This window comes from Gossypium raimondii, chromosome 1 (assembly GCF_025698545.1).
Source record: "Gossypium raimondii isolate GPD5lz chromosome 1, ASM2569854v1, whole genome shotgun sequence".
NCBI classification, from domain to species: Eukaryota; Viridiplantae; Streptophyta; class Magnoliopsida; order Malvales; family Malvaceae; genus Gossypium; species Gossypium raimondii.
The window spans coordinates 8815774-8951282 of record NC_068565.1 but is presented as its reverse complement, the minus strand read 5'-3'; the positions used below and the strand labels follow the sequence as shown (position 1 = coordinate 8951282).

The 135509-nt window shown below is 34.0% G+C and overlaps 10 protein-coding genes and 1 pseudogene across 14 annotated transcripts; 6 read left to right on the top strand and 5 right to left on the bottom strand.

The window, feature by feature from the left end:
* The first annotated feature begins 21814 nt into the window (after window positions 1-21814).
* On the top strand, window positions 21815-23302 carry LOC105780531 (F-box protein At4g22280). Its single transcript, XM_012604921.2, has 3 exons — window positions 21815-22708; window positions 22821-22976; window positions 23051-23302. Exons 1-3 carry the CDS (start codon window positions 21815-21817, stop codon window positions 23300-23302), a joined length of 1302 nt encoding a protein of 433 aa, XP_012460375.1.
* Window positions 23303-30955: 7653 nt separating this feature from the next.
* Window positions 30956-32297, top strand: LOC105787198 (F-box/LRR-repeat protein At4g14096). The gene is made up of 3 exons (XM_012613632.2): window positions 30956-31677; window positions 31801-31959; window positions 32043-32297. Exons 1-3 carry the CDS (start codon window positions 31087-31089, stop codon window positions 32295-32297), a joined length of 1005 nt encoding a protein of 334 aa, XP_012469086.1. The 5' UTR covers window positions 30956-31086.
* A 23186-nt stretch (window positions 32298-55483) lies between these two features.
* On the top strand, window positions 55484-55906 carry LOC105786752 (60S ribosomal protein L23-like; annotated as a pseudogene).
* Window positions 55907-63428: 7522 nt separating this feature from the next.
* On the bottom strand, window positions 63429-75364 carry LOC105780499 (germin-like protein 9-3). The gene is made up of 2 exons (XM_012604879.2): window positions 74871-75364; window positions 63429-63480 (listed from the first exon to the last, which is right to left on the bottom strand). The coding sequence occupies exons 1-2, from the start codon at window positions 75362-75364 to the stop codon at window positions 63429-63431; spliced, it is 546 nt and encodes a 181-aa protein (XP_012460333.1).
* Window positions 75365-77499: 2135 nt separating this feature from the next.
* On the top strand, window positions 77500-78863 carry LOC105780505 (protein LHCP TRANSLOCATION DEFECT). Its single transcript, XM_012604890.2, has 2 exons — window positions 77500-77861; window positions 78429-78863. The coding sequence occupies exons 1-2, from the start codon at window positions 77601-77603 to the stop codon at window positions 78684-78686; spliced, it is 519 nt and encodes a 172-aa protein (XP_012460344.1). The 5' UTR covers window positions 77500-77600; the 3' UTR covers window positions 78687-78863.
* LOC105780494 (hypothetical protein) lies at window positions 78828-81858 on the bottom strand. Of its 2 annotated transcripts, none has more exons than XM_052631294.1 (5): window positions 81580-81858; window positions 81032-81149; window positions 80498-80737; window positions 79416-79706; window positions 78828-79345 (listed from the first exon to the last, which is right to left on the bottom strand). In XM_052631294.1, exons 1-5 carry the CDS (start codon window positions 81663-81665, stop codon window positions 78932-78934), a joined length of 1149 nt encoding a protein of 382 aa, XP_052487254.1. In that variant the 5' UTR covers window positions 81666-81858; the 3' UTR covers window positions 78828-78931. The 2 variants fall into 2 exon arrangements, with proteins under 2 accessions (XP_052487254.1, XP_012460319.1); XM_012604865.2 differs by having other exon boundaries at window positions 78828-79210; window positions 81580-81851.
* A 648-nt stretch (window positions 81859-82506) lies between these two features.
* LOC105780461 (sm-like protein LSM8) lies at window positions 82507-84444 on the top strand. 4 transcript variants are annotated; one of them, XM_012604824.2, is made up of 6 exons: window positions 82507-82635; window positions 83304-83349; window positions 83567-83607; window positions 83751-83825; window positions 84039-84091; window positions 84191-84444. In XM_012604824.2, exons 2-6 carry the CDS (start codon window positions 83313-83315, stop codon window positions 84279-84281), a joined length of 297 nt encoding a protein of 98 aa, XP_012460278.1. In that variant the 5' UTR covers window positions 82507-82635; window positions 83304-83312; the 3' UTR covers window positions 84282-84444. The 4 variants fall into 4 exon arrangements, with proteins under 4 accessions (XP_012460278.1, XP_052487248.1, XP_052487244.1 ...); XM_052631288.1 differs by having other exon boundaries at window positions 84169-84444; XM_052631284.1 differs by having other exon boundaries at window positions 84039-84106.
* Window positions 84445-84529: 85 nt separating this feature from the next.
* Window positions 84530-87908, bottom strand: LOC105780452 (uncharacterized). The gene is made up of 8 exons (XM_012604811.2): window positions 87560-87908; window positions 87063-87175; window positions 86605-86683; window positions 86004-86032; window positions 85706-85799; window positions 85462-85551; window positions 85184-85373; window positions 84530-85091 (listed from the first exon to the last, which is right to left on the bottom strand). The coding sequence occupies exons 1-8, from the start codon at window positions 87704-87706 to the stop codon at window positions 84652-84654; spliced, it is 1182 nt and encodes a 393-aa protein (XP_012460265.1). The 5' UTR covers window positions 87707-87908; the 3' UTR covers window positions 84530-84651.
* A 9967-nt stretch (window positions 87909-97875) lies between these two features.
* On the bottom strand, window positions 97876-98733 carry LOC128039269 (protein MAINTENANCE OF MERISTEMS-like). The gene is made up of 2 exons (XM_052627688.1): window positions 98038-98733; window positions 97876-97960 (listed from the first exon to the last, which is right to left on the bottom strand). The coding sequence occupies exons 1-2, from the start codon at window positions 98727-98729 to the stop codon at window positions 97882-97884; spliced, it is 771 nt and encodes a 256-aa protein (XP_052483648.1). The 5' UTR covers window positions 98730-98733; the 3' UTR covers window positions 97876-97881.
* Window positions 98734-105951: 7218 nt separating this feature from the next.
* Window positions 105952-108483, top strand: LOC105780447 (septum-promoting GTP-binding protein 1). Its single transcript, XM_012604795.2, is given in 7 exon segments — window positions 105952-106041; window positions 106043-106363; window positions 106476-106593; window positions 106709-106805; window positions 106910-106949; window positions 107486-107569; window positions 107983-108483. Coding segments are annotated over 7 exon segments (855 nt in total). The 5' UTR covers window positions 105952-106011; the 3' UTR covers window positions 108148-108483.
* Window positions 108484-110019: 1536 nt separating this feature from the next.
* Window positions 110020-113638, bottom strand: LOC105780441 (glucose-6-phosphate/phosphate translocator 1, chloroplastic). The gene is made up of 5 exons (XM_012604779.2): window positions 112708-113638; window positions 112055-112280; window positions 111591-111813; window positions 110746-110959; window positions 110020-110374 (listed from the first exon to the last, which is right to left on the bottom strand). Exons 1-5 carry the CDS (start codon window positions 113203-113205, stop codon window positions 110363-110365), a joined length of 1173 nt encoding a protein of 390 aa, XP_012460233.1. The 5' UTR covers window positions 113206-113638; the 3' UTR covers window positions 110020-110362.
* Window positions 113639-135509: the final 21871 nt, after the last annotated feature.

Below are 135509 nucleotides of genomic sequence, written 5' to 3'. Positions count from 1 at the left end.
ATCAGATGTTATCTTCACTAGGATAATGGCCTGTGACTCTCCCAAGCAGGCATGAGAGAAGCTGAGGGAGGAGTTCATGGGGTCAGACAAAACAAGGCAGTAACAAGTAATTAATCTTAGGAGAGACTTTGAGGATTTGAAGATGAAAGAGTCAGAGACTATCAAGCAGTACTCAGACAGAATAATGGCCACTGTCAACAGCATTAGGCTCCTTGGAGAAGACTTCAGTAAGAGCAGAGTTGTTGAAAAGGTCATCACCACTCCCCCTGAGAAGTTTGAGTCAAAGATTTCATCACTTGAGGACTCGAGAGACTTGTCAACTATCTCATTGTCTGACCTGATAAACTCTCTGTATACACTTGAGCAAAGGAGGGCCAATAGGCAGGAAGAGCATCCTGAAGGAGCTTTCCAAGCAAAGGGCAATGAAGGTTCAGGTTCAAATCAAAAAGGGAAGAAGTCTTGGCTCAACAGAAGGGAGAAACCAAGGAGAGATGCGGCAAAAGAGTGTTTCCACCATGCATTCACTACAAAAAAACCACACATTCGGAGAGGTACTATTAGTATAGACCAGGCATCTAGTGCAGAAGCTGCAAATAGTTTGGCCATGTTGAGAAGGTGTGCAGAAGCAAAGGGAAAGAACCTGCTCAGCAGCAAGCTCGAGCTGTTGAAGATCTTCAAGCTTAAGAGGAGCATGTTTTCACAGCCTCTTGCTTTGCTAGCACAAGCAAAGTCAGATGTGGCTGGCTAGTGGATGGTGGTTGCTCACACCATATAGTAGTTGATAAGAAGCTGTGCAAGAACCTTGATAGAAGCTTTATTGCAAAAATAAGAATTGGTAATGGGAATCTGATTGAAGCTCAAGGCAGAGGAGATGTTGTGATCAAGACTTGTTCAGGTAGTAAAATCATCTCTGATGTGTTTTTTGTGCTTGACATAGATCGGAACCTGTTTAGTGTTGGTCAGTTAGTGGAAAAAGGGTACTCTTTTGTCTTTAAAGATAGCTCCTGTGTTATTAAAGATTCATTTGGCCAGGATTTAGTCACTGTAGCAATGACAGACAATTGTTTTATGCTCGATGTGAATCAACTCGAGAAGAAAGCCTACATCAGTCTTGTTGATAATGTTGGCCTATGGCATAAAAGACTTGGCCATGTTAATCATCGATCACTTGACTTGTTGCATTGGCTGAACTTGGTTGAGGACATGTCCAGGGTTGAGGTCAGTGACACTGTTTGTGAAGTTTGCCAGCTTGGTAAGTAGACTAGATTGCCTTTTCCAGCTAACAGTGCATGGAGAGCTAAAGAAAAACTTAAATTGGCTCATTCTGATGTTTGTGGACCAATGAAGACTCCTTCACTGAATGATAGCAAATATTTTGTTCTGTTTATAGATGACTTAACTAGGTTTTGCTGGGTTTATTTTTTGAGGCAGAAATCAGAAGTATTTGAAGCCTTTAGCAGATTTAAAGCCTTAGTTGAAAACCAGACTGGTTGCAAGATCAAATCCTTGAGAACTGATAATGGCACTGAGTATGTGTTTGATAGATTTCAGAAGTTGTGTGAGCAAGTTGGGATTTATCATCAGCTAACCACAGTTTATACTCCTCAAAAAAAAAAAATAGAGTATGTGAGAGGAAGAATAGAACTGTGCTTGATATGGCTAGATGTTTTCTATTTCAGAGCAAACTGCCAAGCAAATTTTGGGCTGAGGCAGTCAATACCTCAGTGTATTTGCTCAACAAGCTGCCAACTCATGTTGTCAAGGACAAGACCCCTTTTGAAACTTGGCATGGACTCAAGCAAATTGTATCACATCTGAAAGTGTTTGGCTGTGTGTGTTATGCTCACATTCCAGTGGAGAAAATGACCAAGCTTGAAAGCAGGGTTGTTCCAGGGATCTTTGTTGGCTATAGCAGTACAAAAAAGGGCTACAGAGTGTTTGATCCTTCAACAAAGAAGATTTTGGTGAGCAGGGATGTAAAATTTGATGAGGAGAAGGTTTGGAGTTAGAATGATGCAGATGCAAGCTTGATTGAAGAAGATCAGCCAGACCTTGTTCTTGAACCTGCTGAGGAAGAACCAAACAATAAAGCCATTGATAATGCTCCTGTGAGAGGCACTAGAACCAATGCTGACATCTATCAAAGATGTAATGTAGCAATAGTTGAACCCTCTGACTTGAGGAAGATGCCAAGGACAAGCACTGGAAGAAGGCCATGGAAGCTGAATTGGAAATGATCCACAAGAATGATACATGGGAACTGGTGAACAGACCTGATCATAAGAAGGTCATTGGTGTTAAGTGGGTGTTTAGAGCCAAGTACACTATTGATGGCTTATTAAACAAACACAAGGAAAGGCTTGTGGTAAAAGGTTATAGCCAGCAATATGGCATCGATTTCATGGAGACATTTGCTCCAGTGGCAAGGCTGGACACAATTAAACTTCTATTTGCCTTAGCTGCTCAGAAGTAATGGAAGGTTCATCAGTTAGATGTTAAGTCAGCATTTCTAAATGGTTTCCTCAAGGAGGAGATTTTCATTGAGCAACTTGATGGATTCAAAGTTGTAGGAGAAGAAGACAAAGTCTATAGACTGAGAAATGTTCTTTATGGCCTGAAATAGGCACCAAGGGCCTGGTATGACAGGGTTGACACATACCTATCTAGCCTCAGGTTTGAGAAAAGTGTTAGTAAGGCTACATTTTATGTGAAGAGGTCAAAAGGTGAAACATTACTGATTGCTTCTCTCTATGTGGATGATTTACTTGTGACTGGAAGCAAACATGAAGTGATTAGTGAATTTAAGGTTCAAATGCAAGAGATGTTTGAAATGACAGACTTGGGAGTTATGGCATACTTCCTTGGTATGAAAGTGCATTAATCTGATCAAGGCATTTTCATTAGTCAACATGCTTTTGCTTTTAAAATTCTTAATAAATTTTGTATGCAGAACTGCAAAACAGTCAGCACACCTGTGACTCAAGGGGAGAAGCTTACTAGCAATGAGAATCAAGTGAAAGTTGATGAGAAGGAATATCGAAGCCTGGTAGGTTGCTTGCTTTACTTAACAGCAACTAGGCCTAATATCATGTTTGGTGTTAGTCTTTTGTCAAGGTTTATGCACTGCTGTGATGTGATTTATTTCAAGGCAGCAAAAAGGGTCCTTAGATATGTTAAAGGAACCTTAAGTTATGGAGTTAAATTTGAAAAAGGGTAAAGAGCTTAAGCTAGCAGGATACACTGATAGTGATTGGGCTGGCTTTGTCGATGACATGAAGAGCACCTCTGGTTACTTATTTACATTTGGATCAGGAGTATTCTGTTGGAGTTCAAAGAAGCAACAAACTGTTGCTCAGTCCACAGTTGAAGCAGAGCACATTGCAGCAGCTGCAGCTGTTAATCAGGCCATTTGGCTTAGGAAGCTCCTAATGATCTCAATGAAGAACAAGTTGAACCAACTAAGATCAAGGTAGATAACCAATCTGCAGTTGCCATAGCCAAAAATCCAGTCTTTCATGGCAAGACTAAACACTTCAAAATTAAATTCCATTTTGTTCGAGAGGCTGAACAATCAAAGGAAGTCAGTCTTGTCCATTGTAGCTCAGAAACTCAATTAGCAAACATTCTGACTAAGCCTTTAGGAGCTACTAGATTTGAGTTTTTAAGAAAGGAAATTGGTGTTTATTGCATACAGTCTAAGGAGGAGTGTTGAGCATTGGCCTGCACTGCAACAAATGACCAGCAGCAAGCTCACAACAAGACCAGCAACAGCAAAGCAGTTTGAAGTGCAGCATTGAAGCTGAACCGAATGCAATAGTTTCATTTTGTTCCTATGTAACTTTGCTTAGTTTACTTGTAATTTGTTCAACAAAGTTAGTAGGATATGGTTTGATGTAATGGCTGATATGTCAGCCTATTTTGTGTGTAAGTTAAGCTATCAATTAGTCATGTATTAGTGGGGGCAGTTAAGTTTCAAATTAACATTGTAACTCTCATATATTTCAATTTTTGAATGAAAATTGTGTGGAATTCTTCAGTTACAATTCTTGCCATTGTTTTCTTTTTGTTTTGCTTAGATTTTCTTTGCTTGGTCTGCTGCTTTTGTTTTTGTTTTACTGCTTAAGTTCCAACAGAAGGAGAATGTAAGTGATAATTTCCACGCCATGTAGTGTTCAAATTTATAGTACCTAGAATATTCTTATTCTTTTGCTAGGCTGGCACATAGAGGTGCTCATGGGTAAAAATTGACTAAACTTTCAAGGATAAGGGTAAAAATTGACTACACGTTTTCACTTAAAAAATGATAAATTGACTCAACTTTGATGGATAAGAGTTAAAGTGACAAAAAAAGAAGTAAAAATACTATCATTTCTAGGTTTGAAAAATACTTTATACTCAAATAATTAATTCACCATTGAAATAAAAATAATATGTACTTTTTCACAAAGAAAATCTTATTATAATTTAATTATATTATATACCTCAAGATTAATCAGTATATTGATTATTTACCCGGTCATCATAAATTGTTAATCGTTCGATGAGCTTGTCTATTTTAAGTTTTGTGCAAATATTAGAATTGATAAGAAACTCATTCGTATGTTTTCACTTTTGTTAACTACTGTTTGCACCTCTCTCCTCCTTTTGATATTTCTTTTCTTTTAAGATTTTTTAACATTTGATCAAAGTGCATTCTCGATACTTTTAAGAGTTTTAATTTTTCTTTTTCTTTTTAATTAAGAATTTATCTTCTCTTCGATTATTTTTTAGGTTACACTCTCATTGTCCACTTCATTAATTTAGGAGTTATTATATCTATTTTCAGCAATGCCCCCATTAGTCGAATTGAGACCTTCAAAGGATTTCTTGTTAGTTGCCTCGACATGGATGCTCAATGTTTTCTCTTTATCGATGCATGTGTGTTCACGCTCAATTACATATTGCTCCATTTTCTTCATTGTTACGTAAGACATTTAAAATTCCTGAAGCTTATTCATTGAATAAGTATCATATTCTCTTTCGTTCTCTCCACCTCTGGCATGGATTTATTCCTCCACCTATTTTAACTTCTTTTTACGATCAACAAAGCCACTTGATTCATTATCTAAAGACACTAGCGATACGGATTAATTAGAATATTTTTATAGACAAAAATAGTAAACTAATATCAACACATCTTCGCATTCTAAAACTCCAATTAGGAGCTAATAACCTTTTCCCTTAATAATAATGAACGGTATATTTTCCTTCATATTACAACCTACAATTTAATTTAAGGGAATAACTTACATTATGCACCAATAAAATTTGCCACATCATTGCATTTTAAAGATATAAAATTACTCTAAGGGAATAAATTATATTAGAATCATCCTAAACCGCACAATTTTTAGGCACCAATAAAATAGTGTCATGTCATTAAATTTTAAAGATAACCAAGTATTATTATACACTAATCTATATCTAATATCTTCTTTAACTTAATTTAACTTTAATTAAATTACTTAAAATAATTAATTTTTAAAATTATAAACAAACATCTTTTCTTCTTTTATAAATTTTAATTATTTTATTTTTTCATAAATTAATATTTTTTTATTTTTGTGCAACCAATTTTAAAAAATAGTATTTTTTATGCAATTTTTCCATGTCATTGATATATAATTTTGGTAATTATTTTACTTTGAACCCCGAACCTTGCGGGTCAAGGTTTGGGTTCGAGATTTAGGGTTGAGGGTTTGGGTTTGGCGTTTCGGGTTTGGGTTTGGCTTCAAGGTTCAGGTTCAAGGTTTATGGGTTCAGAGTTACGAGTTTGGGTTTCATAGTTCAAGACTTTGGGGTTACGGGTTCAATGTTCGAGTTTGGGGTTCTATATTTTGGGTTTAGTGTTTGGGATTCTAGATTCAGTGTTCAAGGTAAAAAAATACCAAAATTTTGTGTACGTGGAAAAATTTATTGAAATGTTATTAAATAATTGGAAAGAGACCATGAATAATGTGGTGAGTAGGGTCCATAAAATAATTTCTTTTTGAATGAGTGTATAATAATAATTTTATGTCTTTAAATTGTGATGGTGTGACAAAATTTTATTGGTGCCTAAAACCTTAGTTTTATGATCATCTTAATGTAAGTTATTTCGTATATATAAATATTTAAATGTAAGAGTTTGAAAAAGTTTTTGAATCAGCAAGAATATTTTTTATTATATTACTAAATTTAAAAAATATAATTAATTTATAATTTATAATTATAATTATTTTAGGTTGTGTAAAGTTTTAAGCATTAAATATATAATGTGATAATTTACTTTAGGATAAATTATAAAATAATCATTCAACTATACCTTTAATATTTTTCGATTTAATCAATCAAACGTGTTATGGATAGTTGATGTGAGATTTTTATTGGCCTAATAATAAATTTAGTGATCCAATATTTATACATTCTATCAATTTGTTTTAATAAAAATTCAACAAATTTAGCCTTTTATATTTACAAAATTTATTATTTTAGTTTGAATTCTACAAAATCAATAAATTTAAGTTTCAACATTTACAAAATATGTTAATTTAGTCCTAATTCTAAAATTTAAAGAAAAGGGAAAAAAAAATTAAAATTTTTTTTCCCATTATTCCATTGCCTCCTTCGTTTCCCTACAACCCTAATCCTTCCTCTCATTCGTCTTTCCTTTTTGTTTAAATTTGTACCTTTCCCCATTTTCTTCTGCTTCATCTAATTCTGCCCAATTGTCTTTTCCTCTTTTTTTTTTTTTTCTCATTTCTTTTTTCAAAACTATTTTTTAATGATTAAGCAAGTGAAAATGGAGGATATGTAGACAGGGTTAGTGATTTACCTGATTCGATTTTATGTCACATTCTGTCATTCCTTTCTACAAAAGATGCAGTTGTAACCTCCATTTTATCTACCAGGTGGAGATATCTTTTTACTTTACTTTCTAATCTCGACTTTGATTTGGGTGAGTTTACATCCAGCGACAGAAGGCCTAAAAGTTCCAGCAGTAAGATCTTTTTGTCCTTCGTCGGCAAAATGTTGTTTTTCCATAAGACAAATGTGGATAAATTTCGTCTGAAATGCGGGATAAGGGTTGATTGTTGCCATGTTTACGGGTGGATATTGGCAGCAGTGTGGCGTGGGGTTAAACATCTTGATTTAAACATCTCCTACACAAATGTCAAAACTTTGCCAGACGCTTTGTTTGCTTGTAGGACATTGGTGGCTTTGAAACTGGATATTCATTTTGTTTTGGATGTTCCAAAGGGTGTCCATTTTCCCAGTCTCAAGACCCTTTGTCTCACTTCATTAAGTTTTTGAATGATGATTCAGTTAAAATTCTTTTCTCTAGTTGCACTAATCTTGAAGTTGTGATCATTGAGAAATGCAACATGGAGAACATAAATAACTTCAATATTTCACATCATTTGCTCCAGAGTTTGTCTATACTTCACTCTAATGATAGTTCCAATTGTTGGTTAATTATTGATTTCCCAAATCTAGCCTACTTCAAATACATTGATCATGTAGTCGGGGGGTATTCACTGGAGAATTTGCAATCTATTGTTAGTGTTGATATTCATTTTATAATTGAAGATGATGATCTTCAAGCTGATGCAACAGCATTGTTTAGAGAGATCTCTAATGTTCGTTCACTTCTTCTTTCATCTACTTCTCTCAAGGTTTGTTTTCTTCACAATTGCTTAGTCTAATAGTCTTATTTCTTCTATCAAAGTCTCGTTATTATTGATTAATGAAAGCATATTTACATACTTTTACAATCTACTGACACTGCAATCTTAGTGATTAACGTAGCTACTTTTAAGCTGTGAATCGCTTCCTATTTTTGCTTCCATGGTCGAACTGAAGCTATATTGTGAGCATTCATATGAGTATTGGGAAAAAGGACTTGAATCTTTACTGACAAGTTCCCCTGAACTGGAAAAACTTGACTTCGATCACGTATTAATCTAAGTTCAAGCTTCGATTTAAGTGCGAACTCATACTGACTACATTTTGTGTTGTGGTTTTAGGAAGTTCTCATCTCTCTACCCGAAAAAGTGCCTTCTTGTTTGTCGTTTAAACTGAAGGTGACCGAATTTTCAAACTTTAGAGATGACAAAGATTGTATTGAAAAAGTGAAGTATATCCTAAAGCATGGCGGAGCTTTACAAAAGTTGACAATACGTACAGCATCATACTATCATGACGAAGAAAAAATGAAGATAGCCGATGAGTTATTTGCTTCACCAAGGGAATCAAAGCAATGTTGCATCTTGATTGTTTGGTAAAAATATAAACTTGTTGCTATTCTTGTCATGCTTTTATGAATGTCACTTTTTGTTGGAGTCTAGAAAAGTTGAATGTCACTGCAATTAAATTCTCATCACCATTTTCTTTACACATGAAATACAATATATACGAGTGTAGCGGGTATAAATACCCACTAATACACCTTGAAAATACAAAGACGAAACTTATACACAAAATAATTAGGTAAAAAATCAGTACCTAAAAAAAATCAAATCAATACTAACTCTGCTTGCTTTAGTAAGTAATCTCAGCAAGCAGGCTAAATACAAAATACCAACTACAGAATATGTGAACCCTTCTTGTAATACATTTGGGAAATTCGCCAACAATACATAATAGCTCGCGTCTGATTTAGCAAGCGACTTGAGTTGAGCTCACATCTCTTGATGAGCTCGCAAATGTAGAGCTCGCAGTTTCATGGGAAGAGCTCGCCATTGTATGAATGGCCACTTCACAACACTTTTGCTTCTAATTTCGAGAAAGTTTTCTTATTTACCAGTCATTTTGTAGATGTAAAAGGGAAACACTGAAATTGGAACCTGTTAACTAAAGATGTAAAGCAGAAATGAAAATATTTTACTTCTTCAAGATCTTATGGCCTTGCTCCCCTTGTAGTTTGTTTGGAGATTGTTGAGTTTAAATCAAAATGCAAAGATCAAAACACCAAAAATTTGTGTTGAAAGATGAAAAATAGAAGCAAAAATCGAAAGTTGGATGAGAGAATAGTGTTGACTTATCTCATTTCTTCAATTAGGAAACAAACATGTACATACGTAGTTCAAATACATTAAAAGAAAACGAAGTTAACTTGCACTAGTATCCAAGCTATAAAATCAGCTTAATGATAACCTAAAAAGCTACTAAATAAGCTAAGTACTTGTCTAATTCTTAGCTAATCAAAAGATTACAATTAGACTAATAAAAGTCACATGTTACAAAAGTTTAACAATCGAAATACATAATGGACAATAGCTTGCTGCTGCATTCTAGTGGACATGTGCATGCTGCTCCATTCTTGTGAACATTTACACGCTGCTGCATTGTTGACAACTTTCAGCATTCTTCCTTGACTACAAAGCAGCAGAATCCAATTTCTTTCTTCAAATACTCAAACCTTGAAGCAGCTAATAGCTTGGTCAGAATGTCAGTGAGCTGAACTCCCGAGTAGTAATGAATCAAGTTGACTTCGTTTGACAATTCTGCGTCTCTCATAAAATGATACTTGATTTTGAAGTGCTTGATCTTGCCATGAAACACAGGATTCTTGGCAATAGAAACAGCTGATTGGTTATCCACTTTGATCTCTGTTGCTTCCCTTTGATCAGCATTTAAATCACTCAATAGCTTCCTAAGACAAATAGCTTGATTAACAGCAGTAGCAGCTGTAATGTACTCTACTTCTACAGTGGATTGAGCTACTGTTTGTTGATTCTTAGAACTCCAACAGAAAACTCCTGATCCTAGAGTGAAAAAATATCCCGATGTGCTCTTCATGTCATCAACTGAGCCTGGCTAGTCACTATCTGAATAGCCAACTAATTTTAGCTCCTCAGTTTTCACAAATTTCCCTCCATAGCTTAAGGTTCTTTTAACATACCTTAAGACTCTTTTAGCAGCTTTGAAATGAGCAACATTATAGTAGTGCATGAACCTTGACAGAAGGCTGACTGCATACATGATATTTGGTCTTGTTGCTGTCAAAAAGAGCAGGCAACCAACTAGACTTCTATAGCTCTTTTCATCAACTCGTTCATGGTCACTATTGCTGGAGAGTTTTTCTCCTTGTGCCATAGGGGTGCTGGCAGGTTTGCTGTAAGCTATGCAAAACTTGCTCAAATTTTTTGAAGCAAAAGCTTGTTAGCTTATGAAGATGCCATGATCATTCTGTTTCACTTTCATACTAAGGAAGTAGGTCATCAATCCTATATTAGCCATCTCGAAAACATCTTGCATCTGCTTCTAGAATTCTTCTATTAGCTCACCCTTCTTCACATAGAGTGTAGGCTCACTAATGCTTTTTTCAAACCCCAGCCTTGACAAGTAAGCATCAATTCTGTTATACTAGGCCCTTGGAGCCTGTTTTAGGCCATACAAAGCCTTCTTGAGCTTGTAAACCTTGTGCTTCTCACCGAGAGCTTTGAAACCCTCTGGCTATTCAACAAAGATTTCTTCCTTGAGAAATCCATTTAAGAAAGCTGACTTGACAAACAACTGGTGCACTTTCCATAGTTTTTGAGCAGCTAAGGCAAATAACAGCCTTATGATGTCCAACCTTGCAATTCGTGCAAAGGTTTCAAAGAAATCAATGCCATGCTATTGATTATAACCTTTTACAACCAGTCTTGCTTTGTGCTTGTTCAGTGACCCATCTGTATTGTTTTTGGTCCTAAACACCCATTTCACACCAATAAATTTTCTATTCACTAGTATATCAACCGGCTTATATGTGTCATTTTTGTGAATCATCCTCATTTCTGCCTCCGTTGCTTCTTTCCAACAGCCCTCCTTTCCAGCCTCATCAAATTTGGAAGGCTCAACAATGGTCATGTCACATCTTTCATAGATGTCCATAATGGTCCTAATGCCTCTGATTCGTACATCATCATATCCATCCTCAGCTTCAACTTCATTCTCGACATGCTGCAAGTCAAGGTCCTGCTAGTCTTTCTTAGACAGACTTGCATATGTTCCATCCCATTTCCAATAGTTGTCTTCATTGAATTTCATATCTCTGCTCACAAAAATCCTTTTAGTGGATGGATCAAAGACTCTATACCCTTTTTTATGTTGTTATAGCCAACAAAGACTCTAGGCATGGATCTCTTTTCTAGCTTGGTCCTCTTTTCAACTGGCACATGTGTGTAGCATATACAACCAAACACCTTCAATTGTGAGACAGTTGGCTTGTGTCCAAACCAAGCTTCAAATGGTGTTTTGCCTTTGATTGCATTTGTTGGCAGTTTGTTGAGCAAATACACAGAGGTATTTACTGCCTCGACCCAAAATATGTTAGGCATTTTGCCTTCAAACAACATACACCTGGCCATATTGAGACCTGTTCTGTTCTTTCTCTCACAAACACCATTCTATTGTGGTGTGTAGATGGTGGTTAATAGATGCTGAATTCCAACTTCATCACAAATCTTCTGAAACTTTTGAGACATATACTCAGTCCTATTATCTGACCTTAACATCTTCAGCCTGCAACTTGCTTGATTATCAGCCAAAGACTTAAACTTGCAGAAGAAATCAACCACATCTGACTTTTTTTAAAGAAATTCACCCAACAAAATCTGGTGCAATCATCAATAAACAAGACAAAATATTTGCTGCCATTCAAAGAGGAGGTCTTTATGGGTCCAAAAATGTCAATATGAACCAGTTGGAGCCTCTCTTGAGCTCTCCAAGCTTTGTTAACAGAAAAATGTAGTCTGGTCTGCTTGCTAAGCTGACAGACCTCACATGCATCATTCTTAAGCTCTATCTTAGACATGTCTTTAACCAGGCTCATCTAATGGAATAAACCAAGTGACTTATAATTCACATGCCCCAACCTCTTGTGCCACAAACATGATTCATCAGTCAAAGCAGTATGTGCCTTAACTTGCAACTGATTCACATCTAAAATGAATGATCTGTCATGCATCGCTACTGTTACTAGCTCCTGACCAAAAGAATCCTTGATTATGCAAGTTTTTCCTTCAAAAATAAGGGAGTAACCTTTCTCTAACAGCTGACTAGCACTAAGTAGATTCTGGTCAATATCAGGTACAAAAAGAACTTCTGAAATAGTTTTGTTGCCTGATTAAGTGTAGATCACAACCTTGCCTCTGCCTTTGGCCTCAATAAACTCACAATTCCCAATTTTGACTTTGGAAACAAAGCTCGTATCCAACCCCCTAAATATGCCTTCATCTGATGCCATGTGATGAGTGCAGCCACTGTCAATCAACCAATTCTTTCTAACTTGACTCGAACTTGCAAAGCAAGAATTAGTGAAAATGTGCTCCTCTTGAGCTTGAACTTCCTTAGCAGCTTGAGCTTGATTTTGTTATGGTTGTTGTGTTTTTGCCTTGTTTTTACAAACTTTCTCAATGTATCCAAGTTTCTTGCAGCTTCTACATTGAATGTCAGGCCTGTACCAGCAATATTTTTCTAATTGAGTGCATGGTGGAAACTTCCTTTTAGCAGCATCCTTCTTTCCTTTTTCTTTCTTTTCTGACCAAAGCTTCTTGCCCTTGTAGCTTGAGCTCGAGCTCGAGCTTGAGCTTTCTTTGCTTCTGGCCTGAAAGGCTCCTTCAGAATGCTCCTCCATTCTGTTTGCTCTTCTCTGCTCTTGTGCATAGAGAGCATTTATTAGCTCTATCAAGGATATAGCTAATAGGTCTCTAGAGTCTTCCAATGAAGAAATTTTTTACTCATACTTCTCTAGAAGAGTTGTAATGACCTTTTCAACTATTATTTTGTCACTGAACTCATCCCCTAGAAGCCTTATGTTGTTGCCTGTAGCCATGATCCTGTCAGAATACTGCTTGATGGTTTCAGACTCTTTCATCTTCAAATTCTCAAAGTCTCTCCTTAGATTGATCAACTGCTGCTGCTTGGTCTTGTTTGACCTTTGAAACTCTTCCTTAAGTCTATCTCAAGCCTACTCTGGTGTCTCCTAAGCCATTATCCTTATGAAAATCACATCTGAAACTCCATTTTAAAGGCATGACATAGTCTTGTATTTTTTGGCACAGTCTTCATTGTGCTGCCTGATTTGAGCTATGGTTGGATTAGCTCTCAAAGGTGGTGGCTCTGTGTCAACTTGAACAACACTACATAGATCATGAGCCTGCAGATATGTTTTCATTTTCACGGCTCAAATGTTATAATTTTCGCCAGAAAAGACAAGTTGTGGTGGTGGTGGTGAGAAACTCATCCTTTTGCAGCAATTAAACAAACCAACACAAACAATTTCTGTTTTTTTTCTTTCAAGCACAAATCACTCAAAGAACAACAAAGAACAACACATAGCAAAAGGCCCTCAAAGATGACATGCTCTTGATACCATTTGTTGAGTTTAAATCAAAATGCAAAGATCAAAACACAAAAAATTTGTTGAAAGATGAATAATAGAAGCAAAATTTGAATGTTAGATGAGAGAATAGTGTTGACTTGTCTCATTGCTTCAATTAGTAAATAAACATGTACATAAGTAGTTCAAATACATTGAAAGAAAACAAAGTTAACTTGCACTAGTATCCAAGCTATAAAATCAACTTAATGATAACCTAAAAAGCCACTAAATAACCTAAGTACTTGTCTAATTCTTAGCTAATCAAAAGGTTACAATCAGACTAATAAAAGTCACATGTTACAAAAGTTTAACAACCGAAGTACATAATGGACAATAGCTTGCTGTTGCATTTTTTTGGACATGTGCATGTTGCTCCATTCTTGTGAACATTTACATGCTGCTGCATTGTTGACAACTTTCAACAGAGATCTTCCCTATATTCAATAGTTTCCATAGGCTTTGCAGGTTTATTCTCAGGCTTTTTAATCTAGCAACCAATAGTCTCTTCCTTAGTGCCTTTTACTTTGTGATTCGACTCTTCTTCTAACTTTGTTGGAAGTTGTGGGACATATTCTGATACAACACAGTCAAGCCCACAACAAATCAACTTAAGAAGCTTGGATTCTCTATGCTTTCCTAGAGAATCTTCTAAACTTGTAATTGTTTACATCAGATTTCATATTCCTATAACTAAAACCTAAAATCCCAACTCATCTCTTGTCTGAGATTTTCACCATGGAACATATGATTGGTGTTAGCTTGTTGCTTCCCCTCTTTTTCTTCCTCTTAATTGCTACAACATGCCTAACAATGTATTCATGTGCTGGTGGTTAAAACACTATGTTAGGTTTGGCTGGAGTATTATTTTTTACAAATATTTTAATATGTGTTAGTAATAAACTAATTCAATTTGTAATATTTAGCTAATCCCATGACTTATTTTTAATAAATAAAATGATAATTTTCACTTATTTTGAAGATACCTTACTTTTTACAAAAGTTTTTACTCATCTTTTAATTTCAAGTTTAAATTTGTATTAATTATTCATCTTGGTAACTAAATGAGTTTCTAATTATTAGTTTTATTTTAATGTTGTTTGGTTCACATTACGATGAATCATCCATTTGGTCGATTTTACCAATACAAACTTATTCTCTTGGTAGTGTCTTTTTCAAAGTGAATATTAATAGGCATAAATGTAAGGGATAATGTCACATTTGGTATTTGTACTTTCATAAAAAGTTCAATATGATACATGTACTTTGAAAATGTTTAATGTGATATTTGAACTATTAATATGTGTTTTTATTATAGTACTTGTGTCACGGGCCGCAGTTCAAAGCCCGTGACCATCGCACCAAATGCATCCAATGGAGGTCTATTGCTTAGATGGGGATCATTTGGCCTACGAGAACTGGTCCGATTCAAAGAGCTACTAGAGAAGCCTGTCAGATTGAAACCTAGTTGGCTTGATAACGAAGACATGGCAACTTAGGCTAATATGGTAACTAATCTTAGAAGATAGAGGGAATCATATCTTGTAAAGATTAGATTAGATTTGATAAGGCTTATCTTGTAAATCCCTAAAATTAAGAGATATGGTTAAATCTCATCCGTCGATGTAAATGTATCTTGACCGTCGGTTTTAGGGGAGCTCAACTATAAATAGAGAGCCTCCCCCTTAGTTGTACACACTCAATTCCATTGTATTCTGAATTCTTAAGAGTAATAGAATTTTGAGAGCATTTACTCAAACACTTTGCGAACGTTCTTTCTGTTGTTCTTTGTTGTTCTTCTTCTGGCATAAATCGCTTCCGCTCTTCAATTGGTGCCTTGAAGGAGTTCTAAAAGAATCCTCACTTGAGTTAAGGCTGACTTGGGCGAGTTTGGACGAATGGATCACCTAAGGCCGCACGGATTGCGAGACGAAAGGTCTAGCCTCGTGATAAGTGGTATCCGAGCAAGGTTTGAACCAAGTAATATTCGAGTTGTTGGTTCAAAGGCACCGTTGGGATGTCGAGAGAAGAGTTCAAACAAAGGTGGGCGAGGAAGTCTTTGAAGGAGATGTTGTTAGCTGTTGAGGACCGCGTGGGTAAACTTGAGGAGTCCATGGAGGACGCAAAAGAGTCGGGCAATGCACTTGGGGAAAGCATTGATGACTCGAGGGAGTAGTCTAGGGGCTTTGTTACCACGTGTCTCACTTCCCAAAGGGATAACGTGCGAGAGTTGCTAGATTCCCAAAGGAAGAAGCTGACGGAGAGGAACGATGCTCTCGAGGCCATGATGATGGCTTTGAAGGAGGAAACAATGGCCACGACGAGGGCTTTGAGCACAAGAATAGAGGAGCTCGAGGGAGAGCTAGCTTTGTGTCGTGCAACCGTAGGGAAAGAAGTGTCAAGTGCAGCACTCAGTAACGAGGATGTCCCAAAGCTGAAAGAGTTTGTGGGGACAAAGTCTGCATGCAATTTGGATAATTTCTTGTGGAGGATCAAACACTACTTCCGTGCCAAAGGCATCGTGGATGACGCGGTTAAGGTAAATACTGCTTCAATGTTTCTTACTGACATTGCGCTTTTATGGTGGCGAGGCAGGACCACAGATAAAAGGCAAGATGAGATTAGAACGTGGCAAGAGTTCCAATGTGAGTTGAAGGGACAGTTTTACCCAGAGTTTGCTGAGGAAGAAGCTCGAGCAAAGTTGTAAGGGATAACGCAACGGGGCATAGTGGGGGAGTATGTTCGAGAGTTCAAGGAACTCATGCTCCAAGTTTCAGATGTGACCGATGAAGAAGCATTGCTTGCTTTTCAAAATGGTTTGAAGCCGTGGGTCAGACAGGAGGTGGAACAAAGAGGTGTCCAAAAGCTGTCGGAAGCCATGACAGTAGTTGAGTCCGTGGTTAAGCTTGGTCTAGGGAAAGACAAGCTTGAATCTTCCAAGTCTGAGGAAAGGGGCGTATGTGAAATGGATCACAAGGAAGATATCGTTGATGGCAATGGCAACGGCAACAATGGTGGTAATGGGAAACCACGAGTTGGGAAGAATAAACCCAAGAGGAAAAGGGACAAGCTGAAATGCTTTCTTTGCGACGGTCCACACATGTTGAAGAAGTGTCCAAAAAAATTCGCGCTTAAGGAGAAGCCGGTGGGTGAGGCCTTGGTACTTGGTTCGAGCGCAAGGGATGTCGAAGCCAAGGAAGCCGAAAGCGAGAAGAATCCAGTGGAGTGCTTCTTATGTCATGGTTCGCATAGGTTGTGGAAGTGTCCGAGGAAGTCTGTCATCGAAGGGAACGATAGAGCAGACAAGGAGCCCAAGAAGCTTGGTTCGAGCAAGGGAAAAGCCGAAGCCAAGAGGGTAAAGAGGAGTAAAAAGAAGCGAGTAAAGTGCTTCTTGTGCCGTGGTCCGCATGAGTTGCGGAACTGTCCAAAGCAAGCCGGAGTCAAAAGAAAGGCAACGTCTGAGCTTGGTAAGTCATCATAGGGGCTTCCACCCAAGAAAGAGGTGAGTTTGTCATCGGACTTAGAAGAAAGAGTTGCGATGAAAACAGTGAAGATGGGACCAATGAGACGCTTGCAAAGTGTTTGAGTAAATGCTCTTAGAATTCTATTACTCTTAAGAATTCAGAATACAATGGAATGGAGTGTGTACAACTGAGGAGGAGGCTCTCTATTTGTAGTTGAGCTCCCCTAAAACCGACGGTCAAGATACATTTACATCGACGGATGAGATTTAACCATATCCCTTAATTTTAGGGACTTACAAGATAAGCCTTATCAAATCTAATCTAATCTTTACAAGATATGATTCCCTCTATCTTCTAAGATTAGTTACCATATTAGCCTAAGTTGCTATGTCTTCGTTCTCGGGCCAACTGGGCTTCAATTTGACAGGCTTCTCCAGTAGCTCTTTGAATCGGGCCAGTTTTCGTAGGCCAGATGATCCCCATCTAAGCAATAGACCTCCATTGGATGCATTTGGTGCGATGGTCACGAGCTTTGAACTGCGGTCCGTGACATTCTCCCCCACCCATTCTCGCAACGTCCTCGTTGCGACTTCCGAATGGCACTGACTTGATTCGCCTCGGTCTCGTCTTGACGCCTTAGCCTTTCCCTTTCTTCGGGACTTTTGCTTCGGCTTACGTCGCTTCTTCACTCGAACCGTCCTACTCGTTTGTACATCTCGATGACAAGAAGTTATGTTACTCTCTTGTCCACATTCTAACTTTGCTCGAATAGAATCCTCTTGATTCACCACACTTGGCTTCGCTTTGCCCACAGTCTCTCGGCCTCTTTGCTCAAGAACTTCGAAAGGGCCCCTATGTTCTTGCCAAGTCAACAAGTTAGAATGCAAAACCCTATCACAGTGTTCGGAATGTACTTTCGCATTTACTCTGGTCAACTGTCCCACATGCATCACTTCCTTTTCCTTGAAGTCCGGTGCACCACCCACCTCTCCCATAGGTGGAAGCCTTGTCGATGACTCGGCCAACTCCGACGCTTCGCTCAAGTTTCTTTGTTGTTCTTCTTTTGGCATAAATCGCTTCCGCTCTTCAATTGGTGCCTTGGAGGAGTTCTAAAAGAATCCTCACTTGAGTTAAGGCTGACTTGGGCGAGTTTGGACGAACGGATCGCCTAAGGCCGCATGGATTGCGAGACGAAAGGTCTAGCCCCGTGACACTTGTACATTCACAAAAGGTCTCATGTGATACATGTACTTTGAAAATGTACAATGTGATACTTGAACTATCAACATCAATATGTGTTTTATTATAGTACCTGATGTCAGCACCGTTAGTGAAATGTTAGATCAGTCAATAAAAATTAAACACAAATTTTATTTTTCCCAAATTATTAAGTCTACAAAATAATATAACATTATGTGAAAACTAATCAAATAAAAATTAAATTTAAAAAAACATATGGCTAATAAAAAAAGAAGTAAATACAAACCTTATATGAAAGTACTTTACTTTCATGGATGATAAAAAATTATTTTTAAAAATCAATTAACCATATGTTTAGTTTAGTAATTGTACTTTGATATAAATTTAGTATTTACTTCATTTATATCAACCATATGTTTAGTTATATGTCTAATATAATTTAACTTTTGTTTTTTTTCACATAATGTTATATTATTTATGCAGACTTGATAATTTGGAAAAAATATGTGTTGAATTTTATTGATGATTTAACAATTCACTAACTGTGTTAACACCAAGTACCATAATAAAACACATATTGATTGTTTAGGTACACATTGTACTTTTTCAAAATACAAATACCTCATTAAACATCTTATGAAAATACAAGTTCCATAACAAAACACATATTAATAATTTAGGTACTATATTAAATATTTTAAATATAATATAAGTACCACATATGATATTATCCGTAAAAATAATATGAAAATGAAGAGTCGAATGTATGACTAAAGTCTCTTAGTAGAAATGAAGTAATAATCAAATAATGCCTCAAGACTATAGCTAGAAGAATGGAAGTAAGTGTTATTGCTTAACTAATAAGAGTAATAAATATCAATGCATAACTTAAGTCAGCCCCTTGTTTTCAGCAAGTGTATGTCTTTTTTTTTTTCTCTTATCGTCTTCGATTGATTCTCCAATATTTTACGACATAGTTTTGTCTCTCTTGTTGTATAAATACAACAAATTACAGGAATAATAAATCATTCGTATCAGTAAGTGTATGATGAGGTTAGACCATATGTCACGGGTCGCAGTTCAAAGCCCGTGACCATTGCGCCAAATGCACCCAATGAAGGTCTATTGTTTAGACGGGGATCATTTGGCCCGCAAGAACTGTCCTGATTCAAGAAGCTGTTGGAGAAGCCTGCTAAATTAAAGCCTAGTTGGCTCGATAATGAATATATGACAACTTAGACTAATCTGGTAACTAATCTTAGAAGATTGAGGGAATCATATCTTGTAAAGATTAGATTAGATTTGATATGACATATATTGTAAATCCTTAAAATTAAGTGATATGTTTAATCTCGTCCGTCGATGTAAATATATATTAATCGTCGGTTTTGGGGTGCTCAACTATAAATAGAGAGCCTCCCCCTCATTTGTACTCATTCCATTCATTGTTTCATTATTCTTTGTGAATAAGAGAATATTGAGAGCATTTACTCAAACACTTTGTGTGCCCTCTTTCTGTTGTCCTTTGCAGCTTCTTTTGGCATAAATCGCTTCCGCTCTTCAACTTGGTGCCTTGGAGGAGTTCTTAAGGAATCCTCACTTGAGTGAAGGTTGACTTAGGCGAGTTTGGACGAACAGATAGCCTAAGGCCACACGGATCGCGAGACGAAAGATCTAGCCCCGTGACACATACACGGACTAACTTGTTCTGGTTTGAAGGTCTGTTTGAAAAGTGAGGATTTTGATAAAAATGTATCTAAAAAAAAGATTTAGACAAAAAATAAGACTCATTTTTTTAAAAGGGTTGGGCCTCGGGTAGTATTTTTTTGCTCGAGCTCAGTCCAGCCATACCCGAATTTGCCTAATTTTTCATTGTTGTTTACTGCTATTTTGATGTTGTTTTGCTACCATTTTGCTATTATATTACTATTATTTTGTTGTTATTGAAAACTTTTTTTAATTTATTTTCAATTTGTTAGGAAACATTTATTTTAATGTTTTTAGTGTATTTACTATATTATATTTTTTAATTTTATTTTTATGTAAAAAATAATATAAAAAATTTTAATATGAGAGGATTGGGCCAGGCCGGGCTTGGATTTAACATTTTTTTATTAGACTTCGAGAAAATTTTAAGCTCATTTTTTGAGTCAGACTTGAGCCTAGAAAACGGCTTAAAATTTTGCATTCAATGGTCTAGATAAAATATACTGGTCTCCTAAAGAGTAAACTCATAATTGAACCTTGATCATAAGAAGAAATAGCTATCAACTTTGAATGAATGAATTTTCATCTAAGATATTTTAATCATAAAAAGAAATAATTTATTCTCCAACATTTCTATCCACCTTTTAAGGTATTGAGAGCTATAAGAAAACTCTAACGAGTTCAATAATAAGCCACCAACGCCAACCCCATCGTTATGCAAATTGCCCAATTCAACCTGATTTCACAATCGCCCCTCGAACTTTAAAGCAGCTCCTATTTCATAACTTGGAAAGCTTAGTTGTGGCTATTGTTAGTAGAGTCACCAACCATTTTAAAGTTGTGGATATTGTTATCATATCTGTTCTTTTTAACACAATGTATAAAATTATCTATATCTCCTCGTCAACTCATAAATAGGAGAATAATGTGCTTCAGCGTACTCGAATCCACGTCCTCTTACATTGACAACAATACCCATACCAATCGAGCTAAAATTCAATTCTTGATTTGATTAGAGTCAAAATTTTTCATAAAATATTAAAATCTTTTTTATAATTATTTTTAAGTGATGATAGTTTTTATAAATAGATTCAATGAATTTAAATTAAACAAAATCATAACACACCCCTAAATATTAGCATGGGATATGACCTCAAAATATATTCTTTAATTTCTTTTATAAAAAAAAACGCACTTTATTTTAAACTCACAGCACGAATCCAAAATCATCACTTGCTTTTAGGGACTAGCACGCATTCAAGTAATTATCTTTAAATCTAAATTTTTAAAGAATCATTATTCTTCCTATTCGCCATATTAAGATTATCAAAGCTTAATCATCATAAGGAAAGATTAATAGCCTAACACTTTCCGGAGATGTAACAAAATTATTAAAATATGAAACGATAAAAATAATTAGAGTAAATTATTCAGATAGACACTCAAGTTTTAAGGTATTTTTGTTTTGGTCACTCCTATTAGATTAAATTGTAATTTGTAATCACTCCATTGTTAAAATACATTTGGTCAATGGTCACCGGTATAATAATAGATTTAGCACTCAATATTTACACATTTTGTTAATTTAATCTTGATTTTAAAGAAAGTTCAACAAATCTAACCTTCAACATTTATGCATTCTATTAATTTAATCCTAATTATAAAAATTCACAAAAACATAAATATTTTAAAAGTATATAAAAATTCAAAACTTATTAAGACTTAAGCCACTATTTGAATATATAGTTTACCCAAATAATTAATATTTTACATTTTAATTTTAAAATACTAATTTTTATTTGTTTATTATTAGAGAAAAAAGAGTAAATGCAACATAAATAATATGAAAACATAGTTATCTTTTTATTTAATATATCAAGGGATTTATGTGGTTTTTTTCCCCCTTAAATCTATAAATAGGAAGTTTGGTTCCCCAATCGAAATAGTCAATATAAAAGAAAACCCTAATATTAGGCATCATCTTCTCTCTCTTGCTGCCGTCTTCATTCTTGTAGACGGGATTATTCCTTTTTCATCTTCAACTTCTTCGGGCTTTAGAATGGCTGAGCAAGTGAAAATGGAGAAGGTAGACAGGATTAGTGATTTACATGATTCAATTTTAACTCACGTTCTGTCCTTCCTTTCTACAAAAGAAGCCATTAAAACCTCCGTTTTATCTACCAGATGGAGATACCTTTTTGATTTACTTCCTAATATCGACTTCGATTTGGAGGAGGATTTGTGCCGCAAGAATATTAAAAGTTACAGTACTGATGTTATTGAGAACTATATGTGTTCCGTCGACAGAATGTTGTTATTTTGCAATACAACAAATGTCAGTAAATTTGGTTTCAAATGCTGGATAAAAATGATTGGTTCTAATCGTTTCAACAGGTGGATATCTGCTGCAGTTGATCGCGGAGTTAAACATCTTGATTTAAGCACCTCTGTTCTCCCGTCAAGTACTTTGCCTATATTTACTTGCAAGACATTGGTGAGTTTGAAACTGGGTAAATATTTTGTTTTGAATGTTCCAAAGGATGTTCATCTTCCGAATCTAAAGATTCTTCATCTCCACTCAGTTGGGTTTTTGAATGATGATTCAGTCAAAAGACTTCTCTCCGGCTGCCCCCATCTTGAAGATATGGTCACAAGGAAATGCGACCTGGGAAATATAAGGAACTTCCATATTTCACATCATTTGCTCAAGACATTGACTATACGTTACACGTATAATAGTTACCAGTGTTGGTTATGGATTAATGCCCCAAATCTAACCTCCTTGGAGTACTATGACCGTCTAGTAGCAGGGTATTCAATGGAGAATTTGCAATCTCTTACCAAAGCTGTTATCGATATATCTGCATGTAAAACTTTACGAGCTGACGCAACAAAATTTTTTAAAGGGATCTGTGATGTTCCTTCACTTGTTCTGTCAGATACTTCTCTCCAGGTTTGTTTATTCACATACTCTTTCACCTTTTTTTTTTCTGCTATATATATTAAAGTTGTTGCACGTTGCAATATGTACTGACGCAGTGCCATTTTTGTGACTGTCATCATAGCTTCTTTTAAGATGTGAACCGCTTCCTGTTTTTGAAAACTTGATCAAACTGGACTTACCTTGTCATCTTCGATTCCGATGTTCTAATGCATTGCAAAAAGGACTTGAAACTTTACTCTCAAGTTTGCCTGCACTTGAAAAACTTGAGTTTTATCAGGTATATATTGTTTTAAGTTTAAGCTTAATTCCATTTAAGTTGCAGGCTCGTACTGACTCCCTTTGTGGTTTTAGGAAGTTCTCTGCTCTCTTCCAGAGAAAGTGCCTTCTTGTTTGTTGCATAAACTCAAGACCATCAAAATTACAAACTTTACAGATGAAAAAGATTGTATTGGAAAGGCCAAGTATATCCTAAAGAATGGTGGAGTTCTAGAGAAGTTGATAATAGTTACAGCATCACACATTTCTATAGGAAAGAAATGGATATCCAAAACCTTGTGTGTTTCATCAAGGGAATCAAAGCCATGCTTCATTTTGATTATTTGATGTAAATTTATAATTTTTATACATGGGACTCTTTTGCTTCTGATTTCTAGGATTTTAGTTGTGCCGTGTATTTATCTGTCATCTTGTAGACTTACATGGCCAACCTTTCCATTGAATTTTCTGCTACTACAATCTCAAGTTGATTTGTTTCCTCTTGTTATCACCAAACATACCTGATACTCAAGGGCCCTTGATAGGAATTTCTTCGCTTTTAAAGGAATTTGTGGGATATTATCCAAGGTTAAACAAGCTAACATGAATGATAAAATGATGATTAAGAACATTTGATTAAATCGTGTATACAATAAAAATTTTAAATTATTTAAAATTTATAAAATTAATAAATAATTAAATATTATTATGATTATATTTATGTCTAATAGTACTTTTATTAATAAATAAGTTCAAAATAATTTAAACTTGAGAAAATATTATTTTATAATATTTTATATAATGTTTCAAAATTAATCATATATTAAATATACTTGTTCAATTTATTATTATTTTATTTATATAATTATATATTTTATCATATGTTTATGTAACATCCCATTTTTAGTGAAATCGAACAATGGTTTGGGACCACAAATCCGATGTCGAAGAAAATTTATTTTAATATTATTTTATGGTTTATAGTATGATAGAAATATCGTATAAAAATTTTGTTAAGAAATTTTTTGATTACATGTCTAATTTGATGAAAAGGACTAAATTGCATAAAGTGTAAAAGTTGAATTCTAGTAGCTAAAGGTATCAAATAGCTATGGAATTCAAAATTGGAGGTTCTTATATGGCAAATAGACCATTTAGAGGAGTTAGTAGATAAGGATGATTATTCATCATTGGAATTTAATAAATTATTAAGGTTAATTTTGGAAAGTAAATGATAAAATGATGATAAATAAATAAAATAAAACAAATTTTCATCATTTTCATCATCTTTCCTAAAATAAAACATGGAAACCCTAGCCATGGAAGCTTGAAGATAGACAAACTTATTTTGCTTAATTAGATCCGGATAGACCTAGTACGGAATTGGATCGAGGAAAAGAAAAAATATTGGATTAGTAGCTTACAAATCTACGTATACTTGTCGAGGTAAGTTCATGTAACTAATTTGTACATTTATATGTTTAAATTGAATGATATGTATGTAAAATGTATAATTGTCATGTATAAGTATTGATCACATATTCGACAAGTACTAAGTCCCATTTGAACCTTGGAAATTCGATGGATACAAATGACATGTCATTAAGGGTTCCCGAATTGGTTGTGGTCCTGCATGTGTTGCGGACACACTACAGTTCGCAAGAGCATTCCATTATTTAGCTCTTATGAGCATTCCGTTATATGGCTCTCACGAGCTTCCCGATATTTAGCTCTCATGAGTTTTTTGATTAATGGTTCTCTTGAGCTTCCCATTTATGGCTCATATGAGCTTCCTGATAATTGGCTCGCAAGAGCTTTTTGTTATACAGCTCACATGAGCTTCCCGTTACATGGCTCGAAAGAGCTTCCCGTTTACATGTTCTATGGGCATACCTATATATGAATTGATGGATTACAGATTTGTACACCTCGTATGTACTATCCGTGAATCTAACGATATTATAAATGGTTCAACAAGTAAAGTTCTGATATGAGACAATATGAATTCGAGACGAATTATTACGGGTATATACTTGAAATACGTGGATATGATTTATACATGTTATATGGACACATGATGTGGAAAGTATATGCACATGAAAATTTGATTATTGTTGAGCTCATACATGTTTCTTGATATTTATATGAAATATATGACTAACATGGTTGATGAGGATATGTGTTTAGGCTATTGGCCCAGTTTCTTTGGATATATATCTTGTATGCTTACCTTAAATGTAATTAAATGGTAAGTTAAATTCCATGTTATACGAACTTACTAAGCTTAAATGCTTACTTTGTTTTATTTTATCTGTTTTATAGTAATTCGGAAGCTCGATTTGGTTGGAAGCTGGTTGGAGTTACTTCACACTATTCATCAACCCATTTCGGTACATATAGCAAATTCATTTTGATTATAATGGCATGTATAGGTTAACTTGGCCAAATGTTGGCATGTAAATGTTTTGTTGTGATTAGCCACTTGAATGGCTTGTGTTTGATATATATATATATATATATATATATATATATATATATATATATATATATATATATGGCTTATCATGTTTGATGTGTGTTTGACATATTGGTTGTATGTGGTAATATGTCATGTTTAAGACATGATCATGGCTTGTTTTGATTGCTTTTTATGGCTTGATGATGTCCAAAAATGTTGATTTAGGTAGATAACAAATTGGGTGAGAAATATGGCTAGGAAAATGACCTATTTTTTTCCACACAAGCAGAGACATGGGCGTTTGTCTCAACCGTGTGTCCCCTGCATCTTTTAAATTGCAAAACAGAATGCTTACACGGCCTAGCACACGGGCGTGTGGATTGACCATGTGAGCCAAGTCATAGAGCTCATAAGATTGGACACGGGCTATGACACGGCCGTGTGTCCCTAATTCAAATGCCCACACGGCCTAAGACACGGGTGTGTCTCTTGACTGTGTGAGACACACGGCCTGGCCACACGGGCGTGTGTCCCCTGCACCTTTGAAAATTTTTAATGTTTTCTGAAAATTTTTTTGAGTACCCAGTTTAGTCCCGATTTATTTCTAATATGTATTTTGGGCCTTGAGGGCTCACCTAAAGGACAATATAATTGATTTTATTTGTTTCTGATATGAATGCTAGTTGATATGAAATGTGTGTCATTTGATCTGTAAATTTCGGTAATGCTTCGTAACCCTATTCTGGAGACGGATATGAGTTAGGGGTGTTACAGTTTATATATATTTTATTTGTAATTATGTATTTTTATATTATATATAGGATTTCCATTAACAACTTTTTGTATTAATTCATTAAATGAAAAAGGACAAAAATGGCATGTGAGCTGCAAATGCACAGAATGAGTGATTACAAATGAGGGGAATGTCTCTATTTATAGTTGAATTTTCTTAGATCTAACGGTACAAATCGAACTACACCAATTACTGAATCAATAATTTAAAGTAAGGGTGAGCAAAACTCGATTCGACTTGAAAAAATCGAAAAAAAATTCGAATTTCGAGTTAAACGAATCGAGTTATTCGAGTTAATCGAGTTATTCGAATCAACTCGAATTTTTTTTCCGAATTTTCGAATTGAGTTAAATTTTCAAATTCGAATAACTCGAATAATTCGAATAATTCGAATATCAAACTATAATATTTTACATTTTTACCCCAAACTCCTAAACCTTTTTACTTTTCCCTCAAAACTTTTACTCCTTCCCATTTTCCCCCCAAAACTTTTACTCCCCTCCCCTCCCAACCCCCCAATCTACCCAAAATCCATTTCCCACCAAAATTTTACTCTCCCATTTATTTTTTCTCAAAATTTTACTCCCAAAAACCCTCAAAACCTTTTATTTTCTCCCAAAATTATTACTCCCTCCCACTTTTCCCCTAAAACTTTTATTCCCATCTCACCTCCCATCTACCCCAAACCCTCCCCCTCCAATTTTTTTTTAATATTTTTCCTCCAAAATTTTACTCCCCCTATTTACTTTCTCTTAAACTTTTATTCTCCAAAACTTTTTATTTTCCCCCTAAACTTTTACTTCTCACCCTTTACCCTCAAATAAAAAATCAAAATTATTCAAAAAAAATTCACTAAACATAAATAGTAATAATTTTATTTATATCTACTATTTATATTATTAAATTAAATTTCACATTTTATATTATTTATATTATTGAATTGTTTAGTCATATTGAATATTTATATTAAAATTGAATTATTAATTATGCTATAAAATATTCGTGTTAAAATTTTATATTGGTATCAATTTCACATTTTATTTTAAAATAACTTTTATTAAAAAAATCATATTTTTACATTTAATATATTTTTAATTCCAAAATACATAGTGACAAGAATCAAGATAATTGAAACAACTAAGCAAGCAAAAAAGCTAACCAATATATAAAAATTAATACATAAATTATGAGGTGATGAAAGTTAATAAAAAATTTGATTAAGGTGGACAAATTTTATTATGATGGGTGACAGTGGTTACAAGGACCCAAAATTATTTTTTAAAATTTAACTCGAACAAATATATTCGATTCAATTCGATTCGAATTCCATCTCACTCGACTCGATTCGAGAAAACTTCAAATAAAGTTAGGATGATAAAATGAGATTCGAAAACTCGATTAACTCGAAAATTTTCGATTCGATTCGATCGAATGCTCACCCCAAATTTAAAGTTTAAAAAATGTGCATGGTTTCATCACGTTTGAATTTTAAAAAAATGATCTTTAAAAAAGTACTTTGAGTACACTCGTGTCAAAACATATACTTGTACCAAATGCATATACAAAATCATTATATGTTTTAAGAAACTTTGGATACATTCAATAAATTGTACTTCAATTTAAAATTTATTTTCAAATTATAAAAGCGATTTTTTAAATCACCATATCTTTATTTTTATTTTTATTTTTTTGTAAATTGAATATACCTAAACACAATTCATATTTTAAAGTCAAATTTCGATGTTCTTGAACATTTGCAGTAACTTAGTAGCTTACTCTCAACTTGTTATCTTTAAATCTAAAATTTTGAGAAGCTTTAAAAAATTATTATTCCTTCTATGCCAAGCTAAGAGATAGTTATAGTGTTCGCCATTACTCGGTTCCTACAACGACCCGTTACCCGGCCCATTTATTCTTACCTTAATAGGTATATAGTTCGTTATCATGTAGTTTGCCATTATGGTTCGTCTATACACTTCGCCATCATGTAAACGAACTCCTACTAGGAGGGTACGTGTTAACATGCATAGGGCCTATTTGATCCTAGTACATCACATCAATGAACTATATCTTATAAATACGGAAATGAACCTTTAGGTCAAAAGGGAGAGAAAAACGAACACTCAACAAAATTAATAGTCTAACACTTAGCAAAAAGATCAAAGAAATTAAAACTATCCAAAATATGAAATGATTAAAATTAATTAAAATAAATTACCTAAATAATCACCATTTTAGGGGTCGGACCTGCCAGCCCCTTGGCTCCGCCACTATTATTACCCTAATCAAAATAGACAGATAAAAAAAACCCTAATATTAGGCTTCATCTTCTTTCACTTTCTTGTAGACAGAAGAATTATTCCTTTTCCAAACGTCGCATTGGAATGGGTAAGAAAGTGACTTACCTGATTCAATTCTAATCATTCCTTCCTACAAAAGAAGCAGTTAGAACCTTTCTTTTATCTACTAGATGGAGATATGTTTTTGCTTTAGTTTCTAATCTCGACAGACAAACTTCGTCTCAAATGCCGGGTAAGGGTTGATGCTAACCATTTTTACGGGTGGATATCTGCTGCAGTTCATCGCGGGGTTAAACATCTCCCTTGACACTTTACCGGATGTTCTGTTTACTTGCAGGACATTGGTGAGTTTGAAAGTGGATAAAGAATTTTGTTTGTTCATCTTCCGAATCTAAACACTCTTCATCTCGAGTCAGTTGGATTTTTGAATGATGGTTCAGTTGAAAATTTCTTATCCGGCTGTTCCAGTCTTGAAGATATGGTCTTAAAAGACTGAAAATAAAAGCAACTTAAGTATTTCACATCAGTTGCTCGACTATACAAATCTAGCCTATTTCAAATACCTCGACCAAGTAAGAGGAGCCAAGTCTTCACTGCAGAATCTGCAATTTCTTGTCAAACTATATATTCCAATATTACATTACTCTTCAAGCTGATGCAACAACACTTTTTAGAGGGATCTCTAATGTATGTTCCTTCACTTATTCTCTCATACTTCTCTTCAGCTTTGTTTCTTTTGCCTTTTTTTCTGCTATATATAAAACTTGTTGCTTGTTGCAATATCTACTGATAGTGCAATTTTTGTGACTGTCATAGCTTCTTTTAAGCTGTGAACCACTTCCTGTTTTTGCTTCCTTGGTCAAACTGAATTTAAGATATACTATTTTTTTCATGAATTTAGAGGATATCATCATTAATCTTCATCTCTCGCTTTCAATCTCAAACTCTATAGAATTGCTAGGTTAAGTATTAATTATATGTTAGATTTATGATTTACATTTGAGGCTGATATTTATTTTTTCTAATATTAATGTTTCTTTAATATTTGAACTATGTTTTATCATTTTACTCAACACTTAGGGTGGGTTTGGATGGATAATTGGGTGCGGTGCGATGTGTTTAACTTATTTTTTGTCTCAAGCTATAATATCGTTACAGTATCTAATTTCACCATCAGCACTGTTTTTACACTAATCGCAGATAAATGTATCACTCATTCAAACCCACCCTTATTAATGCGAATATATTTTATTTTATAATCATCATCGATGACATCAGTTAATAATAATTAACCATAAAATCATAAAATTTTAGTAAATCTTTCCACAATCTCGATAGGTTAATAATAATAAACAAATAATAATTGACATTAGTCACCAATTTCCCATCCACTACTAATAGTGTACGTTACTTAATTTAGTATTTGAAAATCACTTAATAATTGGATTTAAATGTAATTATTTGTAATTACACAAAAGTGACATATGTGGGTAATCATTGTAATTAGTGTGTCTCACCGAATTGAGTGTAATTGGAACACCACAATTATACTTAATTTCCATTTTTGGAGGTAGGATGAGATATTGAAGTAATTACAGGTAATTACACCCAAATCTACTTTTATACAAATTATAAAAATTATATTATAAGCATGGATGATATGAGTGTTTAGATTATTATAGTGAAAAAACTCTTATATTATAAAAATTATATTATTTAAATCCTAAAATAATCTAAATTTATGGTAAAAAGTTTATTATAAAAACTAATTTACATGTTATAAAAATATTACAATATATTTATTTATAAAAGTTATGGTTTAGAAGTACGGACAAAACTTATTTATATGCTCATGTTATATATTATAAAATAATATATTTATTCAATAAAAATCTTATAGTTTTGTTAATCATAACTTATTTATAAACAATCACTTTCTAAAGTTATGATAAAAATTATATTATTTATAGAAATTGTTACGAAAGTTTTGAATAATTTATAAAAGCCTAACTCATATATAGGAAGATAATGCGCTTGAGCACACTCGAATCCATATTCTCTTACATTGGCAACTAGTTACCAACCGAGTTAATAATCAATCAATAAATTTATATAAAATTTAATAATTAAAACTACATACTAAAACTCAAAGCACCGTACGTTCAACCTAATCAAAATAGTCTATAAAAAGAAAACCCTAATGTTAGGCTTTATCTTTTTTCTGTTTCTGCCGTCTTCTTTCTTGTAGACAGAATTATTTCTTATTCAACTTGGAATGGCTAAGCAAGTGAAAATGGAGAATGTAGACAGGATTAGTGGTTTACATGATTCAATTTTAATTCACATTCTGTCATTCCTTTCTGCAAAACAAGTCATTAGGACCTCTATTTTATCTACCCGATGGAGATATCTTTTTGCTTTACTTCCTAATCTCCACTTTGATTTCGAAGGCGATTTGTGGCGCCGGGTTTATACAAGTTACAGGCATATTGACATTTATAGCTACGGATGCCTTGTGGACAAAATGCTGATTACTCATAATATGACAAATATCGATTAACTTCGTCTCAAATGTCGAGCAATGATTGATCCTGACCGTTTTAACGCGTGGATATCTGCTGCAGTTCATCGTGGGGTTAAACATCTTGATTTAAACATCTCCCCAGGCAAGTTCACTACTCGGCCGGCTGTTCTATTTACTTGCAGGACATTGGTTACTTTGAAACTGTGTATGGAATTTGATTTTGTTTTGGATGTTCCCAAGGGTGCTCACTTCCCGAATCTAAAGACTATTTATCTTGAGGAAGTTAATTTTTTGAATGATGATTCAGTTAAAAGTCTATTATCCGGCTGCACCAGTCTTGAAGATTTGGTGATAGAGAAATTTCTCATGAGCAATATAAGCAACTTCAATATTTCACATCATTTGCTCAAGAGATTGACTCTACTTTACACCTATCAAAGTGACTATGGTTGGATAACGATCGATGCCCCAAATCTAGTCTACCTGGAGTACGACGACGAATTAGTAGCAGGGTATTCACTGCAGAATCTGCAATCTCTTGTCAAAGCTGATATCGATATATCCAACAGTCTTGAAATTGATGGATCTACTTTTTTTAGAGGGATTTGTAATGTTCGTTCACTTATTCTGTCGGATACTTCTCTCGAGGTTTGTCTCTTCACATCTTCTTTCACCTTGTTTCTAGTACAAAACTTATTGCTTGTTGCCTTGTCTAGATTTTTAGATACTTTACAGTCTACTAACACACTGCAAATTTTGTGACTGCCATAGCTTCTTTTAAGCTGTGAACCGCTTCCTGTTTTTGCTAACTTGGTCAAATTGAAGATACATTGTTCTAATGATCTACGCCCATACTATGATCAATGGGAAAAGGGACTTGAAACTTTACTCTCAAGTTTGCCTGAACTAGAAAAACTTGAGTTTAATCAGGTATTGATTGTTCTAAGTTTAAGCTTCATTTGATTTCAAGTTGAAAAGTCTTACTGACTCCATTTTTATGTGGTTGATTTTAGGAAGCTCTCATCTCTCTGCCAGAGAAAGTTCCTTCTTGCTTGTTGTCTAAACTCAAGTCCATCAAAATTTCAGGCTTTACAGATGAAAGAGATTGTATTGGGAAGGCAAAGTATTTCCTAAAGAATGGTAGAGCTCTAGAGAAGTTGACTATACGTACAGCATTACGCTATTCTGAAGAAAGAAAATCGAAGATATCTAAAGTGTTGTCGGCTTCACCATGGGAATCAAAGCATTTCTGCATCTTTATTTTTTGATATTAATAAATAAATATTGTACTGTTGCTATTTATATTAGTCTTGCTCTTACCAATGACTCATTTGCTTGTGATTCAAAGAGTATCATTACGTGATGGAAATTGTTTACAATTTCACTACCTAAATTCTTATTAAATATAGAAAAATTTGAAGATGTGCATGTTACCTGAGTCTATCATACGCCCAGATAATTTTTAGATTTTCTTTTCTTTTCCTTTGATTCTTTTATCATGTTTGCTCTTTTTGATCAATTTTTTTTCTTGTTATGATTTGTTGTTCTTGGGTGTTAATCAAAGATCAATGGATCAACAGAATGCCACAAATTGGAGATGATGCAGTTGGAGGTACTTGTTAGAAATCAAACCGACTTTTAAAGTCGGGTAAGCATGCAGACAAGGTGGTAGCAAGCTGTCAAAAGAATTGGTCTGCAACTTGGCTTAACGAGGAAATTTGTTAACAATTACTTAGGATTAATATGATGAGTTGGCTAGGAATGACTTGGAGCATTATCCATAATAATGGATAAGTAACAGCTGGATTTCATAAAGGTTGAGGGATAAGAATGGGCTGCGGCAGCAATATTTATGTCGGTTTAAATAAGTCTATAGATATAAACCATGAGTTAGTATAATAGCAACTGAAAAAGTGAGTGAATGTTGAGAGAAAAAAAGAAGAAAAAGTAAGTGAGTGTTGAGAAAAAAGAAAGAAAAAGAGTGAGAGTTGTAAACTAGCAGTAGCTAGTATAGAGAGAAACAAAAGATATTTGTATTCTGTGTTATTTGTGTGTAATAAAAAAATTAGTATTTGAGCTATTTTTATTACGCTTTTTCAACAAGTGGTATCCGAGTTAAGTTTCTGTCGACGTCACAATGGCAAATATGATTCAATTGCAGATCCTGAAATTAACAAAGATAAATTAAGGTAATTGGAGCATCCAAATGAAGGCTTTGCTTGGCTCTCAAGACTGTTGGGACGTTGTCAAAGAATGGTATGTCGAGCCAGAAAATGCAGCTGTCAAAGCGGCTTTGACAAACGAAGAAAAAAGAGTATTGAAAGAAGCTCGTAAGAAGGATAAGAGGGCGTTGTTCTTTATTTTTTAAGGCGTTGATAAATCAACCTTTGAAAAAATTTCAGATGCGAAGACATCAAAGAAGCGTGGAGAATTTTGCAAAAATCCCTTCAAGGAGCGGAAAAGGCAAAAAAGGTACGTTTACAAACCCTTAGATCCTAATTTGAGACGTTGAAAATGAAACCTTCAAAAAGTGTTGATGATTACGTCATCCGAGTGAAAGTGGTGGTAAAAAAATTAAAATGAATGGAGAAACACTTGATGATGTCAGAGTAATGGAAAAAATTTTGCGATCATTAACACGCAAATTTGATTATGTGGTGGTTGCCATTAAAGAGTCAAAGATTTGTCACAAATATCAATTGACGAGCTTGTGGGTTCCTTCCAAGCCCATGAGCATAAAATCAAGCAAAATGATTATACTGAAAATTTGGAGCAAGTCTTGCAAAGCAAGTTGCCCTTCAATGAAAGTGGAGCTAGCAATAGTTTTGGACAATGTACAAACAATCATGGAGGATACCGTGGAGGTTATAAAGGCAGAAATAGAGGTGGACGAGGAATACGTAGACGAGGTCGAGGAAGAGGTAGATTTCACAAGGAAATAAATCTCAGATACAATGTTATAATTGTAATAAATATGGCCATATTAATTGTGAGTGTAGATCAACTCTCAAGGTGGAGGAGAGAATTCATGTAGTAGTAGCTAAAGAAGAAGAAAACGTGGAATCTAGTGTATTCCTCACTTATAAAGAAAGTGAAAAATCAAGTAAAAATATTTCGTATCTTGATAATTGCGCCAACAATCACATGTGTGGCCGAAAAGACTTATTTTTAGAGTTGGACGAGAATATTCACTGACAAGTAACATTTGGAGATGAATAGTATGGCATGGTCAAAGGTAAAGGCAAAGTTACTATTACACAAAAGGACTGAGAAAGAATGTAACAACCCGATCTTGACCCTAATCAGACAAAGTGGTTTCGGGACCACAAATCCAAGTTAAAAAAATATTTTAAAATTATTTTTGATATTTTCAGTATGTGAATTACTATGTGTAAAAATTTTGTATAAAAATTTGATCGTTTGAGTGCACAATTTGATAAAAAGGGCTTAATCGCGTAAAATAAAAATTTAAGGGTTAAATTTAAAATCACCCAATTGTTGTTGTCTTTTAAAAATAAGGGTTATAAATGGGAATTAGGCCATTTAATAGTTAGTGGGCTGCAATGGTCTAAATTACCCTTAAGTTATATGTTTTATAATTAATTAAATTAAGGTTAAAGTAGTGATTAAGTAATTAAAATATACATTAGTTAAAATAACTTAAGAAAAGATGATTTTATCATCTTCTCCAAGCCGAATGTTAAGCAAAAAGAAGCTCAACTATGGCTTTCTAAAGTTCGGCCATATCCTTGCTTAATTAAAGGTTCGTTTTGTTCGGTTTTGAAAATTTTACGTTTTGAGATCGTTGCTTTGTGTACTACAAGACCCATGCTTTAATTTTAGAGTTTGGTGTTGATTTTGTGATATGCCATTGATGAATGCTTGAGCTTTGTGATAGTTGATGATGAAAAATGAAAGATATGAGAAAGATTAACGTGTTTTGTCTTTGAATTTTTGGTGAAATTGAGTAATTAGGGCTAAATTGTGAAATTAAAATTTTGAGGGACTAAAATGTGAAATAAATGAAATTTGTGGACTTGTATGAGCACTAGGGACATTCGGCCCTTGTATAGTATGGGCAAATTTTGTGTATTTTGTGTTTTATGTAATAGGGACTAAATTGCAAAAAATGTAAATATTAGGCGTAAAATGGTAATTTTACTATTTATGTGTTTTTGGACTAAATTGAATGTAATAATATTTAATTTATCTCATTTTGAATATATTTAGATCAAGAACCAAAGAAATCGGAGTTAGATCGAGGAAAAGTTAAAGTAAATCGACTAATCGTCCGGTTTCGATTTTACAATCGTCCGAGGTAAGTCTATTAGCTATTTAATGTCATAAAATCAGTATATAGGTATGTATATGTGCTGTATTTTGATGAATTACAATTTAAAATATGTTGGTTGAAATAATTAAAAGTATGAGTGAATTATATGCATTATTGTTACATGTTGAATCATAGGTATATACTTATATGGTCATTTGAATTTAGTTAAAGTATGAAGGTATATAAGGATATACAATTATAAATGTTATCAAATTTAGTTGGAGTATAAAAGTTTTATATTTTTATATGTACAAGTTTTGAATTTATACATGTATATACAAGTATAAAGTATTGGTTTAATAAAAGGTATATATATATATATGTGTGTGTGTGTGTGTGTGTGTGTGTGTGTGGGTGTGTGTGTACTTAAGATTCGGAAATAAACATAGGTTTATATTGGTATAAAACTTTCTATTGAATCTATAATATGCAAATATACATGTATATGTCCTTGTATTGAATTCGGTATGCCATATATACAAGTTTATATGAGGTTCAATTATGCAAATATGCATATATATATATATATATATGTTCAGTAATGAGTTTAAGTATGAAATTTATATATGTATAAGGGAGGTTCGATTATGTATGTATATTCATGTAAAAATTCTTGAATGGAATTGAAGATATGAAATTATTAGTTTGGAATATCATAAGGTGTTCGAATGCATGATATTAGGTAGTAGGCTTTAATGTATTAAGTTATATATATATATATATATATATGTTCGGATGTATAATTAAGTTATTGAGCTGAATTTAATGTCTGAACTTTATATACCTATGTGGATTAAAGATATAGTTAATAAATTATTGAGTTGAATTTTTATGTGGATAATATATACAAATATGAGATATAACTTCTGTGAATTGAGATTTTAGGCTTGCCTATCAGGTTTATTGCCAGTGAAACATTTCAGACTTTACGTCTAGCAAGCTTAATGCTGGTGAAACATTTCAGACTATATGTCTAGCAGGCTAAGTGCCGGTGTACTGAATCAGGCTTTAAGTCTAGCAGGCTAAGTGCCAGCGAATCTGTTTAAAGAATATGATTAAGTGTACAGTTATATGATTTTGGTTATCTTTAATTGATGAGCATATATACCTTCGGCTAAGCGTGTTTAATGAATATGTACATATTCGGTCTATGCATTTGTAAAAATATACATACATGCTTTTGATTTATGCAGTTGATAAATGTATACGTATAAATATTCAGTATATGTATTTGATAAGTATCTATATATGCATTTGAAATGCATACACCTCTATTTATAATTATTTGATTAAGATGAATGCATTTGGTCACATGTATTAGATTTGTATTTGGTTATAAGTTTATTATGAGTATACATACAGTTGGATATGATATGTGTATAACATACATATATGCTCGGTTATATTCATTTGGTTTTAATGTTGTTTGGTATAAATATATATATTCAATTAAACGCATTTGATTGTGTACATATATTTGACTATAAATAAAATGGTCTGAGTACAGTAAATGTATAAATATTAATTATATGTGTTGATTGCAATCTCAGTAAATTAAATTAAAAAGTTATATTATTTCTCTATATATATTTCATTATGCAATAGACTTACTAAGTTATAAAAGCTTACTTTGTTTGTTTATGTCTTTCCATTTTATATACTTAAAGATCAAGCTTCAAGCTCGGGGATCGTCAGCAAGATCATCACTCTATCTACTGTCTCGGTATTAAACTATTTAAATTTTAATTATGGCATGTACAGACTAGATAAATGTTTTGGAAAGTCGTACTTTGATATATTGTATATGAAATTAATAGTCATACGAAAATTACTTATATTCTTATGCTTTAACTGGATTGTAATTTTAAAGAGAAGTTTAAAATTTTACATGTTTAATATTAGACCTAGCAATTTATATGTAACCGTTAAAATTATTGAACTATACTGAATGTCAGTTCTAAGTTCTGTTTTGATTAGTAATGCCTCTTAACCCTAATTCGATGACGGATACGGGTTAGGGGTGTTACAAAGAAAGTTCATATCAGATGTTTGTTATGTACCAGCTTTGAAAAGCAACATCATCAGCCTTGGACATCTTCTAGAAAAAGGATATAAAGTACATATGAAGATAGCATGCTCGCTCTAAAAAATAAGAGTGACGAATGAATTGCCCAAGTTGATATTACGTGTAACCGCATGTTTACTATTAACATTGAATCTGGAGAGGTGAAGTGTATGAAGAACGCAATCAAAGATGATTCATGGTTAGGGCATTTAAGGCTCGGGCATATTGGATTTTTCGGTCTGAAGTTATTGTCAAAAGAAAATATAGATAATAAATTGCTAGAAATTAATCCTCCTGATCAACTGTGTGAAGCTTGCATTAAAGGAAAATGACATAGACATAATTTTAAAGTTGAAAAAACTCAAAGAGCTAGGAGACCATTGAAAATTGTTCACTCTGATATAGCAAGTCCCTTTGACATACCACCACTTGGTGGAAACATGTACTATCTTACTTTTATTAATGATTTTAGTTGAAAAAGTTGGATATATCTTAAAACAAAATCAGAAACATTTGAGAAGTTTATTGACTTCAAAGCTATGGTAGAAAAACAGAGTGGACATTACATTAAGATACTCAAAACTGATAGAGGCGGTGAGTACACTTCAAAGCTATTTGAAAGCTTCTACAAGGAGCATGGCATTATTCACCAGCTAACAACTACGTATACGGCACAACAAAATGAAGTCGTTGAAAGAAAGAACCACACTATTCTTGATATGGTAAGAAGCATGGTTAAAGGTAAGTGTTTACCAAGAACTTTCTAGGCAGAAGCTATTCAATGTGTTGTTTATTTGTTGAAACGATGTCCAACAAAAAATGTGAAATACAAGACGCCAAACGAAGCTTGGAGCAATCAAAAGCCAGGAGTTGGACATCTCAAGATATTTAGATGCATCGCATGTGCTCATGTTCTTGACCAGACGAAAAAGAAGCTCAACGAAAAAGGAGTAAAATGTATTTTCATTGGTCATGGAAAAAGAAGCAAGGCATACAGGCTATACAACCCTCTCACCAAGAAAGTTATTATTTCAAAAGATGTTGAATTCGATAAATCTAATTACTGGAGATGGAGTGAAGAAGAAAAGAAAATTGAAGGATTATTTTTCAGTGATGACAAAGACGATGATTTCATCAATCAAGAACAAGGCGATGATCAAATCCCTCCACCAAGTCGTGTTGCAACAGATCCTACAATATCGTCATCACCAATCAGCAACAGTACTAGCAACTCAAAGGAAGCACCTGCAAAAATGCGTAGTATACACGATATTTATGAGGTCACAGAACCCATAAAAACAACACTCGATTATTAATTATTCTGTTTAATGACAGAATGTGACCCAATAACATATAAAGATGCAATTGAAGATGTCAAATGGAAGAAGGCAATGGATGAATAAATTGCAGCAATAAGAAGAAATGACATGTGGGAGTTAACAAGTCTACCAGAATGACATAATCCAATTGGAGTCAAATGGGTGTACAAGACAAAGACCAACAAAGAAGGAAAAGTGGATAAATAAAAAGCAAGACTAGTTGCAAAAGGTTACAAGCAAAGACATGGAGTAGACTATGATGAAGTATTTGCTCCAGTCGCCAGAATTGACACTATAAGGCTTCTCACGACAATTGCAGCATAAAATAAATGGAAGATTAATTACCAGATGGACGTGAAGTCAACATTTCTTAATGGCTACCTAGAGGAAGAAGTCTACATTGAACAACCACTTGGATATAGCAAACAAGGACAGGAAGACAAAGTCTACCACTTGAAGAAAGCTTTATATAGACTGAAGCAAGCCCTGAGAGCATGGAACACAAGAATAGATGAATACTTTTAGAAGAGTGGGTTAATGAAAAGCCCGTACAAGCATGTCCTATATACAAAGAAAAAGGGTGTTGGTGACATCATGATCGTGTGCTTATACGTGGACGATATAATTTTCACGAGAAATAGTCCATGTATGTTTAATGACTTTAAGAAAGCTATGACTAAAGAATTTGAAATGATAGGTATTGGTGAAATGTCATACTTTCTTGGAGTCGAAGTGAAACAAATGAAAGATAGAATATTTATGTCTCAAAAGAAATATGCAGAATAAATTTTAAGAAAATTCAGAATGAAAGATTGCAAGTCGATAGCCATGCTAGCCGAACCAGGCATGAAATTAAGTGTTGATTCATCTAGAGAGCCGATAAATCCAATGTTGTTCAAAAGTATCGTTGGAAGTTTAAGGTACATGACTATCAAGCTGCTAGATATAATGTACGTAGTGGGAATAGTTAGCAGATACATGGAGAAGCGAAAACAAGATCACCTGATTGCAACAAAGAGAATTTTGAGATACATCAAAGGTATGCCGGATAATGGTTTATTTTATACACACTCACAAAGTTCGAAATTGGTTGGTTATTCAAATAGTGATTATGGTGGTGACTTGGATGATCGTAAAAGCACATCCAGATATTTATTTCATATTGGTTTTGCTGTATTTTCATGGTTATCGAAAAAGCAACAAACAGTAGCCCTCTCAACATGTGAAGCAGAATACATGGTTGTTGCAACATGCACTTGTCAAGAAATTTGGTTAAAGAATATTTTGGGTGAATTATCTATTATACAATAAGGTACAATTGCAATTTATGTTGACAACAAGTCCACAATATCTCTTGTAAAGAATTCGGTGTCTCATAGTCGAAGCAAACATATCGATATAAAGTATTATTTTATTCAAGAGCAAGTGAAGAATAAAAATGTGGAGTTAGTTTACTGCAGAACAGAAGATCAATTGACAGACATTTTCACAAAGCCATTAAAAACAAACGTATTCCATAAACTCAAAGACAATCTTGGAATGAAAAGCTCGGTTTGATGGGGAGTGTTAGAAATCAAATTGACTTTTAAAGTCGGCTAAGCATGCAAACAAGGTGGTAGCAAGCTATCAAAAGAATTGGTCTGTAACTTGGCTTAACGTGGAAATTTGTTAACAATTACTTAAGGATTAAATATGATGAGTTGGCTAGGAATGACTTGGAGCATTATCCATAATAATGGATGAGTAACAACTAGATTTCATGAAGGTTAAGGGATAAGAATGGGCTGTGGCGACCACATTTAAGTCGGTTTAAGTAAGTCTATAAATATGGTTTATGAGTTAGTATAATAGCAGCTGAAAAAGTGAGTGAATGTTGTGAGAAAAAAAAGAAGAAAAAGTGAGTGTTGAGAAAAAAAGAAAGAAAAGAGTGGGAGTTGTAAACTAGCAGCAACTAGTATAGAGAGGAAAAAAGGATATTTATATTGTGTGTTATTTGTGTGTAATAAAAAATTAGTATTTGAGCTATTTTTATTACGCTTCCAACAATTGTGTTAAACTGGAATTATTTTTTTTCGATTAGTGGCTCTCAATCACTACAATTCTATCCTCTTGTTAATAGAAATGAGGGTCATGCTCAATGGGTGAATGGATTAGTGGGACAGTTTTTAGAAAAATCTCCTAATTTTAGTCTTTTCCAAAAGGCTACAAATCTATTATGGGGTAAACAAGGTGGTGTTGAAGTTAGATTTCTTAGGCCTAAATTGTATCAAACTTTATTTCTGAATCAAGAAACTAGAGATTGGGTGCTTGAATTAGGGTAAGGCACTTGTGTTAAGGAAGTGGGAACCAAGTTTAATGCCTCTTGAATTGGATTTGAAGAAAGCTCTAGTGTGGATCAAACTCAGTACATAGATAGGGCTACTCCTATGAGGAAGCATCTTGATTGTGCTAATGTATGTATTGAAGTTGTTGTAGAAGATGAAGTACTAGGAAGTATTATGGTTGAATTGGAAAAGGGGGTTTTAATTGAAGTTATTTGGTTACCTCCAAAAAGCACTTGTCGTGGTACCTTTAGTCATTTAGATAAGTAGTGTCAAAGAGAGATTAATGTGAAAAAAGTTAATCTAGCAGAGAAAGAAATGGATGTTCATGCTAGAGTTATTCTTAAAGTAGTGGTTGAAACATAGGATGTCCTACTGCAGGAGGAGTTTTGAGAGATCATGATGGGAATTGGACCCTTAGATTTAATCGTAGATTGGGAACATGTTCGGTATACGAAGCTAAATTGTGGGACATTCTTGATGGTGTGTCGTTAGTGCAAGGAAGACAACATGATAGGATATTGGTACAGACAGACAACATGGAAGTTATTGGGGCTATCAAGGAATCTTTGTCGAAGTAGTTAAATTCAGCAATAATCAGACGCATAACTCAGCTTTTGCAAAATGTGGAGAATTGGTCAATTGAACATATCCCTAGAGAAGAAAATGTTGAAGCTAATCATATTGCCAAGTTGGCATTTGACAGAGAGGAAGGCTTACAGTTATATGTAGCTTCTCCTTTTGACTCTTTCTAGCTTAATGTAAAGTGTTTTAATTTATTCACCAAAAAAAAAGTAGTGGTTGAAACTATTCAGGAATGCTTGGGTTCTAATATTGGTTCTATTTAAAAATTTTACTAAATAATTCTACTTTCCATTGTTGAACTTATTTCGTAGATGTTCAACTAAAAATTTTGGATTAATTCGGTTTAATAAATTTGTCCTCGAAACCAAATTTTTTTACATTGACGAAATTGGTTGTTACATCTTTCCTCTTTCTTTTATTTTTTACCAAGGACACTCATTTGTTTTTTTCCATTTATTGCTTGATAGAGTTGAAAAATAAAAAGAAAGAAAATGAAATATTTGAAAAATGCATAATTTTGAACTAAGATATATTATTTTCTCCTCTTATCATTTCAATTTGGAAGGATTGACTTTTATGCTAGATCACACATCCGCACCACATAATCATACACTATGACATAAACAATTATGTAGTTCATCACAAGTATTAGAATGAATGAAATAATTTCAGATCTAATTATTCTAATTGAAAAGGCAATCGTTTGAAGTTATTAAATATTCTTGAATATTTAACAAATCGAACAATTGTAATTCAAGTAGAAAATGCACAAACACTAAAGAATAAAAAAATTAAGCACAAATTAACTTTCATGAATTTATTGAATCAAACTTCGATAATCATTTGACTAGAATAGGGTGTTTAGAAAGCCATGGAGTCGAAAAATGCAATAAACAATAAAATAGCTATAATGTGAGAAAATAGCAAAAGGCCCTAACTCCCACTCAAAATATCATATTTATATTGTCTAATTGACCTAAACTAGGTTACAAGAGCTAGCTTGAAGTTGTAAAACTCCTAAATGACCAAAATACCCTTAAAGCTCGATCAAAACACGAACAAAACGCATCAAAGTGACAAGGTTGGCATTGGGGTCACTACAGCAGAACAGATTTTTAGCGACGTTTTTTTTTTGCCTTTAGCGGCACTTTTAAACGCCACTAAATCCATTTCCGGCGCTTGAAGAAGCGCCGCAAAAAATGCCGCTAATGACAACGTCGTAAACTTTTGCGGCGCTTACAGAAAAAAATGCCACTAAAGATCATGTTCTTTAGCGGCGCTTAGAAAGAAACGCCGCTAAAGATCATGTTCTTTAGCGGCGCTAAAAAAATAAACGCCACTAAAGATCATGTTATTTAACGGCGCTAAAAAATACGCGCCACTAAAGAGCATGTTCTTTAGCGGTAAGAAATAAATGCCACTAAAGATCTTGTTCTTTAGCGCGCTAAGAAATAAACGCTAAAGATCATGTTCTTTAGCGGTAGCTTAAGATAAAACGCCGCTAAAGATCATGTTCTTTAGCGGCACTTTGAAAGAAAACTCTAAAAGTAATGTTCTATAGCGGTAACTTGTTTAAAACGCCGCTAAAAGTAACATTCTTTTAGCAACGCTTATTTCCGAAATGCCAATGTTTGATATGACTTTTAGCGGCGCTTTTTTAAAAAACGCCACTAATTTTAGGATTTTTTTTAAATAAAACTTTCATTTTTTTACGCCCTCGCAACAAAAATCAAAAGCAACCAAATCTAAACTAACAAAAACAATAAATTTATATAATATTTCAAATTAAATGACTAAAATAATATTAATTGATATAAATAAAATTGAATTCATACTTTTCTTTACAAAAGCGTTAAAAGTATTTATGCAACATACACTATGACAGCGGAAGTTGCGACTGCTGAAACATCTTCATCATAATCTGAAGCTGCTGTTGAAGTTCGTCGTACTTTTTGCTCTGCTCCGCTTCCCTCGATGCCGCATCTTTTTGAAGTCGTAGCTGTAGTTCTTCATATTTCTTTTGAACCTCTTCTTCTATCGCTGCTTCTATCGCTGCTTCTCTCGCTGCTTCTCTCGCTGCAGCTTCTGCTTCTCTCGCTGCGGCCTCTGTTTCTCTCGTTGCTGCCTCTGCTTTAAGTTGTTGCTGAAGTTCTTCATATTTCCTTTGAACCTCAAATGTGGTCGCTTGCATCTGAGCCATCTGGTCTTTTAACCTCTGAAGTTCAGCTTGAGATTGACTCCCCGAAGCCATGTATTGGTGCGAGCTGGATCCAAAATATTGGGTTGGGCTAATAAAAGATCCTTGAAATCGAACCCGACCATACTTTTCAGGACCAAATACTTCAGTAATAATCCGGTTGTCAATGTCTTCAAGATGAACAGAACTATCACTAGAAGCAATAACCAGTACTAAAATCTTTTTCCTTTAGTTTTTCCTAATAAATAAATCACATAGTTAGGAACGCAATATATATATATATAGTAAAAAAAACAAATGCAATATAACAATAGTCGCATTACAAGCAATGAATTAAACCATTAGAAAATAAACACTCTAAATAACTAAAACAAGTGAAATCGTATTAAGTAAACGCACCATAATTTCACCAGCTTCAGGAGTCATAGCAGATTCATCTTTCTTCTTATGTGTAATTTCAAAAAGTTGTAGCCGTCCAACTTTTTGACCGGACGACTCGTTCCTACAATATAGTAGTAAAATATTATTTAATAGAAAGTTATACATATTTGAGAATATTAAAAATTAAAATACCTACCTCACTACACATGCAAAACTTCTCGACCATTTGTGTGAGTGAATTTTTGTTCTTTGGCTACTTTTTCCAACTCGTTCACGATCCTACGTTATAAAATTTTTAGTACGTAAATAGTAAATACTATAAACCAAAATAATTACAATAGTTTGGAAGTACGTCGTACCTCGCCTTTTTGAGAATGCCAAAATCTAACCGCATCTTCCCATTGGTACCTCAACATACCCGGCAGGACATTTTGCAATTTCTCATCGAGGGTGGTTTTTGTCTTATAATAATTTTTCTTCAAAGTACTTTTATTGTCTCTCCATCTTTTTCCTAATGCCTTCTTTACTTAAGCATCGGAGACCTCTAAAGCAAACCTCGCCTACAAAAAACACAAGTTAATAAAGTAAATATAAATGAAACTATTTCCCAAGCATTACAGATGACATTAACATTTTGTTACCTTAATATTATCGAGGGCTTGGTTTTTGTTGCTATCGGGCATTTGACGCCATGACTCGTAGTTGATAGGCAACATATTCGGATTTCGTGCTAAAATGCCCATGTATCCTGCTAAAAGTCGAGCTTCTGATCCAACAGTGACCAAAAGCATTTACGCATACCTTGACACGCTCATTTGGATCTAACTCGTATAACTCTCTAAGTATCGTCGTCCTCGACCTCTCGCGTCCCACCATTTTCAGCTACAAATGGTATATTATAATATAAGAATTTGAAAAATAAATCAATTATAAGTAAACACGCATGGAATTAATGTAAGTTACTTTGAACTTCCGTAGGATCCTCGTGTGTAATCGGAACATTCGAAGATCCAATTCTTTGTCATTGTTCAAGACTATTTGTTTCTATCGAGTTTGGATCATTTTGAACAATGCTTTCCTTATAATTTTTCTTCTAGGCATTTTATCGCAATACACATAAAATGTAATTAAACTTAATAACTAATTACAACAATAATAAACACATATAAAATAGTTGAGTTATATAATAAGACCAAGATTTAATACTAACGTAAGTTACATATAATTAAACAATCGTAAAATCTTACTACATCATTATTCGTAAAAATGTTCATCCGTATCCTGACGAACCCATTGAAATTGTGCACTAGTACTAGGGATATTATCGTTTAAGTTTTCTTCTGGAAATGGCAAAGTTTCTGATCTGTCATCGATGTTATCTCTACTTCCACTGCCCATGTCAAACAAGTCTCTAGAGATGTTACGGAGTACAACGTACCAACCCTCATCAGTTGGATCTTTTGAGTAAAAAACTTGTTTGACTTAACTTGAGAATACATACGGCTCATCTATCAGTTGTTGTCCTGTGTGAATCAATCGGTCAAAGTTCACCATTGTAAAACCAAATTGATCTTACTTGATTCCACGAGCTGTATTAACATCGGCCCAATCACCTCGAAATAAGACAACTTTCCCTTTGCCGTAGTAATCCAACTCAATTATGTCAGTAAGCTGTCCGAAATATTCCACATTTCCCTCGACTGGATTATTGTCCCTAGCGCTAGCATAACTTGTAATTGCAGAATTAACAACTATTCCACAATTTTGCGTTCTCCTCAACCTCTCGCGATATTTTGTATGAAATCTGAATCCGTTGATGAGGAACGCACTATATCTTTTAACCACTCGATTTGGACCTTGGGAGAGCCATTTAACTTCGTCGTTTACGCTCTTCCCATTCGAAACCTATTGAATGGAAAGTAAACTAAGTAATTAAAAATGTTATGAGAAAGCATTATTATTTGTAAGCGAAAGCTCCAACTACATACCGTTTGGCTTAACCATTCATAAAAAGATTCTGTAAACAACTTATTGATATCTCGATGTTGTGTTCTTGATTCTTGTGACGAGATCTCAATATTTGTTTGTACTCACTATATATGTTAAAAAAAATGTGATCTTTGTTAGAAGATAAACAATTTTTAGTTTGATAAATATTTATAAAATTTGTAGAACTTACTTCCGTAAAGGTTCCAATGATTCGTGGTGAAACAGAACATATCGATGTGCTTGTACCCACGATAAATTATCTAATTCCGTAATTTCAACTTTGCTGATTGGTTGTCCAGAACTTTGGAACAAATAAGTACTATCGGCTAAGTTATAGTCCGTGAGTCCAGCATTCCTATTTGGTCTGTTCAACCTTGTTTCGACATCTTCCAAATATCTTTAGCAGAAGGTCATACATTCCTCTGTCAAGTAGCCTTCAGCAATCGATCCTTCTGGATATCGCTTGTTGCGGCAGTAAGACTTTAATTTGGATAGGAACCTAAACACAATATACAACATTATCATAAGTTGTAACTAGAGGCATAGAGGTGAATGAAAGAAAATTTTAAAAATACTTCTTTAACACCTTTCTATGGGATACATCCATCGATAGAAAACGGGTCCGCCAAGAATTGATTCGTACGGGAGATGAATTATCAAGTGAACCATAATGGTGAAGAATGAAGGTGGGAAGATTTTCTCCATGTTGCATAAAGTCAATGCGGCTCGATCCTGTACTTTCTGAAGTTCTTGAACATCCAAAACTTTGCCACAAATGGCTTTCATTATGTTGGATAGTTCAATGATACAAGACGTCACCTTCTTGGACATACAACATTGTAGAGCAACTGGCATTAAATCTTGCATCAAGATGTGATATTCATGTGATTTTAGTGAATATAATCTTCGATCTTTAACACTAACACATCGAGATATATTTGACGCATACGCATCCGGAACCTTTATATCCTTCAACACCATGCAAAACAGTTCTTTCTCTGTCTTGGACATTGAGAAAATTGAAGGCGGCAACCGATATTTCCCATTCGGAAGTGGATTAGGATGAAGATCAGGCCGAATTCCCATTTGGACTAAATCAAGTCGACTCTGAAGATTGTCTTTTGATTTTCCGTTGACGTTCAAAATTGTACCGACAATGTTCTCGCAGAGATTTTTCTCAATGTGCATAACATCAAGATTGTGTCGTAAAAGGTGATGCTCCCAATAAGGCAACTCAAAAAAAATACTTCTTTTTTTCCACAAGTCCGCCTCATTAGGATCGTCCTCTTCGTCAGAGCTTTCATCGGCTTCATCATTTGATCTTCTGTTTCTCTGCGTGTTTGGCGGTTGGTTCATCTTCCCATAAATGAAATTCATATCTTCCAACATGAATAATATTTCAGAGCCACTAGTCTGGGAAGGAGCTTCTCTAAACTCTTCAGTGCCGTCAAATACAGAACTCTAAAATCTAAATCTATGATTTTTCGGCAACCACCGACGATGCCCCATGTAAGAGAACTTCTTCCCATTATACAACCATTGGGAGCATGTTTGTGCAGCACAACAAGGACACGCATAACGACCCTTAGTACTCCAACCGGATAAATTGGCATAAGCGGGAAAGTCATTAATGGTCCACATCAAAGCTGAACGTAAATTAAAGTTCTCATTTCTCAGCACATCGTATGTCTCGACACCAGCCCATAATTGTTTTAACTCTTCAATAAGTGGCTGTAAATAAATGTCGATATCATTCCCGGGCCCTTTCTCTCCAGGGATAATCATAGATAAGATAAGGGAAGATTGCTTCATGCAAATCCACGGAGGCAGATTGTAAGGAACAAGAACTCATCGGCCAAATCATTGTGGCGGTGCTCATGATCTTGAAAGGATTAAATCCATCAGATGCTAGCCCAAGCCTCACACTCCTAGGATCGCTTGCAAAGCTTGGAAATTTATTGTCAAATGCTTTCCAAGCTAAAGAATCTGCCGGATGCCTTAGTAATCCATCATCGGTTCGTCCATCATGGTGCCACGTCATTGACTCCGCTGTCTTCGACGACATGAAAAGCCTTTGAAGCCTTGGTATCAACGGAAAATACCGTAAAATCTTAACTGGCTTCTTCCTCAACTATGCATCATTTTCACCGTCGTTCCCATCTTCTGTGTTTCTATTTATCCAACGGGATTGGCCGCATACATGACAGCACTGTTGGTTTTTCCGATCGCCCCAATACAACATGCAGTCATTTGGGCAACTATGGATTTTGTTGTACCCAAGGCCTAAATCTTTTATCATTTTCTTCATATCTTTGCATGACTGAGGGATTTTTGCAAACGGAAACATTTCTCTCAAAAACTCTAGTAGCATTGTCAACGAGTTTCCGGTCCACCCTCCCAAACATTTTAACTGAAAAAGACGAACACAGAAGGCCATTTTTTAAAATTTTGATCCCTCATGCAGTTCTTCGTTCATGTCATTAAGTAGAGCGTAGAACTTCGTCGCTTCTCCATTTGGCTCTTCATGAGGTACACTACTTCCCGGTTCGGTAAAAGCAGTTCCACCGACGTTACAATCATCATATGCCATAAAATCCACAGGAACGATTGCACACCATGATTGTGCATATTAAATGCATCCATAACATACCTTCCATGTCATCCCCTATATCAGACTGATGGTAAGCAGTCCCAGGATAAGATACATCCATCGTTGAAGAGGAAGTACTTCTAGGGCATTCTCCATGAAAAAGCCATTGCTTATAACCCTTAACAAACCCATCAACAATTAGATGCTCGTATACAACCTCACGATAGTGCCAATTTATGTTGACACACATCTTACACGGGCAAAGAATCATGTTCTCTTGGCTTGCATATTGAAATGCAAAATTTAGAAAACTCTGCACCCCATTTCGATAACCGTCGCTTACCCTTGACAAATTCATCCAAGACCGGTCCATTTCTTAATTCTTGAAGTCTGACGTTGACAATAAATTGCACGGTTTTAGGATTTGACAACAAGATATACATTATGTAAGTTATGTAAGTTATGTAAGTTGTGTAAGTTGCGTAAGATGTGTATTATGAAACTTATGTAAGTTATGTCTTATGTAAGTTATGTAAAATATGTATTATTTACACATGTAAGTTATGTCTTATGTAAGTTATGTAAGTTGTGTATTATGAAAGTTATGTCTTATGTAAGTTATGTAGGGTATGTATTATTATGTAACTTATTTAATTTATGTAGGGTATGTATTATTATGTAACTTATTTAATTTATGTAGGGTATGTATTATTATGTAAGCTCTGTATTATTTACGCATGTAAGTTGTGTATTATGTATTATTACGTAACTTATTTAAGTTATGCAAGTTATATATGAAGTAGGTTATGTAAGTTATGTGTTATGTAAATGAATATATGTATAATATTAAAAAATAGTAATACTTATTTAAGTTATAAATTTATTATTAATAAAATTTAAATATAGCTTACATACGTAAATGAATATATGTATAATATTAAAAAATAGTAATACTTATTTAAGTTATAAATTTATTATTAATAAAATTTAAATATAGCTTACATCGTAAATGAATATATATAAGTTATGTAAGTTATTATGTAAGTTATGCAAGATTATAATATAAGTTATGTATTATGTTATTATGTATTATGTAATGTATTATCGATTATATATAAGTTACGGAAGTTATTATGTAAGTTATACAAGCTTATATATAAGTTATGTATTATGTTATTATGTATTATGTAAGTTATGCAAGCTTATATACCAATTATGTATTGTGTTATTATGTATTAAGTTATATACTAAATTTTTGTAAGTTATCTAAAATTAAACTTAAAATAAATGGCAAAGTTTGAAATTTTTTCCATGATTCAAATTAAATAAAAGAAAACAAAACAAACTAAATTTCGGTGATTAAAATAGCAACTAAAGGAAAAAATTTGTTTTGGAGGAAAACATATAAATATTTGCAAACTATACGGGCTTTAACCAAATGTTTATATTATTTAGACATAAATAACCTTCATTTTCAAATAATTTACTTGTTATATGGAATAATATGTATACAACAGTTAACCATATTTGATATCAATGAAACTGAAATGTGAAAAGAAATTGGATTAATTTGTTATTGAATGTAACGTATAGTTCAAATTTGAATAATTTTAAAATAAAAATTTTAATCCAATTTATTAAATTTATTAAATTGCTTCTATTTTGCTCAACATATATAGCAATCGTTGATGGATGATAACAAAAACATAAGTCGAGAAAAGTACATGGCAATTGTAAAATAAGTAAAATGAAACATAAGCTAGAGGAAAATAACCAAAACCAATTACATGTATACAAAACGAGCCCCAAAAGAAACATTTTCAAAAATCATCTTGCTATTTCCATGTAATATTCACAAAAGTCAAACCTTTTAGTTTATAGATTTACTTACCACTATATTACAGTTTAAAAATTTTAAAAATACAAGAACTAAACTTGATCAAATTTCTGAATCGGCAGTAAGTCCATATGATTAACTGTGCAGTGACTAATAAGTCCATACTTCAACAACAAATGTTATCATTAATCTAGACAATAAAAGCAAAAGAATCAAAAAAAAAGATTGAATCTCAAAGTTCAGCCTAATAAAGAGGCTGAAAGAAGATTTATACCAAAAATATTACTTTGCTCAGAATGTAATTTGAACTTACAAATTTTGAACAGTGCTGTAGTGTTCCGTTCCCTGCCACTACTGGATTTTTGTAATAGTATGTATAGTAGCCCTGCCATAGCAAACATTAATAGATGTGAATCAATAGGTTTTGAGAATGAATCTCAACATCAATAACCTACCCCTCATCCTGAGCTATTTTCGACAGAAAAGAAATAAATGATTAACCAAGGTAGTAACGTACTAAGTTTACAGAGAAGAATTCTTCTCTTAAAACCATTTTCATTGTCTGATCGAAATGGTTAAGGTTATGTAAATTATTACCTAAAAATGTTCTTACTTTCTTAACCCTAATTTGAATTTACCGTATTAATACCTAAAAATGTTCTTACTTTCTTAACCCTAGTTTGAATTTTCTTATTTCAATGGCTACTTGTCACTTCAGTGGCTATTTCTCAACTAAATACGACGACCCTCATCAGTCGGCTAGGTAGAATAAAAACTGAATTGTATGTTTAAAAATTAAACTCTACGAAAAAAAGGAATAATGTGAAAACTAAAATATGTGAAAACTACTGCATTTCACGAATAAATATAGATGAAAATGCTGAAATATGTGAAAAATGAAAACCCTTGAACTACCGTCGGCAAGAGAACAAACCTCTAAGCTGGCGATTTCAAGGTTGCCGATTCGAAACTCGTTGAAATGCCGATTTTCGGGTGAACTTAGGGATTTCAGGGGGAATTCTCTAAAAATCTTAAAGTTTGGGGAACTAATTAGGGCTGCTGGGGAAATGAATGTCGAAAGTCTGCTGGGGAAGAAGGGGGAAATAAAAATCAGAGTAAGAGGAAAACGGAGGGGAAGCAAACGACGACATTTTGCTAAATGAAATAAACCCTTGTGGCATTTAACTAGACGCGCAGCTAAATCCATGGCAATTGCGGCGTTTAAAAACAAACGCCACTAAAAACCCACAAAAACGGTGACGTTTGCATTAATACAATACAAGGAATTTCGGCGTTTTTGACATTGCGCCTCTAAATCCTGCAGCATTTACGGCGTTTGACCAAAAACGCCACTAAATAAGCTATCAACACGGCGCCGTTTTGCTGAAAATAGATTCAGGGTAAGGGCAAAACAGAGGACAGAAAAACGATGACGTTTGAGTAATAGAAATAAACTATTGCAGCGTTTATTAGAAACGCCGCTAAATTCCTACCTACTGCTGCGTTTAATCCAAAACGCCACTAGAGAACCTCCAAAACGGCCGCGTTTGGGTTAATAGAAAATGACGTTTGCATTAATACAACACAAGGAATTGCGGCGTTTTTGACATTGCGCCTCTAAATCCTGCACATTTACGGTGTTTCACCAAAAACGCCACTTGTGAAGCCATTAACACGGCGTCGTTTAGATAAAAATAGAATTAGAACGAGGGAGAAAATGTAGGAGACCAAAACGACGGCGTTTTACTCTCTGCAATAAATGTTTGCGGCGTTTAACTAAAAACGCCGCTGGATACACACAAAACACAGCCGTTTTGATAAACACGGCGCCGTTTTCATTAAAATATCTTATCTTTTTGCGGCGTTTTCTGTATTGCGCCGCTATAGGTCTACATATTGCGGCGTTTCTCTGAAAACGCCACTAAATAAGCCTATTGAACGGCACCGTTTTTATGACAACATAATTCCTTTAGTATGAAATTTGTTTCTATATTTGAAAGGTTTAATTATTTCTTAAATAAATTTAAATTAAATTTGTTACATTCACGCTATATATTTAATATGTAAAATTTTAATTATAATTGTGTACATGAAAATAATTTTAAATAATATCAAAACTCGAGCTAGATATATGTCTTCCTTCTGAAGAATATTATGTAATTTTTTGTATTAAATTAAGAAGGCAAAGCTTATGATGTTACGATAGAATCGAAAAAAATTAGAAGGATCAAAACAATCCGAAATAGAAGTTCATGAATATTGGTTAATAGAAAGCATCGATATATATATAATTCTATTCCCTTGACTAATCTTGATTTTAGTTCAACTAGTATTCGTGTCTGCGCCTGTCTTCAAACAAGAGCACGAACATATGACATTGTAAGAACCCTACAATTAGTAAGGGTGAAAAACGCTTCATTAAAAACACTAATTAATCAAAACCCAAACACTAAACCCTAAAATTATACACCTAAACACTAATCCCGATTACCCTAAACTTTAAACCCAAAGACTTAAACCCTAAACCGTAAAACATAATCACTAAACCCATAATCCATAAACCTTAAATTGTAACTCTTCAATCTTAAACCATAAACCTTAGAGCATAACCCTTAAACCCTAAACTGTAAAACCAAACCCTAAATATATCCCTATAACCCCTTAAAGCATAACCCTAAATCCCCTAACCCTAAATCATAACACCTAACCCTTAAACCACAAAACCTTGAACCTTAATTCCCAAACCTTAAATCCATACCCCGACCTACTCATTAAACTCTAAACCATATACTATAATGATAATTAATTCAATATTTTAAAATTAATACTACATTTTTACGATTATATAAGAAATTATTTAATATATAAACTAAAAAATCAAGTAATGTATCCAAAAACTTTAAAAATATTTTAAATAAATTTATTTAAATCCACGAGCATTAGCGGCGCTTTATTAAAACGCTAAAACCTGAAAAGCTAAGAAAAGCGGTGTCGTTGGGTTTAATTTTTTTATGACGCTTTTATGAAAGCGCCGCTAAAAACCCAGCATTAGCGACGCTTTACTAAAAACGCCGTTAAACCCCCGAAAGCAAAGAAAACGGTGTCGTTGGGTTTAATTTTTTTCGGCGCTTCCATAAAAACGCCGCTAAAGCCCTGCATTAGCGGCGCATTATTAAAAACGCCGCTAAACCCCCCCGGAAGCTTAGAAAACGGCGTCGTTGGACTTAGTTTTTTGTGGTGCTTTAGCAAAAGCGCCGCTAATTCTTATTTTCAGTGGCGTTTTCAATTCAGCGCCGCTAATGATTGATCTTTAGCGGCGTTTGTTATTAAAACGCCGCTAAATACGCCGCTAAAAGCCTATTTTGGTGTAGTGGGTGTGGGAGGCTCGGGGTAGGGGTGCACGAGCTGGAGCGCTAGGATGAGGCAGGGACATTGGGGCACCAAGACCATGCAAGGGCACCAACGAGGGATCTCCTCACTACACGCTGGGGCGATGGCCTGGGGCGATGGCTTGGGGCAAAGGTACTGACTCGACAAAGTCGCTCGTTTTTGTTCCAACCTCCATTTGGCTCATTTTTTCTTGTTTTAGTTTCCAATAGTCTTCAAAGTCGAACCTTAAGCTCCCATAATCCTAATTCAAATCACAAAACACTTAATTAAATATCAAAATCCTATAAAAATCAAGCATAACTATATAAAAACTCTAATAAATGTAAATGAGACATAAATCATGCAAAGTAAACTAATATGCAATATTTCACTTAAAATTCAAACAAAATACTAAATATAAGGGTAGAAAATATACGAAATATGAACACTTAACCAATTTCAAGCGAGAGAGAAAAGCAAAAGGCAATAGTTGCAATATCATTTTCGAAAAAGGATAGGTCATTCCATGTGAGCCTTGGGGTCTACTACATTTTGATCGTCATTCTTTTGAGTTGAACGAATCCAAAGCTTCTCGATCTCTTAGTATTATCTGTGATGATAATTAGATTATTTCTAGTACACTGTCACTAATATTAGACCTTCATTATTGTTCGTATGGTTGTTTTTATCTGAAAACAAATGTGCATGCTTCTTAATCCATCATTCAAATCCCATGAAACTTTCAACTATTATTCTTATATTGAGGTTACCTGCATGATAATTACCTATATATTTAAAGATCTAATATTATTGACTGTATACTAGAAATAGAACTAATTATCATCACATATAATACAAAGAGATCGAGAAGCTTTACCCAATGAAGCGTTGGGTTCGTTCAGCTCAAAAGAATGACGATCAAAATGTAGTTGACCCTACGGCTCACGTCAAATGACCTATCTTTTAAGTTTATATATATATATATATATATATATATATATATATATATATATATATATGTATGGGGCTTAGAGTTTATATATATAAATAAAAATAAAAGAAAGAGTAGTTAACATGCGTTCAAGTTTACATATATTTTAACCATGGATTTGGTGTAGTGGTTGTTTATTTTATTCCTTAACTATGAGGTTGGGGGTTCAATCCTCACCCATGAGAATGAAGCACATTTCATGGCCCACCGTTTACCTCTTTAGAGAGCACCCGTGGCGTGCCCCAATAAAAAATTTTAGAATTAAAATTACTTAAAATCGTTCGTATTACCAAAAAAACCAAAGGGTCAACAGGACAAGTTTTACTATAATTACTCATTCAAACTATTTTATTTATTTATTGGATAGGAGATAATAGGGTACCTGATTAGTTTTAATGTTATTGGTATAGCATTTTGTTGTTATTGAGTTCTTTTTTTCTTAACACTAGGTAATAATAAAGCTAAAATTAAGGGAAAATGTCGAAACGAGAACGTGGAAGATCAAGTGGAAACAAGTTCAAGATGTCACTAGGTTTACCGGTGGTTACCACCATGAACTATACTGAAAACACCGATTCTAAGAACCTCTACATATTTCCATGAAGGGAATCAAGGGCCGCCTCAATCAATTGCCGCCAGCTTGTATTGGAGACATGGTGATGGCTTTGTCAAGAAAAGAAGCCTGATCTATGGAAGGTCTTGTTTATTGTCATTGTGAGGCAGCGCAAGCCTTGGCGTTGAAAGGATGGTTTTTACATGTACTTTGAAGATACTGTTGGTGTCATCGTGAATCCGAAGGGAGAAATGAAAGGTTCTGCCGTTACTAGTCCAATTGGGAAGGAGTGTGTTGATCTGTGTCCTAGGATGCAACTGCCGCCAATACCATTGAAATTGAAATAACACATTATTAATAACATTAAACTAAATTGTTTTAAGAAATATTTTAAGATAAAAATTTTGTATACATTTTTAAAAATTGATTTTAAAATTTTGTAAACTATTTTATATTTAATGCTAAAAATATATAAAAATATATTTTAAATATAATATAAAAATAATTTATCAAAAGTTTTATTCATTTTAAAAGTTTCATAAATTTAAAATAATATATTTAAAAATTTTACAAGTTTTAAAGTTGAAAATATTGTTTATAATTTTTAATAAAAAGGTTTTAAAAACTAAATAAAAATATATTATCAAATTTTAAATAAATTACACAAGTTTAAAACAATTTTTATGATTGTGACTATTAAATATTTTAAATTATTATTTAAATAATAAAAATTTTATAAAACGCATCGCAAAAAAATTGGTAAGAAAATATAAGATAAAAATCAATAAATTGTTTGTTGTGTAAACTCAAGTCCATCAAAATTTTAAACTTTACAGATGAAAAAGATTGTATGGGAAAGGCAAAGTACTATATCTTAAAGAATGGTAGAGTTCTAGAGAAGTTGGCAGTACTTACAGAATCACACTATTCTGAAGAAGAAAAATTGAAGATACTCCTAGTGTTGTCGGCTTTACCAAGGGAATCAAAGCAATGCTGCATCTTGGTGGTTTGATGTAAACTTGTATTGACTTGCTATATTGGTCTCGCTCTTATATATGAATGACTCTTTTGCTTCTGATTTTTAACTAAGTTATATCAGTCAGCTTGTAAATGTAAAAGAGAATAATAAAAATGAAGAAGAAGAAAAAAAAGAAAGTAACCCATGCCCTTAAAAGGTCTTAGTGGATCAATTAATATTTCTTTGATGGACCCAAGGCATTCCCAATAAAACTTTAAGAACCTGTTCGGGCTTTACTCTAAGTAGAGAGATAAAAACTTCGGACTAAAATCAAATATAGACACCTTGAAAATAATACCACTATTATTGAGGGTCCGAAACCAGCCTCCCCTCAAGAAAGTTATTCACCGGAGAATCTGCAGTCTCTTATCAAAGCTGATATCTATATATACGAAAATAAGGATGTCAAGCTGATGCAATAGTATTGTTTAGAGGGATCTGTAAATGTTCGATCACTTATTCTGTCAACTCGATCTCTGAAGGTTTGTTCCTTGACAAACCCTCTTATTTCTATTATTAAAGTCTCCTTTTCAATGATAATATATATTAACAAGTTATTGATTGTTGCAATGTCTAGATTTTAGATACTTTACAATCTAATGACACTACAATGTTTCTCACTATCATAGCTTCTTTTAAGCTGTATGTATTATTCTAAGTTCTTGCTCTTATGCTTATGCATGACTCTTTTGCTTCTGGTTATGAATGAGTTATGCCTAATTTATCAGTCATCTTGTAGTTGTGATAGAAAAGCATTGAAATTGGAGCCTGTTAACACTGAACGATAACTGAAACCTTCAACGCTAGGTTTTGCAGCTTGCGATGGCTTCTTGTCTGATGTTTTCAATTGCTTCAACTTCTTCATGATCTTATGATGAAGGCTTCTCTCGTACTCTATACCCGGCATAGGCCCTAGCTAAGTATATATTGTAGTTTATTGTGGACACAACAGATATACAGATGGAGTTGCTTCTGGCACTGTAGCACGTTGCTTGATGAACAAGCTTCACAACTCTTCTTCTTCTGTCACTCCTTGCGTGATATATAAATATTTTAAATGTCCTTTAAATCTAAAGAATTGTGGGATTCTGATGAAGGTTGGTTAGCATGCTGCAATGGAGCAAATCAGCAAGCCATGAAGCTCGACCATAGCAGAAGTCACTGCAGCAAGCAAGATTGAACAAGTTTTGTTTATTTTGAAATCTTCTAGTTAATGAAATGTATCTTAGTTCATTTTGAACTAAGTTAGGTTGATGATTGATGTATTTTGCTGATTGATAAGCTGTTTATCAGCTTTGGTTATATGTACAAGTCAATTATTTCAAGTTTCAATGTTTTAGTGGTGTTAGGTAACCATTAGGTAGACATGAGCTGTTTTGACAAGCTAATTGCTTGATGTATGTATTGGCATTATGCCATTTTTTTTACAAATGAATGAAATCTGTTTTGTTCATCAAAACTTTCTCCATTTTCTTTAGCTTTTCTTCATTTCTTCTTGCTCGAATTTGTTTGTTTGCTCAGCAAGCATCGAGGCTTGTTGTACAAGACACTAGCCGAGTCTGTTAATTTCTGTTATAACACCAACAATTGGTATCTAGAGCTATTATCTTAAGGGACCTGTTGCTTGAAGGATGGCTTCATCAAACTTTTCACCAGCTGCACCACAAGTCTTCAATGGAGAAGGCTATCACATATGGGTGGTCAAAATGAAGATCTACCTATAGGCTTTCGATCTGTGGGAGGTGGTCAACTCTGATGTTGAACCAGAGCCACTTAGAGCCAATCCAACGATGGCTCGGATCAAAGATGACATCTTGATGAGAGGACCAAGAGGCACAAGGCCATGTCTTGCATCCAGAACTCAGTGTCAGATGTGATTTTCACAAGGATTATGGCCTGTGAATCACCAAATCAGGCTTGGGATAAGTTGAAAGAGGAGTTTCAAGGGACAGAGAGGACAAGGCAGCAACAGTTGTTGAATTTGATGAGATAATTTGAGAATTTGAGAATTTGAGAATTTGAAGATGAAGGAAGAAGAAACTGTCAAGCAATACTCTGACAGGATTATGGCTGTGGTTAACAGCATTAGGCTCCTTGGTGAGCAATTCAATGAAGCTAGGATAGTGGAGAAGGTCATTGCAACTTTGCCTGAGAGGTATGACGCAAAAATCTCATCTCTCGAAGACTCAAGGGACCTGTTCAGCATCTCCCTGATAGAGTTGATCAATGTTCTATATGCTCAAGAGCAGAGGAGAGCAAGCAGACTGGAGGAGCACCAAGAAGGTGCCTTTCAGGCAAAAACAAATACTGCCTACAAAGGCAAGAAGGCCTGGAGAGACAATCCAAAGTATGATGCTGCAAGAAGAGAAGGTCAGGCTTGCAGGTATTGCAAAAGGCCTGGTCATCTAGAAGAAAAATGTTGGTTCAGTCCAGATGCTGTATGCCAGTATTGCAAAAAGAAGGGTCATGTTGAGAGAGTCTGCAAAAGCAAGGGTAAACCAAGGTATAATCATTCCCAACATGTGAAGGCAGAAGCTCAAGTGGCCAAGGAAGACAGTGACCAAGAGGAGTAAGTCTTTATTGTGTCATGCTCAGCTGCTTAGCAAAGAATTCCATCTGGTTGGCTCCTAGACAGTGGATGCACCAACCATATGACACCTGGTGCTGCTATCTTTAAGTCCTTAGACAAAAGCTGCAGAACCAAAGTGAAAATAGGTAATAGTCACTTCATAAAAGCTGAAGGCAAGGGTGATGTGCTGATATGCACTCCCACAGGTGCCAAAGTTTTTTCAAGTGTGCTTTTGGTACCTGAAATTGATAGGAACCTACTCAACATAACTCAATTGCTAGAGAAGGGGTATTTTGTGGTGTTCAAGGACAATCAGTGCCAAATCAGTGATCCAAGTGGATCCAAGCTGATGGCAGTCCCTATGGTTGATAAAAGCTTTGTGGTTGACTGGACAAAGGAGTCAAACACTGCTTATATGGCTACAACAGATGAATCCAAGCTTTGGCATCAAAGACTTGGTCATGCCAATTACAAATCGATGGAGCACATGTGCAGGAGTGGCTTGGCTAAAAATTTCATAAGCTCAGTTCAAAACCAGGAAGTATGTGAGGTATGTCAGCTAGGCAAGCAGGCCAGACTTCTATTTCCCTCGAATCAAGCCTGGAGAGCCTCTGAAAGACTACAACTGGTGCACACTGATGTGTGTGGCCCCATGAAGACTGAGTCATTAAGTGGAAACAGGTACTTTATATTGTTCATTGACGATTTCTCGAGATATTGTTGGCTTTACTTCTTGAAACAGAAATCAGAGGTGTCATCTGTGTTTTGAAAGTTCAAGGCTGCTGCTGAGACTGAAACAAGCTGCAAGCTAAAGACCATAAGGTCTGATAATGGGACTGAGTACACCTCAGCTCAGTTTCAAGCCTTTTGTGATAAGGCAGGCATCAAACATCAGCTTACCAACACTTATACACCTCAGTAAAATGGTGTAAGTGAAAGAAAGAACAGGAGCTTGATGGATATGGCTAGGTGCTTGATGATTCAGAAGAATCTGCCTAAAGCTCTATGGGCAGAAGCAGTTAACACTACAACCTACATTCAAAACAGGCTTCCAACCAAGGCTTTGGACCAGAAGACTCCATTTGAGGCCTGGTTTGGATTCAAGCGATCACTGGCACATCTGAAGGTCTTTGGATGAATTTGTTATGCACATATACCTACTGTTAAAAGGGACAAGTTGTTTGAAAGGGCTCGACCTGGTGTTCTGGTAGGGTATAGCACAGTCAAGAAAGGGTATAGGATCTTGGATCCTTCAACAAACAAAGTATCAGTCAGCAGGGATGTAGTATTTGATGAAAGGTCATGTTGGAACTGGGAAAGACATGAACCTGAGAAAGTTTCAGAAGAACTTACAGCAGATCAAGCTGAGCCAGATCAAAGTGGTCTTGAAATGGACATTAATGATGAACCAGTCAGGGGAGCAAGACCATTGACTGAAATTTATGAAAAGGCTCATGTAGCCATAGCTGAACCAAGTAGTTTTGAAGAGGCTGAAGCTCAACAAGGGTGGAAGTAAGCAATGGCTGAGGAGATCAGCATGATTGAGAAGAACCAGACTTGGGAATTGGTTGAAAGGCTAGTCAGAAGGAAGGTTGTTGGAGTGAAATGGGTGTACAAAGTCAAGCAAAATGCTGATGGAAGTTTGAACAAGTTGAAAGCAAGGTTAGTTGTCAAGGGGTTCAGTCAGAAATATGGCCTGGACTACCTGGAGACCTTTGCACCAGTGGCTAGGCTTGATACCATTAGACTGCTGATTGCCTTAGCAGCACAGCTCGAATGGAAAATTCATCAACTTGATGTGAATTCAACTTTTCTGAATGAATTCTTAAATGGAGACATCTTTGTTGAACAACCACGAGGATTTGAGATAGCTGGCAGAGAGCATATGGTGTACAAACTGAAGAAAGCCTTGTATGGCTTAAAACAGGCTCCAATGGCCTGGTATAGCAGAATTGGTGGCTACCTAGTTGACTTGGGATTCGATAGGAGCAAGAGTGAGCCGACATTGTATGTTAAGAAGCAAGGGACACAAACACAGCTCATTGTGTCTCTGTATGTTGATAACTTGCTAGTGACAGGAGGAGATCAAGCAATGTTGGTCGGTTTCAAGACTGAGATGTTTGAAATGTCTGATCTAGGGGAGATGTCCTATTTTCTTGGAATGGAGGTGTCACAAACACAGAATGGGATATTTCTAAGTCAGAGAAGCTTTACCTTGAAGATTTTAACCAAGTTCTCCATGCAAAATAACAAAGCAACAAGAACTCCTGTTGCTGTTGGAGAGAAACTATCGAGCCAAGGTAATTTTGAGGAGGTTTGTGAACCAACCTACAGAAATCTAGTTGGTTGCTTGTTATACTTAACTGCTACTAGGGCAGACATAATGTATACTGTTAGTTTGCTCTCAAGATTCTTGCATTGCTGCAATGAGAAGCATTTTCAAGCTGCAAAAAGAGTGCTCAGATATGTCAAAGGCACTTTAAGCTATGGTTTGAGGTACAGCAAGGAAGGAAATCTGAAGCTGGTTGGCTATACTAATAGTGACTGGGCTGGCTCGATAGATGATATGAAAAGCACCTCAGGGTATGCTTTTAACCTTGGTTCATCCATGTTCTGCTGGAGCTCGAGGAAGAAAAGTCTGGTGGCTCAATCTACTACTGAAGCAGAGTATGTGGCCGCGGCAAGTGCTGTCAACCAAGCCATTTGGCTAAGGAAAATCTTGGCTGATTTGAATGTACATCAAAGAGAAGCAACAGAGATCTTTTGTGACAACCAATCTACTGTTGCAATTGCTAAAAATCTAGTGTTCCATGGAAGAACAAAGCATTTCAGCATGAAGTTGTATGTGGTTCAAGAAATGGAGCAAGCACAGGAGATGAAGCTGATTCACTGCAATTCAGAGGATCAACTTGCTGACATTCTAACTAAAGGTCTTAATGTCACAAGGTTCGAGTATTTGAGAAGGAAGTTAGGTGTTTGCCCTATGCAAACCAAGGATGAGTGATGAAGGTTGGTTAGCATGTTGCAATGGAGCAAATCAGCAAGCCATGAAGCTCGACCATAGCAGAAGTCACTGTAGCAAGCAAGATTGAACCAGTTTTGTTTATTTTGAAATCTTCTAGTTAATGAAATGTATCTTAGTTCATTTTGAACTAAGTTAGGTTGATGATTGATGTATTTTGCTGATTGATAAGTTGTTTATCAGCTTTGGTTATATGTACAAGTTAATTATTTCAAGTTTCAATGTTTTAGTGGTGTTAGGTAACCATTAGGTAGACATGAGCTGTTTTGACAAACTAATTGCTTGATTTATGTATTGGCATTATGCCATTGTTTTTACAAATGAATGAAATCTGTTTTGTTCATCAAAACTTTCACCATTTTCTTTAGCTTTTCTTCATTTCTTCTTGCTCGAATTTGTTTGTTTGCTCAGCAAGCATTGAGGCTTGTTGCACAAGACCCTATCCGAGTCTGTTAATTTCTGTTATAACACCAATAGATTCTTTTACAATCAATGTTGATGGAAGCCTCAAAGTTGGTGTTGTCAACAGAACCAGTAAACTTTACAATCAAACTCTTTAGGTTGCCAGCTAAGGCTATTTCGTCCATTGGAATCTATAATAACATCCTCGAAGAAAGGCCTTGGAGCATAGGCCAAAAATTCAAGCCTCTTCTCATCCTTCCAAGTAAAAGTAAGCCTCCATGATTTTCCATAGGCAAAAATGAATTGCAGAAAAACAAATACAGTAATCATGTAATGGCACTATATTTGAGTTTTATTAATTGCTTCATTTTGATATCTTTGGTCTTTAATCATCTCTTAAATGAAAACTGGATCGGTTCAAATCATCTTAATACACCTTGTCGAAAGGAAATCAGACCATAGATTATCTCCTGGTTTCATAACTGAACCATTCAAGGAAACCATAGAAATTTTTAGTTGGAACTGCAAATCCTAATTTAAAAATTGTTCTATTTTGCTGCAAATAAATTGAAGCGGCCAAGCACTTTCACTGTCTTAAGACTTGGAATTCAAGAAGACTAGGGATTCATGCTATAACATGTTACTTGATGTTGCAACAAATACCAGAAATACATATGCGATTAAATCTTAAAACCCCAGAAGTGGAATTATTGTTAATGCTCAAAATCCCCATCTCAGGCCTTAGGTGCAAACCCTGCTTTGAGCTTCTGAATTGTGTAAACATTAGGTGCAAACCCTGCTTTGAGCTTCTGAATTGTGTAAACATCTGTTTTTAAAGACTTTGCTAAGATATTATCATCAATGCCTGTTGCCAACAATTAAAGGAACCGAGATAGTGCCAGCAGCTGCACTACCGTGTTAGTTACTGAGTAGAAAATGTGTTATTAGATACTAAGTAGAAAATGTTTGAACTACAGAATAATATTTTCATTCAAACTTCCTCATCTCTTTGATTGAATACATTGACTATGTTTATATACTGATACAAGAGTGACTATTCTTAACCAACTACATATCAAACTGATTACCAGACTTCATAACAAACTAACAACCATAATAACATTTATATTACTGTTAACATTCACTCAGCTTCTCAAGAGGTAAGACTTGAAGCAAACTTCGAAATCGAGCAAATAACGAGACAGACAAAGGTTTAGTGAGAATATCTGCAACTTGATCACACGCTGGTACTTCACCGACAACAAGAGATCCATCAGCCACTTTTTCGCGAACAAAAAACAGATCAAGTTCAACATGTTTGAATTTAGAGTGTAATACTGGATTAGCTGTAACAGCTACCCGCACTTGAATTGTCACACCAAACTGTTGGGGGATTAGTAGAACTAATTTGTAACTCTGTTAGCAGAGAAACTAACCACGTAATATCACTAGAGGCTGCAACTAGACTTCGATATTCAGCCTCTGTTGTAGAGCATGACACAACTTGTTGTTTCTTACAACACCATGAAACAAGTGTATGACCGAAGTAGACACAAAACCCTGTAGTAGATTGACGATCATCAAAATCAAGTCCCCAGTTGGCATCAGCATACCCAACCAAAGATAGTCTGTCAGATCGGCTAAAAATCAGCCCTTGAGTAATGGTACCATGTAAATATCTCAAGATACATTTCAAGACTATCAAATGATCCGTAGTAGGTGCGTGCATGAACTGACATACACGATTTACAGCATAGGTAATATCTGGCTGAGTTAGAACCACATATTGAAGAGCACCGACTAGACTTTTGTATTCAGTAGGATCTGTAAGACGATCACCTTCATCCTTAGACAAAGTTGATGAACTACCCATCGGCATATGAACACTCTTAGCATTAGTCAGAGAGCTCCTGTCAAGAAGGTCTCGAATGTATTTGCGTTGACATAAGTGCAGACTGCCAGTGGAGGACCTACTGACTTCAATCCCTAAAAAATGATGAAGCTCACCCATATCCTTTAGAAAAAAACTCGGTATGTAGTCGCTGAAAAAATAGCTAATTTCATCAGTCGAACTGCCAGTAATAATAATATCATCCACATAAACCAAGATATAAATAATGGACTTGTTTGAAACTTTAACGAACAAGGAAGCATCGGCTTTAGACATGACAAAACCAGTAGAGATAAGAAATTGTTTCAACTTTTCAAACCAAGCACAAGGAGCTCGTCATAAACCATACAAAGCCTTCGTCAGACGACACACCAAATGTAATACCCCAAAATTTTTTACAGTAAGATATTATTTTTGATATAGTAAGGAAATAAAGTGACAAAAAGGAGAATTTTGAGTTATGACAACATTGGGAAGTATATTATGACATATTAATTCAAGAAAGGATTAAATTGCAAAAGTAAGAAAAATTTTGTTACCCAATAGTAAATACTCAAATTTTGAGGGGTTAAAATGTAAATATGAAAAAGTTGAAGGATCAATAGTGCAAATATTTTAAGGGTGGAATAATCTAGAAACTAAGGAAAATGGATGAATTGCGACCAAATTGAATAGATGAAGAATTATGAGGGACTAAATCGTAATTTTACCAAATTAAGTGATGACTCAAGGATGGAATTTTAGAAGATCTAAAGGGAAAAATGGTTAATTAGAAGAGAGAGAAATCTAGAAAATAATGATAATGTTGGAGATATTTTAGATTAAATAAATAAATATTAGTTTATTATATTTTGATTTGATTTTTTTTTCTTAATGATATTTTATTATTTTATTTAGTGTATATATATAAGTGGAAAAAAAAATGGAAGCCATCATCCCACCATTTTTTCATGCATCAACATGAGAAGAAGAGAGAAAGAAAGAAAGTTGTGCTTTCTTTACAATTTGGTCCTCTCACAAAAAATTCACCATTTTCACTTAGAATTCAAAGAAATTTCCATAGCCACCAACAAAGAAAATTGATAATGAGACTATGGGGAGCTAGAATATCAAGCTAGATTCAAGAAAAAGAGGCTGGAGGAGAGAGAAAATCAAGTTAAATATTGAAATCAATAGAGCAAGGTAAGAACATCAAGATTTCAATATATTTTTGAGTTTGATATTATTGAAAAAAGTATGAAATTGATGTTAATGTAGGGTTTTATTATACAAGGTTCTATCTTCTTGATATGTTAGTGAAGAAAAATAAGAGAAAGTGATGGGAAATACTATAGAGAAAGGGAATAAGGGTGTTATAAATTTAGTAATCAACATTTTGCACTAAAATAGTTTTGGACAGCAACAGTAAGTTAACTTTGAAAAATCACCATAAATAACAGAAATTGAATTAGAGGATGAAAAAATATGAAATTAAATCTTATTAAGTCTAGTTTCTCATAGAAGAAACAGCGTAATCAATGGAATTGTAAATTATTAGATATAATAAATTTTGTGAGATAAGGTCAGAATGAATTCGGGTTCCCTGTTCTAACTTTGGAAAATCATTAAAATTGTTCAAAAATAATTATGAGTTATAATTTATATTCCTAGAATCATTAATAAGTCTATTTTCAAAAGGAACAAATGAAAACATCATCTAAATTCTGTACAAGGAGATAATTAATTTTTAGTGAAGAAGGGGCGAAACTGTTAGACAGCAGAACAGGGATGATTTTAAAGAATAAACTGTACTTATTGGCTAAACCAAAAATTTTAAAATTTTATGGTAAGAATATATTTGAGTCTAGTATTATATAAAATTTACGTATCTCAATTCAGAGTTCTGTAGCTTAAGATATAATTAATTTAGTGACTATGACTCAAGTGAACGACTTGTTATGAGTAAACAAGTAAATAGTGGTAATATATATATCAAGGATGTGGAATGGAGTGGAGGAGGAGGAAAAATAATATATGTGAATATTAAGCTAATATGAGTTTATTTTAAAATAACGAATTTACAAGTTTTAGGTTCAGGACTAAATCGAATAAAAGTAAAATTTTAAGGGTAATTTTGTAAAATGTCAAAATGACCAAATTGCATGAAATTAATTGTTTTATCATTTAAATTAATAAATTTAATGAAATATTAATTTAGATCAAGATTTGGGTGGAAATTGAGAAAATGGAAAATTACCAAAATGTCCCTCAATTTTGATATTTCTGTAATTTAGCCCGGTAAGTTCGTATAACTTGAATTATATTCTTAAATGCTTGAAATGTATGTTATTTATGTGAATATGATTTGAATGTTCATTGTATGAAAATTGATGAAACATTGATATATTTGATAAAAAGGAAAAAAAATCTCGGTTGAGTGGAAGGAAAATTCGATGGATCTCTGAAAAGGAATTGACGGTAAAAATGATCTAGCCCTGATGGGTGATCTTGATATAACCCTCCCGAAGAATATGTGGAAAATGAATTTAGCCCGGACGGGTAATCCGAATTAGGGTCCGAATTTAGCCTGGACTGGTAATTCAGATCCAAGCTCATTCGAGTAATTGTCATTGCAGAGGATTTAGCCTAGACTGGTAATCCCGACAATACTCTATGATTTTATATTACAGGATTTAGCTCGGGTAGTAATCCATTGTAAGAAATGAGGTTCATGGAGTATGCTCTCTTGCGGGATTTAGCCGGGTAGTAATCCATTGTAAGAAATGAGGTTCGCAGAAGTGTGCTCTCTGAATTGGAAAATGTGCGCAATGAATATGAATTGACGGACCCGAATTTGTATACTAAAGTGTACCCCTGAAAATCCATCGAAATTTCGAGAAATTCAACGGGATAAAAATAGAAAATGATAAGTACTTAAAATCATGAAATTAAACTTGAAATACATAGAAATGATAATTATTTGATATACTAAAATATGACATGGAAAATACATATATGTGAAACTTGTCTGATAATTATGCATATTCAAGATTATGAACTGCTCTTGGAATAAATATACATTGAACTTATAAAAAATTATGATACATGAAATATTGTCATCTTGAATTGAATAATTTATATTTAAGAAGAAACAACAAGAAAATGATATGTATCATGACATGTAAATATGAGACTATCTTTGATACGTTGATACAAGGAAAATTATGTGTATTAAGACGAGTAATAAATTTAAGTGAGACATGGCGAGAAAATAAGTTTGTCAATATTAAAGTACGCTAACCAATGTTGTTGCTTGAAGTTTAGGCAAGTGCCAAATTACTGTTGAATGGTAATATGTTTAATTATAAGGTTCATTGGAATGTTAAGTGCTTAGATGAAAATATAATTGAGCTTATGAAAGAGTGGAAAGGTTTCAGTTATGCAATTTCTTATGAAAAGATTTGTTATGTGATACGCCCGTATGAACCCTACACCTAATTCAGAAAAAAAATCTAAAATCTATATATATATATATATATTTAGGATTCTGCAAAAAATTCCCTATGATTCCAATTTAATCCCAGTAGGTTCCTAATAAATGTTTTGGGCTTCGAGAGCCCAATAGAGAGACGTTATGATTATTTTCAGAATATGAATAATAAATGATTCGGAATTATTGAAAATGTTCAGTAAACTCCGGTAATGCCTCGTGCCCTATTCTGACAACGGATACGAGTAGGGGGTGTTACACCAAAGGCTCACCATTTGGACCATATTGAACATATCCTAGAGGATGCTGCATGGATACTTTATTAGTCAGGTCTCCATTTAAAAAAGCATTATTTACATCAACCTGACGAAGGTTCCAACCATTAGATACAGCAACAGATAGAATGGTTCGAATCGTAGCAGGTTTGACTACTGGGCTAAATGTTTCTTTGAGGTCACACCTAAGAACTTGAGAACATTTTTTTGTTACCAACCGTGCTTTCCGATGATTAACTGAACCATCAAGATTCTTCTTGATTTTGAAAATTCATTTGCACCCAATTGTTGTTCGACTAGGAGGTAGAGAAACCAGTTCTCAGGTAGAGTTGGCCATTAAAGCATCAAATTCAGCTTGAACAGTGCTTTTCCACTCCGTATGAGCAAGAGCTTCTTCAACAGGTCGAGGATCAAAATCTACAACATCAATTGACAACGCATTTGCTTAAAAATTCTTGCCTTCGACCGAGTAACCATAGCATGAGTATTTCCTACAGGAAGAGAAGAAATAATTGGAGACACACTAGATTGATTGACTAGACTAGCTTCTGTGGATGAACTCGAAATACACCGCTCCCTTATATTGTTCCCAAATTCAGCCGACGAATCAACTGAGACTGACTGACTAGGATGACACATAGTTGGCAACTCAACCAAAACAGATCGGTCAGAATAACAGTTTGGAGTAGGAGGCAAAGAAACAATCGTCAGTGACAAGACAGTGGTGTTGCTGGTTTCTATAGTAGATTGAACAGAAGAAGTTCGAACAACAAGAACATAGATAGGAGAACTGGAAGAAGACTGAAAAGTAGATAGGGCAGGCGAGCGAAACTGAAATCGACATTCATCAAACACAACATGACAAGAAATAACAACCTTACCCTCTGGTGTGAGACATTGATAGCCCTTATGTTGAGAGCTATACCCCAGAAACGTACATGGCTAAGAACAAAAATCCATTTTGTGTGACATAAAAGGATGTAAGTACGGAAAACAACAACAACTAAACACCTTTAAGTGATCATATGTAGGCTCATGACCATACAGATTCTGATACGGAGACTGACCTTTCAGTACCGAAGTACGTAAACGATTAATAAGATGAACAGCACTGTAGAATGCATATCCCCAATAATCCATAGGTAGATTAGCTTGAGCCAAAAGTGTAAGACCAGTTTCCACAATATGCATGTGTAATATCCCGAAAATTACTACGGTAAGAAAGTAAGATAATATCTTTGATATAGTAAAATAAGGAAATAAAGTGATAAAAAAAAGGTAATATTGAGTTATGTCAACATTGAGAAGTATATTATGACATATTAATTTAAGAAAGGATTAAATTGCAAAAGTGAGAAAAGTTTTGTTGCCCAAAAGTAAATACTCAAATTTTGAGGGGTTAAAGTGTAAATACAAAAAATTTGAAGGACCAATAGTGTAAATACTTTAAGGGTGGAATAATCTAGAAACTAAGAAAATGGATGAATTAGGACCAAATTGAAAAGGTGAATAATTTTGAGGGACTAAATCACAATTTTACCAAATTAAGTGATGACTCAAGGATGGAATTTTTAAAGATTACAAAGGGCAAAATAGTCAATTAGAAGAGAGAGAAATCTAGAAGGCAATGATGATGTTGGTGATATTTTAGATTAATTAGTTAAATAAATATTAGTTTACTAATATTTTAATTTGATTTTTAAATGATATTTTATTATTTTATTATTATTCTATTTAGTATATATATGGAAGGAAAGATGAAGAATCTTCATCTTCTTCCCATGCATCCAACGTATGAAGAGAAAAGAAAGAAAGAAACTTTGTTTTCTTTACAATTTGGTCTTTTCACCGAAAATTCAACATTTTCACTTAGAAATCAAAAGAATTTTCATATCCATCAAGAGAGAAATATAACAAGGAGACAATGGGGAGCTAGAATATCAAGTTAGATTCAAGAAATAGAAGCTGGAGAAGAGAGAAAATCAAGTTAAAAATTGAAATCAATAGGACAAGGTAAGAACATCAAGATTTCAATATATTTTTAAGTTTGTTATTATTGAAAAAGCATGGAAATGATGTTATAGTAGAGTTTTCTTAAATGAAGTCTTATTTTATTGATATATTAGTGAAGGAAATAAGAGAAAGTGATGGAAATTATTATAGAGAAAATGAATAAGGAAGTTATAAACTTAGTAATCAACATTTTGCACTAAAACAGTTTTGGATAGCAGTAGTAGGCTAACTTCAAAAAATCACCATAAATTATGGAAATCGAATTATAGGATGAAAAAATATTGAATTAAATCTTATTAATTCTAGTTTCTCATAGAAGAAACGGTGTAAGTAATGAAATTGTAAATCATGTGATATAATAAATTATGTGAGACAAGGTCGAATGAATTTGGGTTCCCCTGTTCTGACTTTGGAAAATCATAAAAAATTGGATAAAAATAATTATGGGATTAAATTTATATGTTTAAAATCTTGAATGAGTCTATTTTCAAGAGAAACAAACAGAAACATCATTCAAATCTTGTACTAGGAGATAATTAATTTTTAGTGAAGAAGGGTCAGAACTATCAGACGGCTGAATAGGTATGATTTAAAGAATAAACTGTACTTATTGGCTAAACCAAAAATTCTGAAAATTTTATAGTAAGAAGATATGTGAGTGTAGTTTTAGATAAAATCAATGGATCTCAATTCGGAGTTACATAGCTCAAGATATAAATAATTTTGTGACAATGACTCAAGTGGACAATTTTGAATGGACAAATAAATAAATAGTGAAATTATAGATAATGTTACATATAAGCATGTTATATACATTAAGGATGTGGAATGGATAGGAGGAGGAGGAAAATATATGATTATTCAACTAGCATGAGTTTTCATTAAAATGGCTAATTTGCATGTTTTAGGTTCAAGGACTAAATTGAATAAAAGTAATATTTTAAGGGTAAATTTGTAAAAATGTCAAAAAGTGACCAAATTGCATGAAATGAATTGTTTTATTATTTAAATTAATAAATTGAATGAAATATTAATTTATATCAAGATTGAGTGGAAATTGAAGGAAAATAGAAAATTACCAAAATATCCTTAAATTTTGGTATTTACGTAATTTAGCCCAGTAAGTTCATGTAACTTGAATTATATTCTTAGATGATTGAAATATACATATTGGATTGAGAAATTTATTTGAATTGTGAACATGAGAAATTGTGAATTGAATGAAATGGAAATGAAGCTTTGAATTACATGAGTAAATATCGGGTCTCGTAGGCCCTATTTGTTATGAATATAATATTTCGAGGATATGTTGTAAAGAATTATAAAAGCACGTTAATAATTTAAAAGTTTTAATTCGGATAAAATTTTGTAACTTGGTTTAATACGTATGCAAATGTATGTCTTCTAGTAATGCCTCGTACCCTATTCCGGTGTCGAATACGGGTAAGGGATGTTACAATATGACATCGCTAGATTCGATCATAACATTTAGACCGGGTTTGGGGTGTTACAGCATGTGTTTACGCTCATCAACCCCATTTTGTTTTGAAGTATGTGGATAGGAAACCCGATGAAAAATCCCATGACTAGCAAGAATTAATGTAAAAGCACGAAACTCACCACTAGACCTGTCCATGGGCCGGCCGAACAAGGTTCGAGCAGTAAGGCCAGTTCGGGCGAACTCGGAAAAAATTTTGGCCCGACTCTTAGGCCCGGGCCCGGCCCAACCCAAAATATGGGCCTAAAATTTTGCCCAAGCCCAGCCCGGGAAAAATAATAAGCTCGAGCTTTACCCTACCGATTTTTAATAAACACAAAAAATATTTTAAAATAAAAAATAAAAAAATATTTTTAAAGTATTTTAAAATTAAAATTAAAATTAAAATTAAAATATATATTTATTATATTGGTAAAAGGTGGCCTGCTCAGCCAAAAAGTTGAGCCCGAGCAGCTCATTTCTTAAACAGGCCTCATTTTTTGCCTAAGCCCATATTTCGGGCCTATATTTTTACCCGAACCCTCCCATATTTCGGACGGGCCGTCGGGCTGGTCCGGGCCGCTCGGCCCGTGGACAGGTCTACGCACCACCCCAATTACTCTAAAACTTTTTAATTTTCTTTCCAAATTGTGTAACAATTATTTTCTAAAACTGAAGAAAACAGTCAAGTGCTTGAGACTTACGTTTAATCAAATAAACCCAGGTAAACCTACTACACATGTCTACAAATGAAACATAATACAGATTGCCCCCACAAGCAACAGAAGCGGGCCCCCACAAATCAGAAACAACCAATTCAAACAATTTCATATATTCGGTATTAGAATGTAAAAATGACAATTTATGTACTTTCCCTTTTTAACAAGCAACACAAACATTATCAAGACATTTTTTATTTGAAACAATTCGACACTTATCAAGAACATGTTTAACAACCGTAGCAGAAGGGTGACCAAGTCTGTTATGCCACAGAGTAAAAACATCATCAGCAGAAGAACAGTCTTGAACCCCAATATTGTGAATAACAAGAATAGAATCAGATGAAGCTGGCGTATTTGATGAAAACTGATAGAGACCATAACATACTTGGCCCTGCAACAAAGTTTCCTGAGTCTGGTTGTCCTTAATAACACAATAAGATGGATGAAATTCAAAAAACACATTATTGTCAGTAGAAAATTGAGACACTGACATAAGATTCTTCTGTATGCTGGGCACACACAAGACATTAGACAGATGTAACAACTTCTTTGTTGTAGGCAGAACTGTATTACCAATAGATGAAATTTTAGCAGGAGTTTCATTTCCCATAACCAAAGAAGAAGTACCTGAATATGGAGTTGTTGTATTTAACCCAGAAGCATTCTTACAGACATGATGAGTGGACCCCGAATCTGGATGCTAGGATGGGGTCCCTACTTGCACAGGAACATACGAATCAGTGTTATCAAAATTAGAATCATACTGTGTGGCAGTCGAAAAATTGGATGCACAAAAATCAGGAATTCGGGGTAGCCCAACACTCTATGAGGAGTCAAAATCAAATACTTGAGCACGAGGTTTAGTCCGCCACGTAACCTCGAAAATATTATGTTGCCTAGAACTATCAAAGCCCATATAATTAGCAACGGGCTCAGATGAATTTTGTGCAAAATGTTGGACAACATTAACCTGTCCATTATGCGACCCACTATGACTATTTAGCCTAAATGGCTAGCTTGAAATAGGTGGCCTGGGCACCCTAGCAGTGGACTCAAACTGTTGTTGGCCCAAGTTACACCCAAATTCACGCTGCACATCACGCCCAAACGAAGGCCCAAAACCGCGCTCTATACCATACCCAAAACCACGGTCCAAGTTACTCCCATAATCACGCCAATTATGTGACTGTAAGCATGGGCCATAAGCTATTTGCGGGCCAACTGTAGACCAAGTACAACCTCCAGCAATACAATTAAGGTTTCTCCAAGTTGAAACCCTATATCTAAAAGACGATGGCACCGTTGACGATTCAACCTCGCCGGAGTGGACTCGCTCGGACCGCTGTAGTCGCGGTTGAACCGATAGAAGCACCTTTGAGCGAGATGACCATAGCGATTGCAAATTTGACACTACACCCGAAGACGAAACCCGCGCCCAAGTGAGCCAAAAGAGAAGCGACCACCACACCTAGGACGTAGAGCCGACTCAGCCACCGCCACAACCGGAAAAGCTTCAGCCAAATTCGCATGCACCGGCACGTCTTACACCGCATATGTCTGACGAGACTCAAACTTCAGCAGCACATTAACCAATTGCTGAAACGAAAGTGTCTCCAACGAAAATGAGGCAAGGGTTAATACTGTATCAAAATCAGACGGAAAACCAGCGAGGATCACTTCTACCTTTTCGGCCTCCAAAACGACAGATCCATAGGCCTCAAGCAGAGCACAAGTGTTTTGAACCAGTGGAGGCAATGTGCCTTTCTTTAGTGAATACAACTCATGTTTGATTCGTGAAATTTTAGCACCAGTGGAGGTAGCAAACAGCTGATTGGTAGTAGTCCAGATATCACACGCCATTTTAACAGCAGTAAACGAAGACAGCAGAGACACATTAATGGTAGATAAGAGCCAAGAGGCTAAAAGCTTATCTTGTTGAAGAAAGGCAATCGCATCTGGATTTGAAGTCAGTGTACCATCCGGAGATGCCACAAACCTAGGCGAAGCAGGTAGAGTACCATCCAAAAAACCTTGCAGCTCATGTCCTTCTGTAATTAGTCTAATATGTTACTACCACTGCACAAAGTTTTTCTCATCTAATTTTACTGTGTTTGTCGAGGAAAAGCTTGAATCAATCGTGAACTAGAAAAAGATGGAGTAAAACGATCAACAAATATGGAGTCTTATGAATTAGCCATAAAAAGCAGTAGGAACTAAGCGACTGATACCATGTTAGGTACTGAGTAGAAAATGCGTTATTAGGTACTAAGTAGAAAATGTATGAACTACAGAATAATATTTTCATTCAAACTTTCTCATCTCCTTCATTGAATACATTGACTATGTTTATATACTGATACAAGAGTGACTGTTCTTAACCAACTGCATATCAAATTGATTACCAGACTTCATAACAAACTAACAACCATAACAGTCTTTATATTATTGTTAACATACTCAAAGTTGAAACCGCGATCACGGAATCATTCTCTGCACAGTTGAATTGATAGTGGACTAATCCCTTTGGGAACACAAAAATGTCACCAGCTTGAAGTCTTTGAGTGAACAGCTTGTTAGTAGTGTCAACAAATCCAACTTCAAGTATGCCATAGGTGAGAAACAAAAGTTCAGTTGCACGAGGATGAGTATGAAAAGGGTTAACTGAACCAGCAGGGTACTGTAAAACAACATAGGAATCACTTTGTCCATTAAGGGCAGGGAATTCAGCCATGGTTGCTTTTGTTACAATGAAATTTGTTGGTGGATAAGAGGTAATGAGTGGCCTCATACCAGTATAGGTGAAAAAGTTTCCATCCAATAGAGTGACATTGACTCCAAATGGAACCACAAAATCAGAGGTAATATCAAGATCTCCACTTATTTTTGATAAAGGGAAGGCAAGAACTAGTACTGCTATGAAGAATTGTTGCTTGATGGTCAAGGCCATAGTTGGAAAAACCTTGGAAACAATCCTTCTATGTTTTGGAAAGAGTTCCATATGTGTGTGTGTATATATGGAACAGTTTCTTGGTATTGCCAATTAGATATCTGTTTGATTATTACTCCTTAAAAGTTGATGAAAAAGACAAGAATTATGGACATGGCAACTATAGGCTCAAAATTTCTTGTCTATGTTCTCAGGTTTTGTTTATTGGGGAATCTGGAATGTTCCTTAGCAGATTCAAATGATTTAGTTAAAGGCATATCCATATTTCCTGTCTTCAATTCTCCGATGGAAACAATTTCAACTAGTCCCAAACTACTAAAATAATAACAAATAAATAATTTATTATTGAAATAATATGATATTAAAATTAGGGTAAATTACACCAACAGTCACTCAACTTTGATGCAGCTGACAAAACAGTCACCTTGATTTCAATTCAGTCACTCAACTTTCAAAAAAGGACAAATCGATCCTAGTAACCATTTTTCGTTAGTACTTTGCTTACTGCGAAGTTGTGGTGGGCTGCGGCCTTTGCCCTCGCATATCCCCCTATCTTGCCACTTGTATTTTTTTTTAACAAAAATTTGGGTACACAACTCTAACACTCTCATTACCATAATTAAAAGCTTGATGGTCTTTAAGTGAAGATCATTAATGATGGAAATAAATTGCTGATTAAAATAGTAGGATTTGGGATCAAATAAGCGTCGATTTCTTAAACTCTTTTAAAATTTTTATTTATTTGGTACATATTGCATATGTGTTATTATTAATTTTCAGCATTATATTTTATTATTTATTATATATTATTTTAAAACACAAACTTATATTTTAAATATATAATTTTACACATATAAATATATAAAAAATTTATACTATCACTAAAATATTTGTTAAGAGGGTTTAGAAGGGTAAGTTTTATAGATTTTATATGAATAGTAGTTAAATGAGTAACATAAATCATTCTATGGCATAGAATTTAAACTCCAACTAGAATTAAATCTCGGCTTGACTCCGGGGTGTTAAAAAATTATTATTAATTAAATATATTATTTTCAATAATATAAAATATTTATATATTTTTAAAATACTTTAATTTTATACTTTAAATAATTATTTTTACTTTTATTTAGGCTTAATGCTCAATTTGGATCTTGGACTATATTACCAGCTTAAACCCAACTTTTATAAAAGTGTTAAAAATCAATTAGTATTGTTTAATTCAAAATATACCACGTGACGTCTCTAACCATTTAAATTGAAATTTATTGAAATATTTCAAAAATATAAAAATAATTTTAAAACGTTAAGATTTTTTTTAAATACCATCGACTTTCGCCGGTGTTGATCATCGTTGCACAAATTTTATTTTGAATTTTAATATACTTTTTTTTAAAATCGAATTCTTCTATAAAATTATATTTTTTTGCAATTTTTTAAATATTTCAGTTTTTCTAGAATTTTTTTTCAATTTTCCAAAGTTAATCTTTTTCAAATTTTTAATTATGAGTCTATTATTTTGAATTCTTAGAATGCTTTATATAGTTTTGGTGTTTCGCAAATAAAATAAAATTTATTACATATTTTTAGAATATATTTTTAAAATTTGAGGTTTTTTGTAATTTTTTAAAAATTAACTATTTTTTAATTTTGAATTTTCAAAATTTACATTTATATATTTTGAAATTTTAAAAATAAATATTAAATTATATGTTATATTTTATTTTTTAATTGATATAATGTACATTATATAAAAAATAAAAAAGAAAGTGATGTGATTCATTTTAATAGCTTCACGTGCTAATTTTTTTCCCTAATCGTATGGATTAAAATATATAATGAAATAATAGTTTAAGTATTAAAAAATATTAAAATAAAAGAAGTGTTATTATTTGTGTAAAAGAAATAGATTTAATTCATAAAAATATATATAAATTCAAAACATATCTATGCTCTTATTTAAAATATAAAACAGCCTCCGGTATTGTATAGAAGAATAAAATAAAATAACAGCTAGGCAAACTAAGCACTAAGCCTTTTATTCATAGAAGGTCAAAATAGTCAACCAAATCAACGGCCAAGAACACTAGTGCAAGATAATATGCAACAAAACAAAACACACTATTAAACATTTCTTCTCCAAGACGATGAGTGGATAGAAACTTGAAGTGAAACGAACCACTTTCATTTACTTCGCTTGTCTCGCAGAACCAAAAAGAACAAATCAAAAGAATCAATGGCTTCAATCCCATGTACTTTTCAAATACCCTTTACTTCAAAACCCGTAAATTCTCTTCCATCTCTGCCAAAACTCAGCTCCAAGTTTCTGGGCTCTCAAAAAACTCTATCTTGGTCAAGGCCCTCAAGAATTGGACCCTCTAATGGTTCAAGAACTCAATGCTGGTTCAAGTTTGGTAAGAACGGCGTTGATGCTGAAGGTGCTGGCATTTATGGCAGCCAGGGCAGGGATGATTTTGACAGGGATGATGTTGAGCAGGTTGTTCTTTAAGCTTTATACTTTTGCAGCTTTGCTTTTCTTTGTCGAACAACTTGTTCTTGTTCAATTTGTCCAGGTTAGAGAAAGTGTGAGATTGTTTGCTGAATGGGTCTTTTTAGCTTTTTAATGCTATTTTTTCTTGTTTTTACTTATTGGTTGTTTGGTAATGAAGAAAAAGAGCCAGGGAATTCAAGCATTTTCCCTGCCTGGAAAAGGAACCTACTTAGATAGAGGATGCTAGATTGAAGGGTAGAAAACAATTTTCTTTTTAAATTTTTTGAGATGATTTCATGATGATATAACATTATTACAAACATATCAAGAGGATTGAAAATTAATCAACTTATTGAATGGTTGTTAATTATTATGTCATCTCCAGAGAATGGAAATGTGTGGATGTTAATAGATGAATCTCTTGTGAATATGTTGAAGTATCGTACCCTAGATTCATGCCCGAGTACGTGTTTGTTCGAACATAAGTACTCTTTTTAAGGAACTGTTTCATACACGTATGTATACGAAAGCTTTCTTTGTTTCTTCCATTGATGGAGCTAATTTGTTTTGCAGTACTTCAACTACATGGGGATGCTTGCTGTCGAAGGTTCCTACGATAAGATGGAAGCTCTTTTGAACCAAAACATACACCCAGTAGACATTTTGTTGATGCTGGCTGCCTCGGAAGGCGACAAGCCAAAAATTGAAGAGCTGTTGAGAGCTGGAGCTAAGTATGATGTCAAGGATGCAGATGGGCGTACTGCCCTTGAGAGGGCTGTCAATGAAGAAATAAAAGACTTCATTCTCGGTTTCTCTGTGCAAAAAGCTTGACATGGTCAAATCGATCTATTTTAATCACTGATATAAAACTTGGTCTTGTATGTTTATACCTAGTTTGAACATTGTTGGATAGAGAGAAAAAAGTTAGTGTTTCGTGTATTAAATCTGCCTATAAATTAGATAAACTTCCACTACCAGCTCAAATGATGATATAACTTTACTGATTTACCCTGTCATCTGTATAATTTCATTCTGAAATACAGAAAATAAAATGGTGTTTATGGAAGTTTGAACATCTATTTGAAGTAAAGCTCAAGCAGCTTCTTCAAAGTGTCAAATACGCTCGTAAAAGGGTTAAATGCAACAGGAGCCTTTAGTTCAAGATCAGGGAATTCGTTTGTTAGAGCTTGTTGCATCCCAGGCATGGACATCATAGCAGCTAGCTGACTGTTGGACATCACTTGACAATCTTGTGGGGTGTCCTTGATTTTGCTTGGGTCATATCCGTAATTTGACAAGTACGATTTGTACTTCTCTATGAACTCATGTCCCGGATTTGGTGTTCTTGAGTAGATCTGAAACAATATACCAGATTCACAAAGAACCAGTTTTACATATCTGAAATATTCAGATTCTGAATCAACTGTTGTATTTCTGTATGATTTGAACAAGAAATCAGTCTTTTGCCTTGATATGCTCGTATCTAATATCTGTGTTTAAAAACAGCCGTTCTGTAATGAGTATTTAATGTATGCTTCATCAAATATGCTATATGTTTACCTGGATAAAACTTGTGTCTTTTGCTCCTGAAACAAGGGAGAAATTGTCATAATCGGTAGCAATCACATCGTAAGGTTCTTTGGGGATGAAAGGCAATGTAGGGAAACGAAGGTAGCACTTCTCTTTAATCATCTCTTGCTTTTCTAAATCAGTTTCATTCTTCACCAAATCTTCATCTGAAAGGCATTGAACCTTTCCTCTTATTCCGGTAATATACCCGTCCGGCCCTCCATGAACACAAAACGTATCAACCTGTATAGCAGGTGTTTTCATGTCGAATGTATAAACTCCCTGCAAATTAATTGATTACAACATGTATGGTTTTAGCAATCAAAGTTTGGGAGTCAAAAAAAGTTTTGACTGGATGAAATCTATAACAGTAATGAAGATGAGATAAGAAACTAGTACTAGTTTCCAGTTCTGATAAAACTAGCTTGAAATCCGGTTTGATTTTTTATTCATTGAATTGCATATGGTAAAGTGAAACTCAAGAAACCTATGATGATTGAAATAGTTCAAGCTTCTGTCAGTCACAACAATAGCAGGTAAAATTAAAATATTTGTGGAGACCTGCACCCGTATAGTGACCCGAAAGTTTTACAGTTTCCCACAAAAAGTGACTCTCAAGTATGAGCTTAAGTCTCTACAAATATATTATAGCGGATCCTCAGAGTTTCTCAATATGGGAGTAAATCAGTAAAGTGTCACAAAATCAGTTATGTATCTAACTTTTAGGGTGTGTTTGGTTAGGTGGAAAAGTGGAGAGATGGGAGGAGGGAGTGGATAAGTGTAAAGAAAATATATTTGGGGTGTGCTTGGTTGGAAAGAAAATAGGAGGGGTGGTCATTTTCCATCCTGATGCCTTAAAACCAATTCTTCTAAAGTAGAATGATGTGAGAGAAAATGGAAGAAGTGTGTGTTAGTTCAAATTATATATTTTTCAATTGTTTTATTTTATCTTCCCTACCAAGGGCACCTATGGAAAGAAAATTTATCTTTTCCATCTTTCTATTTTTCTACCCCTTCAATTTTCTATCCTTCCAATTTTCTTTCCACTCTACCAACAAAGCCTTAATGTTTACCTGAGTGCAATGACAGTCTTCTTGACCCTGTCCTGCAAATCCGCGTTTGAGTGATGCTACTTCGAACCACCTTCCAGAATATCTAACAGGATCAAAGTTCTTTGCTGTCATCCCTCTCATCATCATTAGCTTCCCATTTCCTTCACCAGAATCTTCTTCAAGGGGTAGAGTTAGTTCATTATCCGTGGCACTTGCAAGCTGGCAGATGCTGGGGTCATGAGATAAATCAGCTGCAAGAACCTGCCAACGAATGGCGATTAAGTATAAAACATAAAGCACTCCGTACTGCAATGCTATGATTTCCACATAGAGGGCATTGGAAATTACTTATCCCAACATCTAGACAACTTTGAAGCTTAATTTGAGTGGATATTGGAATTTCTTACAATCTTAATAGTGTTACCACATGCAGGGATGCCTTTTTCATACAGAAAAGAAGCTTATAAAGTGACGAACAATTAGACAAACCTCTTCGGATAAATTCATCAAACAGTGACAAAACCATTGGGAATAGAAAAAAGGCAACTACCTCACCTGGTTTGTTTGAGACAAAAATATCAAAGATGCAAGGCCTGAAACAATATGACTTGCAATAGCTTTATTAGGAGGGCTCTTGATAGAGAAATTTAATGTCAGCTTTCCAGGCAATCCCCTGTAATAGCAACACAGTCAAATGTCAAAGATAAGGGTTAAATGTTAGAGCATGTTAATGGGTTTCTAAAAATCTAAAAACCCATCAATTAAGACACATGAAACATCTAAAATGAAGTACCCTATCCCCAACCTTTACTATGCAAACTCAATACCAAAACTGCTATTAAACCATATATAATTATGAAGCTATGATCATCTCGCTTTAAAGGTTCACAAATGCCCTCATCCATAATAACAAAATGTCAAGTAAAACAAGCAGCATTTTCACCAATTCTCCACACTATTCGAGCTACCATTTTTCTCGTTCATGAATTCTCCACTTTCCAGTAAACTTCAATCAAAAACCCTATAATAAAGCTAAATGAACGAAACCCAGATAAAAAAAGAAAAGACCCATCAATAAGAAGAATGGGAGAAGTTGAAGGTACCTGGGAATATGAGGAGGATGAGAGGATGAACAACATTGGAAGAGAAGCAGTGGTGAAGTTTGATGATAAAGAATTGCATTCACCATAGTTATCTGCCTTTAAGCCCTTAACTTTTTGTTTATAATGCTTCAATACAATCTCTCTCTTTCTCTAAAAGTTGTTCCAATTGAACTCTCTTTAATCTGCTTTCACTTTTTTCTTTCTTTTTCAGCTATTCTTTTCCCTTGAGTTCCAATTTAAATTCACTGTTGGGAACTTCTGAAAATATCTAGAAAAGGGGGACGTTTAATGTTTACAGTTAATAATGGTTAACATCATGCAATAAAACATAGTAAATCTGTAAACGAGATATTTGTGATGTTGGGTCAGTCTCCAACCTTTGCATTTCGTATATAAATAAGGTCCCATGACATATACTGAACTATACAATTTTTTTACATGATTTTGACGATTCAGTTGATCAACATGACAATTCAATTTTTTTTATATTAACGATGAATATTTGATGTAGTGAAAGTGAATTTTTTATTTTATAAATAATTCTAAAAATTGATATACATATTTTTTAATATTTATTTTAAATATTTTAATATACTCAGAATGCTTATCAACCCACAGTCTAAACAATTATATTTAAAAAATATTATTTAATAAAATTTTAAAGGTGTCCTTTTTATATAAATTTCTAATAAATATATATTTTCTCAATTTTTTTATGATTTAATTTTTCATAGTCTTTTTTGAAGCCAGTAGCCCAATACGAATAAAACAAAAATAAATTTTAAAAAATACAACCCATGAATTCATTTTAGGCCTGTTAACAGCAAGATGAAATGCCACGTCATTCTTAAAAAGCAACCTACGACAAAGATTACGCCACGTCATTACCTTCCAAATAGGAGATGAACACTCCTATAAACTAACTATTTTCAATGCTCTTGTTTGTTTCCCCCTTTTCTTTTCCCCCTCTGCCCTAACCCAGCCGGCATACTTTGGAAACCCGACCCGAAAAATATTCGGGTTCCTAACTGATCCCTTCAGCTTCTCCATACTCAGGTTTTAGCTTCTCTCTGTTAAAATTTCTGTTTTTATTTGCACTTTATTGATTTCTTATTTGTTCTTAAATGTAAAACTTTTTTAATATAGATTTTATAGTTTTAAGTTGTTAACCTGATGAAATATGGGATTTTGAGACTTGGGTTTATTGAAGTGAGTGATTTTGAAATCTGGGTTGACGTCGAAAGCACTTGTTTTTGTTTTGTTTTGTTTGTAATTTGTTTGTGTATAGTAATGGGTCTTTGTTGTTTAGTATTGTAGGTTGGCTTCTGAATTGGACTTTTAAATTAGACGTTCAAAAGTTGGAGTTAAAATCAATTGAAGAAATTTTATTGAATATCTACAAAATTGGTTTGTGAAGAAATGTCTTTGATACATTGTGACAACCTATAAATTATTGAATTCCAGTTGTTTAGGGCTCTAGTAATGGATTTGTCTCTATGATCCTAAAAAGGTATTTTTGAAGTATAGCATTGAGACATATGGGTAGTTAAGTCTTGGGAGTATTCTGTCTATAATGTGAGAGTTTGAAGAGTTACAATGTGTATTTGAATTACGAAGTATTTATCCCTATGTGATTTTCAATGATATATTTTGTTTTGTATGCAGACCTTTTAGTTCTTCCATGTGACATGCATAATTGATAGTCACATTTACTGCTTTTTCAGAGCTTTGAAATGTCAACTGGCCCTGGACTTGAGTCTCTTGTAGATCGTAAGCAGACTGTGATAACCCCTTTGTTTCTTGGAATGTTATAAGCATAACATCTACAGGCAAACAAAAAGTGGGGCTGCATCCGCCTCAACTTTCAAACCCTTTCTCTATTCCTTATCTTCTTGATGAGCATTTTCTGTCGAAGTTATTGTGTGTTGGCATTGTTTATCGTCTTTGTCTATTTATCAAACTCTGAACCATCTTCCTTTATGTACAGAGACAATCTCGGTCATCACGAATGATGGGCGCAACATAGTAGTATGTTAAGGAATTCTTGCTATGCATTTCTTTATCCTTTTGAAAGAAGAAAATTTTATTTGCTTAATTCTAAACTATTTTAGTTTCAATGAGATCCTAATTTGCAACATTACTCCTTTTTTTTTCCTCTCCCTAATGCAAAGGGAGTCTTAAAAGGCTTTGACCAGGCCACAAATATCATTCTCGATGAATCTCATGAACGTGTGTACTCCACCAAGGTTCGTACCCTTATTCAATTCATTTTATACATTTAACCACTGGCACCTAGTTGATTGAAGAAGCAAGAGGGTTTTCTTTATCATAATTTAAAATACATATGAACAACTTCTTAGCCTCTATTTGATCCTTTCTTTCCCGTCTTTTCTTCATCCTACATATGATATTATTCAATTGGAAAAGTTTTACTATGATTTACGAGTTGAAATTTGCAGGAAGGTGTTCAGCAGCTTGTATTGGGTTTGTACATAATAAGAGGCGACAACATGTACTTTGCTTTTCAGTTTCGTTTTCTATTCATTATTTGAAATTTTCAGTTGTTAGCTTGGTTGACTTCCTTAGCAGTTTATGCTTTTCATTATTGCAGAAGTGTTGTTGGTGAACTAGATGAAGAGCTTGATTCTGCTCTTGACTTGTCAAACCTTAGAGCACATCCTCTGAAGCCTGTTATCCATTGATTGAACAATGAAAGCTCATAGAGTTGCTATAGACAGCATGTTGGATTAAATTCCACAACATGTTAAAAGAACATATCATGATGATGAGAAACCCAATATGTATTAATTTTTTGATGCATTTTTATGTTATATTTTATTGGTAGCTGTTTAAATGCTTCATTCATATTGATCACGAGCTAGCATAAAAGGTGAAAATTTTGAATGCTGATATCTAATCTAGGACTCAATGTAAGGGCTGCAAATTCAACTGAAAATAAATGAACTTTCTGATTTGCGAAAATCCAATGTCATATGTACAAATTAACTATCCTCTTGTAAAACCAAGACTAACCAAAAACGAACTGAAAGAATGGCTTGTTGAATTGATCAATCATTCGAAGAGACTATTATTGAGGTTTCCAAGGGTGAGCAAGCTATAAAATGCATCTGTCTTGTCACCTCCGCTGCTTCCACTTCCTTTTGAAGCAAGATCAGTTGGATTCATTGTTGATGGACCAGCCCTTAAAGGAAGATCAGTTGGCTTTGCTGGTGAAGATGCTGGCCTTTTTACAGATACAAAAGCCACTTTCCTCGCATTAGACATCACTTCAAAACTATCAGAGATAGCAGAAGTGCTGGTGTCTGCAACCAAGTGAGCTTGGGATACATTTTTCAGTTCACTGTTTTCTACGAAAACAGTGCCGTCTACTTTTTCAGCAACATTTTCAACCTGCATCTTGTCGTCGTCATGGTCTATTGTGATGCCGGTTATAGAGACTTTCATACAAGGTGATGTTTCTGCATCAGCCTTCTCAGCAGTTGGTTCATCATCTACTTTTTCAGCAACATTTTGATGGATCAGATTATTGACTTAATCCAATTAAGGTACCCTAGTAAAGAGTCTAGTTGATGAACGTTTTTACCTCCAAGAAACGACTCGATAGTCTCATACTGCACTGCATTACCTCCTGCTGAAACTTCTCCATCATTGCCCCTTTCTTGCATTTCAATCTCACATCTATTTGTCCTCTCAACCAATACAAACTTATCCATGTTCCAGACACACTCTAGGGTGACAAAGTCCTCTTTTTTCGGAAAAAACTCTCTATATACCTGCATCATTGTGAAGTAAAAAAGGCTAAGGCACCACTTCTATGCAACCGGACCATAAGAATCTATCAAATATGAACCATGGGTCAACCTCAATTCCTTGATGAGTTATTTTAATGGACTGCTTCTTTTGGGAGAGAGAAGAGGCGGTGTTGAACACTGGGACCATATCAAGTAATATCTGCAAAAAGGAAAATAAAGTTTGAATTCCATGCTACTTAAAACAGGTCCATTAACCATGTAAATTCAATTAATGCAGTCACATAATGACCTAAATGGGGTATATAACTGTTTCTACAAAATTCAACTATTCAATTGGAAGTTTCTAAACTTACTTGTTGAACCAAAACTCGAAGGCGTGCAAGGAGAGCTAAAACAGTCAGAGAAAATCCCATAAAAAATGAGCGAGCTACCAGAGTAGATATCTCACTATAACATTGTCAAGGTAGTCAAAAGATGATAGAATTTCTTCGATGGCTTTAGTACATGTATTTTAAGGATTCACCAATATATGAGTCACTACCTAGCCTATTAACACAAAACAAAATCTAAAGTCAACTTTCAACCTCTATTTTAAAGTCTCCCAATCCTTATGTATTATCCAATTTAATAAAAGAAACTGATAGAGGATACGTCGCTGCTCTCAACATTGGCTCAACAATCTGCAAGAGAAACACAGAAACCATTCATATATAAATTCTGCAGCAGGAAGCAGGATGAATGCACATAATTACATAGTTATTTGGTCACAACAATCCTCGATAGTTGCATCCAGCCAACTGCCTCAAGGATGTAGTATTGCTCAAATTTAAAGATACCAAAAATATAAACTAATAAAAGTCATCAAAGAATTAATACACGATAATCTTAAACAGGGACTGGTAATAGAATATTTGAATTTTTATAATATACACTATTATGTCAACTTCTTTTTTTTTTTATATATTTCCAGTACAACCAAAACACTAAACAAGGGAATTAAAGACGTAAGTTGAGATGCAACATAAACATACAGATAGACAAGAAGGCTACAGGCACAATAATGCAAATGAAAATAATAATGAAATCTAAAGATGATAAATCTAAGACCAAAGGAATCGGAATAAATTTTTGGATTGAGGACAAAGTCAGGCAAGAAAATCAATAAGCTAGCAAAGTAAAAGATAATAATTTCAAGGAAACTGATAGTAGCAAACAATACAGTGTGAGGACGAAATGAGATCGAAATATGTACTTGTGATAGTAAGCGTGCTGCCCCCAAAAGTCGGTCCATAAAATTAGGTTTTCCAACATCATTTTTTCTCCTCTTCAAACTGTAAAGCAAACAAAATGAATGAACTCCAAAATTTAGTCTCCGCTAAATACATATCAATATCTTATCATAGAAAATGACATGATTAAAGTTCAAGCTTAAGATTGATTGTCAGATGAGTCAATATTGCAACTTATTCTTGCATCACCTCCTATACCAAAAGATGCATTAGACAAACAGATAACAACCTACATATCCACGGCTGCAGCATAAATAATCCTTTTGATTTTAGGCTCCCTAAGCTACTGCGAATTTGCATCAACCAATAGAAAACAAATGCATTGCTTTTTTTCTCAGTCCTTGTGAAGCCAAAGCCAGTATTCAAATACATGTAGTTCAAACCAATCAAATGTAAATGTAGTAACTGTTAATATGCATACCTTTCTAAAAGTTGCACCTTTTGTTTAGGTCTGATTCCAGTGATAACTAGAAAGCAGGAACTTATTAATTCCTCCAAATTAGCAGATTTCAACAATCTCAAGTCCCTCCTTACCTAATTTCACACAAAAAAGAAAATTTAGGCACGCATAAGAAGAAAATAGAATTAACATAAATTCTCGAGTATTAAATTGGTTATATAACTCATCACCTGGGAAACAAGGATTTTAACTCGTTCCTTCTTTAAAAAAACAACAGATAGAAAAAGTTCAGAGCTTATAGTTATAATATCCTTTTCTCTTCCCTCAGCTTTCTCGGCAATCAAACATCTTTTCTCAAACTGGGCATTATCCTTTCTAACAAAAAGAACCATATACAACCCAAAACTCCTATAAATTTATCTCCTCCTCTTTCGCTCTCTCAGCTTTCTCACCATCCAAAAAAACCCCAGAAAACTAAAACCCCAAAAAAATTCAAAATAAGAAGAAATAAAACTAACCTTTAAAAGATACTGAAAATATGATGACCTTCTATGCTGGTTCTTGTTCTTGTAAACAATTCTTTCGAAGATGCCACACTCTACTTCAAGCTGACCCAAAAGAGACTTCAATTTCTCTTCTTTCGTGGAATCAATTTCAGAATCCATCGTTTTGCTTCTTCCTGTTTTCTTTCGCAGATTAATTAACTAAAATTCAATACAGGTAAGGGTTTAAGGATGTTTTTTAAGGGAAACGGCTAGATCCTACAAAATTTGGGTTTTAACCTAAGATTTACTAACGGGCTGGAAAAGATTATAAACGAAGATTTGGGTTTGGAACAGTGAATCCAATTAAATTGGGCTCAGACAAAAACCAATTCTTTTTCTTGCATAAACAGACTACTTCATTACAAACATCAACAAGACGTATAGTTGAGTGAAAATTTTAAAATAAAAAATTGAACAAGTATATTAAGATATTGTTACATCAAATACTGTACCAACAATGAGGTATGAAAGCCTGTTTATGGAGGATTTGATGAGAAGTTAGAAAAAAGAATTAAAGGTTATAATGAGTTGATTGAAAGTGAAAAAGTAGACTATCTTTTCTTATGATACCAAACAAGAAACACACACCCAAAATTTGATGTTTACGACGTGTACTTGTGTTATGTAGTTGTAATAAAAACAATTTAATCCGGGTCCGATGCAATATAAACATCCTAAATGGGGATTTTTTTTTATAATACCATTCAACCATCACATCCGTTGAACTAAAGTATTAACATGTTAATGTTTTTCTCTAAAAATATATATAATTTTCGATGTATTAATAATTCCAAATTATATCGATTTTGAAATATCTTTGTGGGAAGTGGGGTGCAAAGAAAATCTTTGCTAGTCATTTCCATAGTTTCTGTTTGGTGCAAAGATGTATTTTCATTGTGGATGACAACTTTTTTTATTTATTTATTTTATATCATAAACAGTTTATCTCTATCTCTATTGGTAATTTAGGTGAGAAATTATTAAATTATTTTTATATATTAGAAGTAAATTAACTTTTATTCTTTTACGTTTTTAATAAAAATTAATATAAAATTTGTAAATATTGATGTTTGAATCAATGACATATCACCCGTATTAATAAAATATTTTATTTAAAGTATTATTTTAATGTTATTACACAAGTACATTATGAATATATATATTAATACTATCGTTGATTGAGTTGATGTTAGAAGTCAACGCGATACCAATTCAACAAAATTGATAATATCATGATAAACAATTTGAGTGCATTTCATATTCTTAATTTACTTATTGAAATTTCCTTTTACTCACAATTTAAACTATTTTTTTATTTTAATTTTGTACGTATGGTATATTTGTTGTTATTAGTTTCAAACCTTACATTTTTATACGCACACTTTTGTTCTAAATACATGGTTTCCACGTGTATAGTATGTGATAGAATTTCTAATATTTATTTACTCGGTTTGGCATAAATTAAAAGGTTAAAATATGTTTATTAGTCCTTATACTTTGATAAAATTTGAGATTTAATCACCGTAGTTTAAAACTAATAATAAAGCCCTCCAACTTTTTAATTTATAAATCCCAATTCAATCATAAAATAGTAAGTATTTTCTATCGAAATTTGTCAATTTGACATATTGATTAAGCTACCCTCATGTGACATGGCATATGATGATAGAAAATAAACATGTTAAATTGATAAATTTTAACGAAAACTGTCAACAAGAGGTAAGTTAAAATATAAGTATTAAATCTCAAATTCTATAGAAGTTTAGGGACTACTAGCATATTTTAACCAAATTAGAAATGCTACTAGATATAAAATTTTAGAAAAATTAAGATATAACGTCACATCACATTTATTAAAAATAAATTAAGTAAATTTGAATATAATAAAAAATAAAAGATTCACATAGATGTAAAACTAAAATAATGAGACACTATTTATAAAAAAATGAAAAATTAATAAATATAAAATAATAAAGCTTGTTGGAAATTTTGATACCTTTTAATAACTTTTCTCATGTAAAATTAAATACATGCGACAGAAGCTATATTTTAGATAAAGACGGTCTTTTAAGTCCAAAATTAAATTATTTTAATACATAAACATTTATTATAAATAACATCTTAATTTAATCAATCATCTTCACAACATCCTATTATTTATAATAATTATTCATAGAAGAGTTTAAGTGTCAAATCGCAAACCCTTTCTAAAAATATCTATAATAATTAATCTAATTCTATCCCTTGAAAGGGCCAAAATATCAAAAAAAGCCAATTTTTTTTAAATTTACCGAAATGGGCCCAGTATTTTATTATTTACAAAAATGGGCTCTTTTCCCCTAAATCCCGTCCACATCAGCGCGATGTCAAGGGATATGTCAGCAAATAGCGTCCACGTCAGCGCGATTTGCTTACATGGGAACAAAGCGCGATTTGTGTCCACGTCAACAAAGCACGCTGACGTGGACGCGATTTTGGGGTGTTTCCCACGTTAGGTTTTTTAGGGTTTTTTAGATTTTTAGGGCTTCGGAGAGAAATTAATTAATTAAAATTAAATTACGTAGACGCGAAGAATTTGTGAAATCGCGCCCTCCTGGATGCGCTTTTGCTACAGTTGGTCCTGGAAGAAATAATTTCGAGTTGACGTTTCTGAGCAAATAGTATAAAATCGCTTCTACCAGGATGCTTTATGAGAAGAATTTGTTAAATCGCGCCCACGTGGACGCGTTTTTGCTACAGTAGGTCCTGAAAAAATTATTTCAAGTTGACGTTTCTGAGCAAATAGTATAAAAAACGCTTCAAGCAAGATGTTATTTGAGAAGAATTTCTGAAATCGCGCCCTCGTGGACGCGCTTTTACTCTGATTGGTCTGGAAGAAATAATTTGAGTTGACGTTTCGAGCAAATAGTATAAAATCGCTTCTACCAAGATGCTTTATGAGAAGAATTTGTGAAATCGCCCACGTGGGCCGCTTTTGCTCTGATAGCATCTTGAAATGAGGCTATAAATGAGACAAAAATGTTCTCGAATGCATAAGTCACAGCAGAAACAATTTAGAGAGGCTAAGAAGGTTAAAGTTTCAAATATGAGTGAACGTATTAGTGCTGTTATTTACTACGATGGTGAGGTTTGCCACACCGAGAATGGTGTTATTTTTTTGTCGGAGAATACGGTGCGACTGGTTTTTAACCAGAACATAGATTTGACAGAACTTCGTAAAAGAATTAGGCGTAAAATTTTCGGAACGACGCTAATAAAAGTTCTGTCTATCACGTATCGATTTTGTTCTTCTGTTGATCCGATGACATATGACTCGTTCGACATAAAATGTGTTCGTAGCTTGGAGGCAATGGTGCAGACTCATCTTGCTAGTGGAGCACCTTATATTGAGTTATATGTACAATTTACATCGCCAAATGATGTACATGCGACCAGTGTTCGAGATGTATACACGACCCCTGGCCGACACTCGGTTAGCGGGTTACAAAATACGGAACAGCCCATGTTTGGTCGCGGTGTCGAATGCACATCCCCTGCAAGACACTCTGTCGGTGGATGGGACATGTACGTCTGTGGCTCGATGTTTGATGCTGAAAATACGTACTAGGGAACGGCATCAAGTTCTAGTGGGTGACAATCTACATCCAATTGGGGACGTTATCAAATGCCTAGAAGAAGGGATGATGTACTCCCTATAACACCAACCGGTGAGGGGACCTCGTACGCTACAGATGATTGTAGGTTAGAAGATGACTCCGATATGGATCCACCTCGAGAGCCCGAGCCGGATGGTGCAGAAGTTGGCTTATTTTCTGAACCGGAGCCTATTCCAACAGAACCTGAAGATGCTGAAAGGAGTTCAGATGAAGAAGAAAATCCACGATTCAGAGCATGCTCACCTCTAGCCCACATGCATAATGTCGATCTGTCTGCAGATAATGCGTTAGAGTTTCCAAATCTACCACACCGGTTGCGTGATCGTACAAGTTCAGGGGTAGATTCCGGTGAATTTGAAGTTGGTAATCAGTTTACCAACAAGGATAGTTTTATCGATGCTTTAAAACAACATAGCATCAAAAATGGCATTAACTACCACGTCGTTAAATCCAAATCTGATAAGTTTGAGGCGAAGTGTGCGGTCCAAGACGTCACATGTTCATGGAAAATCTACGCCTCGTTAAGGAAAAGGACAGGGTTGTGGGAGATTAAAAACTACAAAGATCCACATACATATGCTGCAGGTATAGTATTGACAGTTTCTGAATAATACTTTTATTATGCAATGTTGCATTATTTAATGTACTCGGTGTAGAGGCCCAATTTAGCCCGGGCCCAGGCAAACAAAAAAAAAACAACAAAAAAACACAAGCCCAAATAAAATGACCCAAACAGCCCGAAACCTTAACTGGTTTCAGCAGGAGCTGAAACCCTAAGGCGTCGCTCCCTCTGCTGCCCATGTGCCTCCTCAGCGCGCACCACGCCCGATGACGACGCATTCACCCATTTTTGCACCAAAATGGCAAAGCCTTCTGCTAATAGACTCCACAGACCTGCAAACAGCATGAAAAAGGAACAGGAGCAGCACCGAAAAAGCAGAAATAGTGAAAAAAGATAGAAAAAGAGCATTGATATTTCGGCTTTATAAGCCCGAAATTATGTTGTAATTTGGGGGGATTTTTGAAATACAAAAAAAGAAATCTTTGGAAGAGAAATAAAAAAAGAGAAGTTCAAAAAGGTGGATTTAGATATTATTGTTTATTTCCGTTTTCATTTTTTTCTTTTTATTTTTATTTTTACGAACCTATTTTGACAAGAAAGAAAAAGGAAAAGGCTTCAAGAACACTCACCGGGATCGTTTGGCGCCTATATCGTCGGAGGCTTCTTCTCCGGCGATAGATTCGGTAGTTGAAAGGCCGGTGGTCCTTTCCTTTTTGTTTTCTTTTTGGATGTTTCGAAACCGGAGCAGTATTTAGGAGGCCGAGATCTAAAAACGGGGTAAAAAATAATACTTTTTACTCTCATTGCCGTGCTGCGACGCCTTGATGACCGTGGTGGTGCGGTGGCCTCGCCGACTCTCGGCAGACTCTATGACCAAGGGAGAGAGTCTGAGAGAGAATAAATTTTTTTCTGAAAAGGAGGAAGAAATGAGCCTTTTAGAAAAAAATTCAACTTTTATACTAATATTGAAACGGCGTCGTTTCATCTGGGGAGCTTCAGCACCAAAACGGCGCCGTTTTGAGGAGACCCGAGATCCGACCCGTTGGACATTAAGGATCCGCGTGTTTTTGGACCAAAGGTCTATTTGCGATCCTGGTCCTTTCGCATTTATTTTCTTTTAAATTTACTCATTTTGTTCATTTTTGTTTTCTTTTAATTTATCCCCAAAATTTTGTTTGTTTTTTGATCTCGTCGCTGGCTCACTGATGCGCTAAAACGACGGACATGTGTCTATATTTGGGTTTTATTACTCAGTTGGTCCCTGATTTTTGCGCGCATTTTGATTTTAGTCCTTTTTATTTGTTTTATCGCGTTTTTTACCCTGTAATTTTATTTTTGCTCCCGATTTTGTCCCTATATCTTGTTTGCTTGTTAATTCAATCCTCTTCCACTAATTAGATTAATACTATTATTATTATTAATTATTATTGTTATCATTTATTTATTTCTACTTTTTAATCTTAATTTTGTTATATACATTAAATATATATACGTTTCTACCATATATATATACATATGTTTTGCTAATATATATATCTATATATATATATATATATATAAATGTACATTTTCAAAGTCATAAATATATTTTTATATTTAGTTTTTGGCACATACATACGCCTATATCCATATACATATTCTTTATATTTTAAAATCCATATTTTCCTTACATATATATATAATTCATATATGCCCATATTTTCAATATATTTCACAATGTATATACACACCTATATATATATATATCTATATCATATATGTTTTTTTATAAATACATATATACATACATACTTTTGACATATATTTTTAATATCTATATAAATTATCATTATTTACTTGTATATATATTTCTCATTATTTTCAAACTTTGATGTGTACATACATGTATATCTTTTATATTTTCATAATTTTTATTCATCTTCTTTATTGTTGTTATTATTTATTTATTCACATGTTCATTATTATTATTATTATTATTTTTAAAAAAATGGACATTTTAATTCTATTCTTCTATTTATTTGATATTATGTGATTGATTCGACTCTTATTTATTTCATTGTTGATGATTGTTGATATTCTTTATCCTCAACTTGTCGTATTCGTTATTGTTTTGTTGCACATGTTGACACCATGCATCAAAAACTTTTCCTAAATAAGGCAATATTTCGCGTTTGGAAAATCGAGAAAACGTGCCCTAATGTGTTGGGTTTCGATTACTCGTTTGGCCAAATAGTCGAATATCCCTTCGAAATTTCAAAACGAGGCAATATTTCATGTTTAGATTCGAAAGGATCGTACTCTAACTTACTGGGTTTCGACTTTCATAATAAATCTAAATACACGAATCTTTTCAAACTCAAGTTTTTAAACGATCTCGGGAATTAAGAAAAGATCGTGTCCTAACTTACTGGGCACGATTCGTTTTCTAAACCCGAGATAATAAAATATCTTTTAAATAAGTAAAATTTTGACATTCATTCGCGTACCGGGAATTCGAGACATTGTGTCCTAACTTACTGGATATGATTCTATTCTTCGATTAACGTGAAATATGCCCATTTACTCAAACATTTTCAACATTTTAATACAAGGATCATATTTTTAAAATTCTTCAAAGTTTTCAATTTTCGACATTAAGACATTAACTAATCAACTAGGTACCAATTTTGGGCGTTACGAGGGTGCTAATCCTTCCTCGTACGTAACCAACTTCCGAACCTATTTTTTCTGAGTTTCGTGGACCAAAATCGTTGTTTTAATAAAATCAAACCATTTATTAAAGACAACCACTTTTCGAGGTGATCCAATCATACCTCATAAAAAAGGATTGGTGGCGACTCCCGTTTCATTTTTCAAAACCCAAGTCGACCCCGTTTTCAACAAAAAATGGTGTTAACACTCGGTTTATAGGTGTTTCACAAGATCATCCCAAGATGGATTCAGCTATGTTAGCTACCTTGATACTGCCCACGGTTAAAGCAGATCCCAAGACTTCAGTACCGGTGTTAATTGCCAATATTCGTAGCCAAATTGGGTACACGCCCTCTTACCGTAAGGCTTGGATAGCTAAGCAAAAGGCGTTAGAGAATATGCATAGTGGGTGGGACGCCTCATATAATGAAATTTGGAAGTGGTGTCAGGTGCTAGAGAGATACGTCCCAGGTGCCATCACAGACCTTGAAACGAAACATGCGTACTATAATGGCCGATTGCTACGTAGATGCCAAGTGTTCAAACGCCTGTTTTGGACCTTTAAGCAATGCCGAGACGCATTTCCATACTGCAAGCCGTTGGTACAAATTGACGGTACCTTTATGTTCGGTAGGTATACTCATCGGCTATTGCTTGCAGTGCCACAAGATAGCAGTGGGGGAATTATTCCAATTGTATTTGCAATAACACCGGGGGAGTCGTCTGATGACTGGGATTTCATTCTCTCTAGGTTAAGGAGGCATGTGTGCCCCCAACCTGATATCTATGTTATTTCAGATTGGGGCATCGGTATACTAGCTGCATTTGATCGACAGGGAAGCTTATGGCAGCGCACGCACCATAGATATTGCCTAAGACACGTTGCTTCGAACTACTACATGTAATATCTATCTAAGAACGAACGACGACAAGTGACCAACATGGGTATTTAGTCTATATCTGTGTTATTTCGTTTGTCAATTTAAATTAGTTTTATTGGTAGAAGTGGTATAAATTATTTGCTATGATCTTATATTGGCAGGGTATGAAATAAATAAAGATCGTTTTCACGAGATGTTGGCAATTTTATGTTCAATTAACGGCGAAAGGGCGGACTACCTTTGTAACATACGTTTCGAACAGTGGGCACAAGCATATGATGGCGGCCTACGATATGGCCATATGACGTCGAACCTGGATAAATGCATAAATTCTGTTCTTAAAGGAACGCGCCATCTACCGATAACATCGGTTGTCGCGAGACATATTTTCGTTTGGCGGTGCTATTTCCAAAGCGGCGACAAGTTATGCGAGCGATGCGGTGGAGGCCATGTATGGTGCGAAGGTAGTTCAAGAAATTAACAAGGCCAAGGCGAGGGCAAACACTATGCACACAGTGTGTCACGATCGAGACAATTTATGGTTTCGCGTGACAGAGTTTGACAGACCGCACCAAGGTGTTGTTGGCGGGTAATATCGTGTACACTTGCGAAATAGGACTTGTGACTATGGGATGTTTGATGCACTTCATTATCCATGCGCTCATGTCATTGTAGCTTGTCAGAATCTCCGTCTGGATCCGATGAGCTATGTGGACGAAGTGTACAAATTAGAAAACATGTACAGCGTCTGGAGACACATTTCCCACCGGTCCCAGATGAACGTAAGTGGCCGCCCGTATCTCTTGCTCCTTTTAAGCTATTACCAAATAGAGAATTGCGTCGTAAACCAAAGGGTCGGCCTTGCTCGACTAGAATACGTAACAATATGGATATCCGAGAAACAGCCAGTCAACAGAAGTTGTACGGATGGTGTAGGAATCCAGGCCATACAAGCCGATCATGCCCTAATCGGAATAGTTGAATGTAATTGTAAATAAATTATATTTTTTCAATTATTTATTGATAATTGTATTAATTGTTAGTAACAGTCAAAATATTTTTTCAAATCTAACATTATGTGAATGTAAAAATAATAACTGATAACTGTATTAATGGTTAGTAGAATTCTAAAATAATATCAAAATATTCAAAATATTTGTACAAATTAATTAAGCTCATGTTATTACATCAAATAATATCAAAATAACTCAAAAATTTTCTATTTTATTACATCAAATAAACTTCTATTTTATTACATCAAATAATATCAAAATAACTCAAAAATTTTCTATTTTATTACATAAAATAATATCAAAATATTCAAAATATTTGTACAAATAAATTTAAATCGGCAATCAATGTCTATGCCCGGGATTCGATTGCCACATGGCGGTTAAAACGGTTATCTTATTTGGATTCCTTCTTTGTCTAGCTTTCGGCGGCGGTTGTTGTTCATTCGGCGAGGATTCTGGTTCTTTCGGTACGACATCTGGTTGTCGGACTTGGGACGATGATCCACCTTCAAAGAATAGTATATGTGGAGGTGTTTGCATCACGAACGGCGACGGTGTTTGAAACCCATACGTTGGTGGGGATTGGTAAAAAGGAGAGCTCCCCGACAGCCCCTCTTGCAATCCCTCGTGCGCCGCTGACCTATACATCGGCGGTCCACTCGGCATAACAAGAAATGGAGTTGAACTGGGCATTTGGCTCTAACCTGCCATAGGACTCAGAAAAGGATACATATAAGGGTTAGGATACATAGAAGGGCTAGGAAACGCACCTGGCATCATCTGAAAAGGCGGTTGCGTGGGTATCATCGGTTGAACTGCTGCATCGGGTGACTGTGTCGGTGCTCTCGTTGGGCCTGGTGATTGCATGGCCGCTGATGATGAGCCGGGTGAATGTCTGGGCCTCGTTTAGGGGCTGCTTTCGTCATTTTGTCATCTTGGATTTAGAGGCCCGCGTCTTTCCCTTTGGACACGTATTTGCCGCTGCCTCTCCTCTGGCGTCAGTAAATACGGCTTGCCATGGATCCTAAACCATGGCATGTATTCCGAAACGCACGCTAACTCTGGAACGATGATTGGTTCCCAAGTAGGTATATATTCATACCGATCTTCCGATATTTCTATGTACTCGAACTAGTATCTCGGCCAATCCGTATTCAATTGCCGAAGGTCGACTTTGTGTTGATCGTCAAACACCTCAGGATCCACGGGAATCGGTTGTCTACATCCAAACTGTCGTAGCACTCTGTCTGACTGGTGCGGCTCCACGGTTGCGTAGTTGATCAACACGACTTTCCCGTGCCAAGCTAGTGGATTTTGTAAGAACTCATCCGGAATTACTACTCGAATTGCCGGATCCTCGTATGGTGTCCATTGAAACTATATGAACATTATAGAAATATTAGTTATATAAATAATACTAAATACTAATTACTAATTACCAATCGACTAGCAAATGATGGAAATATCAATTTTATTTAATACTTGCATGTGCTTACGACTGTTGGTCTAATAGAAGCCGTATATCTTCAAGTTCCGTAGGTAATCGAGCATGATTTGCCGGATGGTTCCACCTAATTAAATAAATTTTTAGCATACTTTTATTTTTAAATATCTACATAATAATTGTAAACTCTAATATAAAATTTACCTCGTTATGAGTGAGAATGTATATAGGTGGTCCACTCGAGGACGTAGAAATAGAAAGTGAAACAGTGCCCATGACTGCAGTAGTGACAGGCAACCTCCGATTTTTAGTCTCCTCGGTCGCGTCGCCCCACACATCTCCCGATATAATGTGGCCAAGACAGCAGACCCCCAACTCAATTCACCGGCTACTCTAAAATCAACGAGTTTCAGCAGCCATCTTAGATGTACGCGGCTCCGTGACAAGTCCGGCATCAGATAACCTCCAATTAACTGAAGAATATATGCCCGAGCATATCGGATTCTTTCTATTTCGGTTGAATCTTCATCCAGATCCGGGAATGTGTCTCGCAACCAACCCATCTCGATCTTACCTCCGTCCATTTTCTCCGGAATAGCGCCCAGAAGCTCGTAGCACACCGCTGGCCAATCGCTAGATTGGACAGACCCCGTGACTAGGTACCCGTCCACTGGCAATCCCAATTGCAAGCTGACGTCTTTCAAAGTGACAGTGCACTCTCCACATGGAAGATAGAATGTGTGCGTCTCGGGTCTCCACCTCTCGATCAACGCACTGATTAGTTTCGGGTACACCTTGCATCCTGGCCTACCGTCGCCACGTGCCAAAAATCCGCTTCCCGCAGGTAGTTCTCTACCAATGGTGATGGAGGAGCATGCATATTCCAGATATTGCATTCCAATACCTGATCTACAGACTTTTACCACAAATAATAAATTAATAATTATCTAAAAATGCATAAATAAAAAATTCTTAAATAATATTTAAAATTATATTTAACGCTTACCATTTTCATTTGTTCCATCGATATGTGATGATTATCAAAGATTTAAGACGAGTCAATTCTCCGGCCATTGCTAAAATCGAACAAAATTTTACGGTATAAAAAAATTTAAAAAAAAATTAAAATTATTTAAAAATAGGGATTTAAGAGAAATTTAAGAAGAACTTGAGAGCAAATTGAAATTAAATATGGATTTGAGAGAAATTTTGAAGGAATTTGAGAGCAAATTGAGAGGAAATTTGAGAGAGAATTAGTTTGTGAAAAAAACAAAGGGGTGGGGGGTATTTATAGTTTTTTTTACACTGTTCACGCGCGGGTCAAATCGCGACCACGTCAGTGCATTTTGCTGACGTGGACACAAATCATGCTCCAGAGGACGCGATTTGTTGCCATGTCAAAAAGCTACCGACGTGGTATGCGATTTCTGAACGTCCCCGACATCGCTACCGACGTGGACACGATTTCGGGGAAAAGAACCCATTCCGGTAAATAATAAAATACTGGGCCCATTTCGGTAAATTTAAAAAAAAGGCTTTTTTTGGTAAATTGCCCCCTTGAAATAACTATTTTAAATATATAATTTCTTATTTATATAATTTAAATAAAAATATTTTTAATTTAAATTAAAGTTAAAAACTCAACTCAAGCAGTAGAAGTGAGCAAAATTTGAATTTCGAGTTATTTGAATCAAGTAATTCGAATTTTGAGTTCAAGTCGAGTTGGATTTTACAATTCGAATAATAGGTTGGTGTAAATACCCCTTTGGTCCCTGTCAATTTCGAAAATGAGTAAATTGGTCTCTCTCTCAACCAAAATTACAAAAAAAAAATCAAAATATTTATAAAAAAATTCTAAAGAATATATAAAGAAAGTTAAAATTTTAATTTTTTTCTAAAATAATAATTTTGGGACCTAATAAGTTAATTAATTACTGAAGTTTATCATACTAAAGTATCTTTATTATTATTATTATTTTACTTTGAAAAAGTTTTCAAATATATATGGTTTTAAATTTATGTGCTCTAACATAAAATTAGTCATACTATAATAAAATTTTAATTTAACATGTTTAATCTTTTAATTTAACTCGAACATTTTTACTTAATTCAACTCAACTGAAATTGATTCAAAAAAAATCGAGTTAAGATAATAAATTAAAACCCATCAAACAAGAAATGCCACTAGCTTTGGATAAGTATAGTTTACTAGTTTACACTTATTATTTTTGTAGATGTGTTGTTGAACGATAGGAATCATAATAAATGATTCCTCTCATATTTCTTTTCTTCTAGAGAACTAAGGTGAAATCATTTAAATGATTTAAATTTAATCCTATAGTTTTATTACAACAATTAAATACATTTTCTTTTGTTGGTGCTTGACTTAATTTAGCTTGGAGTGAAGTGAAAATGGATAAGCAACAAATGGGTGGTTTCCAAGTCACATTTCTCCATTCACATGCACTCCAATTTGGCGCCCTTGTGGTTTGTCATTGTCAACCACTAACCCCCAGAACACTTCTTTGCTTTCTTTCCTTCTTGCCCTTTTATCTTCCTTTCATTGCCTTACCATATTTCCCATTGGTTCAAATAAAAAAAATTAAAAATTTTCTATTTAAAAAATGTCGCAACAATTTAACCCTTTTCATTTACACTTACTTAAATTCTCAAACTAAACTGGGTCATAATTTGTTATAGTTTAATTATAAAAATGAAATATATTTTACGATTGAATACAAAACATCACGAAATTAAACATGGTTGTAAAGTGAAGAATATTATTAGGTGAAAATGATTGGGGAACTTACTATATTACTTATACAAAATGATTTTGGAGAGACCCTTCCCCCATGGAGAGGACCCATACATCCACTCTTCAAAGTTTTCTTTGTAATCATCCTTTTTTTCTTTAACGATCTTTACATGTGTCAACATGTGTGGCTTAACCCCAAACAACAAACTTTGGTTTGGAAACTAAAATTGAAAATAAATAAATTAACAAAATTGGGTAATGTTATCTTCAAAAAGAAGACCTAACCATATACATTTATAGCTAAAATATTATTAACAACAATTCTTCAAAACGTTATTTTAAATATGGGAAGAAATTCATTTATGTTGGTATAAAATTAAAATTGGATTTCGTATATCTTGTACGATTAATATTCATATTTTACATTTCATTTATATAGATTTTTCATGTCAAATTTGACGAAAATATAAAATTTCTAACTGTTTATTTTATGTAAAAAAATTCAATAGTTTAATATATATATATATATATATATAATATTTTAGATCAATATGCTAGAGATATCGATTGGTTAGAAATTTTACATACATGATAAATACAATTATATAGATAAATTCAATTCTTTGAATTGTTTAAAATATTAATCAGACAATACGTCGTATGAGTGGATCTCTCCTCTTTAAAAATAGTCAAAATTCTGCTCTCAATTCTTGTATTCTTCACACATTTAAAATTTAGCCTTGTTACTTTTAATTCTAGAAATTTAATCTCTTTACTCTTTTGATTTAACAATTGAAGTCCAATTAATAACATCGTCGAAAAATTTCTATAAAATTAGATTATGTTGTCTTTTCAAAATAAAAAAATTACTCACTTGGCTAATTTTAAAATTGCTTGAAAATCACATAAAGAAAACAAAAAAAAGTAAAAGCTTTCATTTTACTTCTCTAAAATAGTGTTGAAAAACCTTACAATCTCAAATTTAGAATTGAAAACCTTGCAACCTCGTATTAAACATTTTTTTACTTGTTTGACCTTTCACGCTTGTAATATTGATCACGTAAGAAAATTTTATTATTATAAAATACTTTATAATCTAATCTAATAAAGATTATTTAACGGCGTTATCAATCGAACTTCAATTATTAAATCAAAAGGTTAGAGGAATAAATTTTTAGATTAAAAGTGAAAAGATTAAAATTTAAATTTGTAAAAATACAAATATTAGAAATATAATTAAACAAAAAAAAACATGTAGGATGATAGGATTAAAATTACATTTTTAATTGAATTTTAACTCGATTACGATAAGTTGGAAGATGTTGATTCAAATAGTAATAACTATTATTTTAAGAAGGAAAGCATTACACGTAGCTTAGTAATCGTATAAAAACTTACTTTTTTTCTTATTATAATTATTTAATAGTTAGTGTCTGGTTTTAGCTTTTCATGTCTTACCCAACTCCATTAACTTTTCAATAGCAAACAAATTAGTTTATACTAGTTAGTTAGGTGGTTCTGGTCTTAAATGTCAACTATGGTCCCTCCCACTCGTAGGACATTAATTTCTTTACCAAATAGATAATATATATTAAGTAATTGATTATTTCGATGTTTTGCTTCGGACAAGGACCCTCCCATCCCATTGTTTCATTACTAATTTTTTTGATGTTTTGAAACATCAAATCCTAGATTATTGATATTATCAGTTTCGTTTTTACGAAACAAATCATAATTTTAATTATATTAATTAATTGATTGGGTTAGACCATCATGCAATGTTTATATAGATTAATTATTTTAAATTTATTGATTAAGCGTTAACTCAATTGGCATGAATATTGTTATTAATATAAAAGAATAGAGATTCGAGTGTATTAATAATATATATATATATAAAATCCTATCAATTCCAACATAAATACGATTATTGACAAACATCTATATCTCCATAATATAACATACCTTCACGTTTACCAAAATTTTTAAACCCAAAACTCAAACACCACTTTTGAGAAACATAGGAAGATTCAAATGCATAAGGACACAAATAAGAAGCATCATATACAAATATAATTGCCTTATCAATAAACCTTTAGCTATTGTGAACTACCTAGAGAGTTGTTAAAGCATGGTCCGTTGGAGTATGGTTCTAAAATTATATGAAAAGAATAAAAATATTATTAAACAATACTAATGCGAGCAAAAAAGGTGGTGGGTACATGTAATAATATTAACTCTGATTGGATGAGAAAATTAATGTAAAATAGGTAGATTGTAGATGAAGAATCAATGCCAACAACCTAAGAAATCAAAAGATATATTTTTTTTCCTTTTAAATAATATTTTGTTAACTTTATATTTTTTTGAAAAGAACAAAGTATTATTATATATATTGTTTTAAATTGGATAACACATTTTAAGATTTATTCTAAAAAACTATTTAAAATATATAAAAACCGAAGTCTTACATTGTATAAGTAAATTGCTATTAAAAAAAAAAGCTGCAAAAAGGTAGGGTTTATATGTCATTCTGTTGATGCTTGAAGCTTTTGCTTTATTCCCTCAATGTGCTTTAGTTGGGTTGTTTGAGTTCTTGGTATCATTTTTTGAAAAAGTATAATAGTAAATTTAGTTTTTAATTTTTAATTTTCTGTACAAAACTTTTATTATTTAACTTTTTGTTAATTTGATTTTTTTAATTTAATTTGGTCAATTAATTTTTTAAGAAGAATTAAATCAATTTTTAATGAAAACGTTAATTAAAATATTAATGTTTTTAATAATGTTGGTGTGACAATTCACATGTCAGCCTATGTTGTGGGGGGTGTGTCTCGCATTTATAGGACAATTTGCAGGCAGTTAATAAAGACAAAGGTGAAATAGATACGACGCCACGACGTGGAGGACACCAACGTCGTGACGAGAGGTGACAATTCACATGGCAGTCCACTTTGTTGGGTGTGCCTCGTATTATCGGACGTCATGACGACGTGACGAGTTCTCCAATTGACAAAGAGGGCGATATCGCGATGAGTATGCATGGGACGTCACGACGATGCGACAAATTCCTCAAGTAATACAGCAGCGTTTTGACAGCCAAACATGACTTCTTCTCCCAGTCGAACTCTAATTACTTCAGGGATATTTTAGTCGTTTTAGCCCTTTAAACTTAGCCTATTTAAAGGGGCCTTATATCCCTATTTTGATGAGACAATTAAATATGCAGTATTACAAAGCTTTTCTTTTAGGGGTGACAAGATATAGTCGCAGATGAGTTTTAGTGAGAGAGTTTTCATGGTAACTATGGAGAGAACTTTTGTACCCTGAGAGAACTCTATGAGAGTTAGTGTTATATTTTTAGGGTTTCATTTTGTACGTTTAGTTCATTTAGGTTTATTTTCTCCATATTGTACTCTCGTTTGTTTACTTATTTAGTAAAAAGTCGAAGCCTCCTTTACCCGTGATTTTTATTCTCTTCGTAAGAGTTTTCCATGAAAAATTTATATTCGATCTTCTCTACCTTTTTTATTTCGTTGTTTATATGCGTCGGTCCCAACACGTATATTTCAAAATTTACATAAACATTAAATAACTAAATTTATCCGTATAAAACCAATCACATGCCTTAATCATGGACTAAATAATCTCCCCTTACCTAAGTTTTTAATGAACTAAAAAACACATTTGCTTTATTTGAAAAAAAAAAGGGATTAAAATTGGTTTAGTTGATCTAGATCTACCAATCAAAAGACAAAGGATTTTATTGTTGTTTTATGACATTGATGATGCCATAATAGTTAATTTCTGCATTTAACCTACCAACAACTGCATCTATAATATTCCTTTTGATCTGAACCTAATAGATAAATGTACAAATGGATGGTTTTAATTTGTTGCTTGTCTTCATTAACCCACAGTTTTTGTCCTTCATATTTGTCACTTCTCAACAACAACAACAAAAACATTTTATAAATATTATTTCCTGAGCATAGGTTAAAACTTAAAATCATGTGCAATATATATATTCTTTGAAAGAAATAAAAATTGTGAAATTGTTGATGATTAAAGTAAAATTTGAATAAATGTTATAAACCATCTTTTCTAATTTTTCATTTTCACCTTTTGAAAGTGCAACCATTTCTTGTCCACCTTGTTAGTTTTCATACTTTTTATTTTATTTTTAATAAATTAAAGAAAAAATTAAGTTCATAAATGAGATTAAAAGATTGATATATATATATATATATATATATAATAGTAATCTCATTTTAAGTTATACTTTTAAAATTTTAAATATACTGTAAAATATATATTACCTTACTAATATTGCTAGTAAAATCTATAAATCCACCATTTTTGAGCATATATTGACCTTCATAATCCCAAACCCAACCTTCTTAAATTAATAAAAGCATAATGTTATTGTTTTTTTTATTTTCTAATATCAAGTTTTTAATTAGGGTAAACTATACAATTAGTCACTAAATTATGAAAAAGTTTTCGTTTTGATCACTTAACTAAAAAAGTTACAATTTGGTCACTAAACTATTCAAAAGTTTTCATTTAAATCACTGGATTGATAAAATCCATGCTATACGGCTTTCTTTGTTCGCATTGCTTACTCCAATTGAAAGCTCTCTTTTTCTTTCTCTTTTACCATTTAACTTTTTTTTTCATGAAACAACTAATGAATCTGTAAACCAAATTCAAACAGTTTTTTTCGATATCCGACATTGACCGTCTGATTGACTTGGACCTAAAGTATATTTTTTTATTCGTCAATGGGTACTGAACCACTGTACCAATATTTGAATCATCTCTTTTAGCTCACTAACAAAACTTAAAAAAAAAAACCTTAAATCCCAATAACTTAAATAATTTTTTAAAATAATTTAATAACTTAAATAAAAATATTTGAATAATTCAATAACCATATTGTAATTTTTCAAATAAAAATTTACTTAAATAACTAATTTACCCTGTTTCAAATTTAATTTCCGAACAACACTCACTCTTCCTTTATTAAAACACACACACACACACACGCTTCACAAGATGCTTGTGCTTTGTGTATGGATTGTAGATAAAGATTTATCCCTTCAAAAAGAAAAAATTAAAATAAAAACATAAAATATTTTCATCTTCTCCAAATTACCCTTTTCACTAAATGACCAAATTGCCCTTTTCATCTTTGTATATTAGTCTTTTTGCTTACCGTAATTGACCCAAAATGCCCATCGTACGTAGACCCCAAGAAGCCGGCATTTTGGACTATTTGGGTATACCCAAAAAGAAAAAAATACCGGTCAACCGTTATCCCCTATTACATTACAAATATACTAAGCTTATTCAACGCATCAGCTGAAAAAAAAAAAAACATTAAAATACTATGTCGAAACAACAACCTATCTTCCATTTCCATGTCCGATATCATTTATGAAGCCGCCGGAAAAGATGACACAGCTTTGTAGAAAAATTGTTCACGTCAATATCAAATGGAGTATACTAGGAAGGGTATCGATCTTTCGAAGGTTTTTTAGGTTCATTTGGGATAGAATTCTTGTTTGTTCTATAGGAAGACGCCCTGTGAACTACACGAAGTTGGCTCGCCGGGATTCTTCTCCGGTGGAAGGGGTAGTGGTTTACGGAGATGAAGACGACGAGGCCGGCCTCTCCCGGGTGATATGTAACGGGTACGAGACGGATTCGGATTTGGTTAGTTTGAAGATCAGTTTGTTAGGTGACTGTCAAATTGGAAAAACAAGCTTTCTGGTAAGAAATATGATTTTTGGTTTCATTTTGCTGTTTTTGTGTTCGATGAAATTCCACTTAGAATAAGTTGTTTTTTTCAATGGAAATAACCTTTCTTTTTTGTTTTTGGAAGATCAAATATGTTGGGGATGAAGAAGAGAAAAGCTTACAAATGTCAGGATTAAATTTAGTAAACAAAACATTATCGGTTCAAGGTGCCAGGATTTCTTTCAGCATATGGGATGTAGGAGGTATTTGTGTGATTCAATAAATTTGGTTTTCTCATTTAAAAATTTCACTATTTTTTTCTGCAGTAACACCAGAGCTTTTTTCTTTTTTCTTTTTCTTGTGATTATTCCATTGCAGGTGACAGTAACTCACTTGATCATCTTCCAATTGCTTGTAAAGATTCAGTAGCAATTTTCTTTATGTTTGATCTAACTAGCCGATGCACCCTTAACAGGTCAGCTCAAAAACCTGTTTTTTTCAACTGCAAACCACCACAAATGCAAATTGATGATATGGTTTTTCTGATATTTGCTGGTTTTCTTATTGGATTTTTTGCAGTGTTGTTGGATGGTATAGTCAAGCAAGAAAATGGAACCAGGTACCAAAATTAGCTTTTCATGGCATTTTGCCGTCAATCAGTAGTTAGTGTTAGCTTTTTTACCTAAAGGGGTTTCGCCGTTACGGTCGGAAAGTTTAATCTCGTTGATTCATACAATCAATTTTCGAAACTCAAAGACGAGTAAATATAATCTAACAAATAAAGGGTTTTGATTTTTTTGTGAAACTGAAAAATTTATTGATGTGTAATTTAGTTGCAACTTTAAGCTGCTAATACATCAAGAAGGTGTTGTTGATGAATGTGGGGAATAGGATGGGTGAACTTAATGTGGAAATCATTAGATTGGTGTCAAATTTCAGGCTCAACTTGCAAATGATAAGAGAGATGTCAAGTTTTCAGTGCTAGGCCCATAAAATTAGTGCTCCAATTAATATAGGTGGTCTCAGTATCAAGTAAAGGATTTTATGGAGTGGAGCCCTTAAATTTCATGATGTTTTTTCCTGTGTTTTTATATCAGTTTCCCAGGTTTTCAACTGTTCTTAATTTTAATGTGGTCCTTCCCATGATTTTTGCAGACTGCAATTCCAGTATTAATAGGAACAAAATTTGATGACTTTGTTAGACTTCCCCCAGATTTGCAATGGACTATTGTTACTCAGGTACACAATTTACCTTAGTTCTTTTGCATAGTTTATTGAAAATCTCGTATTTTACGCTCATTCTTGAGTCCAAGAAACATATGTGGTTTATGTTAGAATCAAGTGTTTAATTTAATCTTAAAAGTGACGCAAGAGGAATGTGATGGGGGGAGTCTTCCTTTGTCAATTCTGATCCATCGCCATTTGACAAACCTTCCCCAATCTTTCTCAAACCGTGTGTAAAAATCAAACGTACAAAAGGGGCCACTTGATTTAAAAGTAGGAAAATTGGAATTTAATTGCTTTAGACAAAGAAATTTCCTTTTTAGATAGTACATCAAGTGGCAATTTGATATTTAATGTTCTTACAAAAAGAAAAGCATTATTATTAGTTTTTAAAAGCAAGAATTAACCAAAGTTGAAATTTGGAACAGGCAAGAGCATATGCCAAGGCAATGAAGGCAACCCTTTTCTTCTCAAGTGCTAAACATAACATCAATGTGAACAAGATCTTCAAGTTCATCATGGCCAAACTGTTTAACTTGCCATGGACTGTTGAGAGAAACTTGACTATTGGAGAACCCATCATCGACTTCTAAAAACATGTTTCTTTTTTTGGGTTTGGGTTCCCCCCAACTGATCGTTATGTACATAGTTGAAATAGAAAGAAAATGAGAACATGGAAAAGAGAAAAAATAAACAAAAGTTTTTCAATTCTTAGCACCAAATTTGACCCCACAACCACCAAGCTTTGGTCTCTGATTGTTTGGTTCATTTCTTTTCGTTGCCTTTGCCTTTTCCTTGTAACGTATTCTCGTTTCAAAGTTAGCCTCTCTTCCTCTAATTCGTGTTGAATATGAGTATACTTTATTTATAAGATTTTATACTTGTGTTCGGATAAATAAAAATAATGAACAGAAATATTTAAAGGAAAACGAATCTGATATTTCAGCTGAGCCTTTTCCGAGTTTCCTTTTCTTTTGCTTCTTTTCTCATTCTAATTTCATATATTCTTTCAACTCATTTTCCTAGTGAAAAAAGAGAGGAGAATCTGCTTTGTTTTCCTGAAAGGATTCTTTATTACTAATAAAGAGAAAAAAGAAGATATAGGGGAAAATAAATGATGCTTATGAGTGGAGTTGGAATAATTCCACTTGGGTTTCAAGCAACTTAAAAGAATAAATTTATTCTGTTAAAGCTGTAAAATATTTGGTAACAAATAAGCACCAAAACTACCCAGAAACAGGGTTGAATAGCCAGGAATTAGCTTTGAATCTGGCTTACTCAAAACACCTTGATTTTTATAATGCTATCTTATTAAGGTCATACTGTATTTTGTCAGATTGACATCTGCAGTTTCCTTGAGGCCTTTTTCAGCTGCAGCAAATATTTGAGCTTTTTGTCTATATAATTTAAAGGGCCTATACATTAAATATTGAGATTAAAATTATCGATGATATGTGCATTTCAATTCAGTCGAAATTAAAAATAATAATTATTAAGGATATTAAATTCAATTATATATGTTAAATAAATAATCATATTTCATATTAAATTTGTATTTATGTTAAATAATAATTTTATTAATAATTAATTAATTTTGATTAATTAATATAAATTTTATAATAATAAATTTTTACATTGAATAATATATTTATTATATCATTATATGAAACAAAACTTATAAAAATCATAATATATTTATTTTGTATGTAAAGTTAATTGCTTACTTTTCATTAAAAAGAAAAGAAAAAGGAACGTCGTACTCACCGCACCAGTGTGGTTAAAGCGGGAAAAGTAATTTCACTGCAAATGCTTTCTTTTAACTGGTGCTTCAAGTTCCAGTAAAGAATTCAAGCACCACTGTGGTGTTGAGTGAATTAGGCTATGGCTGAATATGAAGGACATTAATTTGTCAAGAAGAAAGGGCTTTCTATATTCCATCATTAGTTTTGTCTAAATGGTGTATAGCTGTAATGAAAATTAGACATGTACAAAGTTGTCTTTAGGCACTGTGTTCTTTATTGCATCTTCAACCTTAAAAACCTGTCTGCCACTCCAATTCCATGTTAGAAAATTAAGCTTAATCTATAGGACGAAGGATTTTCATACGACAATTAAGCATTTGCAGTAGTAAATCTAATGGTCTTTTTGTGCCGCCATTGACATTTGTTCATCCACCGAGAAAAATATATATTTGTTTGTCCCATCTCTTACAGAAATTACTGTCTTTTTTCTTAAAGAAAAAAAACTTTTCCTTATATGTGTTAGTTGCTTTGTTTTACACACGTATGAACACAAATTTCAGACAATTTCTTTAGTTATCCACGTGTACAACCTCAAATGTTTATGTTATCTAATTTCTTATCATGTCATGTTCTGTATCATGTATTAATTATTATTTTTTGTATCATATCCTAAAACCTACCGCCCATGGCTTTTAAAATAACACCATAGTCTAACAGGAAACATAAAATAAATAACATTGTTCTTGTTCTTATTCATGTCAAGACTAAATGGGACCAAGGCTCACAACATTTAATCCTTGTTTATTCCAACAGATTCCCTCTCAGCCGCACTAAAACATGAAGAGAAAAAATAACATTCCTATATGACATTGTTTATAATCATCATTATTGTAAAATATCTACACTATGACAGACTTTATCTGTCCAAATCCCAGCATTCATCAATTCCAAAAAGACAGTAGTAATCTATAAGAACTCATCTGAGCTAAATTCTTTCGGATACCGATTTTGTCTTTCATCATCTACGTTGTATGATGAATCAAAATTCTCGAACCCCTGGTTTTTCTCACGCTTTTGCCTGCAAAAGAGATCAAACGAACATGATTTAGGAGAAACCAAGGATCTTTGACCATGGCAAAAATAATAAACTATGCATGATCTTGTCTGTTGCCTATGGTTAGGTCGAAACTGGTCCGCATAGTTTAATTGGTACATTCATATACTGAAGATGTCAATTGTCGAATTGGCAACTAGTGCCGGCCAGCATCTATGGATTCATATTGTTCAAATATCACAAGATTCAAAAGATACATCTAAGCACTGAACTATTGTAGGAGGCATTGAGTAGGCGTTAAAAGATGGTCCAACGAACAGATCAAACACACCAAACATGACAGTGTTTTTAGAACATAAAGCTGTTCCACAGTTCGTAATTACATGATCACTCACCTGAGAATACAAGAAGGTTCCGAGGATAGCGATGGCAGCTCCTAGAGCATTGATTGGCTGGACAGGCGTGTGGAAGATGATGATGGAAGAGACTATAACTGATATACGTTTCATGGTGTTGCCAACGCTAAATGTCAAGGGAGATATCTCATCAAGGGACATGTATGAGACCTGGTTGTATAGATGATAGAAAATACTTTGGGCCGCTACCCACCTATCAAAATACAACAAAATACACAAAATTTTGTTAAAATGACGGAAAGAAGTAAAAATATCGTGAATTGTTACAACATGTCAATAAAGAGTAACTAATAGAGAACTTATATAATATCAACTCGCCATGCACAGAAAACAGGGTGAAAAGATGAGTAGATGACAATTGTAGCATTTAATCCGAATGTTCTAGGAGCTTAACCGAATCTTCAATGGAAATATAATTGATTATTAATAATTTCAGTCCAGGTTATATACAGGTCTTGAGGCATATATTAATTAAAGATTAACTAAATGAATAAATCATCCAATTTTGACCAGCTCTTGAAAAGGAGTATAGAATTCAAGATCTGCGTAAGCATCAATAGAGTATAAAGGCTTTTTGGACGGAATTCCATCATCTATTTGTGGTTCAGATTAAAATAGAACAAATACATATTCTCTTACAAAGTTGTAAGGGTGATGGGACATCTAAATTGTTCCATTTTGTAGAACCCTAATCAACAAATGAATGCCAGTAAGTTTATCTAATGCATGCAAAGCATCTGGCAGAGTCAAACACAAAATCCAGACAAATACTAAGCGGATAGAAACAGAACAAAGAACTACAACTTAGTAATTCATGTTGTTACCAGATAAACTGTGGTCCAATTTGAGATAAGGCCGTTTCCCATCCTGCAGCCCACATCTGCGGTCCCTCTACAGCAATTGCAAAAGGTGTGAGAATTACAAGAGACAACAAAGATAGACAGGCGTAGTAGTTCATCCCGCTAACGGATTTCCCCTTCATGCCCTTCTTCGAGAATATGTTACGGAGGACAAATGCCAAGTTCGATATCATAGCTCCCATAAAACCTGAAAACAGCAAAATAAATATGCAAACCAAATTACCAGCTAAAAAAAACAAATATATGGTAACACATTTGAAAAATTATAACTGAAAATAAGGATCATAACCTTCTTAGGTTTGGTTGTTAAGAAAACCAAGGCTAAAACGAATTTTGTACATTCAAATCATATAAGCACAAATTTAGAGAGGTTTGTCTTCCAGAACACCTGAAATATAAAAGTAACAGAGAGGTTATGATGTTTTTACCAGTCATATTGAAGTTGAGTTCGGTTAAAGCGGAAAGAGCACAACCGCCAATGATCGGGATAAGAGACAAGTAAACCGATAAAGGGAAGCTCTCTCCAAGCAAGAACCTTGAAACCAAGACACTGAAAGCAGGTTCACCGCTCTTGATGATGTGGGTGAATGAAACTGCAACCTTAGACATACTCACAGTTGCTGCTACATGTCCAATTGTATGTGCCACAGCAACCTATGAAGAAAATGAAATGAAAAAAAGTAAACCCAAAAGTTCTTTAATATTGTAATTGACTTAGGCTCTCAAGAAAAGATAACAACTGTTAATGGATTCAGATATTAATTTGAAAAATTAAAAACATTCATCTAAGTTTCATTTTGTTCTGTTCCATCAAAATTTTCATTTTTTAAATTTTAAGATAAGATGCATAATACCAAAATTTAGGTTCCCTTTCTCATTTCCTTCATTTTCTCTACAATCAGACAAACTGTAATTGTTGCACTTCTAACTTTTTCCTCCAATACTGTCCAAAACAACATAAAAGAACATGATCCTACAGGAGTAACATCAAAACCTTAAAAAACAAAAAACCCAGGCAAGTTTCAATCTTTTCCCCTCACTTTCTCATCAACCAAACAAAGAAAAGGGGAAAAAAACTCACCGGGAACAAAGTCTTCCAAAACTCAAAATCTGTTTTTGGGGTCTCAGCAATCCTTGTAGCCCATGAAATTAACATCATTAAAGAACCACAAGCAAGGGACAATGTTGAAGTCAACCAAGGGTAAGGGTAAGCATTCAAAACCTTCTTGTTATAAATATTGAAAACCACGTTCAAACCCCACCAAGTTGCAAAATAAATCCCAATTTTCACCCTTTTTGCAGCTTCTGATTTCACTTGCTCTGCTGCCTCAATAGGCTCTGACTTGTCAGCTTCATAAGCGTTGCATTGAATTACTGGTTTTTTCTCCTTACCAATACTCTCAACAGATGAGATATGCAATGGTTTTGAGACCAAAACGTTGGTTCTTTTCGGGATGTTTTGAAGATTCAAAACTGGTGAAAAGGGATGTCTACGAATTGAAGGTGATCTTTTGTAAACAAGAGAATTAGAGACATCTATGCATGTAGCCAAAGCTGATTGTTTAATGGTAAAACTCATTTTCTAATCAGAACTCAAGATCGGAAAAAGAAAATCTCAAAACTTGTGATGGGATTCTAATGAAAAATCAAAAGCTATTTCTTAAAACTTGAATAGATCAAGAAAAGACAAACAAAAACAAAAACTTTGTGAACAAGCTTACCGGCAATTACTAAAAGACATAGTAATCAACGATGAAAAAAGGAAATTGATTTCATTAATGATCAAGCAATCCAAATAAAATGATACATGCGAAATAAAACAAAAGAAAAAAAAAGGGCTGAGGGTTTTTGGAAGAGGTTTTGTTGGAGGTTAAAACGAGAGCAGGCAGTAAAATCGTTGAACAAAAAAGGGGTTGAGAGAAAGCTCTGAAATCTCAGTCCAAAACTTTTTTATTTTATTTTACTTTATTCCTTTTGGGTGGTTGAAAGACATAAAACCACAATGAACTGATTGGTTTCATTTCATGTGAACTGCCCACAGCTTTTTCTGTATTAAAGTGTTTGGATTCACTTTTCCTGTTTTAATTACACTAATGTGAAAAAAATATTGAAATATGAAATAAAATATTACTAATATATAAATATAATTTTTATATATTAAAATATAATATAGTCTATGTCACAAAAAGTGGAATGTCAATTCAATATATGAATACGATTGTGACACTATACAGTATCATTTATATAGTGTTCTTTTAAAATAAGCAGTCGGAAACTATTAAGACCAACTTGTGAGAATTCTTGACGGTCCATTTCAACTTGCACATTATCAATCTCATTTGCTTTGAGTCGGGAGAGGACCTCTCGAAGGGAGAAAGAGGTGAAAAAGGAGAGTTGCAATGGCCTGAAACTGTCATCACGACATTACCTTCTGAGTTAGTGGCTCATTCTATATGAAAAATACTTCAGTCATTGTTGCATTTTAGAACGCTATTCGGCGGACGAGTCCATCAATCAGCAGCCGGCAAATAATCTCATGTGATTGATCACCGAGGGGATTAGGAGTGTAGCGCCAAGCTTGCAAAAAATTATCCGCCATCCTAACGGTATCTTGACTAGGAGTACTAATCTGCTGCCAGACAGCTTTATTAAGTGCATACCAAATACTCCATAAAATTGCTAGAATACGAACAACAAGAGGAGCGCTGTTGGTACCAAAAATACTTCAAATGAAATCAACATAAGGTTCAGCGGGGGAGATACCAAAAATTTGCCACACCTCCCTAGCCTTCAAACAAATCACTAAAATGAGGTCCAAAGTTTCCGGTTATCCATAAAACTCACAATCTGCACTAATAGCAACTCGATGCAGGTTCAAAGTCACTTTACACGGCAAGAATCCCTGAGTGCAGATGATATAAAATCCTTTATCTTGGGAGGGAGATCAAGATTCCACGATTGCTGCCAACAGACGCTAACAGCTAAATTGTTGATACTCGTGTACTTAGCCACTGCCAGCCTATAACCCGACCATACATCATAGGTGCCCGACTTTGAGAAATGCCAAATTAACTTACCTTCAGGTTTGCCATTGCTAATAGGAATGGACAGAATGCGATGAGCATCATAAGACGCAAAGAGTCCATGAACCAAACTAACATCCCAAGAAAGACCATTGCTCGAAAATAGCTAGGTCGACCATAGCATCTGAATTAACATAAAAGTTTGAATCGTCAATAAGCCATGGGTCCCCCAAAAGCATGAATCAACCACATAATTTATACACAACGAATTAGTAAAAATACAAGTAATCAAGTAATAATCAATAATTCAACAATTTATATGCAACAAATTAATAAAAATTAGTTGTTCAAGTTCATGAGTAAACTAACAATTGGACCAACATTTTTGTGTTTGTAAAGTACCCGATCAAATTTTGATAAGTTAAAGTAGAGAAATTAATTTCTCAAATTTTGTAAAATAGTGGGATTAAGTTCATAATTAGATCTAAATTTATAATTCTTTTGTTATGTAACATGACAATTTTATCTGACCCAAATAAAAAATAAACAAGCTCATCTTACAAACCCAATAGCAAAGTCCATTTATAAAATCTTAACCCAAACCTAATGTTACACAAGCCCAAGCCCATAACCTAAATATTTTTCAAAAAATAAAAAAACCCTAGATCCCTTATGCGCCGTTGCTCCTGGCCATGTTAGCGGATGCGTCGCCCGAGGGCTGCCTCCCCTGCCATCGTTTCACCGAAATGGCAAGGGTACGATTCCCTATGGTCGTTGACCGCCATCGCAACCTGCAAGAAGAAAGAGACAGAAACAACAAAAAAAAGAATAACAAAATGAATATTATGCAATATATTTGGCTATAAAAGCCATAATAACCACATGTATTATTTTACACAGAAGCAATCGAATAGATTAAAATAAAAATTGAATAAAAAAACGAAACATTAAAAGAAAAAAAGGTGATTCATTTTTAATTTTTTACATATTCGAAAAAGCATAATAAAAAAATAAAAGCTTTTTTTACCTGTTTATCGTCACTACGGAGGTTGTCATCTTCGATGAAAGGTGACTTCGTTTCTGATGAAAAAGGTTTTCAAAGCCTTCGGGGTTCACTAGGACTCCGTTAGAAAGGAAAATACAAGGATGACATTCAAATAAACCTGGAAACCAAAGGGTTCTCTAGGATTTTTATGATCTTTGGAGGGTTTTTGGAGGTATTTGGCCTCGGATTTGGGCTAAGGGAGGCAAAACGGTCAAAAGGGGGCCTTTTTCGTGAATTCTGGCCATCGAGGGCGGTGGTCTTCGTCTCCGACGATCGATGGCTACGACGGAAGTTCACCGGACCCCATGGCCAACCTAAGAGCCTTCTTCAGAGGAAAAGAGAAAAAAAAGAAAAAGAAAAAAGAAGTTTTTTTTAAAGCAAAGGGTGAAATGATTTTTTTTAGAAAATTTTGACTTAAATAAGATACTGGTACGACGTCGTTTTGGCATGGTTTCAGAAGCCCCCAAAACGACGCCATTTTGGGCATGATCCGACAACACGACCCAGATCCCCTTTAGATCTACGTGTTTTTAAAGGGGTGGGATAATTGTTGCCCAGGTCCTCTCGCTTTTGAGCATGTTTTGTAGTCTTAGTTTTTCTTTTCTCTTTTAAGTTTACCATTTAATTTTATTTTATTTTCATTTTGGTCTTCTAACCATCGGTCACTCCTAGAAACAGCACGTGTGCTGAAGTTTGGAGTAATTACCCATTTGGTCTCTGGTCCTTTTCGCATGTTCAATTTTAATCCTTTATTTTGCTTTATTTATTTATTTATTTTATATAATTCATACATTAGATTCATTTAAATTTCAATCTAATCATTCATTCATTTAACTTCATCCCTTTAATTACTGTTTTTATATATTTTATTTTAGCACTTAAAATTTATGTTGTCATATTCCTTTTTGTGCATTTTTAGGTGGTTATTACATATTTTATTTGTTTATTTATTTATTTTAGTATTATGATAGTGATATGACTATTGCTATTAGTATTATGAATTAATATTATTATTATGATATTTATTTATTTATTATTTATCATTCTAATATAGATATTTTATCCACATGGCTTTTTTTGTATCATTTTGCTATCACTATATCATGTATCATGTTTAAACATATTTGTCCATTTTCATATTATGCCTAAACAAGCTAAATGCATATCACTTTAAATGTTACATTCGTTTTTACTCGATGCATAAAAAAGGAAATTTTTAAAACCGAGGCAACGTTCTTTATTTAGAGATTCGAGAAATTATGCCCTAACTTACGGGGTTTGACTTTCTCTTTGAACCTAAATAACCGAACATCCTTTTAAAACTAAAAAACACATAATATTTAAATAATAATTAAATAATGAGCAATCTTATTTTCGAGGATTCGAGATGTCGTGCCCTAACTCACGAGACATGACCTTTTCGTTTTGGTTACCTCAAGATAAGAAGGCATTTTACATAAGTTTTAACTTAGTTAAGTAATTTTAATTAAAAAGAACATTATGCAAAGAGGGATTGTATTTGAATTTCTCTTTGAATTTTCAACTTCCGGCATCAAAACATCAATTAATCAACTAGATACTAATTTTGGGCGTTATGAGGGTGCTAATCCTTCCTCATACATAACTGACTCCCGAACCCATTTTTTGGATTTGTAAGACCAAATATTACCGTTTTAGTAAATTTAACGTTTTATTAAAATGATCGAGTTTTTGAGGTGATCCAGTCACACCTAAATAAAAAAGGATTGGTGACGACTCTATTTTAATCTTTTTAAAATAAAAAGTCGATTTCTAAAAAAAAAGTTTCGACATGTTACATATAAATAAAAATAAAAATACAGACATACAATTTTCTCTAAATTAAATTACTATAAAAGATTATCTAAAATATGAAGATAAATTGATATAACAACATGACGCAAACGCAAATGATTCTCTATATACGTTAGGCCATACAAAAATATAATATGACACGATCATCTAAACTTTTTTTTTTGGTAAGCATCAAGAACAAAAACATTCTAAAGATTACATTTTTAGAACCACCCCCTAGATGTCATTGAGATTGTCGCTTTGCAGGCAGCACTGTGGAGTTTCCGATGCAGTGTATGCCGAGATGTCATTTCTGTAAAGCAGGTACCTTGGTGGAGTGCTTGGATTGGATGTCTCCCTCCGGTTCCCAATGTACTGTCAAGTGGCCACTGAACATATTCCTCCACTTCCGATTCGGGCGATGTAGTTAGTAATTCGTAATGCCGAGTTGTTGGAGCTTCAGTGGGATTGTTCTAACAAAGAGAAGTTTGCTATAGAGTTTGGAATGGCCTGTGTAATATGTGATAATATTATGGGAGAAGGGGAGTAACCCATAATTGCCACCGTTTCTCTAAATGCTGTACTTTTATTATGGTAAAGGCAATAGTGACTGCGAAAGGTGGGGAATTCTGACAGAGTGTGCATCCTACCTGATGATGTGCCTCTATGTCTTGGTTGTTTATGGTTTGGTCTCTAGGTGTGTCTTTGCACAGTAAGATATGGTAATGTATGTGACAGGTCTGAATGTTCCTAATAACTTAGATTGGGTTGGGAATTTGGTTGGAGAAGCATACTTGGTTTCTATGTTTCCAGATATGCCACAGAACTAAGATCCAACCGTTATTAGTGGATTTTTTACTAGGATCGGATTGGTGGTAATCATGAATCCATTGGCTTACCCATTCCCTAATATCAAAGATCCCACTGTGTTTCGTGCGTGTTGTCCATTGAGTGCCAAACCAGACAACTTTGGAGAAGGAACATGCCCTGAATAGATGGTATAGGGATTCATCGTCATTTTCACATAATGGGCAGTGAGAGGCTGTGGTTATTCTACTATCACTGAGGGCCTTTCGTAGAGGGATGCTAACATAGCAGAGTTTCCATAGAAAAATGAGAATCTCTGGGGGGAGCTGGATAGTCCAAAGAGCCTTCCAATTGATGCAATAGGTGTTTTCGGTAGTTCTTAATTGGCATTGGCGTAGGAGGAAACGATATGCATTCTTAATGGAGAATTGACCAGAGAAGTTGAATTTCCAGACATACCTATATTGTTTTGGGGTTATTGTGAATTCACTGGAGTTGAGTTCATGTGCCCAGCAAGTGCCACTCTGTTATTGAATGCGACGTGTGTCCTATTGGTGAGCGTGTGTGCCTCGTAGTTCTAAGGCTAATGTCTCATTTGAGGCTATTGGTGGTTGGCTATGTAGTGCAATCAGGGGGGAGTTAGGAAATTTGGATTGTCTACAAGTTATATAAATTAATGCATATTTTTTTCCTGGTTGTTTTTCCTCTAGTAGATTTTCTTTTAAAATATTTTCCCATACCTATTAAACATTTAGAATAAAAATATATAAGCCTTAAACATATAAAGGTTTTCATGAACCCAACATACCAATAGTAATTTTCTTTCACAAAAACAAACATCACTTAAGTGCCTTTTCGTGTCATGAGAATGTAATTAATCAATTTTTTAAACATAAGATTCACATTAATTACACTAGCAACAATAATTTCTAAATAAAAATGCTAAATTTCTAATCAATTCTAATTTCTTTAAGAGTTTGTATTAGTCAACCATAATTTCTTCAAGGATTCGTATAAATCAACCTCTAAAAATTATTACTCAACCATGATGTTAGGAATCTTATACAAAATCAATAGTCTTGTTATACATTAGTATTCATCGAACTGAATCCTATAAGGGATCTGGGTCTCCGGCTCACGACATGGGCAGCTCCCACCAAAGGATTGAGTACAAAGTGGGCCACGAAGAGAACAATTAGGTGAGTTCGTGGACCCTGGTCACAGAGCGAACTCGCCTAATTGTTTATCCTAGTTCGCGGACCCAACTCGCAAGGCCAAGCCAAGGGCCTTGCTCGCAATGCAAGGCCACCGTCCCAGCTCGCATACACCTAAGGAGCTCGCAGAAAGGGCTGCGTGCCCTCTAGGCCAACTAGACACGCTTCCAGCTGGTACGAAACCCGCCTAGAATGTTAGTCCTAGAAACAGAAAGGATGTCATGCTCCGTAGACACATGCCTAACAAACCTGGAGTTCCCAAAGAATGTCAGTATTAGGGATAGAGGATGTCAGAACTAGAGGTAGCGGGGTCAAGACAAAATAGTGGGACCCTATTATGAGCTGTAATAGCACCTGTAACATCATGTATAAATACCCAAACATTCTTATTAACAAGACACGAGAAAATATTACTCAACAAGTCTCAAAATCATTCCAAAAAAAAAAACTAAGTCTTGCATAAAAAGCCTAATCTATTATAAGAAAAGCCACAATCATTAATCAATAAAACATGAAAAGAAAAGAAGAGTTGTTACTAAATTGGGAGACATGAAAGGATTGAAAGATTGAACACTTAAAAAAATTCCAAAGAGTAAGAGATTAAAAAAAAATTGGGGAAAAGTGATGAGTGTTGGAACAAAATAAAAATTTAGAGACTTTTAAGTTTTAATCACTAGAGAGATTCATTTATCTTTTATATGAAATAATTTATTTTATAAAATAATTCTTTTTTTGAAATTTTGATGGATCCTTTTCAAAATTTTATAAGTCATTTTTAAATTACTTTTGTAAATTAATACATAAATTATATAAAAAAATTAAAAATTATAAGTAACATTTATTTTTTAATTTTTTTGTGGGGTCAATCAACCTATAACGTGGCTCCGCCATTGAGTGCCACGTCGTTCCCAATAGTTGTGACCTTTTTCTTGTTCCAAATTTGAATGTCTAATCCTTCGATGCGTATGTCCCACGCTTGTTTACAAAGGAGCGCGTCATTCATGAGCTCCATTTTCCTTATTCCTAGAGAGTTTTGTGTTGGCAGAGTTTATCCTAGTGGCACATCTAAAGTTTTTCTTTGTTTTGATCGTGGCCATACCAAAAGTTTTGGATGGTTCTATCGATTTGGTCAGTTACCAATTTGGGAACTTTTGTACAAGATAAAGTATATAGCAGGGTGGTCGATAGGGTGGATTGAATGAGTACCGCCTTGCCAACAGGGGATAGAAGTTTTGCTTTTCATGCTTCCAACTTCTGTTGTAGATGTTCAATTGTAGGTTGAAAGAAAATACGACGTTGTGTTATGAGTATTAAGTATTGTTAGTTTTGGTTGTTAGCATAGTTACTTAACTGTTAAGAAAACGATTATTAGTTTACGTCTATTAAATAGGTCTGTTATTCATTTCTCAAATCAATGAAGAAAGAAGTTTATTATACTATGTTACTTCTATACTTCAACATGGTATCACGAGCAACAGGTTCATAGTGTGTTCTTTTTCTCACAAGTTTTCTCCTTACTTCATGGCTTCTGATCTTGTACTTGGGGATGATACACCTCACTACTCTTCTACTTTTGGGGGAGATCCTTCGTGAAATTCTGGCAGTGCTGTGTCGCACACTATCCACTCCTTTTCCAAGCATGACACTATCAAGCTTACCGAGAGTAATTTTCTTCTCTAGAAGCATCAAATCTTGCTCATTCTTGAAGGTTATGATCTTGAAGGCTTTGTACAAGGTACTGTTCCGGTTCCCTCTCCTCTTGTTCCTGGTGTTGATGGTCAATTGGTTGATAACCCGGTGTTTCTTGCTCATAAGAAACAAGACAAATTTCTCTCAACTTGGCTATCGTCTACAGGTTCAGATGAAGTTTTGGTTCATCTTACATCAGCCAATAGTAGTTTTGATATTTGGTCCACAATTAAAAAACGGTTTGGTGTGAAGTCTAGCATTAAGATTTCAAGAATGCGACATGATTTGTATTCTCTCAAGAAAGTGAGTCTTTCAATTAAAGAATATTTGTCAAAGGTAAAACAACTGAGTGATAGCCTCATTGCTGCTAGAAGTGTTGTGACTGAGCAAGAACAGGTCAGCATTATCTTGGCTGGAATCTCATCAGAATTTGAGTCTGTTCGTGTGATTGCTTCAGCCACTCTGATGTCTCTAGATCTGTTGGCTGAGTTGCTTATTGACTGTGAAGCTCAACAGTTGGATATGTTGTCTGAAGTCCCTATGCAAGCCAATTTCACTTCCTATTCAAAGAACTCTCATCCTACTAAAGCTACTGATGGTTCTAATAGTTATGGTTCAAGTTTTAGATAAAGTCCTAGGGAACATGGAAGAGGCTAATTTCGTGGAAGAAGTCGCAGTAATGGCAGGGGGTAGACACGTTCCAGACCACAGTGTCAGCTGTGTGGTAAGCTTGGACATGTTGTTCAAACTTGTTATCATCGGTTTGATGAAAACTTTTCTGGTGTGGATAGTAATGACTCAAAAACTGTTAACTATCATCGTTATGAGCAAAGTTCATCTTCTTGTTGCAATTTTCATTCACAAGCTTCTACACAGGTTCCTCGGTCTCCTCCTACAGATTCTTTAGTCCAGACTTGGTATCCGAATTCTGGAGCCACGAATCATGTCACTCCAGACGTGGCAAATCTATCATCTTCTTCTCCTTACACATGTATAGATAGGGTGTCTATGGGAAATGGTGAGCATGTTTCTATAGCTCATGTAGGTTCCTCGTCTATGATGTCGGGCTCTAAACTATTTCATCTTAGAAACATTCTTCATGTGCCTAGTGTTTGTAAAAACCTATTGTCTGTGGGTCAATTTGCCAAGGATAATTTGGTGTATTTTGAGTTTCACCCCTATATGTGCTTTGTGAAGGACATTCAAACAGGGAAGGTGCTTCTAGTGGACCACATGTATAAAGGTCTCTATAGGTTTGACGTGTCTACAGCTGATATTTTCAAGTCACCTGCTGCAATTCTATGAGTGTGTGCAATACTTCGACGTTTGTCAGCACCTTTGTTATGGCATCAACGGCTCGGGCATCCGTGCAACAGTGTTCTATCTCAATTCTTACGAAGTTGTAATATTTCTTTCAAGAATAATTGTCTGCCAAGTGTTTATTCTGCTTGTCAATTAGGCAAATCTCATAAACTTTCATTCAGCACTTCTAAAACAGTGTATTCGTTGCCATTTGAACTTGTTGTATCTAATGTTTGGGGACCAGCTCATGAGAAGTCAAATGGATTTTCTTACTATGTGTCTTTTGTAGATATGCACAACAGATATACATGGTTGTATTTCACCAAGGCTAAGTCTGAAGTGTTGAACTGTTTTCTTCATTTTCAACGAATGGTTCGAGTTCAATTTGGGTTCTTCATAAAAATGCTTCAAACCGATTGGGGAGGTGAATATCGGTCACTGTCTACTCATTTGTTTAAATGTGGCATTCAACATAGACTTACATGTCCTCATACCTTGGAGCAAAATGGTGTGGTTGAGAAGAGACATCGACAAGTTGTTGACATGGGGTTGGCACTCCTAGCACATGTATCTCTTCCTCTGAAGTTTTCGTCTTCTGCTTTTTCATATGCAGTCCATATAGTTAATAGGTTACCTTCAACTCCACTTCAAGGTGTCAGTCCATATGAAGTACTACATAAAGAATAGCCTGATTACTCTTGTCTATGCATTTTTGGTTGTGCCTGCTTCCCTTGCTTGCGACCATACAACAAACACAAGCTGTAGTTTAGGTCCAAGTGCTGTGTTTTTCTTGGCATTGAGGCTAATCATAAAGGGTATGATGTCTTGATGATACTGGTCGTGTATTTGTGTCTCAACATGTGGTTTTCGATGAGACTCAATTTTCGTTTCAGCAACGTTCTTCTTCTAAAACTCGTTGACAGTCTTACATTCCTCTCGTTGCAACCACAGTTCCATTCAATCCTCTGGTAACAAATTCTAACAGTTTGACATCTCTGCCTGTTTTTGCCTCAGGTCACTCTATTACAAATGTATCAGCTCAGTCATCTAGTTCTGATGATGAACAACATCAGCCTTTGCCTATAGTTCAATCTGATGTTCCTGTTCGGACTATTGAGAATGTTCATCCTATGCAAACCCGATCTAAGTCTAGCATTTACAGGTCTGAGGTGTTTACTTCAGTTGTGACTACTAGGGAGCCAGTCTCTATAGAAGAAGTGTTTCAGAGCTCTGAGTGGACAACAGTTGCACAAGCTGAGTACCAGGCTTTAATTTCAAATCACACTTGGGGATCTTGTACCATTACTTGAAGGCAAAAGGGCAGTCGGATGCAAATGGATATTCAAGGTTAAGAGAAATGCTGATGGGTCAGTTGCACGGTACAAGGGTCGTTTAGTAGTGAAGGGATATCTTTAAGAAACTGGCATTGACTTTCACGAAACTTTTAGCCCGGTCCTTGGAATGGTCTCTCCGTCAGATAGATGTTAATAACGTATTTTTAAATGGTGATTTAAGTGAAGAAATATACATGGTGCAACCACCAAGTTTTGAATAGCAAGGCGTTAATGGCCAGCAGCTGGTATGCAGGTTGAAGAAAGCATTGTACAGGTTTAAACAAGCCCCTCGAGCTTGGTTCCACAAGTTAATGGAGTTTTTACTTGATAGTCAGTTCGAAGCTTCAAAGGCAGACAATTCTCTTTTTATTCACAAAGCTGGGAATCATTTGATGCATGTCTTAGTCTACGTTGATGATATCATAGTCACTGGTTCGGATTCAAGTGCTATTACTCAGTTTATTACACATCTCAATTGCCAGTTTGCTCTAAAGGATTTAGGGAGGTTGAACTACTTTATGGGTGTTGAAGTTAGTCACACCATAGATGGACTCGTGCTGAGCCAAAAGAAATATATACTGGATTTGCTTAAGAAAGCCTCTATGGAGAAGGCAAATTGCTCTCCCACACCAATGGTCTCTACTTGTCGTTTGTCAGTTCATGAAGGAAGTATGGTTGAAGATGAAAGCTTTTTCTGGAGCATAGTAGGTGCACTTTAGTACATAGTGATCACCAGGCCAGATATTGCATTTTCTGTCAACAAAGTCTGTCAGTTCATGCACAGACCTCTCGATACGCATTTTAAAACTGTTAAAAGAATTTTGCAGTATTTGCAGGGCACATTAAATCATGGTCTTCATTTTCATCAAACTTCTAAGTTTATGCTTGAAGGTTACTCAGATTCTAGCTGGGGTTCTAACATCGATGATCGAAGATCCACTTTGGGTTATTGCATTTTTCTTGGAGGAAATTTGGTTTCGTGGAGCTCTAGAAAGCAACATGTTGTCTCCCGCTCTACAGCAGAAGCTGAATACTGAAGCTTGGTAAACGTTACTACAGAAATCGTCTGGCTTCAGTCCTTTTTAACTAAGCTATGCGTCTCGATTCAGAAGAAATCATTGGTTTGGTGTGATAGTTCCGCTGCAGTGGCTGTTGCAGGCAACCCAGTCATGCATTCGAAGTTTAAGCATGTGGAGCTAGACATATTCTTTGTAAGAGAGAAAGTAGAAGCAGGAATACTTCAAGTTGGACATGTTTCAAGCCTAGATCAGGTTGCTGATGTGTTTACAAAACCATTTTCTGTAATATTTTCAACAAGTTCAGGCAGTAGCTGAGGGTGGCTCCAAATGAAGGATAAGGTTTCAACAGGGAAGGAAGTCAGGATAGCACGGGAAATGTTATGAGTATTAAGTATTGTTAGTTTTGGTTGTTAGCATAGTTAGTTAACTGTTAAGAAAACGGTTATTAGTTTACGTTTCTTAAATAGGTCTGTTATTCATTTCTCAAATCAATGAAGAAATAAGTTTATTCTACTATGTTACTTCTATACTTCAACACGTTGGTTTAGGTGTTCTAATTAGAAGCCTAGGCATTTGCCTGGACTATTGGTGCGTTATACTCCCATGATTCTTGTGATCCATCGTTTGTGTTGTGCCTTGCCCGCTTTGCTAAAGAAAATATCAAATTTTGTGTAGTTGATGAAAAGTTTTGAAAAATTGCCATACGTTTTTATTCTCTTCTTTAATGCTCTCGTGGATTGCACTATTGCTTTGTAGAAGAGGTAAGAATCACCAGTGAACAAGAGATGATTTAAGGGAATGCCATGTTTGCTTATAGGAATGCCTAGCACATATGATGAAAGATCAGCTTATATAAACAGAGATAGGATGTTCTGGCATAGAAGAAACAAGAATGGAGAGAGTGGGTCTCCTTGACAGAGACCTCAGTATGGGTGAAAAGGCTTAGTGGGGTGATCGTTAATTAGGATCCGATAGGATATTGGGATATAAGGTGTATCCAATGTGTACTAAAGCCCATTTTTTTCCCATGATGCAAAGTAAGAAATTCCAATTGATACAATCATATGCTTTGCACCATGTCAATTTTTGGGGCTGCCAATATTCCTTTGCCATACCTTTTAGATTGGATGGTATGGATGAGTTCACTTCCTAAAAGAATGTTTCCATGATGTTTCTGTCTTGGATGAATGCATTCTGGAATTTGGTGATGACAGCTTGCATGATTGGCTTTAGACGGTTCACGATTATCTTTGTACAAATTTTGTAAATGACATTGCATAAACTAATTGGATGAAAGTCGCCGAGTCATTTTTGTTGTGTGCTTTTGGCAATAAGGACAAACAAGGTTCTGTTGAGTTCTTTGAGTAGAAAACCCGGGCTTAGGAATCCAAGGCAGGCTTGAGTGGTAAGTGGACCAACAAATCCCCAATTCGTCGATCAACCAGTTTAATTCCTCTTTAGATCGATATTTCGATTGATTTGATCCGATTTTGAAAATAATGAAATAAACTTAATTTATTTTAATTTTTTAATAAGTTCAAAAAATGAAAAAGGCTATTATTAATTTTTAATAAATTATAACTATTCAAATTTAAATTTTAGGTCAAATTCTACTATTAGACCTTGTACATTATGTAAGTTATAAATTTGGTACATGTACTTTAATTTGATCAAATTTAGACCCTATATTTTCAAATTTTAAAATTTTAATCTTAACTAAACGGTAACAATTAAATCTGTTTGGTTAAAATATGCTATTAGTGTTGCATTATATGTAAAGTTATAAATTTAGCCCATGTTCTCCAACTAGATCATTCTTAGTCAATATAATTTTTGAATTTCAAAATTTAGTTTTTGCAAACGACAATCCTTAAATCTATTAACTAATTTTTGTTAGTATTGTGTGAAAATAGCAAACTAATATAACATTATACATACAATAATATGTTAGCCGCACCAAATTTTAAAAATAGCAAATTTTAATGAATTTAATAGCACTATCATTTGGTTAGGACTAAAATTTTAAAAGTATAAAAATTAAAAACATCAAATTAAAGTACATATTCTAAATTCACAACTTACTCATAGTATGCTAATAGCAAAAGCTGACCTAAATTTTAAAGTATCAACTATTTTTCATCAAATACAAAATATTCCAAGTGAATACTACTAACAAAAGATTGCTTGAAATAGTTTAATCGAAAACAAATGATACAAAAATAAAATAAAGTTAATTTTATATATGAAATTAAGTTAATTAAAATTATTAAATATATTTTAATTATCATTTTTGGTAAGTCTTATTTATTTTCTAAATTTTCATATCATCATGGTATTTGTGTCATCCCTCCATGCTTCTAATAATAGCCTATTAATTGTGGGAGTACAAAATTACTAAAATCTATTTACTCGTATGAGTGTAAGATATTGATATATATATATATATATATATATATATATATATATATATATATATATATATATTCTATATGGGTATATATTCACAATCATTTCTCCTATCATTTTAAATATGTTGCAATATTCTCATCCCTTTTATTGGGTAAGATTGGACTTTTGTTGGCCGGCACCTGACAATAAAAAAGATAATTTTTTAATCAGATAAAAGGGTGTTGGTCATCAATGTGTCAACACTCAAAATATTTTTTTAAATATTGATATAAATATATACCAGTATGATACGATTTGAAAAAAGTTATATGAGTGCCGGTCATCTAGTGTCCAAAACCCCAAGAATTATTTTTTAATAGAAAAAATAGTGGTGTCGGCCATTTAGTCCCCATAACCCAATTTTACTGTTCATTTTAAGTTATTTAGGTGATTGTTTTTAAATTAGGGGTATTTACATAAATAATTAATTATTATTATTTGGTTATTTGGGTAGAATGCTTAATAAGGAAAGAAAATGGTTACAAACATATGAAAGAAATAAACTGCTTTATATTTCCATTGTATTCAGGTGTGTTTTTCAAAGGTCACCATACATACACCTTATTTATATACATATCATATACTAAAATTAACCTAACTCACCTAATAACCAATTACATGAAATCAAATTCATATATGATTTTTTCTAAATATGACTTTTACAAAGTCAAAATCTGATTAGCCCTTAAATGTCTTAAAATTTTGATTTGGTCCTCTTTTATTGCTTGTGCTCCAATTTAGTCATTTTCGCTTGTTTTTTATTTAAATCATCCAATTGCGTTATGACAGAATTTAAATATAAAATCACCATTTTAGCAGGAATTAATTAATTAATTTGAACACATAAAACATGCAAAATAAACATGCTACCAAATATTTATAAATATTTTTATATAAATATATAATATTTTTAAAATAGTGATAAATCTAAAATGGTACATTGAAATAGACCAATACCGGTACATGCCAATACTAAAAAAAAGATACCTTCATCAATACGATATTAACTACCTTGAATGAATATGAACCCTAATATTATTAGGGGTTATTTATTTATTTATATAAACTATCTTTTATCAGAGGAGATGTTACTCTTATTGATAAAAAAATACTTGAGAAAAATGAGGAGAACTGTTGTTATTATTATTTTTGGATAAAGGAGATTTAAAATTATATAAAGATAACAGATTTAAAAAATGTTTGTCTAGATTAATTACGAACGTGGAAAGCAACAACTCGTTGGCACACAACCAACGCTCCAGTAAGGAAGAAACGTTGTCCAAAAATATTGCATTTCTTAGCACATTTTGAAGCAACCTCAAAATACCGCAGAAGCTCCATCAAAACTACATAAAAGCATTCCCTTTCATCATGCCTCGTAATTTCAAAAAGGACGATATAAAAGCAACTCATTGCCAATAAAATTAAAACAACAATTGCAATAAATTATTCACAGAATTTTTGTTATAAATTTGTGCTAATCATTACAATACTATATTTTGCTTATATTAGCTCCCTCCACTTTTTTCAAAAAACCATTCTTGATATTCACTTATTTTTCAAAAAAATAAATATTAATTTAATCTTTAACAATCTTTTTTGCATGTGTAGTGTTCTTTGTTTGTATCCTACCCTAACCAACTAAATGTTTTAATATAATGGCTAGTTATAAAAGAAAGCTATTAAGTTATCTAATTCATGCCGTCTTGCGAGATTACTCTTACCACTCTATAAAAAGATGTTTGATAAATGTTTTCACTTCATCAAATTCAAATAAAAGAAATCGAATAATAGCATGTATGGCTACTGTTGCAGATACAACAAGGCTTGCTCAAGTCGTAAACGAAATACAAAATGTAGAAACCGAATTGTGCCAACATCGGGAACTCGAGAACCTTAACAAACCTTTTCTAGAGACACTTACTCCCTACAAACCTAGCCATCGTGGAAGACCAGAGGACAATGGACCTTGAGAGTAGAGTGAGAATGTTGTGGGCAGAATAGGAGTACCTCAGCAACAAACTCAAGTCTATTTTACATTAAATTTAATTATCCTCCAATATCCCAAGCAGGGGAGAAGTCAGAAAATATTTTTTTGTATATTTTTACGATAATAAAAATACAATTTCCCCATTTGAATAGCCTTTAAATGATTAAATCAAATTTTTATCATGGTGCCAAAGTGTAATTTTATCATTTCTAATTTAAAATTTTATAAATTATAAAGTGGCCTAAATGAAAAACTTTTCATTTTAAGGAGGCTGAGGCTCTTATCAGGCCCAGTTTCACCCCTGATCCTAAATATATTTGAAAAAATATCAATTAAAAAAATACTTAAATATTTATTATCCTTCTATGTCTCAAAAGCATTTGAAAAAGATATAAAAAGAATGATGTGATTATAATAATTATTAATTTGATAACTACAACTTTTTTTTTGGTAGTTTTTTTGAAGTACATAATTGATAAAAAGACATATAATGTGCTTCAACGGTCTATGCATGATTGATGTTTATATTTTAAAAATTATTTTCATGCATTTTAATTAAGTTTTGAATAATCCAAGATCCAAACAGATAATCTAACTGTAATACAAAGCTTGCCTTGCAAAATCATTAAAAATTTAGCAATAAGTTTGGTTTTGCATTATTAATTTTAATAGCATCATTGTGTTTAGTTTTAATTAAAATTTAGAAGAAAAAATGAAAAATTTCAATTTTAGAAAATATAAGGGTTTTAAATTAAAATAGAAGTTATTCTCGATTTTGTTTTTCTTTTTTAGTTAGGTGTCTTAAAAATGAAAAATTTAAACCGTGTTGAAATTCAAAGAAAATTAACTTTTAGGAATGCCTTGAAATCTAGAGAAAATTAAGTTCATGAGTCAGTTATGTGCAAAGAAAGTTATAGCACCCTACGGCATCTATAGTTAACAACCCATTAGTTGCGCCTTATAAAAAAATATTCTTAATATTAAAAATATGAAATATGATATTTAATTAAGACCCCTTCAATTAATTACAAATAACAAAACACTTTTTATTTTCTGGGTGAGATGAATTTTCCAAAATAAAATGACTTTCAATATTTCTTAGTGTCAAAATATTGACAACTCAAATTTTATAATTAAAACTAATGAATTCACTCGATTCAGAAAAAGGGTATCCTGTCATAAATAAGTATCGCTAAACTCTTATCCAATGCAACGAATGGGTCATTGATTAAGTTAATTCAAAGACATTGCCTTGTTATTTTGAAAACTAGTTGCTCGTATATATTTCATGAATGCAACCTATACACAGTTGTAATGGCATATACTCAACATCAACAACACTAATGCTATGTTTGGTAGGAGTATTATTTTTTTTACCACGTTTTAGTGTTATAGTTAACTATAAATTAACTTTAATTGGTAATTTTAATCACTCACATTACTTGTTTCAGAAAAGAGAAAAACTTTTCTTATTTTGAAGAAATCTTATTTTTTTTACAAATACTCACTCAATATTCTAATTTTAAGTTTAAATTTGTACTAATTATTATTTATTGTATATCTAAATATTATAGTATATATTAAATAAGTATTTTCCTATATTATTACACTAGTAATTAAAGGAGGCATAATTACATAAATAGTAAAATAACTAAAATAAAACCATAGTTCATCCAAAATTTACATTACACAAATTTTGATATATAATTCTTAATACCATATCCGCAAAAAAGTAATTAGAAAAATTAAAGAGAAAAAAATACTAATATGACATAAATAAATAACAATAAAACAAATATTAAAAAAGTAAATAAAACTCAAACAAAAATAAACTGAAAGTAGCAAGTAATAGGAGAGTAATGATTAAACTTATTGATACAGTTTCAGATTGGATGGAAGGAGAAAAAAGATGTTCTGGTGAAGAGGAAAATAAAAGTATCGTCTCTCAAGAGTCCCTCTCGAGAGGGTCTTTAGAAATATATATAAGGTGATTTTTTTCTGAGTCAGGTAAAATATATTTTATTATAATTGTATAACAATTTATCACTCATCTTGTCGATCAAGAGTTATAAAGTGATTCTTTTGAGATAATTTTACATGCATGGAACATGTAATTGAGGGCTTACTACGTAAGTTTTAACTCGAAACTTTACTAAGTAAGTTCTGTTGTCTGATAGTTTGGTACATAAGTTAAAAGGCTATTTGAGAAATGGTTAAAGAAATGAACCGTGTTGTAAAATACTAAGAACTGTATTGTAGAATACCACAAATTGTATTGTAATCCATAAAAATTTGAAAATCTTGTATGTAGAAGGTTACGATAATAAATCAACAAAAATATAATAAAATATATTTTAACCCGACTCGAAGTCCAACTCGGGATTTGACCTAAAAGAAGCCACCTTATATATATTTCTAAAGACCTTGAGGGGGGCTCTTGAGAGACGATACCTCTTATTTTCCTCTTCACCAGAACATCTTCTTCCTCCCTATTTCATCCAACCAGAAACTGTATCAACAAAACTATATTTATAATTTATAGTGAGGATTAAATTAAAATATTTAACTACAGCTTGAAAGAAAAAACATAGTTTAAAGATTTTTTAACTACACATGAATACAAGCCAAAAATCTAAATGCTTTCCACTTTAAATAAAGAAGATGAAGCAAATAACTTACGTAGAGATACTAGGTTTAAGTCCAAACATCCAATGTCCTTCTCTCAATGAAATTTCATCATTAACAGCAGCCTCGTTTCAGCTGTAAACGAGATGTGGCATCTGTGTTGAGTTGTGGGTGGAGCATGTAACACCCTTAACCTTATCTGTCGCCAGAACAGGGTTACGAAACATTACCGAAATAAACAGATCAAAAAAAGACATTTCAAATTATTTAACATCCATGTCAGATATTATTCACGAAGTCCCTTCTATGAGCCCTCGAGGTCCAAAACATACATTAGAAACAAGTCGGGACAAAACCGAGTACTTAAAATTTTTTTCGCAAAATCTCAAAATTTTTCTAAGGTGCAGGGGACACACGCCCGTGTGGTCAAGCTGTGTGAGCCACATGGCCATGTGACACGCCCGTGTCCTTGGCCGTGTGGGCACTCAAAATAGGGCACATGGCCGTGTTCCAGCCTGTATCTGTACCCGTGTAACTCTCTGACTTGGGTCACACGATCAAGTCCCATGCCCGTGTGCTAGGTCGTGTCTAGGTGTAAGGGTCACACGGCCAAGCCACATGCCCGTGCGCCAAGCTGTGTGAAAAATCTTGAGTATTCTATTTTAAATTTTAAAGATGCAGGGGACACACGACCAATTCACATGCCCGTGGGTTAGGCTGTGTGTCATACACGGCTGAGACACACACCCGTATCTCTGCCCGTGTAAACGAAATAGAGCTATTTCCAAGCCATATTTCTCACCTAAATTTGCCTTCCATCTACATTAACACTTTAACTCATTCACAAACCAATTCAAGATAATTAATTCAAGCCAAAGTTAAGTTTTAAACATGTCACATTATCATATACTATCTCAAATCAATGATCAATATACCTATATGTTTTTCATCTATCAACCATACCAAACACTCACATTGATATATATACATAAAAATATGTCCAACATAAGCCATTCCAATGGCTCCTTACAACAAAATGCTATTAAGCTAATATTAATCAATTTACCCTATACATGCCATTATAACAAAAAATTAGTTTTCTATATGTACCGCAATGGGCCGATGGATAGTGTGATGTGTTTTCGACTAACTTCCAACCTTAACGAGCTACTATAAAACAGAGGAAATAAAATAGAGTAAGGGTTTAATGCTTAGTAAGTTCGTATGACAGGAAATAAACTTACCATTCATTTACATTTAAGGTAAGCATACAAAATGCATCCAAGCAATTTGGCTAATAGCCTAAACATACAACTTTATCAACATGTTAGTCATATATTTCATGTGGGTACCAAGAATCAGGGATGAGCTCATCAATATCAATTTTTCATGTATTTCATGTATATACAGGTAACATTTCACCTTGAATTTATTTATTTTATCATATCAGAATTTTGCCCGTTGAATCATTTAAAATATCAATGGATACCTGGATAGTACACATAAAGTGTACAAATCTGAAATTCGTCAATTCATATTCGGGGATGCTTATTAAAACACATAATCGGGAAGCCCTCTATCAAGCCATATAATAGGAAACTCATGTGAGCCATCTAACGGGAAGCTTTTCCAGGCTGTATAACAGGAAGCTCATAAGAGCCATAATTAGGAAGCTCATGCGGGCCAATAACGGGTAGCTCCGAAGAGCCATTAATCAGGAAGCTCCGGATAGCCATATATCGGGAAGTTCAAGCGAGCCATATCAGGTAGCACCGGAGAGCCATTAATCAGGAAGCTCACAAAGAGCCTTTAATTGGGAAGCTCATGAAGAGCCATATAACGGAAAGCTCATAAGAGCTGTAGTGTGCCCACAACACATGCAGGATCACAACCGATCGGGATGTTTCAAAGAGCTATTAACAGGAAACTCACAAGAACCATATAACGGGAAGCTTGAAAGGACTAATAACAGGATGCTCTTTTGAGCTGTGGTGTGTCCGCAACATATGCAGGACTACAACCAATACGAGAAATCCTGTATCCATCGAATTTCATTTATTCAATCGAGACTTGATGTTTATCGGGCTTTGTCGGATATGTAATCAATTTCATATACATGACAATTACACAACTCATATATATACAACAGTAAATTCAAACATATAAATGTACACAATTTAATTACATTAACTTACCTCGACAATGTTCGTGAACTTGTATGCTACTAATCCATTACTTTTTCTTTATCTTTATCTAACCCCGTATTTGGTGTATCCGGATCTATACGAATGAATTTGACATCAATTTAATACAATTTACATTCAATTCAATCCAATTCACATCTTAGGCAAAAATTACCATTTTTGCCCCTATACTTTTAATTAATTCTAATTTCGTCCCTAGGCTCGAAAAAATGAAATTCATGCAATTTAACCTTTATTACAAGCCTAACCAATTTTTACATATAGAATTTTCAGCCCATGTAATTCATAAAATTCAAAAATTTTCCATAAATTTTACATCTTTAAAATTTAGTCCCAAAATCACAATTTCATCAAAATTTACTTTACAAAAGTTGTTTATCTATCAACAACCTTTCATTTTCCACCATAAATTTCATAATTCATGCATATTAATCCATGGAAAAACTTTAATACTTTGATAACTTTACAAATTAATCCCCAAGATAACTAGATTAAGCTATTATGATCTCCAAAATATAAAAAATATTAAAAGCGGACCAAAATACTTACCTAATTAAGCCAATTAAGCTTGCTCAAAACTCAACACCATAGCTAGGGTTTCCATCTTTTTAATTGGGAAAGATGATGATAAGTGATTGTATTAGATATTTATTTATTTATCATCTTTTATTTTATTAATTTTCCAATTTCATCCTTTTCTTTATTTAATTTTCCATGGATGACTAAGTATACTTATCTACTAACTCCTCTAAATGGTTTATTTGCCATAAAAGGACCTCCAATTTTGAATTTCATAGCTATTTGATCCTTTTAGCTATTAGAATCCAACTTTTGCACTTTATGCAATTTGGTCCTTTATCAAATTAGACATGTAATCGGTAAAATTTTCTTAACGAAATTTTTTATACGATATTTCTATTATAATGCAAACCATGCACTAATATTAAAATAATTTTCCTTACGGACTCAGATTTGTGGTCCCGAAACCATTGTTTCGATTTCACTAAAAACGAGCTATTAAAGAGCAAGCAAGGCAAGAGAGGCGTGGCCGTAGGCGGAGGCCAATCAAGCAAGAGAGGTTGTGATGGACTGAGTTATGGTATCAATTATTTATCAGTTAAAAAATATATTTTTGGGTAAACTTCCTAATCTGTAACGCCTCAAAAATTTGAATGTCTGACTATTGAATTTTTTTATAATTAAATCTCTGTATCTTGAGTTGCATCTTTGGAAAAATTTGCTATTTTATTCTAAGTTAACCTCTAGCCTGGAATTAACAACATAAGTTTAATTCTGTGTGAAATGGTGTCAAGAATGAGTTTGCTGGTTTGATGGTTAAGCATTTATTTGTGTCAGTGGTCTTGTGCTTGA

Coding starts and splice junctions, on each gene's coding strand:
- LOC128039269 (XM_052627688.1), bottom strand. CDS start 98,729: ATGCAATATCTGGAATATGCATGCTCCTCCATCACCATTGGTAGAGAA. Junction 97,961..98,037: donor ACATTCTCACTCATAACGAG/GTAAATTTTATA, acceptor TTATTTAATTAG/GTGGAACCATCCGGCAAATC.
- LOC105780531 (XM_012604921.2), top strand. CDS start 21,815: ATGGCTGAGCAAGTGAAAATGGAGAAGGTAGACAGGATTAGTGATTTA. Junction 22,709..22,820: donor TGTCAGATACTTCTCTCCAG/GTTTGTTTATTC, acceptor CTGTCATCATAG/CTTCTTTTAAGATGTGAACC. Junction 22,977..23,050: donor AAAAACTTGAGTTTTATCAG/GTATATATTGTT, acceptor TTGTGGTTTTAG/GAAGTTCTCTGCTCTCTTCC.
- LOC105780505 (XM_012604890.2), top strand. CDS start 77,601: ATGGCTTCAATCCCATGTACTTTTCAAATACCCTTTACTTCAAAACCC. Junction 77,862..78,428: donor ACAGGGATGATGTTGAGCAG/GTTGTTCTTTAA, acceptor TTTGTTTTGCAG/TACTTCAACTACATGGGGAT.
- LOC105780494 (XM_052631294.1), bottom strand. CDS start 81,665: ATGGTGAATGCAATTCTTTATCATCAAACTTCACCACTGCTTCTCTTC. Junction 81,150..81,579: donor CATCCTCCTCATATTCCCAG/GTACCTTCAACT, acceptor TTGCTATTACAG/GGGATTGCCTGGAAAGCTGA. Junction 79,707..80,497: donor AAGACTGTCATTGCACTCAG/GTAAACATTAAG, acceptor ATTAATTTGCAG/GGAGTTTATACATTCGACAT.
- LOC105780452 (XM_012604811.2), bottom strand. CDS start 87,706: ATGGATTCTGAAATTGATTCCACGAAAGAAGAGAAATTGAAGTCTCTT. Junction 85,800..86,003: donor CCAATGTTGAGAGCAGCGAC/GTATCCTCTATC, acceptor ACAATGTTATAG/TGAGATATCTACTCTGGTAG. Junction 85,092..85,183: donor TATCGAGTCGTTTCTTGGAG/GTAAAAACGTTC, acceptor CTGAAAAAGTAG/ATGATGAACCAACTGCTGAG.
- LOC105780499 (XM_012604879.2), bottom strand. CDS start 75,364: ATGGCCTTGACCATCAAGCAACAATTCTTCATAGCAGTACTAGTTCTT. Junction 63,481..74,870: donor GCGGTTTCAACTTTGAGTAT/GTTAACAATAAT, acceptor CTAACACGGTAG/TGCAGCTGCTGGCACTATCT.
- LOC105787198 (XM_012613632.2), top strand. CDS start 31,087: ATGATTGATCCTGACCGTTTTAACGCGTGGATATCTGCTGCAGTTCAT. Junction 31,678..31,800: donor TGTCGGATACTTCTCTCGAG/GTTTGTCTCTTC, acceptor TGACTGCCATAG/CTTCTTTTAAGCTGTGAACC. Junction 31,960..32,042: donor AAAAACTTGAGTTTAATCAG/GTATTGATTGTT, acceptor GGTTGATTTTAG/GAAGCTCTCATCTCTCTGCC.
- LOC105780461 (XM_052631284.1), top strand. CDS start 83,313: ATGTCAACTGGCCCTGGACTTGAGTCTCTTGTAGATC. Junction 83,350..83,566: donor ACTTGAGTCTCTTGTAGATC/GTAAGCAGACTG, acceptor CTTTATGTACAG/AGACAATCTCGGTCATCACG. Junction 83,826..84,038: donor AACGTGTGTACTCCACCAAG/GTTCGTACCCTT, acceptor TGAAATTTGCAG/GAAGGTGTTCAGCAGCTTGT.
- LOC105780441 (XM_012604779.2), bottom strand. CDS start 113,205: ATGAGTTTTACCATTAAACAATCAGCTTTGGCTACATGCATAGATGTC. Junction 112,281..112,707: donor TTTGGAAGACTTTGTTCCCG/GTGAGTTTTTTT, acceptor TTTTCTTCATAG/GTTGCTGTGGCACATACAAT. Junction 110,960..111,590: donor ATTGGACCACAGTTTATCTG/GTAACAACATGA, acceptor GTATTTTGATAG/GTGGGTAGCGGCCCAAAGTA.